Here is a 144,179-nt window from a genome sequence, read left to right as displayed (position 1 = left end):
GCCGAACGATTTGTGTCACACTCGCGATGCTGTTTGCAGCTCTGTGGAGTAAAACCCAGAAACATATCCCGCAAATTACCGCTTATCGCCATTGGTGCTGCTGAAGACAACCAAATGGAGATCGTTGAGATTGGAATTTCCTAGGGATTAAAAAAAAAAAAAAAAAGTTTGGCGGTACTCATCGTCTCGCAGAACTGTTACCGAGATAAAATATGTTCTGCAGAGAAGCTGAAAGTTCAGCTTTGGACAAACAAAATCAGCAGACAAGCTTGTTGGACTTCATCTTGTTGTTGTTTGTTCATTGCTGCACAGAAACAAGGCTTAAAATGGTTGCCATGTGTTACCCTCAATTAAAGTGTGGAAGTAATCGCAGGAAGGTGAAATTTTGTTTATTCGGTGTCCTTCATCTTTCTCTCTCTCTCTCCTTTCTTTTTCTTTCTTTCTTTCTTTCTTTCTTTCTTTCTTTCTTTCTTTCTTTCTTTCTTTCTTTCTTTCTTTCTTTCTTTCTTTCTTTCTTTCTTTCTGTCTTCTTCCTCCTTTCTTCCTTCCTTCCTTCCTTCCTTCCTTCCTTCCTTCCTTCCTTCCTTCTCGAGTCAATCAAACTCAATCTGATCTCTTGTTTGTCTCTTTCAGCTGACAGGCCCACACCGGATCACAAACCTTCCAAGCCTGCAGCGCCAGTGGTCCCGCCAAAGAAGCCGGTGCCTCCTCCCGGGAAAAGCAGGGCGGGAAGCATCCCACCGAAGAGGCCTGACAAGCCTCTCACTCCTTCGCCGAACCTCAAGTACGTGAATTCTCTCGGCCCGTCTCTTTGTCCTCATCCCATCATCCAGTTCATCCACCTGAACTCCAGTGCTTGTGTATTTTTATAGCACCTGTCTTAAGTCCTGTCTCTGGTATATTTATGATTTTTTTCACGAATGTGTTTGTCAAGAAAAAGCATTCTGTTAAAAGTAAGAGGAGGATTTGCACAATTTATTGTGCTGTAGATTTGATTCTCCATGGATAGAACTAATTATGCCGAATGACAAAGTGAAAGCATGTCTTTTTTGTCTTTTTTAAAAAAAAAACTGAAACTGCTGAATTTGGAGAAGTTTTCCTGACAGGTTCTTCCATCTGTGGGGGGTCACGGTGGTTTCAAAGTCCTCCGATTTCACCGATTATTTAGGCAGCTGTGTTACTTAAAACAGTCAAAGCTTTCCAAATAGTTTCTGTACCTCACCACAGTTTGTCAGTTGAGGTCTATAGAGAATACTACAGTGCTTTATCATGTTTTTTGTTTGTTAAACTGCAGTTTAGATTTGTTTCTTATCTTTTGCCATTTGTCAGTTATGTTTAAAGTTGAGCTTCTAATGTTACAAAAATCTGTTCGATTATTATACAATAATATTTTCTAAAGCATCTGGACTACACTTGGTTTAGTTACAGGTGACATGAAGGCTAAATCACAATGTTTATACCTATGCTGGCAGTGATGATAATTTCCACTTTTATAAACAGTTTCTGGTTAGTTTGCTGCAGGTTCAAGTTCAGCACACATGTTGTGGAGTCGCACAGACGAGTCTAAATACCTACTTTTGTAAATGAGATGATCGAATGGTCAAAACTTTTTGTCAAATTAAACTTGAGGATTTCAGTTTCTTCACGTGTTCCATGCGGGAATTTTTTTTTTGTACCTTTCTCTTCCATCTTTCTCTTCAAACTGCAGGCACAATGGAGAGGTGCCTTCAACACGACCAAAGTCAGACTTCGAGCCATTATTGCCCACCAAACCCAAAACGCTGTCTGGAGACTGGGGAGAGAAGTCTCCAGATACGGGTACGTACAAACCAAGGCAAAACTACTGGAGTCTAAATTCTGAATAATGGGCTGATCGGTTTTGTGGGGTTACTTTCACCACGGATCATGTTTTCTAGTGAGCTGCAACAGATTGGTCTCCTTCCTGCTTACGACTATAGTGGTTTTCAAGCAATAGATAATCTTCCCCGAAAGATATTTGATGTGGCAGCAAGCCACTCTTGTAATATGAACTTCAATAACTTGGAGCAACCCTCAAATATGTCTGACTCCAGCAGACTTCGGCCTTTTTATTTGGACTTTTGACTCTTGTTTACCTGCTGCATCTAAATGCTTCTTCGTGTTGTAACTGTCCACTTCATCTTTTGAGACTCGGCTTTGTGGTGCCTGAAAAATGACCGGGGTCAAACATTTCCAAAAATGTGATACTCGCAATTCACGTCTTCTATGGTTCCAAATCGATTCACAATGACAAAAATCCACTTCTGTATTTTGTTAATAAAATGATGTTGATGGAACGGGAAAAGCTGGAATTAATCTGCGAGGGCACAGAGCAGCACCCTGATAGTTCCCAGTGAATTCATTTGTAGGTCATCTTTGAAAAAGGTATTTTAGATTTAATAACTTAATTGGCTTTGCAAGACAAAAGTGAACTATTTTATAAATACTTTATACATTACGGAGACTAATGCAAACAGCCAATAAGCCAACCCTCTGAGGTTGGATGAAGAAAATTACTGTCCACTGTTAGTTTCATTAATTGTGAAAATTCATCTGTTAAAAAAAACAGCTAGATGAAATGGAACAGAAGTATATCCATCACTATTTCAATGTCGTTTTTCATAGTTTTGAGGTTTGACTGTTGTCTTTTTTTGAATGACATCGTCTCATTGCGCCTCCTTTTTTGGCCGTGGTTCAATGGCACAAGAGGGAAGAATTAGTGCCACCAACTGTTTTAATGAGCATCTCTTCACATTAACATTATCGACTTATTATAATTACAGAGCCAAACAGCAAATGAATGTCTCTTCTTCTTCATAAGTTGTGTGTGTATTGATAAACTAAGACTAGGCTAATGTGACAATAATGGCATAAAATGAAAAAAAAAAAAAGACTATTAAATCATTAACTGTGACAATACCTGTCACTCAAAGCAGCCCTGACCTTTATTACACATAACTTTAAGTCTTAATACAACTAGGCTGTAAACATGTTTTATTTCTGCTCTAAAGTTGGGCTTTTTAACGTTGGGCTCCCTCCATGGGGATTGACTATTTTTCTGAGCCAGCCTCTAGTGGCCATTGGAGGAACTGCAGTTGTTGCATTTGCTTCATCTTTCAGCCCCAGAGGTGGCCGCTTGGGTGGAGCAGAGAAATTATTTTCTACTACTACTGTTTGTTTTTCAGAAGCTGTAGTCCTGTATTATTGATAAAAAAAAAAAAACTGAATTAAGAGCTACAGTTTGGGCTTTGATCCTTTGGAAAAGAATACCTCCATAATTATTGTTAAGACCAGGAAATGTCGGTTCCCTCACATCAGCCATTAAAACATTGTCAGTCAAAAGTTTGGAAACAGTCGGTTTTTGCACACTTTTGCAGAACTTTTGATGCGAGTTTGGGAAAGTTGGTCTTTACGGCAGTATGCAAATAAGCCTCAAATAAATCGGTGAAAGAGACGAAGAAGACGCACAGAGCTCCAGTCGACATCGGCTCTAAAATCCAAATGCTGCTCACTGCAAGTCAGAAAAATCAGAAAAGACAGGAACTGTGAGAACGAGTGGGAGCTGACATTATTGAGAAGATGAATAGTTGAGAGGCTGATGCTTTGAGAGCAGCGGAAGCGCAAGGAAACGGAAAGGTCACGGAGGAAAGACTTCCCAGATAGATTCAATAGAGCCGACCTGAAGGCGTTTCACTCAAGAGCCCTCTTGTTTGTGACAGAGTGCTTGTGAAGGTGCTAAAGGAGGTGCTAAAATTCCACAGGACTCTCCAGAAAGCCAGTCTGTCACGAATCGCCATAGAACACAGAAATTCAATCATTCCTGCAATTACAGGCGAAGCTTTCTAACTACAGCGGTTCACCACTGAGGCGGTGCAAAGGTCCGGGGGGCCGAAGTGTTCCAGGGTTTCGTTATAAAAGAGGGAACAACGCATTCTTTACTCCGTTGTACCATGTTGTGTTGCATGTAAAGAAACCTAATGTCAAGTTTCCGTTTAACTACATACTGCAAATTCTCGAACGGTTTCCTTTTTCCCATCTACTGCAAAAACGAACCAGAGCTTTGATCTTTAAAAATTACTGTTTTTTACAGAGGCCCGTGCTGTCAAGTTTTAGTAAACATTCATCGACACGTTTTAATTTTCTCTCGATGCTGTTCTGTTTTTATTGTTTCGATTATGCAGTTTTATTGAATTTGCTTTTTCTCAATCACTGTTTGGCCACAGTCACTGAAACGTCAAACTAAAGACCTGTTTGGAATGACTGAGTAGATCTCAGGTTATTAGTTATTTGTCCGTGGTTATTTGCTTGGAATTTGGTTTGGAATGACACCTGATGTGGCTGAAGCCTCCATGCAAACACGCAAGCCAAGCGCGAGTGTGTAGAGCCTCGGATTGGAATCGGACCGTAGTCCGTTACCGAGGGATTAAGTTACACCACTGGATGTCCGACTGCCACACGACCGACCGGTGACGTCACCATTGGTCATCTTGATGCCGTGACTTCCTGTATCTGTTTCAAATTAAAAGTCCTCCAATATTTCATAACAAGGTCCAGCCATATAGTTGGTTTTGACCTACTTTTGTTCTTACAAAGCAACAATATACATTTTTCCCCTGTATTTTTTTGATCAATCAAATGATTGATTTTTGAAAAAAAAAATTTTTTATAAACATAAGTTTTATTTCATATTTCTGTCTGCTGCGGAGGCTGAGAAATAAAGGTTTTATTAAATGTTTATGGAAGTTTTTCAGAAACCTTCAGGTTTTATGATGTTCCTAAACAGTACCTCAGGTTCTAGAGTTTGATGTGAAACTTCTGCAGGAAGTCGTGGAGATTTGGGAACTTTAGCTCAACTGCGATGGCAAAAGCGGTAAAGTAGAAATGCTAGAATTAAGTTTTGCCATTTAGAAAAAAAAAAAAAAAAAAAACTTTGGGCCACAAATTGGAAAGGTTGGCATGTTAATGATGGACATATTGCTGTGGAAATGTACAGTGTACTGAATTCCCTATATGAGCCATTGTAGTCCAAGTGACATCCTCGATGTTTTTTTTTTTTTATCCAGCCTTAACTAACAATTGATCTGTATTTGTTCAGGCTGTTGCTTGAGATTAGAGAATATTTGAATAATCCTGGCATTTACTTGATGATATAAAAATCTCTGTTGGTTTTACACATCGTTCACAGACGGTAGTATTGTGCTAGAAGGTAGAGCGAATATCCTGTCGTATTTCATTCTGATGTTTCAAAAAATTTAGATGAACTTTTCAGTCTCTGAGTGAAAATAGTCCCAAATAACCAATTTATCACTTTACACTTAACATGCCTGCTAAGTAAGTGTGTGTTCAGAGGAAAAGCTGATTTTCCTCCAAACACATGGGCTTTCAAGCACCACCATTAATTCCTTCGATACTTACCAGCTCAAGTGATGCTGAGTAATCATCGACCCTGCAGCAAGGGGGAAGGTAACATCGTCCTCTTCGGAGGTCAATTACAAAAAACAGAACAACACGTGCAGAACTTGGGTCGATCGGTCCATCTGATTAGTCGTAAAAGGAAGTTTCAATTTATTGACGCTGAAGAATTAACGCCTTCTAAACATCTGCAATGAATTCGCACAACACCACTTCTGAGTAACCTTGAACGATTAGGATGAGATAAAGAGGTGAGCGGAGCTAAGCGGGAACTACAGCTGCCAAGAGGAATCTCACGTGGGCAGCATGTGTGGTTTGATAAGAATAGACCTTTTTTTCACTAAAAGGGGGGGAACATTACCATGGTGAAGAGATTACCTATCTGGCAGATGACAGTATCTCTATCGTCTTCCTTTGCTGCTCGAGTGGCATGATGGTTGCTGGCTGCACACATCACAGAAGGGAAATTCTGCCTCACAGTGTGTGGCCACGATGTGAGAACATCTAATTAACATAGCATTAAGGTCTCAGCATAACCATAGAGAGCACATTTCTGACGAACTGCCGGGTATATCGTATTGGAGATCCCTGCTTCAGACTGGCTGATTTTAGAGAAGTGTTTTCTGTTTTTGTGTTTTGGGAATTTTCATATTTCAGTACAGCTTTTGTGTTTTTCTGCTCATTTTCACACTGAACCTGTCAAGCATTTTGAACGGCTAATTTTCTGCTGCCATGTTTGCTAATGCAATTATCAGGCCGGAAATAAACCCGTTACCCAAGATATTTGCAAACAATGAGAAAATCACTTAAATGGAATGAAATTGAATTACAAATGTCGCTTTAGCCGTGGGTGTCCTTTTAATCACGGATCAAATATTCCAATTAAAAACAATTATCTTTTTGTCTGTTTTCCTTCCTTCTTCCCTCTCGTCCTCTCGCCTCTGCTGTCAACAGATCTGATGAGTTTTGATGAGTTGTCGTCTACCTCGGAGAAGCTCTCTCACCTGACTGCCAACAGACCAAAGATGCCTGGCAGGAGGCTGCCCGCCCAGTTTGGAGGACATTCGGTGAGGATGCACAAAGCAATAGCAGGTTTTCTTTTTTTAGCTGACGGCAAGCATCGCTGTTGGAACATTACATCAGCTGCAGCTAATCGTTACTAACTTCTTACCGTCTAAAGTTAGACTTCATGCTGCTTTCTGGTTCATTTAATCTGTTTTTTTTGTACTCAAAACAAAGTCTGGAACACAATTCTGCAAATACAAGTGTATTTTGTGTTTATGTAGCTCAACAGAGCGGTGACTCATCATAATTTTTTGGTTACACCTATCACTTCATAAAAATATGGAGCGATAGGAATGCCATAACTAATTGAATGTGTATGTATAATATAAAGACAAACAAAGTTTAAAAGAGTATTGCCTCTGCTTCCCTCACTTTGCCTTTGTTTTTACCGTATTGTCGTTACTTTTCATGTATGGCTTTTGCTTTTCGGAGACAATACGGGAAAAACAAAGACAATACGGGAAAAACAAAGACAATACGGGAAAAACAAAGACAATATGTGAAAAGTAAAGACAATACTACTTATTTGTCTTTATATTTCAATTTGTATTTATTTATTCATTTATTTATTCCCTTTTGTATTTCCACAATCATTTCCTTGTTATTTTACAGATTTATTCTTTATTGTGGCACTCCTATCGCTCCATATTAAAATACTGTTGACCTATGATTTTAGTATAAACAGAGCTTTAATCCTACAGCCCAGTGTCGATGGAGGCAGCACACCATAAACATATGTTACTGCATCAGTTTCATTTGACGTGCTTTGATGCTCGAGTCAGTACGATTCCAGACTCAACCTGTCACAAACACACACACACACACACACACACACACACACACACACACACACACACACACACACACACACACACACACACACACACACACACACACACACACACACACACACACACACACACACACACACACACACACACACACACACAGGCGGTTGTTTGAGGAAAGCTTTCGCCCACTCATCTGCAGCCGTCTTCTCATCTCCTCTTCTCGAAAGATAAACTGTCAGATGTCACTGAAGATAAAAGCACCGCACTCAGTGTTGGCAGAAGACTACGACGTTTTCATTCAAAAGTTAACCGAGATATGAACGTAAATACAAAAAGTAATAGATCTCTTCTCTTGCAGCCGAACAAAGAGGTGAGCATCGAGAAATCTTTCAAGATCGATGAAGAGGATGCAGCCAAACCAAAGCTAACAGAAACCAGAAAGGTACAATTATTTTTCATTAATATCATGATACATGCAGATGGGAAATTTCATGAAAATGCCACGCTATGCACTTAATGGAAACTCACAGTTTGAGCCGGTTACATCAACACTAATAACATGAAGTCAAGGTCAGTGCATTCTCTCCGTTATGCGTGTAGTAGCTTCTTCTGCAATAGTGGTAGATTCAGATTCACATTGATAATTAGAATAACAGAAGCTTGAAATGTAATTTGAGCTAATTTTATTAAAACCAGTTACTATGTAAAGTTAGTTTTATTTAATATGAAGTAATTAATATTATATGTTGTGTGATGACAAATATGCAAATGAGCACATTACTAAATCTCGTTCCATGAAGCAACCTTTCATGCTTTTCCTCCTTTCTATTGAAAACAGTTGGTGACTCCTTATGTTCTAGTTGCACACTAACCAGCAGCGAATGCTACCGTTCCTCCGTAATTCAAATCTCTCATTTTAGAGGTGAGCAGTTTGTCAATCTGTGAGGTTATAAGGTTAGCTAAGCAGCTAAGGGCCATCTGAAAGCCGTAAACAGGATACATTTAAATCAGTTTTCCAGTTATGACTCACTGGCACTTCATAATTATAACCATAAGCAGCAAACTTTTGAATGGAACAATTCAAGTAATGACAAATATTTTTTTTCAGAGTATGTTTTCTTTCCATTCAGCTTCTTAAATTACACTAAATGTGTAATTTTTGTGAAATCAGAGTTGTATGTATGATATATGTGCATCATTAATTGTCATACAATTGGGATAATATTCCAGTGAAGTCTAAGTTCTTAACGTGTTGTTTAATGTCCTGCTCAGTTGTAGCAGTGATCTGCCAGAAAACTACCGGTTCAAATACTGGAACACAAAGAGCCACAAAACAAACACTTACCTTCGTTTTTAACATCCATGGTTGTTTCTTCAGTTCAGTCTTGTTTACCTCTTTCTAAAGACAGTAACATGTGCAACAGACTAATAATAGCATGACTGAATGTGTTCCTGAATCGTGTTATATGAAACAGCCCCGTGTTGTTCTCCCTACACCGCAGCAGTGGATTGAAATTCCTTGTAATTGTCAAACTTAGAATAATTGTTGCAAAAGTAGAACAGTCTGTTCCCAGTCATTTTCCACAAAAGTGCATTCATAAAAACACCAGCAACAAAAAAAGGAAAAATAAACATTAGTTACAATAGAATAATGATAAAAAGAAAAAAATATGAAGAACAGAGAGAAATTAAATAAGGAAAAAATACAGTGAAAATACATTTAAAAATTCGAATTACTACATAGGCATGGCACTAAAATCCGCCACCATAACAACTCTGTATGTCTGGATATATTTCTAAAAGTGCTTTTTGTATTACGTTTGAGCAACTACATGTGCAACAGACATAAGACTGCTGGTAACAGTAAATGTGGATTGTGATACGAATGGCCTGTTTTACCACTATTGAACTTTATTGCCATCTACTGGATTTTAAGATGTCTGGTATTTAGTATGCCCTATCTGACGATGTTAATTAAAGTGAACAAATAATTTGTGGATTCACTCGATGATTCAAATCCACTCCAAAATTGAATGGGTACTTTTTTTTGACCCGAGCTACATCCGTCCAACTAATTTAATTAAAAATAGCTCTTCTGTAATCCTCCTGACAAACAGAAAAAACAAACAACAGAATCGTACTAATAACATTTATCTATTTGCTTTGCGGTAAACAAAAGAACAATAAATGGCATTTACAAAGTGGGAAAGGGAATAAAGCAGAAAATCAGCCACAAAAATGATTTCATAAGACAGTGATTCAACGGTCAAGTGAAAGGAATTAAAGATACTGAAGTTCAAACAGACGGAACGACTCAGAGGGCCAACATGTCGACGACACGAAAGCCCTTCAAGGTTTTTTACCCACAAACAACCTCAGGCAGGTCGGTTAATTGGCAACTATGGGAAAAGGTTCAGCGGGGTTACCCAAGTGAGCATAGAGAGAGAAGGGAGAGTCTCCTTCTCCTCACCCCTGTTGTCATTTCAAAACAACCAGAAGTGCACCTCTGTACTTTCGCTGGTGAAGGCGGAGGACCGCTAGCGGGAAGAAGCTGTGACTGTAAAAATCCTGTTTGAATGTGAATTTCTGAAGCCTCTCGGGTCAGATAAACTATTGTAAACAATGTAGCCAAGATAAGCTTTACTTTACAAAGTGAAGCTAAGTGTTAGGGTGATAATATGGACAGGTACAATAAGATACTCTTCCTGCATACAGGTGGAAAAGGAGCAGAAATAAAGAATAATAACCAACGCATCTGCACCCTTCAGCAGAAATGTGTTCTTCAGTGTCAGACTTCAACTGGTGGAAATTTTGAACCACTCAGCCTGCAAAATTACTTCAGTTCCTTTAGAATCCCGCTACAAGATTTCAATGGCATTTTAATCTTGCATTTGACTCGACCATTTCATAACCTTCCATTTCTGCTTCGTGAGCCAGTTCTTGGTAAATCTGGTCGTTCATTAAGGACCGTTATTCTGTTAAAAAAAAAAAAAACGACTTCTAGTTTACCTTCATCTTTCAGACACATTAGCGAGCACTCTTTGATACAGAGCCACTCTATGGAGTCATAGTTGAACCAATGACTCCGAGCTGCCCAGTCCCCGAGGCAGCGAAGCAAACCTCAAACCATTACAGTCCAATCACCGTGCATCACAGCTGGTCTGAAGTTCTTCCCCTGAAAAGCTCTCTGCACCAAACATGTCTACTGCAGCCAAACAACGCTGCCCTTGATTCATCTCTCCAGAGAACATTATTCCAAAAAGGTCAGGTCTGTGCCTGTTGGTTCATTTACGAGCGGAGGCTTCTTCCTGACCCGCCTCTCCTGCAGGTTTGCCTAATCTCTTTCTGATTGTGGACTCGTGAGCTTCGACACCTGCAGCTTCATCATTGTGATGAAATTCTGGGGACCTTGGACATTTCTTCCTGAATCCAACACTCCACTCTCAGGCGTCCAGATTTATCAGTATCCAAAACGTCTTTCTCTGAAGGTATGAGAGAGCTCTTTAGATTTTTGGGCATGGTGACACCGCACACTTCGATAGCTCAGAGAACAGCACACTCACAATGTCGGAGATTTAAAGAAGACTGTTTGCGGGTCTTGTCTCGTGGGACTGATGGGTTTGCGTTTCATTTCCATAATGTCATGCGCTTGAGTATATCACTTTTATCTGTCATTTCAAAGAGGATCAAATGTTGAGACTCGTTCAAAAAGTGCTGAAAGAGTCGACAATTTCCGTAAGATTTACCAATTTATTCCACACCACTATGTTAAGAGAGTTGTTGGTGACTGTGATCATGTCTGGGATCCTTTCATCGTGTAAATCCAACGTAACGGACGGGAGACAAAAATCCCAGTCTTCTGTCCAGAGAAATGTTTAAGGTGAAGCTCGTGTTATTGGAGTTGAGCCGAATCAATTTGATATTTGTGTCGAGGTATTCGCGTGCAATTTTATTGCCAGAGTTTTGTACCACCAGACAAACCTTTTGCACATGTGACTGTCAGAATGTGTCAGTTCACTGGACCTCAGGAAGGAAACTGTCCAAACTGAAAGGAATTTGTTCAAACAAAGACAGGAACTCTCACTGCTGACTTGTCTTTAAAGCTCTGGCTGAATTTTGCATTGAACAACCATAGCCCATTACTATTTCAATACACAGAACATTTGTTCATGTGGGTGTGACATTGAAGAAAAGCTCCAATGTATTCTTCAGCCAGAAATGACAGCATTAAGGAATTAAGGAACATCCCACATGCTCCATCCTTGTATTTGTTATTAGCCAAAAAGGATTGTCTTTCCAATTCTATATGTATTTATTCTTTTTAATGTTAATGCATTTATTTAAATGGGACGGACCAAATATCAGGAACACCTGTCTGTGTAACCCAGTGCAGTTGAACATTGCAACAAATTAGTCTCGTAACCATTCAAATAAATCAACACCTTTGAATCAGACTGAACAACAACTAAACATTCTAATCCTCATGAAGGGAGGATTTATCGCTTCACCTGTTGGTGGTTTTAATGTTCTGGCTGATCGCGGTATAACATGTTGACGGGGCCTTGATGACAGCATTTAGATTCATGATCTAAAACCCCTTTTCCACTCATGACACCGGTTCGGCTCGGCTCGGCTCGGCTCGCTTTCTTTTTTCATTGCCTATTAACAGCATCAGGTAGCTGGTACGTCTCTGTCGAGGTTTTAAAGCTCGCTGAGGTGATACTAAAGGTCTGTTGCTGGAGGCAGTTTGTCGCACAGGTAGATCAGCGTCTCTGAAGTTTTGCACCCACTAAGTGTTATTAGTGAAGCCGGCCTCGTGTCGAACTCTTTTCCCCGCTGACGTATGTTTGCGCGAGGCACGCCTGCTTGAAAACAAAGAAATGGACGCACGGTCGGAGCAAAGCCACCACCACCCCCGAGGTGTTGTGCGTATATGGCTGAAGTCCTAGGAAGAGTCACAAAGCCCAAACTTAACTTAATTAAAAAAAACAAATTCGGTGGAATGTTCTATTGTAAAAGTGGAAGGCATTTTGTTGTTGATTTACAAGATGACGTCTCAGCAGTTTTAGGCCTCTTGATGGGGTGTTATCGGCTGTGGAAAACGAAATCCTGAGTAGTACCTGATACCGAAAGCAAGTATCAGTTGAAATGCAGCCGAAGTGTAAAGCAGGTGTCGTTACTGGGGTTATGAATGGAAGAAGCTTCACAAACATCACTCAACTGGCAAATCACTTTTAAATGTCTCCAAAACACTGGAATCGCAACTTTACGGTTAAAAACTTAAATCTGCCTGAGATGACTCGCAAAGAAAACACTGAACAGTACCGTTCCCTCAGATGATGAATGTTAAGGGACTGCGTGAACAGCACTGCGACAGCGACGTACAGTACAGAGGCGGTCGGCAGGGACGCTGCGCCCGCTGGTACAGCGACAAATTTACACATTTAAGAGTTTGGCGGTGCAAAAAAAAAAAAAAAAAAAACTCAAGACAGTGGTCGACAGTGACGAGGCCGCACGACTCACTCTTCACCACACGCTCTGCGTAGCCGGACGAGCGGGGAGGTTGTTGTCAGGACTTCTCTCCATCGTGGACATCGCGTCGCACCCTCCGCGGCGTTCCGATCAGACTCAGGATCACTGAACGGTCCGCTGAACATCACAGGAGGTCATTCCTTCCTCTGCTCACCCACCTATATGGTGTTCTCCTTTCTGCTGAAGTTGGAGGCTATAATTTCGCAATGTCCACAGTCTTGTGCAACTCCAAAAATATGAAGCAATTTTTCAGATTCTATTTGTGGTTGACCGAAGGTGTGAGTGAATGAGCGGCGTACGTAGATTGCACAGGTTGCACCAAGCAATTGTCATTTTCGTGTTCATTCAGGATGTCGTCACCCTGCGGGAGTTAAATGTCAGTGAATAATTTCGCGTAACCAGGTCTGAAAATAGCGCGAGACGCGTTACGGCCACCGGATCTGGGAACGCCGACCTTTGATGCCTCTTTCGTTTTTTTCTCATCTCCCCCCACAGCCTTCCACGATCACCTTATCACCGTCACCATCGCTCCACAGGCCCGCCGAGGCCAAGCCCGGCTCGGACGTCGGCGTCCCTCAGGGCGGCAGGGCCCGGCTGGAGCCCGAAGAGCCGAGCTCCGAGCTGGACGAGCTCCGGAGCCAGATGAAGGAGCTGCTGCTGTCGGTGGAGCTGCTCAAAGCCCAGCAAATGTAAGGAAACCTCGGACGTGCACGGTTGGAATTTTGCTGCCTCGGAAGTGTTTTGGAAAACGTCCTCGTTTCCTTCTCGGCCGTAAACACGTGGCGGTCTGTTTTCGGGAACTCGTGTATTTTCTGTGTCCGTTGAATACATACTTAGCATTCGGTTTGTCGGCGGTACAGTAAATTGATGTATGAGGAATGATGACGCAGCCGGCACTCGGCACAGCCTCTCTGGATTAGTTACAGTTTCTGTTGCCTGAAGCTGTTTTCCAACCATCATTTCTCCTTATTCCACATGATAGTGAAGTTGGTTACCAATCCTGTGCTTCATCGTTCCACATCATAACATTACACGCAATATATATATATCAAAGTGGAGCTCTCTAATTATGTACTGTGATCGTGGCTGAATAAACTTCATATGAAGTACTTGAGATGCTGTCTTCAGCTGCTGTTGGAGGAAATTACTCTCGCAGTCCAATAGCATGTAAGCGATGTGTAAATTCATAACGAATGACTAATGGTGTGCACGCGTGCGTGCGCGTTTGTTTGTTTCCAGGAAAGAGATAGCGGCGCTACGAGGAGAGCTGGATGAAGAAAAGATGAAGCGCTTGGCCCTGCAGGTAATATTGATGACGACGGAGCCGGAACGCTGAGCTGTCTGATCTCCTTACTCCCATTCGTTTGGACAAATATTGATTTTTTTTTTTTGTTACCACACCGACAGCCTGATTGGCACAATGACGTTTGTTCGCGCAAGTATAGCAACGCATAACGGGCCGGTCCACGCAGTAGTGATTTTGAGCCGGACAGAGACATCTGTGCAGTCAAGTGTGGTGGACCGAGAGGCAGAAAACGCAACAGTCCAATACTGTTTCCCCCCCCAAAAAGTTGGAACTCTGTTTAAAATGTAAATAAAACAGAATGCAGGGATTTTTGCATTTCATGTGAAGCAATTATTTAATTGCAAAATAGGCCGAATACAACATATCGAATGTTGAAACTGAGAAATGTTATTGTATTATGAAAAATATAGGCTCATTTTAAATGTGATGCCCGCCACACGTCTCAAAAAAGTGTCTGGCAGACAGACTCCCCCCACCCTCCCTCCTCCCGTCTAATATTCCGCTGGTTCTTCACATGCTGCCCAAAAGAACAGCTCCGACCCACACGAGGCCCAGACTTTACCGGACCCCTGAAGGTGTCCCGGAGCTATCGAGACGTCGGCGGCGACCTTTTTTTTTTTTAGTCGTGCGAGTCGCCCGGTCGGATCGCACGGCGGATCGGACGTACTCCAGCACGTCTTCCCCGAGTCGGTCTGCCGTCGGCAGCACCGCAGACCCGGAAGCATCCGCAACGACGGACAAACGTCGGCGTTTTAACGACGCTCCGAGCCGACCGGAAACAATCTGGTTCTCTCGCCGGACCCCGACGCGCCGGAGACGGTCGGCGTCGCCGGCTTCATCGTGTGGACACGCTCACGTTTCGGCTCGTCACCGTCGCCTCGATGCTGAGCCCTGCGTTTGTGTGTGTGTGTGTGTGTGTGTGTGTGTGTGTGTGTGTGTGTGTGTGTGTGTGTGTGTGTGTGTGTGTGTGTGTGTGTGTGTGTGTGTGTGTGTGTGTGTGTGTGTGTGTGTCCTCACAGATGGAGATAGAGAAGCTAAAGCGGACCGTCCACTCGACGTGAAGCCCACGACACCGATCAACAGCAAGCCTCAAGGTCAGCCCGCCGGCCACTCCGTCCAACCGGAGAGCAGGAAGGGCGGACAGCTGAATGGACGGACAGAGGAGGAGGCGGAGAATCGCACGCACCACCTCGAACACACACACACAAAAAAAAAAAAAACTCGTTCCCATATTTGTAAGATTTACATTTTGCACATATTAATTTCTTTTTTTTTTTCAAGCTAGATGTAATTAAGTTACAGATGTATATGTTTCTCTTGGTTTTCTTTATTTTGCCAACACAAAAGAAAAAAAAAAAAAAAAAAAACCCTGAGGCCTTACTTCAAACTACTGCGCTGGATTCAAAACGCCGCCACTCCCGCTCTTCTCCCCTTCACTCCGGCGTTCCTCGGACTCCTCAGGGTCGAGGTTCGCTCTCAGTACTACTGACTTTTGTATTAAGCAGGGGCGGGGGAGGGAGGGGGCGCTCGTTTTCCTCGCCTAACTTCCTATCTCGTTATTTTTTTTTAATGATGCACAAATAGCTGATTTAAAAAAAAAAAAGTAAGATCTTTGAGTTAAATTCTTTCAGATTAAAATGATTTTTCTTTCCTACACGGCGCCTGCCAGCAGTACTTCACCCATCAGCTGCAGCGCTTTCAATTTTCTTTGTCTTTTATATGTTTTTCTAGCATTTCCTATCCAGGGTAACACTACTGTGCCTGTTAAAAAAAAAAAAAAAAAAAAAAAAATTACTGTGTTTGAAATGGGATACTGGACATTTTTGCAGCATGATATTGTATATATCTATATTTTTAAATCTACTGACATGCCTAGTCAAATATTATATAGAGGGCCTCTTCTATGCTGGTCTCCTTTATTTTTTTGTCAGACTGTTTCACCTGCTGGGAATGTTCTCAGAAGTTTAGCCAGAGTTGTACTATGTTAAACAAACATGCAAAAAAAATAAAACACCTCTAAAGAGAATAGAAAGGAAGGATTCTTCTAAAACAACAAAAACAAAAACAAACAAAAAAGGCAGCCGATCTGACGGGAGACTCGTGTTTCTACTGCGTAACGTGTTACGCACGAGTCGGCACAGCACTCATCAGCCGTTAGCGTACACGCAGTCACGGATCCGTCTCGTTCTTCTCGTCTACGTCTCTTCCCACATTCCAAGTACGAAAATTGATCTAACTGGAAGCAACGATCTCAATGAATTTCTCCTTGTTTTGGTTTGGACAACACCCTTAAAGCTCCCCCTGGGTTCAATTTCTGGGTTTATTATCTCCTATTTTGACAGCATTAACATGAAAAATCCCGGTGAAAATTAGTGTACACGTCTTTTTTTTCTTTTTTCTTTTTTCTTTTTTTTTTTTTAGCAATGTGAGCAAAGTAATTACCACCATGCATTGTGTCAACTGATCAGGTTGGTCCACCGCTTTGGTCCCAACTGAGATATGTTGAATATTGGATGGATTAATGGTGGCCGAAGGAAGATCCGTGGGCAGTACCAGCAAGATTAAAATTGCTATTTTGTTTGGATTGACAACTGTCATTCAATTTTAGTGGTGGCCAAATAATCCCAGCGAGCAAAAGTATGCTGACTTCTAGTCTTTTGAGTCATCAAATGCTGGCAAAACTAGCCTCAAAAGCATTTTATGGTCATTGCGAATATTATCATGCTAAAATGCGAAATTGCGATCGCGAATATGCTCAACGTGTTTAGTATTAGCACGTTAACAACCATACTGATTTTAAGCTTCTGTTCGAATAACAATCGCGAACATCTACGTTTTGTTCTCTTTGGTGCCGCCTTTGGCGACGAGCGGTAACTGCAGCTTTGTGTGATGTTTTTTTATTTTTTATTTGTTAATTGAATTTACATTTGTTTTTTCAAGTTCTATCAACTGTAGTGCGGATCTCGGCTTTGTTCATTCATTCATTCATTCGTAACGCAAAAAAAAAAGCCATATCCTGCTTTTTTTCTTCCTATTAATACTCCGATAGGGAAGCGTTTCAATTTGTTGCATCCTGATAGGCGGAAGATTTATTGGAGCAGCCTTTAACCAATCAGCAGTGACCACCATATGCACTGAAACTCTATCACATTGTTGGAGCAACATTGAGAAACAAATGCCTGTCTTTGCTGTCATCCCGCTTAGCCACGCCCACTGGTCACCGATTGGCCCGCCCTTCAGTGCCTGGGCGGTCCTTAAAGTTAACAAGGCTGAAGCTGTGTTGAGTTATCAGCAGGATCAAATCGGATAAAATTATAGTGTCCGATTTGTTTACATAAACACGTGACCTAAACAAACATTTTGGATAATTACTGGTTTTTTTTTTAAACAGAATGTTCTTGGTCTTGCTGTTTGGAAACAGTGCTGTGAGCTAAATGCTAACAAAGATATAAGTACAGCATCACAGAGCTGACTTCCACCACGAGGAATTAAAACCTTCAAATCCTACACAGAGGTGCTTTAAGATGGAGTCCATTAACAGAAAAAAAAATAAAAAAAATAAGCCTCACTTTTCTTGTTATACATTCCAGTTTTGTTTTTTTTTTTTTGGTTTTTTTTTTTTGGTTTTTTTTTTGCTCGAGCAGTTTGTGCAGCGCAGGAGCTGCTGCAGCTGCATCATTCCCTTCACACCCGGGTAACTGGATTCTTATCACTGTGACGAGGTTTCAGCGCTGCAGAAAACGTTGAGCCGGCAGAACTAAGGCAATGTGGGATGCGAGTTCTCCTCGGTTGGCTCTCGCCCGTGGCCCCGAACTCTGAGCGCGCAGTGAATACTTTGGCGCCGAGATGCTTTTGAAAAACCGAGAGGTGTACAGTACCGAGCGGAACCCACCCTTCTCCCCCTTCTGGGTTCAGTCACAATATTAACAGCAGGTTTTTATTTTCAAATCACAATGTTCCCGAACTAGTTACTGGTATTTCTTTCTTTTTTTTTTTTTTACTTTTTTTAATCATGAATATCCTACATATCTCACAAATGTCTTAAAAAAAACAAAAAAACATAGACTTTTAAAAATCCTCCTCAGGCTTAATTCCATGTGTTGGATGTGTGGAGCGTCACGGATGCTTCTGGGCTCCAAGAGTGCTTTGATCAAGTTCGTACTCATTATCTGACCTTAATGAGCGCGGCACTCGTGCAATACGTCGTTGCCTGCAGTTAAATAAAAACTTTCCTTTTTAAGCGCACGGCTCTCTTAACACCGCGGCAGGGCAATGAAACGATCACAACGGGGGAGGTTTGGGGGGAGTTTGCGGAGAGGGGGGGAGGAGAGACTGCTCTTTTTCTGTGATATCTGTAATACTGCTTAACTTTCCACATATTGTACATTCCAGAGTTTGACACCAAGAAAAAGACGAAATCTGTGCACATTTATATTTTCAAGTGATTTTGTTTACAAGAGCTGTATCCTTGCATGAGCGGAGATTCTTTTACAAAAAAACAAAACAATAAATATCATCTTTGCTGTCGCATTCTTTCTCCTTTGTGTTTTTGTGCCTTTGAACTCATGCACTCAAAGCGTCTTTTGTAGACGCTTCGATGACCGTGAGGCCTATTCGCGCTCGACTTCTTTATAACTTCAGCATTCCCGGAAATATTGAGTGGAAAATATCGACTGCTCACAGAAAGACAGATTCTGAGTAAATGCAGCTTACAGTGAAATTAGCCCCTGGTGGTGTGTTCCATCCCTCTTAGTGCCTGACTTCCTTCTGTGCAGCCCTGACTGTGTGTGTGTGTGTGTGTGTGTGTGTGTGTGTGTGTGTGTGTGTGTGTGTGTGTGTGTGTGTGTGTGTGTGTGTGTGTGTGTGCGCGTGTGTGCGTGTCTGAATAACGACACCGTTGTACACATAAACCCGGGGTTAAGGGCTGGTCTTTGCAGTTTATGAGCAAACAACCAACTCTGCATCGTATGTACAGTGTTTACAGATGAGGGATAAAAATGTGGATTTCCTATTCTGCCACAAGACATCCACTCTTAATCCAAATACTCGATATGGTTTATGACCACCAGCAGGCAGAACTCTACCCTCAACGCACACTTTGCAATCTTACAATTCAATACGAGTACGAAAAGATGTGATTTATTATGAGTTTAACCCCTTCGAGACCCCCACCCCCCCGCCCCTCCGGGAGGACTTTAGAAGAGATAGCGAGTCAACAGAATCTGCCACGCAGGAGTGGTAAACAACATCTGAAAGATCTGAAGATTGATTTAAGATTCAGCCCAGCGCTGTGTGTCCATTCCGCCTGCGTGAACCTGGCTTGGTACCAATAGATGCCTGTAGTTTTATTCGACAGCAGTATCTTCAGAATATCTTTAAATCGGAGCTGCTACAGCCTGTGAAACAGACGTGTCACCCTGTCTCTGAGGGGAAAAACTACAATCTCAGCTATTTGCTTCACTGTCACTGTGTAGGTGTGGTGTGATCAGATCTGATTCAAATTACCAACACAACCCACCAATTATCATCAGATTTGGATTCCAATGCTGCCCCTCACCACCCACCCTCCCTCCCTCCATCCCTCCCTCCACCCCTGTGTGGCCCCTGTGGAAATACTCGGGTGTCATTTCTTCTGTCAAGATTTCCAAAATCTGACATATTTGATTTGTTCGGACTCTTCAGGGGCTCCACTTGATTTTAAAGCTGCACAAGTGATTTTCTTTTTGTTTTTGTTGTTTGTTTGCTTGTTTGTTTTTGCCAATTGGTGACAGCAGAACCAACGCTGACTTTGCGTATTAATTTCGCCAAATTTGGTAACTGTGACTAATTTAGCTAACTGTTTTATTATTATTATTATTATTATTATAGGGACTGGATATCTTTTAAAGAGGTGTTGTGTTCACTTGGGAATGGAAGTCGGTCATTCACTCCTTCAGCTCTGTTCTGGTCTCCACCGAGTCCTGAGACAAACCATGTCTCCTCAACTGCCAAGCGTCTCTTTATGTTCACAAGCTTGTCACTAACTTGGTCTGCCGTTGATTGCCGGGCAGTGAGGGAGGCAATAGCGGGTTCATCACTGCGTACCAAAACGGTACAGTTGTCGGCCATAAAACCAAAACAGTTACCTTAAAGATGCTAAAAGGGTTTGTTGCTACAAGCTTCCCTTTTCATATACAAATATTGATAAGTGAAGCTTTAAAATAAAAATGAGAGCGAATGCAGCAAACAGCTCCTTGTTAAGGGTTAAATGCGGTTTCAGCCTGTGGCGATCATGTGGAAAGATGATATCTAGAGCTCGAGGGAACAGTACAAGCTTTTAATAAGGTGCTGCAGCCTTTAAACATAAAGTGTGTCAATAGACTAGACAGCTTTGGCTTCTACCTGTCAGCGAAAAACATGAAGTGCTGAAGCAACCAGGGCACATCATTGTTGTTTCTGCTTGTTATTTTTCAGAGCTGGAATAATCTGCTGCTGCCGTTAGGGGCTTTCTGCAACCGTGTGCTGTGCACACAACCGTCTCTGTAGCCGCTGTTAAAGGTCAATGTGTGACTTAGACCAACCTTTAATAAAAGAAGTAGGCGGTTTAAGGGCCACCGAAAATCTGAATTACAAAAAGAGTGGTATATCTCCTGGAGCTGCGGTCAGTTGGGCATGGGGTTTTGGTTGAATTTCAAAAGAAGCTCACGAAGGATCTAGATAAGCTAAAGTCAGGGGGCCACTTCTGTAGGGGACATGCGAATGATATTTCATTCAGATAGTAAGGCGCCTTCACCAGAGATCAAAGGCCTCCTGGAGTAGATGAAACCATTCTGTTGGGATGTTGAGGCTTTGGGCAGCAAGAGTAATAGGAACTGGGAAGCTTTTGAAGTCGCAAATTAGCATTATATCTGAATTTCCTTTGTTTCTGTCACTTTCTATGCTTTCATTCAGCCTGTGTTTGATTTGACCTTCTTATCAGTATGATGTCGCTTTTGCTCACCGCCATTTCATTTTCTTCAGTGTCTTTTGGTGTTCGTCATTCCTCCACATTTTGCCAGTGGGGCCGGCTGGGCTGGTCTCAGAGCAGCTGCAGAATTCTTTTTCCACACCGAAGGCTTCCTGGTTTGTGTCAAACTCAATTTAAAGATAGCAAATTGAATTTGCCTGTGAAGGCTTCAAGATGCCCACAGACATTGTACATGTAGTATTTCTATGGAAATGGGTGGGGCAATTTGTTGCAGCAAAAAGTGTTCCCACAGCCCCCTGAAAGTACTTATCTGTTTGGAAATCTCTCATAGCTCAGATAACAGTGTCTTGTGGAGACGAACTAGTCAGCGCAGTTCAGCGCATAGCTACTGAAGAGACGAATATTCTCTCAAGAGTTGGTAGAGACCAAAACAGAGCAAAAAAAATGGAAAGAATATTAGTCCTGGATTCATCAGGAACTTGAGAAATTCATCTCGTGAGCGTCTTGGTCTGCTGGATGTGTAAATAAGCAACCCTTTGCCAACTCGGCCGTATCAGTGTGATAAGTCACAGTTGTGTTCACATATTTTTTCTGCTGCCCCCAAGCGGTCAAACAATCACTTCTTAGAAGTTTGAATTTATTCAGGTAATTATTTTCTGCACATTTTTGGCTTACTTTTGCTAAATCATCCACTGCTCTGTGTATCGGGGTGACCCGGGGTGGAAAGTAACCCAGTAATTAATTAATACAATTTAATACTGGGGTAGATGGTAAATGGTAGAGCGGGTTGCCCATGAATGGAAAGGTTGGTGGTTTGATTGCCAGTTCCTCCCCTCCACAAGCCAAAATGTGCTTGAGTAAGACACTGAACCCTGAATGAGCACCTTGAAATGGCATCTCCATGTGTGTGTGAATGTTTTATCTGGATAACAGAAGCTTTTACACCGCTAAAGATGAAAGCAGCAGATTCTAACCTGAGGTCTTGCAAAAATTCTATTCAATTCAATTCGCTTTATTTATTTATTTTTTACCTTGTAGCATGTAGCATGGTCCCGAAATACTTTACAAGCACACACACAAAAACACAATAACCAACCACAATAAAAATAAAATGATAATAATAATAAAAAATAAACAATTCAGCCTGTAGAAATATCAGGGTTGCTCCTTTTTTCCGATGTCCCATACACTACTTCCTCTGGTCTTTGCTCTTTCCTCCACAGTCACCTTTGTAAGAGAAGAACAGTACAGTTAAAAAGTGCAGAGCATGTTGCTCACATCTGGCTCATAGTGCTTATTGGTCCTCATTAAAACAGTCCAAAGGATCCTTTCTGTCTGGAATCGTCAGCTGGGGGACAGAGTCGCCCTCTGGGGACCATGACTTCAGACCTTCTGGTGGCCACGCACGGTGAAATAGGTGATTGAACCCAGTTGATTTATCCGTTCAGCAGATTCTGTTGAGACGGAGCTAGAATCTTGGAGATGCTCTCCGAAACCACGGCCATGCCTTCGTCTCGCTCTCTACATGCCTACATGTTAATAAAAGGTCTATTAAGCTCATGAGTTAATTTCAGCCTTGGAGTTTCACGCACAAACGCACACACACACACACACACACACACACACACACACACACACACACACACACACACACACACACACACACACACACACACACACACACACACACACACACACACACACACTATAATGCCTCAGCTGCAGCCTTTGTCTGTCATACATTGGCTACAGAAAGTAGCTTCCCCCGGAGGGCCATCTTTGACATAAGTCTAACTGGACATGTGTTGGATTGTAGTCCTAGGGGGGTTGCGTGTATGTGTGTGTGTGTGTGTGTGTATGTGTGTGCGCGCGTGCGCGTACGTGTGTGTATATAACTGTCGGCCCTCTTCGTGAGCTGATTTCCGACTGAGATATTTGTGCTTGTTTGTGCGTCGCTCCCGGTGCAAATGTAAACAGGGCTAATGGGGCTCAATTGTCGTCTCCACAGTTTATAGCAGCGGGAACTTCATGTCATGAAAACATCGAATTTAATTTATTTTCATTTACAACGCCTGGCAGCTCCGCGTCTGCAGCGCTGGGGAACGCGGCTCCGCTGAAAAACTATGAGGCACTTTCAATATTTCTATTATATGGGATTATAATTGCATTCATTAAATTCCAAACATATAAAATGACTTATTTGAAAGGTCTTAACGGTTGAGTTTCCTTTTTTTTGTACCCGTCGGTGGAGTTATTTGCAGCGTACAGGGGCATCCATCGAGACACATCCTACAAACGGCAACAACAGACGAACATGATGACAATGTGCTCAGTGCTTTAAAAGGCATAGAAACCATTAAATATATAGAAACAAGAATTGTTTGAATTGAAGCATTTCTTCTCTGGAGTCTGTGGACTGTTCATCCGATTGATTGGTGCAGGAACGAAGCTGTTTTTGTTTTACACTTGGAGAAGCGGGAAACATTAACAGTGGACATGTGGGGAGTTATTGTTCAGAATGGAGCTGGTCTAGCTGCTCTACCTGTCCTGCGTTCAGCACCTTCACACGTTTGTCACTGCTGGTCTGAGTACAGACCGTCGTCTCAGGCCTCGTTGTCCAGAAATGAAGCAAACAAACAAACAGCTTCCTGAACAGTTTTAATAAACAGCTCAAGACGGATTCTTATCATTGTACTTTAAAATAATTTGATCTTTTTAACTTGACCGTTTTCATTTGATGCATCTTCTCTTTACCTTTATATTAGTTTTATGTTATTTTTTCCTTGTCTTTGTTAATATTTTAACCTTTGAAGCACCCAGCGCTGCATTTTATCCAAGAAAGGTGCTGTGTAAATGAAGTTATTCTCATTATACTTTGCAGTCTATACAGATTAACATGGGGCAGCTGTAGTGTTTGTTTAATGCTTTTGAAAGTGTTTGTATCAATATAATAAAAGTCATATCAGGGTAATGGTATCTCTCACTTAATATCAGTGTGAAAACATTTAATGTTGCGACACTCAAACTGATTTTGAACTGCTGTTCTAACATGACCGGACTTATCTGGTGACTCACGCGAGGCAGCGGTCGGCACCACCGATGATGGGAACCCAGACACATTACACTTTAGAATGTTCATTCACACTGAAGCAAACTGCAACCGCAACAGAATAAATCAACGTTTCCAGCATGAAATCAGGATCCTGTGTGGCTGGCAGGCAAAACTTCCAACTAATATTTCAGATAACATGTTACACATAACAAGCACTGATGATTTTTTTTTTTTTTTTTTTTTCCATTTCTTCTGCCAGTCTTGGAAAAAACATGTATCGAGTCCATTCGGTCTCCCCGAGGAAGAGCACAAATCCAAGCGGCATTACGGGTTCATTTCTTCCAACAGCATCTTCCTTAATGCCGCACTGAACGTTTTAGTCTGTGCTCCTGCTCAGATTTGTTGCAACTGGTGTGGAGATTTACTGGATTTTGCAGATTTAGGCAAAAGGAGGATGTCTCGATGTTTCCAAAGAGCTGAACTTTCTCCTTTTTTTTTTCTTTTTTTTTTACACTGTCGCTGTAACGACGCACATCCATCCCTCCGCCTGTGCACCCGGAGCTGCCTTCTGACATGTCTGTGCGTCCTCGCCTCTGACAGCTCGTCATATCACATGGACCAAACTGAGCCGCACGTACAGTATGTGATGAGTCACAGGTGTCTGGGACAAAGTGGCGGACCTCGCTGATTAGAATCGAGGCACCCTAACCCCCTGTGTTTCGGGCCACAGCGCCTCAGTGCAAGACCAATCATCGGACTCCCACTGAGCTCTGCTCATCTCAGGAATGAATTATCAGCCCGGTCGACCCCGCGGACGTTCCCAGGAACACAGCAGGCCTTCTTTTTTATTTATTTATTTTTTTTTTTTTTAATGATCTTTATCTTTCAGTATTACTTTTGCACGCATGCATTTGTGAGGGAGGTAGTTCGGTGTCGTCTGCGTTGTGTTTCTGGAAACGCAACATAAAGCAGGTTAAGAGTAGATGAGCATCAGCGTCTGACGCTGTTAAAAAAAAGAGTTTCAGGTTCTAAAAAAAAACCCAACAACACAGGGGTTTTTACTTCTATAACAAGTGGACTAAATACAAGGATCACCGGGGAGTACTTTATAACTTCGTAACTTTTATTTTACGAAATATATATTATCATGTTGAGTAAATTGTAGCTGCTGTGATCCTGCTGCAGTCAGCAGTTTAGAGACCCACACAGTGGGTTTGGCTGATTGTCTCTGTCCCCATGTCATCCCGTCACCAAGGCTTCCCTCACAGGACAGTGCGTCTCTTCGACTGCTGTGACAGAACAGCATTAGTTTGACACCCTGGGAATGAGAGCAGGCTCTGTGCGTCCCTTCAGATGTCTCATGGTTCGGATGGTTCATGGATGTACGCCATCCTATCACACACATGACAGCCTAATTCGCAAGCCACGGGTAAAATTCAAAGGGGCCGAATCCGGTCCTCGGACCGCAAGTTGAATAATAATATTAATAATAACAACTTTATTTCCCGTATATAACGCTTTTCAAGACGTTACAAAGCACTTTTATATACTTTTAGAACACAATAGGCAACAGTTCATAAAATATAATGAGAAAAATTCAACAAGAAAATGAAGCAGACGATAAAACAGACAATGAATCAATAAAAGGGAAATCAACAAAAAGCAGGTCTAAAATAGTGTGTTTTTAAGATCAACGTGAAAGAAGACACTGTGTTAGTGAGTTTTAAGGTTTGATGATTAAGGTTTAACCCCAACATGAACCCTGACCTACCAGAGGATATAAGTGATCATTCCAATTTTAAAATCTATTCTAAAACAGACAGGGAGCCAATGAAGTCATTTAAAAAAAACAAACAGGTGTGAAGCTCTCTCCTGTTGGACCTGATGAGGAGTCTGGCTGCAGCATTTTGAATACATTGGAATTTATCAATGTAAATTGTGTCAGGCTGGAGTACAGTGCTTTGCAGTAATCTAACAGGATGAGAGGAATGCATTAATTACTGTTTCTAGGACTGGGAGATAGAAATAGAATAAGGTAGAATGTGAAAATATGTGACAAAGAATGTTTGCCATTAGAGACATGGATATTAAGGGAGAGAACAATAACTGGACATTTTAGATGGAAAAAAAACAACAAAACATGCTCGTTGTTTTGTGAGTGAGGTAAGTGCTAACATTAGCATAACAACATGTTGCCTGTGACAACGCAGTGCAGCAGGATCTCCGGTGACCTGCAGCTCTTTGTGGCACAATGCACAGCATGGAGACAGATAGGCTTTCAGAGCTGTGGAGATGGAGCATTTATTGAGTATCGATCCTGGTGCAGTCCCAATCCCTGTGTGACAGCCCTCCCTGTTTTTGTCTTGTTCCCTGCTAAGCTGCCAATTTCCCTCCAATTTTCACTTCGTCTGTGTCCTCTTCACTGCTTCCAGACAAATGTGGAGTCTTTACAACACATGGTTAAGATTTCTGACTCTTCTCTCTCTTTCTTCAGGAAACTCTTTTTTTTTTTTTTTTTTTTTTTTACTTTGTTGAAGTTGTTTTTGGGGTTTTAATGAAGTTTTGGGGGACTGTTTGGTCAACTTTCATCCCTTTAGCTTATTTGGAATCCAACTTCAGGTTATTTTGCAGATTTTTTTTTGTTATTTTACATCCCATTCAGTTCCTTTCCTTTTTGGTAATTTTGTGTTTCTTTTTGGTTATTTGCATCACTGTTGGTCAGTTTCTGTTCCTTTTGTGTCAATTTGTGATCTTTAGCATCTTATCACTTTGGGCCCTTTTTTTTTTTTTTTACATTTTACTGGTGAGAATTTACAGTTCATTATTTTGTTGCGATTAAGAGAAGCTGATTAATGTCCAAAGCTTCCTGACGTGTCAGCTTCACACTTTTCTGCTCATATATCATACTCCAAAATATTATACTCAATCAAGTTGCTTCTATTTCTCATGATTTTGATTAGTGCAGATTTTTTTCTTTAAGGGAAACCCACTCAAAGATGTTCAGTCTCCTGTACTGCACTCAGATGTCAGATAAACGCTCATTGAGAAAAGCTTCCATCAGACAAATGAAAAATATCAAAAGAGCAACTATAAAAGTACAGTGTTGAACAGCGATTTGAAACTGCTGGTGGGACTGCCGGGCTGTTAAGTGTGAAAAACTGCATTTCTGCCAAAGCTCACAAAGAGAAAAACCTTGGCTTCGACTTAGAAATGTTTATTCACCAACTGTACACCGGATGTTCCACATGGCTGCAGCGCTGGATAGGCTGGTATACTGGGAGGAGAGATGGTTTGCAGGTTTAGGGTCACAGGGTGTGAAGAGGACCTCTGCGAGACGAGGGGAAGTCGTCACACATTCCAGCAATGAAAAGAAAAGAAAAATTGTGCCTTCCACAAAATTGCAACATTATTTCTGTGCAACAATTCACCATCCTTTCCTGGACAAAACACCTCTGATTCCTTGGTTGCTATGGGAATTAAAGGGGAAAAAAAAAATGCTTTCCTCTCCTGACCTCGGAGCATCCGTACGAGGAGGATCTTTGATTAAAAGTGGAAGCAGGAGCTTTGAGGGGCGATAGGGCATCATCACTTACACTTACAATCAGCTGCTAGATTAACTCATATCAGATCTGTTACAGGGATATCAAAGAGGTGCTCATATATTCATATCTAGTTTGGTCTGCACTTTTTTATTTGTGTTGAGAGTTTAAAGGATGCTTTTTTCAAAAATGAAAAAAAAAAAAAAAACTGCAGTTTTTGCTTGTAAAAAGCATCAATAATTGCAAGATGTTTATCAAGAATTTAAGAAAAATCCTTAAAAAAAATACTGAATCATGCAGGGAAATCCCCCATAGTGGCTTCTGAAGGTGTGGTGGGTTTTTTCCCTCAGCTAATAGGCGCATAACCACCCCGCACCCCCACTCCGCCCCCGCCCCAATCGTTAATTAGTGACGTCATAATGCTAGGAATTCCACTCTTTTAGAGAACAGGAGAGAACGGACAGAGGAATGCCTTTATGACGTCATATCCCAACTAATTCCACTTCATTGGAGAAAAGAGGAGAGGACAGAGAGAGGAATATCTTTCACAAAAGTTTATCCGGGTTTTATTTGTGCAAATTTACAAACTCGAAGCCGGATTCTGTTGCCACAAAAGACGACAAGGTAAGCTGACCTGTTCCTCTTGACTAACGTCACCTGCTGTCATTTACTGTTAGCAAGTCGGTGTTGAGAGCGGCCGTTTAGCGTTGTATCCACCTAATAGTCTACAGTAAAAACAAAAAAACAATAAGACTTTTATTTTGTTTTTATTTTTTTCCCCCGCGACCGTATGAGTGTGAACGAGGCTGCTTTTGGCTGCACATATTCTACAGCAGGAGAAGCACAGGTGCTTTCTTTGATAGCTGATTGCTGTTGTGCGCCTTTCTCAAGGCTTAAGGAGACACTTGAGAATTAATTCACGTAATAGAATCCACCTGTGCTTCTCTGCCATTTCCAGTCAAAATGTGTCTTTAAGGACATCATCACATCAAGGCAAGAATAATTGCGTGGGTGCTGCTGGCCAGCTTGTGTTATTTAATGCTGAACGCAGTTATTTAAAAAAAAAAATAATGCTTTGCTGTCCTCATTTAATCTGTAATGTTGTTACATAAAATAGGCTACCTTAATATCTTTACACTAACTCCTGCTTCTCAGTGATGGTCAATTGCAATGACCTGCACAATAATGGGAATGCAGAGAAGTAGTGTTGTTGGTGTGTAACGATGACTGTGGAGCCTTGTCAGTCTCATAAACAACCTTCAAGTAGCAGAGATCAACAGTTAATGTTTTTGGGGCCACTTGGGAGGGGGGCATCTCAAATAAGGTGTCAACATAGATGGAGAAGTGAGGCCAATGCGTAGGTGCCATATAAAGAGCAGCACCACTGAGGGCAGCTATGAGGGTTGGTTCCAAACAGATCTGGCTCCATGGACTCCAATTCAACATCTCGCACGGAATACAAAGTAATTTTTTCCATACGTCATAATCTCATTTGATAATGTTACTCCATCTTATTAGTTTACTGAGGGTGAATCTAAAAAACGATCACATCATTATTGAGATGATAGCACTCAAAAAACTGTATCTTTGCCTGTTTTTAGGTAATGACACAACGATGACTTGTTGAATTCTTCGTTGACTTGGTACTTTATGAGAGAAGTTGAATAGGAGTATATGGAGTCATAGGTTTTTTTGGAGCCAGCTACTAGTGGCCCTCGGTGGTATTGCACTTGAAGTCACTTCCGCAACGGCCTCACTTTTTAGACCTGGCCGCTACGTCCACTTTTACATACACTCTATGGTGTAAACACAACACTGACAGTATGGTGTGCGCATACTGGATCAATAAGATCCACTTGTGTTGTTTAAGGCATTGTAATAGGCCTACCATGCTGTTGTCCTGCCACAAATATCACATCTGCAGATGAAATGTAAGATGATGTTTTGGTGTCTTTTTGGTTCTTTTAGATTTAAGTGAGCAACAGCGTCGCTATGATGGAAAAAACAACCCAGGACCACTTAGGCTGTTCTGCTGCATCCGAGCAGATGCCAGATACTCTCCACATTGACCTGCCACATGCCGACCCAGACAGCATCTATTTTACCCTCCTTAAAGGTTTCGCATTATTCACGGAAGTGTAAGTTCTGGTTTTTTGAAATACAGTATTCACAAATTATACATTTGCAAATGAAGTCATGGACATTTTGTTGTTGCAAATGTGGAATTGTGGCAAGTTTCCCTGTGTATAAAATGTGAATACACAAACATATTGATGCCATGTCATTGGTTGTGTTTTCTTACAGGGACTGGAAGGCAATAAGAATTGGTGTTATTTTGTCGGTTGATTTGATTATTCCACTGGCCTTCTTTTGTATGGATATTATCCAGACTGTGGCAGAGGACATTGTGGATGTTGTGATACCGCAGGTCTACAAATACATGAGAACCTACGGCACCTTTTCTCCAGCTATCCTTGGCCTAAATGACGACCGAATCCGCACCTACCTGGGGGGTTCCATCGAACAGGCGCTGACTAGAGTTTTGAAGGTCGACGTGCAGAATTTTGCAGACGCCAAGGATTTCTTATCATCACTTGTGAGATATATTTCAAAAGTGGTCAACTCAGTCCTGGCTTTGATCAGTCAGACTCCCATCCAGGAGTCCAGAGTCCCTGTGGTTTTTGTCAGTGGCTGTGCGACTTCCATAATACGCCTGGTACTGGTGATTCTTAAAATGGGCGACTTTCTGATGGTTTCGCTTAAAAACACTGAAGAAGAAGAGTGGCCCTTCTTCTCTCATAGTCATAAATGTGCCTTAAAGAACTCAGTGGAGACTTACATCTATCGCATGGTAACTTTTCTAAAAAGCAGAGCGCACAGTCCATGCTGTGAAACGAACTCCACAGAGAAACATAGAAAAGTCTGCATTAGAGTCGGCACAGACATACGAATGTTGACCGTGGAAGACAGTGAGTCCCATGGACAGTCTGCCCGTGGAGGTTTTGAAGACATACCAGGTGCTGTGTCTGACAGTGTTGAAGCTGACTCCCCTTCCGAAGGCTTAACTTCAATTACAGTAACTGGCACAAGACTTAGACCTCAATTAGATTCCAGGAAGGAGATGAAGGTCATCAAAGACGTAGCTGACGAGCTGGTACAAACGTTTTTGGTGGACAGGCAGGCGGAAGATGAGATGAACGATGATCAGAAAGCCGCCCTCGGTGGGCCGGAGGATGTTGTTAAATTAGGAGAATTCACAGACCGGCTCTTTAATATAATAATGAGTGGAAAGGCCTACCAGATCCCGTTAGTGCCAGTCGGAATGCGCATGTGCGATACACTGACCTATAGAAAGCTGGGTAGAGCGGACGCCCTCAACACGGGCATCGTCACTCATGCCCTTTACATGAGGACAGAGGAAGTTGTTGCTCGTTGTGCTCAGCAGGTTTTAATGTATTCCTTATTACATTTCATCAGTTCTGATTCTTCCAGTGTTTTGTCATTGTCTCCTGATCCTGTCTTCAGTGGACAGCTTGGAGCAGGAGACGTTCTATCAGCACTAAGAAATGAAGCGAGAGCCTCAGAGGCTAGCGGTAGTCTTATTTCTCAAAGACTCTCAGATCTTAGTCGAGCTTTTGATGCCACAGATGCAGAAAACTCAGAGCTTCTGGACACACCCCAGCCTGTTGTGTTTACACAGGCTAAGCCAAGACTGTCTCTGCTGACTTACGAGATGCTCACTGTCATTGGCATTAAAAACATTGACGTAATTTGTGAATTTGTATGGGCATTGGTTAACCGGTTTGAAGTTTCGGAGCCTGAGCTGTGGCAAGCCTTCGGAGCCACTCAGATATATGCCAGTTGTAGAGACATTTCCCTGACCGCCATCGCCAACCTCCTGGTGGACTTCGGTCCCTTGCACCGGATGCGGGAGGCAGTGACATCAAAGGATCCCAGATTTTTGAGGGCAGTTTTGAGTGCACTGAGAGATCAGTTGATTCCTATGTCTCCAGCGCCTCAGGAAAATACAGCCAAGAAGACAATCTGTGGTTTGTTCAAGAAATTCAAGAGAGTACACTGTAAGAAAACCACCACAGTGATGTCCCTAACCACTGACCAGGATGACAGTGAGCTACAAGGTAAGTACCACATCACGGCATCTGAATGCCAGTAGTTAAAATTTGATTTTTTTTTTTTTTACATAGACTGTACATAAAAGTGAATGTAGCTTTCCTCCAGCTCCATAGACTCCCTTACAAATAGTCTCATAAAATTCTCAATCAAAATGATTTCTCAGTGAATTATCTAGATTTTGTTCGCTAAAATCGCTCCTTTTTTATTTGTTTTCTGGCCGTCCATCTGAAAATAATCCCGTCATTAATTCGAAAGTAAGATTCAAAAAGCTTGTGGGGGCGTGTCTGTTTGATTGACAGGCCTGTGGTACAGTCAGGTTATGGCTATCGGTGGGCGAGACTTAGTATTACGGGGTTTCCAATCAGATCGAATCAAATCCGCCGCTCGCTCCCCCACAGCTCGCCCAAATATGGTCACTACCGGCTCCAAACCACTGAGAACTAGCAAGATGGTGCCGATCAAATTCTGAATTTAAGGCTTTGTTACGGCCGTTCACAAACCAACCGGTGACGTCACTTGGCTGCCGCTTGGATTTTTTGTTACAAACTGGGTTTATGTCAGTCTGAAAGCCCCATTATGCAAATATCAGCCTTTAAGTTCCAAATCCATCTTTTGGTTGCTGTCATGATGTTATGATGTGAATCTACACTAAGTCAGTGTCATGATCTTACTTACTGTTCCCAAAAGAAATTAAAGATGAATTTTGTTCCTTTTTTTTTTTTTTTTTTTCACAGAACACTTTTGTAAAGAAGAACCGATGAAGGACCAACGTTGGAGTGGCTTCGTGTGCCAGACCGCTGTCTCCTTCAGAAACATGTTCTCTGCCCTGGCAAGAACCATCAGGAAACCGTTCATCACCTGCTTCTGTCCAGAGGATGGGACTCCGGCCCACTTCTGGCTGACTGCGGGCAGAACCCACGACAGGTACATTCCATGATTCCAAAGTTTGATTGGCGGATAAGCCTCAACATTAGATGTAGGGATTATGGACTTTGGTGAAAACTTAGCAAAGCTTCAGGACATAAATGGTTTTCTGTATGACAGATGAAACTACACCATTCAAAAATGTGCGTGAGCGTTGATGTATTATCCGTTGCATACAGCTGTTTTATTTAATCAGCTCAGTGAGACTGCTTCAGTATTTCTTTTTGCAAAATTGAACACTGATCCAATAATGAAAAAGTGATACTCACACATGCAAAGTGAATGTCTTCTTATTTTTACATGCCAGTTAGTTAACTGTCTCAATTTCAATAAGTCCATATAACAGTGTAGGGTTTCATAATAAATGCTATACAAATGTTAGTAAATTCAAGCTACCAGCAGAAAAAAACAGTAAATTATGTGCTTTGTTGTAACTGTTAATGGGGATTATCAGGTGTTTGATCGAGATGTGGTTGGAAACAAGAAAGAATCAAAGTACATCTTTCTGGTTACATGATGTGTGTTGTATTTTTTGTTGTATTGTGGTTTCTTTTATTGCTCATTGAAGACACTGAAGTCCAAACAAGACATTGAAGGAACGAGAAAAGCTCAAATCTTAATTCTCAATCCTATCTACAGATCCACCGGAGCAGCAGAGAGAAGGTCGATGCATTAGTGATTTTCTTTGAAAGAAAAATGTTCCTCATTTGACAATAAAAAAACATGCATTGGATTGGTCAGATATTTGAATCTCATAGGTCAGTTGCATTACAGTAACTATATAAAAGCAGTAGTGTTGTAGAAAAAAGAGATTGGACAGAAACATTTACCAAAACCAGCTCATAACTGCAAACAGTAGAAAATCACTGCTCACTGACATACAGGGAAGAGGGAGACACGGTTACACAGTCTTCATTCACACACGAGACTGAGCTGCCATGCAACACCATCGGGAGTACATTCACACACTGATGGTACACCATATGAGGCAACTTGGTGTTCAGTGTCTTGCCCAAGGACACTTCGGTATGTGATCCTGTCCACAGCCGGGGATCAAACCACCAACCTTCTGATTAGGGGGCAACCCACTCTGCCATCTGAGCCACAGCCACTCTGCAATGTGCAACCACCGGAGAGTTCTCAGTTCGCACACGTTAACACAGGTGTGTGTGTGTGTGTTCTGATCAGTTTGTGGACTGAAACGTGTGTGTGTAGGCGATCATATTCCAATTTCCAGAGAAAATAGCAGTGTGGCATAACATCACAACGTGCTCTCACTTTATGACACATTCAACTTCACTGCATGTCAGATTTGTGTCCTGAAGCAGGATAGAAACGATTGAATGGGATGATGAGAGTAAAGTGACTGATGTGATGTTAAGCAACTGGAAGCAACTGTAGGACCAGATGTATACTTGGAACATTTCTCTCCTGTTGAGCTCTCTGAGTTAACTAGAATTATTTCTTCATCTGGATCCTCTAGCTGTCTGTTAGATCCCATCCCAACTAAACTTTTCATGGAAGTCTTCCCTTTAATTAATACTTCCATATTAGATCAGATCAACCTATCTATTGTAACCGGCTATGTACCGCAGGCTTTTAAAGTGGCTGTAATTAAACCTTTACTTAAAAAGCCGACTCTTGATCCAGCTGTTTTTGGAAACTACAGACCAATTTCCAACCTGACGTTTATTTCTAAAATCCTTGAAAAAGTTGTTGCAAATCAACTTTTTGATCATTTACAAAGGAAGGATCTGTTTGAAGATTTTCAGTCAGGCTTTAGAATTCATCATAGCACAGAAACAGCTCTGAAAGTTACTAACGACCTTTTATTAGTCTCAGATAATGGACTCATCTCTGTACTTGTTCTTCTGGACCTCAGTGCTGCTTTTGATACGATTGATCATACGATCTTATTACAGAGATTAGAAGACGTTACGAGGATTAAAGGAACTGCATTAGATTGGTTTGAATCCTACCTATCAGATAGATTCCAGTTTGTCCATGTCAACAATGAGTCTTCCAGACAAACAAGAGTTAGTTATGGAGTTCCACAAGGCTCAGTGTTAGGCTCAGTGTTAGGCCCAACACTTTTTACTTTGTACATGCTTCCATTAGGAGATGTCATCAGGAAGCACTGCATAAACTTCCATTGCTATGCAGATGACACTCAGCTACATCTTTCTATAAAACCAGATGAAACTAATCAGTTAGTAAAACTTCTGTAATCACTTAGTTACTCTAGATGACATTCTCTTGGCCTCCAGCAAAACTGTGAGGAAATTTGGAGTCGTTTTTGATGAGGATTTGTCCTTTAGACACCATATAAACTTTATATTTTTGCTTTATATTATAAAGCAAATCTCCAGAACTGCCTTCTTTCATCTACATAATATTAATAAAATCAGGAAAATCCTTCCTCAGCGTGACACAGAAAAACTCACTCATTCATTTGTTACTTCTAGGCTAGATTATTGTAATTCCTTGTTGTTAGGATGTCCAAATTACTCATTAAAAACCCTGCAGCTGATCCAAAACGCTGCAGCAAGAGTACTGACGGGGTTTAGTAAGAGATCATATTTCTCCAGTTTAAGCTTCTCTTCACTGGCTTCCTGTGAAATCAAGAATAGAATTTAAAATTCTCTTGATGACTTACAAAGCCCTACATGACCAGGCTCCATCATATCTTAGAGATCTTATAGAACCATATAATCCTAGCAGAGCACTTCGCTCTCAGTACGCTGGTCTGCTTGTGGTTCCTAGAGTTTCCAGAAGTAGAATGGGAAGCAGAGCCTTCAGTTTTCAGGCTCCTCTCCTGTGGAACCAGCTCCCAGTTTGTTTTCGAGGGGCAGAAACCCTCTCTAGCTTTAAGACTAGACTCAAAACTTTCCTTTTTAATGAAGCCTATAGTTAGGGCTGGCTCGGGTAGACCTGAACCAACCCTTAGTTATGCTGTTATAGGCCGAGGCTGCTGGGGGACCTCGTTACATGCTGAGCTTCTTTTCTTTCCTCCTGCTCTTTAACTGACTCATACCTCACCATCCTTTTCTCTCCCATAGCTTTTTCTTATTGTCTGTTGTCTCCATTCAGTTCCCTCGCTCGCGTGGTTTCTCTTCTTTCTTTTGCAGATGTCCCGTCATGGAGCTGCATGTCTCTGCCCTGCGCTTGTCGTCTCCACCAGCAGTTCTTCTCTTGTATCTCCATGCTGTCCTTTTCTCTCTCTGCTCTCCTCTCACCCCAACCGGTCGAGGCAGATGGCCGCCCACCTCTGAGCCTGGTTCTGTCGGAGGTTTCTTCCTGTTAAGAGGGAGTTTTCCTTCCCTCTGTTGGAGGTTTTTCTCCCTTAAAAGGAGTTTTTTTCCCCTCCTAGCTTATGTGGGAATTTTTTAATTGTTTGATTTCTCTATAATATTGTAAAGTTCTGCTGTAAGGACTTTTAATGTGTTAAGTGCCATGAAATAACCTATGTTGTGATTTGGCGCTATATAAATAAAAATGTAATGTAATTGAATTAAAGCTCCACTCCACGGATCCTCTGCCTGTAAAATGGGCCTTTATGACCTGTGAAGCTAATTTTTTATTTTTTTATTTAATCACTATATTTACTTTTTTTTTAAATAAGATATTTTGTACTAGAAATCTACAATTACAATGTGCTAGACTAAAATAAAAGACCCTCTTCTACTCTTCCTACTCTAAGCATCACCTTTGCAAACATAAATATGACACTGTTCACCCCACTCCCCCTCCCCTTTCCGAGCCCTCCATATAACACTAATGTTTACCCTTAGAGCCACCACTTCAGTGTTGTTTTCACCGACTTTACATTAAGTATATTACCGCAGTTTTTGTTGGGCTATACAACTCTACCCTCTGAAACATAATAGCCTAGTCTCAGTACTACGGATAACTTGGAGACAGTAAATAGAAGTGTGTAATTCAACTGCTAGTCCACTAGAGGACAGCATGTCGATGTGATGGTCGGCCTTGTGTGAAAAGTAGACGCACATCATATTGACAGGTCATGTGATGGAGGCAAAATGCGAAAGGAGATAGATAGGAGGTGGTCGGATGGAAAACACACCGGATTTAAGAAACCCAAACCAAGTAGTTTTGGTGCCTAACCCTGGTTTTGATTTCCTAAACCCAATCACCTCACATTACATGCTGCCCTTTATTGGACTGGTGGTTGCGTCAGTCGAGGTCCCAGACAATCAGGAAAAAAATTGTTCACTCAGTGTGAGGTTTTGGTCAAACAGACCTCAGCCTATTGGGTGGGATTAAAAATGTTTCTGTCTGGAGTCGGAGGGGTCGGCCATAATCAACTGCAATATTCCTGCTCACCCACATTATTTCCCCCATATATAATATTAGAGAAGAAGGGGTAATCTCTATTCTACTCCAGTCCTCTCTAATCCACTTTACTGGTAGACACACTATAGGAGAGCTGTTAAAACCTTATGCAACCCATTTGTCATGCAATTTGCATTAGGAACAGCAGTCAAAAATATAAAAGAGTTCATGATGAAAACAAACAGTTATCAAATCTGTCTGATGTTAAGACTGAGCCTGAATCTCTTCCACACCTTAAAAAAGTATTTATCAACTTGTACACTGTGTTCTGTGTTACATCCCGCTGAGATGTAGAGAATGAGAGGGAAGGGAGACATGGGGAGATGCATCACAGGAGTACAGACTTTTAAATTAGCTGCTGCAGGCTATGGACAGTCACTTTAGTACCTAGATCAAATATTTTCATCAAGGAGCTCCTGAATCTTCAATGTCCTATTCATTTTCCCAGCATGCCATTCCACTCTGCTCAGCTCGGGCGCCTTTCTTTAGTAAGTCAGTTGTGCTCAACTTGTTTGCTCTGCATTATGTTAAAACTCAGCCAATATAAACACATAAAGCCTTAAACTCGATTGCATAGACGTTATCAAATCTCTCGTGGTGAGCCAAGGGTGCAAAGCAGTGTCCTCCAGACCAGTTAGACAATCAATTATTTACTGCGTGTGACTTCAGAGATGGCGTGACCTGGGTGCACCAAATGTTCTGATGTAAGTCGGACTGCCACAGTCAGTTCTGCTACGCTAGGAGGTTTCTGCAAAATTAGTGTGTTAATGAGAAGTTACAGCCATCTCTGAATAATCTGTTTTTCTGCATTAAATTCTAGCAGCAAAAGTGGCCAACCCGTTCTCACTATGCTGCTCTTGAAAAAAGTAATGCAGCTCACAAATGAGAAGAAAACGTACATTTATGACCCTCTATTCAAAGGTGGCAGCTCAAACATCTCAAGTGGTTTGAGCATGAAGTGCACATTTATCCAAAGAAAGGATACCGTTGACAGGGATTTTTTTTTTTTTTAATTCTTGAATGAATTGGAAATGATCAATTTATAGCTAAGACTGCATGAATTAAGTGGGTGTTTACATTCTCATCTGATAGAAACTGCAGCCCTTTTAAATAAGCTACACTCACTGCTCACTCTTCAACTCCGACACTGTGCACAAGGCCCGGGGCTAGGCATAAAGTCCAAGTCCCAGACAAGTTCATATCCAGTGGCGCTATTGGGCAGCATGGTTTATTTTAGATTTGAACAATTGAACATTGTCTCTCATAGCAGCTAACAGCAGACATCGGATGGTGTCCTAAGGCATTGTGTGCATAGTGAAGTGACCGCCTTGTTAGATCTTCTGGTGGAGGACTCTCCATCTGTTTTGTCTAAAGAAGTGCATCAGTTTATCAGAGCTTTCTTTTCAAAACTCCCTTATAAGTATAACAAATACATTGTATTTCAATTTTGAGTTACATGCACACTGAAATCCGTGTATACATTCTTAAACAGTGTTTGACACACTGGTGGTTGTTGGCGGTGTAGAGAACTGTATTCACATTGAAACCTGTAGAGTCAGAAGTGCGTGAAATGGACAACTTAAAAAAACGTGGCTGAAATGCTTCATGTGCAGAAACGTTGAGACTCTGGCTTGATTTATGCAAAGCAACTTTTAGTGTGAATATTCACAATAAACTCCTCATGCCAAGAAGGCCTATAAATAATTGCTTTACTGTCCTGTCAAGTAAAATCAGTTGTATATACTCACAAATCCTAGTGTCTGATCTTTGAGCTGAGCTGAACTCTTATGTCGCTCAGGAGAAAATATTCTAAAGGTCACTGACAGTAGTTCAGCCTGCAGCCAACCCTGGTTGAAGTTGTGTTGCATTACTGACTATTCCCACAGTTTAATGAGGATTTTCAGAGGACCTGTATTGTGCTGCCCTTCAGTTGTTGGGGGAGGTTGTAATGGAATACAATGTATTGGATGTATGTAGAATGTAGATGTATTAAAAGATGAGTAAAATACAAATTATTAAAAGATCAGTACTTGTAATTCTTCCTTGGAAAACCGTGTTTCTTATTGTGTACTGTCATTGGTTATCTTTTTCAAGTTCTTCGGCTATTCAGTCCTCTATACGCCATAGTGACTTGGGTCGTATATAAATGGCTGGTTGCTGGAAACTCAAGTGACCTTTGACAGTCTGACTCATCATTAGTGTTTCCCAGAATGCCAGATGCTTGACCCTAAAGCAAATACAGTATCCTGTGTTTTCCATGCCCAGTGGACCAAACAGTTGATGCTGCTGACAAAAGCTACAAAACATTAAAATTGAATCCGGTTTAAAACGACAACAAAAAAAGATTCCCAATATAAATTGATGCCTTGCTGTGATTTTATACTCGCGCCACGACAAATGCTCTGCATGGAAATCACTTCGGTCTGTTCAGTTAATGTTAATTTATTTTAAATAAACACAAGAAGAGGAGCCAAGTTCCATCATTCTATCAATATTCATGGTGCATTATATATGCCTGTTTGGATTCAAATCTTAATATGCAAAACACACAGCTTGAGCGATAACACAGAATGAAGTACACGGTCCAAGACTGCCTGACAAGAGAGAACAGGCACGTACTCCTTAACAGGGAAATGTTTAAATTGGCTTAAAGTGGTTGTGGATGAAAAAAAAAAAAACGCTAACACTGTCATAATGTCTTCAGAAAAAAAAGTTTTTTTTACAACTACCCATTAACTTTCTTCGTAGGTGATTATTGATAATACCAATTGATTAACAAATAGAACACAACTACCGACTTCCACATCTCCATTTCTTCAAATTTCTCTGAATGTTGTTCCGGAAAATTATTTTTTGCCCAACTTTGACACAGTTGAGTGGATTTCTTTGCTCTTCATGTTTGCCCGAACTGCTAAAACTTTAATAGCGCGAAGGGTTTTGTCAGAGCTGATTCCAGTCAGCATTTAATGACGTAACAGCTGCAACCTTTAGATTGTTGTTGACAGTAATTGTTCTCACTTTTTATAGAAAACATGTCTTTTCTCTTTCACTCTTTATTTAGCATCGAATCGAACAGTACTGTTTTCTCTTATTTCCTCACACCTGAGGTGCAAATAATGTACACTGTGTGCATACCAACCCATGTTTGGTGCAAACTGCAGCATCTGTGCTGTCAGCAGTCTGTTTGTTGGATACAATCAGGTCTCCACGACGGTTTAAATTGCATGGAAGCATTGCACATGTTTAAATGCAATTAAGATGTGCCAATTGAAAATTTCATTAATATTCATAGTTTAAATAGTGCTTCAATTCAATTCAATTTTATTTATATAGCGCCAAATCACAACAGAGGTTATTTCATGGTACTTAACACATTTAAGTCCTTACAGCAAGACTTTACAATATTATACAGAGAAACCCAACAATTCAACAATTCCCACATAAGCTAGGAGGGAAAAAACTCCTCTTTAAAGGAGAAAAACCTCCAACAGAGGGAAGGAAAAACTCCCTGTTAACAGAAGGAAACCTCCGACAGAACCAGACTCAGAGGTGGGCGGCCATCTGCCTCTACCGGTTGGTGTGAGAGGAGAGCAGAGAGAGAAAAAGACAGCATAGAGATAGAAGAGAAGAACTGTTGGTGGAGACGACAAGCGCAGGGCAGAGACATGCAGCTCCATGACGGGACATCTGCAAAAGAAAGAAGAGAAACTACGCGAGCGAGGGAACTGAATGGAGACAACAGACAATAAGAAAAAACTATGGGAGAGAAAAGGATGGTGAGGTATGAGTCAGTTAAAGAGTAGGAGGAAAGAAAAGAAGCTCAGCATGTAACAGGGTCCCCCAGCAGCCTCGGCCTACAACAGCATAACTAAGGGTTGGTTCAGGTCTACCCGAGCCAGCCCTAACTATAGGCTTCATTAAAAAGGAAAGTTTTGAGTCTAGTCTTAAAGCTAGAGAGGGTTTCTGCCCCTCGAAAACAAACTGGGAGCTGGTTCCACAGGAGAGGAGCCTGAAAACTGAAGGCTCTGCTTCCCATTCTACTTCTGGAAACTCTAGGAACCACAAGCAGACCAGCGTACTGAGAGCGAAGTGCTCTGCTAGGATTATATGGTTCTATAAGATCTCTAAGATATGATGGAGCCTGGTCATGTAGGGCTTTGTAAGTCATCAAGAGAATTTTAAATTCTATTCTTGATTTCACAGGAAGCCAGTGAAGAGAAGCTTAAACTGGAGAAATATGATCTCTTGCTAAATCCCGTCAAAACTCTTGCTGCAGCATTTTGGATCAGCTGCAGGGTTTTTAATGAGTAATTTGGACATCCTAACAACAAGGAATTACAATAATCTAGCTCAGAAGTAACAAACGCATGAATGAGTTCTTCTGCATCACTGAGGAAGGATTTTCCTGATTTTATTAATATTACTTAAATGAAAGAAGGCAGTTCTGGAGATTTGCTTTATCTGGTGGATAAAGGACAAATCCTCATTAAAGATGACTCCAAGGTTCCTCACAGTTTTACTGGAGGCCAAGACAACGTCATCTAGAGTAACTAAGTGATTACAGAAAGAGTTTCTGAGGTGTTTAGGACCAAGTATAATAACTTCTGTTTTGTCTGAATTTAGAAGCAGGAAGTTTTTGGTCATCCAGGCCTTTATGTCTTTTAGACAGGCTTCAAGTTTTACTAACTGATTAGTTTCATCTGGTTTTATAGAATGATATAGCTGAGTGTCATCTGCATAACAATGGAAGTTTATGCAGTGCTTCCTGATGACATCTCCTAAATGCTTATGATGGTCTATTTCTAATTTGCTGTAGTTAACATTATACTATTAAAAACTCTGGCAACATGCTCTGTTTATATGAGTTAAACACTGTCTGAAATGACATCACATGGGTGGCTGCTTTCTTTCTTTATTCAGGAAATAATAAAAAAAATAACAAGAATTGTGGCCTAAGTCAGCCTGTGGCATTTGTAGTCAGGCGATAAATTTAAAATAGAAAACATTGGCGAAGAGCAGAGAGCTAATGTAAGGCTGATTGACAACTCTTATGTCCCGACTCCATCAGACCTCCTGTCTTTTGTTTTCTTCATGCAAAAGTGATTGTTTGGGTTTGTTGTCACAAATAAGTTAAAGTTTGCATTCCAAACAGAGATATAATAGATAGATAGATAGATAGATAGATAGATAGATAGATAGATAGATAGATAGATAGATAGATAGATAGATAGATAGATAGATAGATAGATAGATAGATAGATAGATAGATAGATAGATAGATAGATAGATAGATAGATAGATAGATAGATAGATAGATAGATAGATAGATAGATAGATAGATAGATAGATAGATAGATAGATAGATAGATAGATAGATAGATAGATAGATAGATAGATAGATAGATAGATAGATAGATAGATGAATAGACTTTATTCATCACGCAGGGGGAACTCTACAGCAGCATGCAAAGATACAGGGTAAAAGCAATAAAAATGCCAGAATGTCAGTAGAGTCTGTTGAATCTATTGTCGGTGATTTAGAGCAGATTTGACCAAAGATGAGTTATTATTCAGTCTGATTGCAGTGGGCAGGAATGATCTCCTGTATCTGTCCTTGTGACAGCGGAGCTGGATGAGTCTGGTGGAGAAAGTGCTCCGCTGTCGCTGCAGCAGGTGGTGGAGAGGGTGGTCAGGGTTATCCAGTATGAATAACAGTTTGTTCACTGTCCACTGTCCGCAGGTGGTGGGGGTGGACACATCCACCGTCTCCTGGATCACTGACTACCTGACCGGCAGGCCACAGTTTGTCCGTCTGGGCAGTGTGCTGTCTGATACGGTGGTCAGTGGTACTGGAGCTCCACAGGGAACTGTTCTGTCTCCCTTCCTGTTCACCTTATACACCACTAACTTCCAGTACAACTCAGAGTCCTGCCATCTGCAGAAGTTCTCTGATGACTCTGCAGTGGTTGGGTGTATAAGGGATGGACGGGAGGATGAGTACAGGGCAGTAGTGGAGGACTTTGTGGAGTGGGCGGGAAGAAATCACCTGCTCCTGAACGTAGCCAAGACCAGAGAGATGGTTGTCGACTTCAGGAGGAAGACAACGGCTCCACAACCGCTGAGAGTTCTGGGAGAGGAGGTGGACATGGTGGAGGAGTACAAGTACCTGGGTGTCTCCATGACAACAGACTGAACTGGAAGACCAACATCAATGCTGTCTACAAGAAGGGGATGAGCCGACTCTTTTTCTTGAGGAAACTTCGATCCTTCAATGTGTGCAGCAAGATGTTGGAGATGTTCTACCAGTCTGTTGTGGCCAGTGAACTGTACTGCAGCAGCATTGGAGCTGGAGACACCAACAGACTTTACAAACTGGTGAAGAAGGCCGGCTCCATAATTGGCTGCAAACTGGACAGTCTGGAGAAGATGGTAGAGAGGAGAACACTGAACAAACTGTTATCCATCTTGGATAATCCTGACCACCCTCTCCACCACGCATCCTCATGACCTACCTACACTTAACTCTGTGGTTGGTGTGACACCAGCTGTGTTTCACTCCATTGGAGAACTGTTTTGGGCCCTCTGGCTTTCCTGGTTTATCATGTGAGTGCACTGGTCTTTTCTTCATCCCATGATCATGTGCCGCTTTTAAAAACAGATCTCCATTCTCAAAGGTGGTGTGCTGATCAGGTGGAAAATGCTTCACATCCTCCCTCTTCTTATTTGCAGTACAGCTGGGAATTTCCTTACAGAACATTGAAGTTAATCACCCAGTCAGGGATTATCCACGAGACAGACAGTATCTTTTGCCATCACTGCGTTCCATTCAACCTGATCTTTACAGTTCAAGAAATCAAATAATCAAAATTTAGAATCTCAGTTGACGATGGTCATCAAACATAAGACTAAGGTATAAATAATTACTACAATAGTAGTCATCGAAGTTCCTCGTAAAGCTAGACTATGTATCTTTTGAGAATAAATGACACATGCCTTCTCTTACAAATGAAACATTTAGACTTTATAAACAATATATAATTCACCCTTATTCAATTCAATAAAATCAGAAATTGTTCTGCTGCAGCCCACTTTGAAAAAGCAACAACAACCTCAGCTTGAAATGGGATCCGGTGTGGACATACCTTGTATAAGCAGTGTAACACCTCTGAGGGTTCTGCCCATGAAAAATCTCTGACTGCATTAGACTGCCATTCAGAAAGCGTCAGTTCCTCTCACAAATTACCGTACTGTGACTAAATGCACCACCAAATGTCACAGGAGGTCCTTCCTTCCTGTTGACATCCAGTTAACAATCACTCCTCTTTTTGCAGAATATGTTTTCACATATTTTACAACTACCACAATTTAGAGCAGCTGTTTCAAAGCAATTTCCCTGTGGGAATTAATACTTTTTTTTTTTTTCTGATTCTGAGAATTCAAGTAAACACTTCCCTAAACACTTTCCAAGAACTTTGTCTCTAAGAACAACTGTTATCTGTAGCAGACATTGTGAATGTGCCCTCTCATCCCAAGTCACATTGCAATGAGGAAGCCCAACTTTAAGCAAAAACAAAGTGTCACTTTAAGTATGATCTCACCTGGAACTAGATAATATACAGACAATATGTGTTGATATTCCACTTTTCCTTCAGCATGGTGGATAGTTTTATGGTTTTGAATCCTTAAAGATAAAGTTAAGAAGTCCAGACCACCTTTTTCCCTTGTTTGTTTATGATAAACACTCCAAGCATGAATAATCTGTTGTATATTACATATTAACATAGTTTTCAATATAATTTGAGACTGTTGTGATTTGGGACCACAGTTTTAAACCAAATTGCAGCACACTTTTAAAGACACCTGTTAATTAGAAATAATTGCCTATTTGATTCCCCCCTGTTCGTTCAGCCAGCTCTGACATATTTGCTAACATTTTCAGAAATTGTAGAGGTCATGGAAGTTCATTCTTTGTTGGATTGTAAAGTAATATATTGTCACTATAGTCGAGTAGAGTTTATCTTCTTAGTTTGACGATACATCTGAGGAAAATGTTGGTGTTCAAACAGCCTCATCTTTTCCCTCTGACATAACAGATAATAGATAGTCCATGCAGAACTTTGTGGATAGCATTTATTTCATAAAAATCTGCACCGTGACGATGCCTTTACAAGAGGTGCAGGGCTTTTATTTGTCTTGTTTGTTTTGCACATGCAACCCTATTTGCCTGATGTGACTGAAACATGAAGAACTAAATCAAAACAAAATTACTTTTAGTTTTTGAAACTAAATTGAGTCAGGAGATCAGTGTCCTGTCCAGAAAAGTGAACGTAGCTTCCGGCTCTGAAAAATGAGACCAATGTGGAAGTGCTTTAAACTGCAATACCAAAGGCTGCCACTAGAGGTTATTTTCAATATCCTAGCAAGATAGACTAGCAAGATAGTGACGGACAAATTCTGAACTCGAGGCTTCATAACGGCCGTTCACAAACCAACGGGTGACGTCGCTGCTGGTAGTTAGTGTAGCTTCATGAATTTAGCTGCACCTACACAACTTAGCAGGTTGGTGATCAAAGACTTTTTATGGAAGCTTTTCTCCACTTATTCACTTTTTTTCTTCTTCTTTTTAATTTTTTTTTTTTTTTTAACCAAGTTAGTATTTGATGCCACCTGAGCTTCAGTGGCACTCTGCTCAGTTGCTCTAGCCACTGTACATCACAGCAGCTACCCAAACATATAATAAATACTGTACATCCATATATCATATGTTTGAAATGTGTGTTCACATTTTGCTCTGACTGAGGCCATATGGCTTCATGTTAAATCCTCAGTGAAGCAACATATATTTTGACAAAGTGATGAAATTCCAGTATGATGGTGCACCTGTGCTTCTATTTTGGTCTGCTGTTGGAGCCGCGGTGTTAATTAGACAGATGCAGCTTAGTGATGTAACTCTGCATTATGAGTACTCTTGACCTTTTTATAACTATTATTAAACACAACTCAGTGGACGTTATTCAGAGAGAAAACCTTCTACAAATGCACCCTGTATAGCCAGTATAGAGGGTGATCTATGGAGAAGCCTTGAGTGGAGGAAGGGTATGCTTGTGCACGTAGGAGTGTGTGTGGGAGTGTAATTTAAGCCAGTAGGAAGACTAGACAGTGCTGCTGTAGTCTGGTTAATAAAATATAAATGGGTCAAAAGACACTTAATTGGTACTGGTAATCTTGATTGACAGCCATGCTGTGGATCCAAGTCAAACCCACCAATAGAAACTCGTGTCCCTTCCATCAGCGTAGGTCCTGTCCACTGCTTAAATTTTTTACTCAACCAGTCTCATTGACAATTAAAGCTTTTTGTCACAAAATAAAGATGGTTTCATAAGCAAAGTCATATCTGCGACCTAAAGCATAACCATAAAGGAGAAATTATTTTATTCTAAGTTCACATATCTTCAATTACAAATTTGTTTTTGATTGCAGTGCGAGACCAAAAATATATTTTATGCTTGCATAAATCATGGAATTGCCTCCTTGAATCCAAGGATTTGACAAAAAGTCCCTCACTGAACAACTGTGAATTTTGGGAAATGATTTAGCAAGGTTGCTTTGCACGACTGAAAAAGGAACATATGTAGGGGAGATGAAATTCAGTTGGATAATATACCATTTATAAAAAGATCTTCTAAGGATGGGATGCCTTTTCTATGGTACGGCTGAAACATTGCATCAGAGAGAGATGGAGCAAATTAAGGATTTCAGTTCACAGAGCTGATAAAAAAAAAGTTCATAGGCTCTGAGCTGACCTAAAATTGAACCAAAGGCTCCATCAAAGGTGTTAACGCAGGGTGGGGAAACTAATGAGTGCACCGGAGACCATGAAGCTAAATTTGTCCAAGCATGATGCATCAGGTCTCTTGCAAATTCCCTGTTGAAAATAACACTTCTGCTAGTTGACATCAGCTAATAGCACATGCAGAAGACCACGGGACTAAGATGATACAATACAGGGTTTGGTAAGAATCAATATTCAAATATGAACAGCCGTTCAACATAAAGCAGCTTGCAGAGGGCATGTACTGTACGACTTATGTAATGTCAAGTGTGTCCGCTTTTAACAACTGGCACTCTTTCTTTTTGATTTCTCTCACAAAAGAATCAAATGCTTTACGCAACATTTGTGTATATTTTTTTTTCTTCCCTTTGTTGGAGGTTTATCTTCATTAAAGAGGAGTTATTGACTCTTTGCTTACGTGGAGTTGTTGAATTGTTGGCTTTCCCTGTATAATGCTGTAAAGTTCTGTTTAACTTTAATATGTTAGGTGCCGTGACCTGTGTTGTGATTTGCTGCTATATAAATTAAATTGAATTGAATTTTGCTTTCATTTCTTGGGAGCAAAATTGTGTTATATTTATAACAATGAGCAATCAGTGTTTTGAATCACTGCAGATAGGCTGCTCGCTGTATTAGAAAGTTGTCCCAGACGTAAATATATACAGTATGCTGTTTAGTATAAAACTCATCCATGGGCTAATGGCCCATTTGAAAAAGTATTTCAAAAGTTTGAGAGTTGCATGTAAAATTATTGTTTTTTCTTTTAAATGCAGTAAAATGCTGCAGCATAAGCGTAAGCGTAAAACCAGTTTTTTTTTTTTTTTTTGTCAATCTCTTTCTATTGCCTTGTGAAAGCAACGTGCCAATAATGTGCAGGACACATGTCATTTTAAGACCGACACGCTAATGGGCGCGCCTTCGGTTCATTTAGACACATGGAAAAGAAAAAAGAAATCCAAGCAGTGTTCGGCAGCGGTCAGACTCTTTTTTTGGCATCTATTATTCATTCAAATTGAACATGAAGAGGTGGAATATCAAAATGGGGGCAATGGCTTGCACTACGTTCCACTTTCCTGATCTATATGAAGATTAGTTGTCTTCATCCTGTGCGAAAGACTGATGAATGAATAAAAAAAAGAAGCAACAGACACCCCATAATAACGCTGCCTCTCATTCCTTTTACCCCCTTAAGGTTGCATGATGAAAGACCAAGACCAGTATTGAAACATACTGAATGTGAAGTGACATGTTCTCTCTTTGACCTTTTGCCAGCAACGTTGCTAGATGGAAGATCTTCTACAGCAGGGGGTCTCCAACCTGTCCATTTCCTACTGCCATTAGTTTGTGACCTGACCATGAGTAGCTCCTGGAAGGTTTGAACAATATGTATATTCATTTAGCAAAGTGACACAAAGTCACTTGGTAAATCTGTTTACATTTCTATCCAATCCTGTTGAGGCATACATCCTCTAATCCTTGATATATTCTTCAGGTGATAGCAGGCTGACTGTAATTGTCTTAATATGTTCGGTTCAGATTGAGGTCTGAATCCATGACTACATCTAGATTTCTGTCTTGTTTTGTGGTTTTTAACATCAGTAATTGAAGCTGAGCAGACTTTCTATAATTCTCCCTTGGCACCAAAAAAACAATGACTTCTGTTTTTTCTTTGTTTAATTGATAAAAATTCTGGCACATACACTTGTTGATTTGTTCAATGCATTTACCCAGCCCTTGTATGAGATCATAGTCCCCTGGCGATATAGTTATGCAAATTTGTGTGTCGTCTGCACAATTATGATAACACACTTTGTTTTTTTTTCCATAATCTGAGCTAGTAGAAGCATGTAGATGTTGAACAGAAGAGGCCCCAGAATTTCACAGGAAGATTAAGTCACCTGGGTGTGAGTTATTGCACAGTAATATTGCACTCCCTGCACCTGTAAACCCTGTTCAGGGTGACAGAGTCTGTTCCAGTCCATCGCATACTGAGAGACAACCGCAGTTGACACATCCATTCACGCTTAGCATGCTGATGAAACCCAAAGTGACTCTGAGAGAGAATTTAGTTCCAACACAGAAAGGTCACAGATGTGTGACGAAGTCGGACGAGTTTACTTAGTTTCAGGATCTTAGTTCTGTTCTGTTTCATGTTTCTTCTCACTTATCAGAAATGAACCATGAGGTGTTTACACCCAGTGTCAATGTGGCTAGGAAGTCATTACTGTCAGTACTGGTGGACGTAACTTCTGGGTCTGAAAAGTGAGGCATTAAGTGCCTTAAACTGCAATACCACCGAGGGACACTAGGGGTAGGCTCCAAAAAGGCTCCGGCTCCATAGACTCCCATATAATTTATTTCAGGAAATACAAAGTCACAACATTTTTCCCACAAGTCATTATGGTATCATTTGCCAAAATCGCTCCTTTTAATTTGTTTTCTGGTGGTCCATCTGGAAAAAATACCATCTTAAATTAGATATTAAGCCTCAGAAAGCTGTATTTTTGGGTGCTTGTCTGTTTGATTGACAGGCCTGTGGTGCTGTCAGGGTCCCGCTGTCGGAGAGCAGGTGTCCTTGGGTTTATATCAAGTCAGATCCACCCCTCACTCCTCCCCAGCTCTTCCAAATATTGTTACCTCTGGCTCCAAAATATAAAAATGGTGATGATAAATATGATAAATAACCATCTCCATGCTTTTTTGTTAAAATAATAATCCCAAAGATTTTTGCCAAAGTATTAAAATACCGAGAGCCAAACTGTCGAACTCGAGGCTTCAGAACGTCAGTTTACAGACCAAAGGGTAACGTCACAGTTGGTCTTGCTAGTTTGGACCACCAGAAAACTAATAAGAAAGACTGATTTCAGCTAGAAAACCGAAATAACTCAAAACTGATTGACTTTGAATTTCATGAGAGAAGTTGAATGAGAGTCTATGGAGCTGGAGGCTTTTTGGAGCAAAACACTAGCGGCACTCGGTGGTATTGCAGCTCAAGGCACTTCTGCATCAGCCTCATTTTTTAGACCTGGAAGCTACATCCACTTATATATACAGTCAATGCTTGGAGCCACAATGGGCGTAGGCCTTGGATTCATTTTAAAACTACTGGATCAGTCTTCAGCCAATTGACATTGACAACCATATCCACTGAAACTCTTCAACGCTGCAACTATATTTACTGAACGGTCTGCCCTTCATTGGTCACTGATTGGGTCGCCCCCTTTAAAGTGGCTGTGTGAATGTTAATGTGAACAGGCTTTCCAGACTATAATCTGTCTGAAACTGTCAGCTTTAGTGTAGCAGAGCACAGCTAGATCCACTGTCCTTTAAGAAATATGTGCTTATAAGATTTATTATAGGTAAGGGTCATGATGTTCACATTATCAAGTAGTCATTAAAAACAAAAATTAAAAAAAAAGGTTTATGCAACCATTATCTTATTTCTATTGTTTTCCATTCATCTTTGGCTCTTCAGGCACATGTAGAGTTTAAACATTTCCTTTATACAGTCCTTGTTCAGCCTCAGATTAAAATAGACTGTTATAGTTCCTGTAGCTGCTAGAAGTCTTCCATTTAGCAGACTTCTTTTTCTCACGCTTCAAATTATTAACTTTTCAAATACATGTTGAAGCCCAAATCTGAGGGCAGCAACCCACTGAACAATCTTAACAACAACACTTGTGACAAAGGCTATGGAATATAGGGGCATGGGCATATGATCTTATGTCATTTAAATGGGGAAGCACAGATTCATGCATTCAGACCAGGGTGAGACCTCAGTGTTTGACTTGCAGGGAGAATATTTACATAAATTCATCTCAGGTATTAGACGTTTGATCATGTACAAACAGACGTCTGATAGCATAAAGCATAGAAATGACAGATAATCACAAAAAGCATGTATTGCTTTGTGTAAGCAGTCTCAAAGTGCAAGGTTAAAGGTTATGCACAATTTGCTCAAAAGATTTTAACAAATTTGAAGAAAAAAAAAAAATGTATATATAGTGCAAAATTGTTTATGCCTGGCTGTTGTAGAAAGGTTGTTGTAAAAGTGCAGTAGAAACAGCTTTGTTATTTTAATTACCCTGTTGTGTTGTGTATTCTTCCTTTGCGGTGGTTTAAAGGTACCTGGTTGGAAGATTGGTGCCACCAGCTGCTTATATTTATGCTTTATTTTTTAACTCAAGTATTTGCATAACACAAAAAAACATAAAAGTTGACACGCATGTGATTCTGCATTGTGTATGAGTGAAGCACATTAAGCAGGTTATGTGACAGAGCACGGTCATCCTCAGAGGGGAGGTGGGAATACTAGAGCCACAACCCACAGGCAGCACATCCCCACTTGTCCTTGGAAATCATTCCATTTTGTAATTGTAATTACAGGTCTTCACTGTCTTCCAAGCAGGGGCAATCGTAATTGCTTTCATAACCCACAATTAGATAATCAAGTTTTTGTAACATGGGATGGAGGGAGACATTTTCTCAGAGTCTGCCGCTTACATCTGTTCATAGGGCTGACATAATGTTTACATGGAACTGGGGATTCATACTGTATTTTTTTTGTAGAAAAGTTTTAGCATCAAGTGAGAATGAAGTGAGAAAAATACATTTCTAGAAGATAAAATCCCTCCTGAGATGAGCAGGAAAAGCAATTATCATTGGAGCAGTTCATGGGATTTTCTTTGATAGGTGGAGGAGGGAAATGAGAGAGCTTTAAAGGTAAAGTCAGATGAGAGTGATGAGAAAGCAAATAAAACAGTTTGAAATTGAAAACTGAAGATACTTTTGTAGTCAACGCATCATTTCTCCACTCTCTCTCACACACAGAGTACACAGTGTAAAGGCCAAAAATAATACAAAGCCTCAGTCTTGAAGAGTTTGTAGCTGCATTAAACACATCTTGTCTTGCTACCAGAGGCTGATTTACATGCACACTATGTACAGCTTGTTATGTATTGGTGTACACAAATTGTGATTGGACATGGTTTTAATATTTCTCTCATTTCTTTCCAAGCCTCTTTGATGTTCTTGTTGGGGTGAGAAACATCAGGAAACGGATTAACTGGGCCCAAACATGAATACAGAGTAAAACACCCTGGGTGTGTCTGTCTTTAGTTTGTATCGTCATACAGTGGTGATACATGTAAAAGACATGAAGCACATATTTAGGGGTCCATTAATTTCAGTTTACACACTGACCAACTTCCTAGGAAATTCATCAATTATTGTATTGAATTAAGATAAACTGGGGCTGTTTGTACATTGCATGTTTGCTGAGTTATCATTCCTACTGCTACATTTTACCCAGTAAGTTTCCCGCGCTTCTATTCAAAACACTTTTTAGAGTAAGAGTAAGTTTTCATTGAAAGAAAAGAATAGGTTCCTCACTTTTTCCCTTTCTTTCAACCCCTAAAAATAAATGCATTTCTTATTGCCTATAATTAAACACTAATAAATATAATATACAACTCTCATGTTTTTGATGGATTTCTCAGTAACATGTTATAGTAATGTGATTTATTTTTTTTCAAGTGCAGTTTGAATTTCAAACCGTTACCGTTTAGAACAGGTGTTAAAAAAAAAAATCATGTAGAGGGCACACTGACAGTTTTGTTTTGTTCAAAATGATCTGCATCCTTCCAGTTTAAAATAATAATAAAAAAAAAACACATCCCTCTGCAACTAACTTCTCTGTTCTATATGTAGAGATCAGACACTTTGCTCTTGACTTGACGTATATTGGGACTCTTAAGCTATTACTGAGCAGCATGAGGTAATCACTGCAATCAAGCACTTTCCTTCGACTTTTCTTGAACAAATTGCTGCAGTTTATCTTAGGTTTGATTGCTCCCCACTATCAGGCTCTTTCCTTGGACGTTCAGTTGGATTAAGATCAGGACTCGTAGCTTCAGAGCAGTCTTGTGTTTTTTTCTCATCCATTCTTGAGGGTTTTAGACATTTTTCTTTATCATCCTCTTGGAGGAGCCATGATCTGCGACTGAGAAAGAGCTCTTTGACACTCGGCAGTCTGTTTCTCTCCAGTACACCTTGATAATATTCTGATTTTATTGTTCTCTTCACAGATTTAGCAAAGCCGCCCCAGAACTGAGCCTTTGCATTATTTACACTGCAGATGCTGTTATTTTTTTCTGAAAGTTTTATTATTTTACTTCAGTGAACAGAAAGCTGCTGTAACTCACAATAAAGTTGTTATTTATCTCAAGGACATTGTCCCTATAGCAGTGTGACTTGTCAACAGTCATTTGAGTAAACTCTGTGTGTTCCGTGGAGCCCACTTTCACTCAGAAAAGTGATGTATGGGCCACCAGGCACCGTGTTTTGAAGTTGTTTATGTTTTTTTTTCCCCATTACCTTCCGTTTGATCTGCGGTCAGGTTTCCTCTTGTGGCCTCATACAGGGATGTCAGCATCCCATGAACCTGAATAACACCAGCACCTGTGGTCACAGGAACATTAGGACATGGTGTTGTAGCCTTCACCTTCTCTTCTCCCATTTCTCTTCTTTTCATTTTCTTGTCCATGTTAAGTGTGGTGCACGAAATGAGACCAAACAGCACAATGAGCAACTTTCTCTATTCAAATAGGCTGAATGACTGATTATAGAACAAAAAACACAATCGTCTGCTTGAACTATCAGTAAAATCCACTCATTTAACAACACTTCCAAGGGCCTTTTCGTGTGATACAATTTCCACGTCAATATACTTTTTTGGACTGTTGATTTTAATCATGAGTACTTTTACACTGAACATGAATATTATGTGGTAAAAGAAAACAGTTTTTCTCTTTTTTCGGACAGAAGTATATTTTTCTGACCTTTCAAACTGTGAATAAAAGCATCAATCAATCATATTACGCTTTTCAGGTGAGAATTTTCATTCAGATGCTGGACTCATGCAAAGAGATGTGCAGATTTATACATTTTGTTTGGCTCCTCTGTAGCACCAGATCTGAACCCAAATTATTCCCAAACAGAACTCCTTGGTTTTTGTAACGGCTGCCTGCTTGTTTGTCCACCTGCCTGAATCATGGCTAACTGATTAACACATTAAAGCCTCTTTGTGTCAATTTAAAAAAAAAGGAGAATGTTTACAGCAGTCATTTTTTCTAAAGAATGGGCTGTCATGAATCTTTTTGAACTGCTTTGCTGCATGTATGAATATGTAATGTTGCAGGCTGTGATAGAGGATATTAGTACAATGAGAGGGATTTTTTTAATTTTTTTGTCTACAAACCAAAGGCATGCATGACAAAAGCCCCAATTAGTTCAACACCTTTTCAGTTTGCTTCACTTTGAAGCACGTTCTTACACATCATGCAGCACCATCCGGGAGGCATCTGATTGGTCCCAAATTCATTCAAAACATCCAGTTAGAGTCATAAAGAACTAGGTTCTGCTACAAGACCAACAAGAAGTCCTGCAGGAGATAATTTGGCCCCCACGCACCTCTGATCTGAAGAACATGGAGTCTGCCTGGGATCAAATGAAGACACAAGATGCTGGGACAGCCTGAATCCACAGAAAAACTGGGCAGGTTCTCCAACATGCTGAACAACCAAGTACTGTAAAAAACTGACGGATGAGGAGGAGAACTGGCGCTGTTTACTGCATTTTTTTTTTACCAAGTTAATTGACTATTCATGGCATGAAGAGTTTAATATTTAAACACTCAGGACTGTTTTGCTTTGATCACCTCTGATTGTTGAAAAGGAGCAACATCAGCAAACAACCTCACAAGTGTCATCATTTCGATTCAAACGTTACTAATTAATGTAGAGAAGTTGAAGTGAAATAACCCAGCTGTTGTAGCTGTGAGAGAAAACAGTATGAAACTGATTCCAGAAATATGATAAGGGGCCTTTAAATACAAATTAAATAAGTGATGCATCATTGATACAGAGAGTCTCTATAAATCATACAAATATAAAGGATTTGGTATTCTCAGGCTCTGTGTAGGGGATTACCCCATCTCATTTTGAAATAGCTTGGTGTTTTTATTTTTCTGATAAAGCCATCCACCCCTCCTGTGTGCAGTTTCATTTGCTAAGTCTGAGTGTGGAAGCTTCAGGGAGCTGCAGCTCCTGCACACATAAGGCAGGTGGTCAAGTCAGACAAAGTCACACAGATCAGACAGGAAATGGTGCTGCTACTCTGTAAAGTAAAGTTCTTCCAAAATATAAAAAATAATTCTCAAAGTTTGGACTCACTTTCTCATTGAATGTTTTTTTTTTTTTCTTTTTTTCCGGACTGTACAAATAATACTAAAGACACCAAAACTAAATATATGGAATTATGTGGTTATCAAAGAAAGAAAGAAAGAAAGAAAAGAGAAAACTAAACTCTGTGCAGCAGCTATCTTCTCTGAAATTTGGACTAATGAGATCAAAATCCAGATTTCCACTAGTCTAATATCAAATCTTTGTCTCTCAGTCCAAGCAGTTCTCTTATTTTGCCCTCTGGTGTGATTTCCTTGCAACAGAAGTTCGGATTCACTTAGTTTCATCCCAACAGTTGACACTGAGATGGTGTCTACTTCTTGAACTCTAAAAAAACACTCTAATCTGAAGTGCATTGACTGTAACTGTTAATTTTCGAGGCTTAAACTCAAATGAAATTTTCCTTCTGCAGCAGCGGGAACTCTTGGTTTTCTTCCTAGCTACGGTCTTCTGTTTGATGACAGAGTTTGTTGAAGTTTCTTCAGGTGCAAAAATCATCAAAGTTCGTGCCATTTTTCAGATCGACTGACCTTCATCCGTTAACGTAATGATGGACTTGTCATTTTTCAAATACTTAGATGAACACAAACTTGCACAAAACAACTGATTGGCTCAAAAACTATTAAAAATCCCAACCCTACAATAAGTTAGTGTGCAGTTGGAACTATTGTTATGTTATAGTAATGTAATGATATTCATGTTAACTAGCTGACACTACTTTTGTACAAAAAGAGAGTTATCACTAATAAATCAATTCAGTTTCTTGCTACTTTATACTTTAACACAGACATTTTTGACTTGTATCTGCACCATGCTTACTAATACAAAATAGAGTGAACTATAGTAGTAGGCTACATTATCCTGTTATATTCAGAGTAGTAAATAAAGTGGCTTTGCTTTACCAGCAGCAATATTAAATTATTTTATTTAGCAACCACAGTATTCAAATAAGAAAATATATTGACATGGGCCATTCTGCATACTGTTGGTACTTTAAGTATATTTTCATTCTAAAAATGTTGTGCTTTTACACAAGTCAAATTTTGATGCAGGACTTCTACTTCTATGGGCTGATCTTTTACTGTAACACTGCTACTTTTACTTCAGTAAAAGGCCTGATAACATACTTCAACCCAAGGTAATGATGGTCACCTCTGCTCTCCTCTCACCCCAACCGGTCGAGGCAGATGGCTGCCCACCTCTGAGTCTGGTTCTGTCTGAGGTTTCTTTCTGTTAAGAGGGAGTTTTTCTTCCCTCTGTTGGAGGTTTTTCTCCCTTAAAGAGGAGGGTTTTTTTCCCCCTCCTAGTTTATGTGGGAATTGTTGAATTGTTGGGTTTCTCTGCATAATATTGTAAAGTTCTGCTGTAAGGACTTTTGATGTGTTAAGTGCCATGAAATAACCTGTGTTATGATTTGGCGCTATATAAATAAAATTGAATTGAATTGAATTGAACCTACACTGTAAGGCAGGATTGCCAATTAGACCCAGAAGTCTAAGGACCCTGAAGCCCCTGACTTGCTCTGTCAACTAGTTTGTTAACTTCAGCGGGCTTTATATTATGAGGTGATCCACTTCACTAATTTGAAAGACTTTTATTACCAAAAAAAATAATAACGAAGGCGCACTTTAATAAGTAGCAGGCGAGGATAAAAACCGAAAGATCGGGTGTGTTTTATTTTGAAAGCTCTGACCGGAAGCTACGATAGCTTTGGTTGCAGAGGAGAAAGGGAAAACTAAAGCCAGCTGACTGACTTGATGCTGCACCTCACCAGCGGAGCGTCAGAGCTTCTCTGCGGCTCAGAGGAGAAGTTGAAGCGACTCTTCTGGAATCTTTGTTTTTCTTCTCCAGCAGTGGAACAGCTTTTCAGTGGGAATTACCGGGAATGACCGACGACCGATGATCGAGAGGTGAGTGATAAACCTAAGCTTCACTTCAGGATTGTTTTTTCCCTCTTTAATGTGATTCAGACAGGAAACATACAATTACAGCATAAAGTGGTGACATCAGTTCCAGTTGCTAATAAGACATCACCAATGTAACGCATCCAAAAACAGTAGAGTGGGGAAAACAAATTTCTCAATTATAAACTGTCAACGCGCGACATCCTTCAAGTTAAACATGTGGGCGGCATTTCCCCCAAAATATATATTATAATATAAATATAAATATTGTCCTTTTGTTACTTTTTAAAAAACATTTTTTATTCCGTTTTAAAGGAATCCTGTTTGATGAAAAAAGACACCTGGGACTTTCCAAAACAACTACTTTTTCTTCACCTATCAGGTAGCCAGCACCTTAAGAGGAACTTACAACTAGAACAATTTCAAGCATATTTTTCGGCGATTTTATGTTTAAGCACAGATGACCACAGGTGTTTATTTTTAAATTTTTTAACTATTCTCGTGTTTTCTCTTGACATTATGTCCACTTCCTTATTATTTGGGGCCCCTCACACCCCTCAAGATCAACTGATTTGCCTATTAAATATTAATACTATATGTATAATATAATAATTCTATAATAATATATATTATATTATGAAGTATGTTTTTTCCATTCACCTCCATCTATTAAAATCCAGCATGTAGAAAACTGCAGAAATTACTGTAAAGCAGTGATATGGTATCAAATATATTTATTCATGTTGTACAGGTTATAAGACCAATCAATAAATGAATAAAATATGTGAATATTTTCAGAATAAAATCGGTCACAGGCAGATCAAATATTGTTATTCTTCAGAGTGTTGTAAGCTGTGGTGGAGTTCATCTACTGTAGACCCAGGATAAATAGAACTCTTGTGAACAAACTGCTGCACAACAGCTGCAGAGCAGAGGAAGATCTGTGTTTTATAGCCGCCATCTCTGGTAGTAAACACAAGCCATTATCAAAATCATGTTTCTAAGCATCTCTCATAAAATCAGGAGAAATATCTCCTAAAAGAGGACCTGAGGTCACCAATATCCCAAATATAACACGAGTCTACGTCAGTCCCAATACTCTAAAAATAGTATTATATACACTGGCCACATTTTTTTATTCTTTTCTCAGACTTAAATACATTACAACTGGTTTCATTAAATTTTGTTCATTATATATTCAGTTTATGATAATACACAGCATTCTTTTTGTCTGGTTAAAAAAATCTCACACGATCCATCCAGCCATCCATTATCTATACCCGCTTTATCCTGAACAGGGTCACAGCTCACTGAGGGCGAAGGCAGACCTCACACGATAAATCAAGTAAATTTAAAGTTGCTTACTGTAGTTTAGTCTGCACTCTAAAGTTTGCATCTGAAATACTTATGATTAAATATTGTTTAAGCTTTTATAAGGCACTGATTACCTGTAAGGTCTTTGATGTTATATGTGTGATATGTAATAGTGGTAGAAGAAGAACTCAGATCCTTTACTGAAAGACAAGGAGGGCTTCCACAATATAAGAATTATTTCATTAGAACATACAGTAACATTCAGAAGCACTAAGGACTGTACAAATACACGTAAAGTGTCACAAATACTCCTGTGTATAATTACATCCTGAAAACTTTATTTTTCTAAAAGAAGTAAAACAAAGCTCTCGTTGCAGTAGGAACACCGCAATCAGACAGTATTTTCATTTAAATCACTAACTTACGCAAGAAAGCTGTTTTGCCTGTCTTAAGATTGTAGTGTGCAGCTTGTAATATGCAGCTTGTAATTTGTAGTTTATAATATGCAGCTTGTAATATGCAGCTTTTAATTTGCATCTTATAATATGCAGCTTGTAGTTTGCAGCTTGTAATTTGTAGTTTGTAGTCTGCTGCTTGTAGTTTTCAGTTTGTAGTCTTCATCTTGTGGTCTACACCTTGCTTTTACTGAAATGCAAAACTTGCGTGAATATTACATTACATTTCATTTAGCTGATGCTTTTATCCAAAGCGAATTACAATAAGTGCATTTCAACCATGAGGGTACAAACCCAGAACAACAGGAATCAAGAAAGTACGATTTTCTTCAAGAAAGCCAAACTACAAAGTGCTATCAGTAAGTGTCATTTTAAGTGCTACTAAAGTTCTACTGTTCAAGGTAAAGTCTGAATAGGTGTGTTTTTAGTTTGCGGTGGAAGATGTACAGAGTTTCTGCTGTCCTGATGTTGGTGGGGAGCTCATTCCACCATTTAGGAGCCAGGACAGCAAACAGTCGTGATTTAGTAGAGTGTTGAGCTCGCAGAGAGGGAGCAACAAGCTGATTGGTAGAAGCAGAGCGGAGGGAGCGGGCTGGGATGTAAGGTTAGACCATGTCCTCGATGCAGACTGGACCCGATCTGTTTGCAGCGCGGTACGCAAGTACCAATGTTTTGAAACGGATGTGGGCAGCTACTGGTAACCAGTGAAGAGAGCGGAGGAGCGCAGTAGTGTGAGTGAATTTCGGGAGGTTAAAGACCAGTCGAGCTGCTGCATTCTGGATGAGCTGCAGAGGTCGGATGGCGCTAACAGGTAGACCTGCCAGGAGGGAGTTACAGTAGTCCAGACGTGAGATGACCAGAGCCTGGACCAGAACCTGCGCCGCCTTCTGAGTGAGAAGAGGACGTATTCTCTTGATGTTGTGCAGCATGTATCTACAGGAACGCGTCGTTGCAGCGATGTTGGCAGAAAGAGAGAGTTGACTGTCGAGTGTCACGCCGAGGTTCCTAGCAGTCAGGGTTGGGGATAACACAGAGTTGTCCAGGTCGAGGGTGGGAGAGTCTTTCCCCGGAAGGAAGAGCAGTTCGGTCTTGTCGAGGTTGATTTTCAGGTGGTGTGAGGACATTCACTGAGAGATGTCAGTCAGACAGGAAGAGATTTGTGTGGCTGCCTATATACTTACATCATTTCACTCTTGAGGATGTTTTTCCTTTTCTAAAAGTGACCTGTATCATGTTAGATTTAAAAAGGCAGCTAGTCTGACCCCCTTAATTTTGCATTAGAATAGCTAGAAGGTTATTGCTGGTATCATGCAAATAAATCCAACCTCATCTAAAGTGCATGTGACTGGGAACATCTTTTCTTGACTATAACATCTGCATTTGTGTGAGGCACAAGTGGTTTTGCTTTTGGCAAGTTCTTAGACATTATCATGAGAGAAATTGACATCACAGTATCAGGTCTTTATTTACTGTGACTCTGAATGTGTCAAAGAGTTGCTTCAAGTTAAGTGTTTCTCAGTTTACTGACAATCACGAGTAACATAAATATTAAATATCAGTAAGGGTGTTTAAAAGTAGTTTATAATTGATGTAAAACTAATCAATACAGGGCTACAAAAGCACATCCAACACTTGTAGCAGACATAGTTGAACAGATGTGGTACAGTCTCTGGTTCCAGAAGCTGGAAACATGTACTTTTCTATGCTATAATATCAGAGAACAAAAAAAGAGACTAAATTACAAGGACAGCCTGTTGCTACACACAATGCAACTGTGCAGATTATTATTCACCATCAATAACATCATAAGACATTTCTCATTGCTCAAGTCTTTATTTAAAAAAACAAACATGATGAGTCTGCTGCAGACAAAGTATGAAATGACTGTAATTATGATATTTCTGAGTCCAAATCTGCCTGAACCAAAGACACAGGGTCCCTTGTCCCCCGGGGTTCAAATACATTGTTTATTTTTTAATTTTTTCTTGGAAAATCTTTCATTAACTGAAATAATGCTGCATCATTCTGGATAGCACGAGGATCATCATTGTCTTGCTTAGAATGGAAATCAATATTTTCTCTCGCTATTTCTTTTCAGTATAAATGTTGATTATAATCATTTACCTGATACAGAAGGAAACACGTTCAAAAAATGTGATGGTGCCCGATGCAGGACACATCAACTTTGGACAGAAAAAGATGACACTTGTCAATGCAGCAGCTTCATGAACCTGACATTGAACATAAAAACAATCACCTTCAATCTCTTGTTTTCTCTTATTAATAACAACCTTTAAATAAAGTGTTTTTCTGTATGTTTTCTTTACCCTGCTGTCTCTCGTTCGCTCTCAGTAGGTTTATTGACATTACTGCAGGTTCCCGCTGCTCTGCATCACACGGTGTAAACCTTCATCGTCCCTTGTTGAAGGAGAAAGTAGCTTGTTTTGGTGCAGCCGACGTCCCAAATGAAAATGCGGCAGAATAGTTGTCTTTTAAAATTGAGATTGCATAGAAGTTGAAATTGATATAACATTTTTAACACGACTCTAAACTAAATTGAATAGATTGAGCTTGTGTTTATATTTTTTGTGATTTTAAATTTAGATTAGAAGGAGTTTTCCAGAATACTGTTTGAATAAAAAACTTATAATCGTGGGTATTTATTTTGAAACCTACAGTCTATCAAAGTGCAGCAAAGTTGAATTACTTGTTTATTGTAAGGACTGACCTGGTGATCTACACATGAAATTATGTTTTACTGAAGTGATGAAGCTGGATAACACAAGCCCAAGCGCGACCTCATGATTTTGACCTGATTTTGTTAAAAACTATTCTCTGCACATTATATTTCCTCAGGATTAGTCCAGAGATATTCATTACTTTGGACATTGCCGACAAATCCAACAAAAGGATAAATGCAAATATTACATTTGTCATTACGTTGTCTGTGGTACCCAGCCCCAAACCAATTAGACTCTAATTATTAGAGCCTTCTGAAGACATAAATGATAAACAAAAACAGGTTTATATTTGTTTAAAAAAAAGCCCCAATAATATCATAAAGCAACTGGGCATTGTAGTTTTTAGCAAACATTACTCATATTGGAGTAAGTGGCACATTTAATGAGACTATTTTCTTTTATGTTGATTGATACACATTGATTTACCAGGAGCTTTTGGACAGAAGTGGATGTGTTTGGCACTAACTTTGGATAAAACTTCTTGTAGGATGAGGTAATTGTTGGTTTTGTACATTTGAATTGGATTTATTGGCAATAATAAAATGCATATTACCAAATTTATCCTTTTAACTGGATACATTTTAAGGCAGAGAAAGAGTGAGAAGGATGACACGAGTTGGGAGATAAATGTGACCTGTCTGAAACCAGCTGGTTGATCTTAAAGAATCACAGTTCCTTCCATGAATAAGTGCTAACAATTTTCATTTGACATTTTTTTCACATGCCTGAGCTTCCACCTGAGGTGCTATAAGTCTCATCTCTCTTATTTTTCATTATTGCGTTATCACTGTTTTTTAAAACTTCACATTTAATCTATTTGTCAAGAATAACTTTGACGACTTGTCCTCTCTTGGCTCGGGAGGAAATCTTTCATTTCAGAGTTCAAGAAGTGTAACCGGGAAAATAGTGAATTTATATAATTGCCATTCACTGGATACACTTCTGCTTTATTAGGATCAGTCTGCTGTCTTGTCGGCGTTTAGTGCTACTTCGCTTTGAGTGACTCGACCCACTCACGTCCCCACATTCTCAACATTTTGTCAGGAATCCGGTTTTCCTCCGTTTTGCCCCCGATCACCTCTCCTCCTGTGTCCCCTCAGTCCCCTGTCTGCTTGTTCGGTGTCCTCCTCTCCTCACCTCCCATAGCCATGCCCCTCACCGGTCCCAGCAGCTGCAGCCACTCACCCCGGATCACCACCTGCAGGTGTGCTGCATCTCACTGATCACCTCCCCGGACTATATGTACCCTGCCCCTGCACTCCTTTGGTTGTCGGTTCATTAGTTCGTCACCCGTTCGTCCTCCGTTCGTCCTGTTCCCATTCCCATTCCCCCGGCTCAAGTTCCACCTGCAGAGCTACCTGTCGGAGTCACCAGTCGGTGGAGTTGCCCTCCCGACTCGGAGGATTATTGACTCTGTTTTTTCCAGCCGTCCTGTCCGCCGTGTCTCCCTGGATCAGTTGGTTGAGTCGCCCTCCCAACTTGGAAGCAAGTGGACACTGTAAGTGCCACCTTTTGGTTTGTTTGTTCGTTTGTTTGTTTTTGGTTATCGAAATAAAGACTGTATTTTGGAACGAAAACTCAAGTCTGTGAGCCTGCATTTGGGTCCTGGTAAAACACCAACCTCGTAACACATTTTGATGTAAACAATTTGATGTTGGGAAGCCCCACGTATTCCAGGTCACATCTGTTTGATGGAGACCAGAGAAATGGTTCCTCAACTGTTTGATGTGCCTGTGCTTCTGCATTTTTACTCCGAGCCTCCGTTCTTTTGGCCCCACCCTGAGTTCAAGCCCTCATTTCCAATCTCAACGAGTCTCGCTTGACACAAGATCGTCATGGTAGCAACAGGTCCTCCTCACAGACTAATTAAATCCACTGTGGAAAAGCCGCTCTGTCTCTGACAGGCATTCCAACTGCTAAACTGGAAACAAAATCTGGATTTTTCTCATGTTAGTTTGCTTCTTTCTGTCTGAGTATTGACTATTTTATTGAGGGAATTAAACACATTTCCTCAACATTGCATGACACTTTCTGAGGCAAATCAAAGCCTGTATTCCTTCAATTTAAAATTCCCTAAGCCTAATAAAACCACAAACGTTGGCATACGACTAAGCACCCAGGATCCGCTTCAACACAATAAAGAGGACTGCTTTAACTTGTAGCCACAAAAAAAATTGTTTTCATGTGCTTCTTGCCATTGGAAATAATGCTGGGTCACTCCCTGGTGCGAACGAGACCCAATTTCACTGTGTGAATATGGGTCGGGCCACCCTCCCTCGGGAATCGTTTGAGTCATTCCATCCTACTGGGCGAAGACCTCGGTTTAATGTAACCAATTGGCAAAAGCTGAACTCGACTGACACTAACTCTGGCATCCACCAAAGCTTTTTATACTAGTACAGCATATTCATTACATTATTTTAATGAACAGCATCAGGGTGATGAGGTGCTGAGCGTTTATTCTGCACTGAGTGTTGAATGTTCGGCGATTTTGTTCTGTCAGAGTTGAAAAATGTTAACACTGTGCTCATCACTGTCACCAGCCGTCCAATCAAAGTGAAGGAGGGGAGGGACAAACACGGTTAACCACCCAACACTGGTCACTGATTGGTCCGCCCTTCAGAGCAAACACTAATAGGAGCCGAGTTACTAGACTGTCATCACAGCAAAGAAAACTGAAGATGTGAGCATCAGACGGTGTAGACAGGCTATGTAGTTAGCTGGACATGGTAACATTTGGGTCTCACTTTAGAGCGGATAAATACAACTTTATGTATTCCTTCGCCATTTTGTATTGTTGGTTTTTGGTCTGCGAAAAAAGACATGTCCCTCCACATTCACTACACACCAAGTACGGCCCCACAGACACTTTAACAGGCCTTGAAATACAAATCTGCAGTACTAATCAGTAGGCAGCAGATGGCCGTTATCTCGTAATAATCTGATGATTTATGGTGTGAGGAGGTTAAAAGCCTGATAAATTGCTTGAATGTTGTGATAACTTCTGTCTGGCAAGATCATCCTTTTTTATGGCAGGTTCTTTTTAATTGTGTAGTTTACATTTTTGTAAAAAATCGGACTTAAGAACTATTAACATTTTTTTTTAGACAAGTGGGTTTCTGGAATGATGATAGTTACTGGATAAAGAAATCCTTTTTGTTTTATTTATAATTTTTAGTGACATGGGAAAAATAGTTTCTGCCTAGAAGCAAAGAGCAAATAGAAAAAAAATGTATAAAGGCAAATTTTGGCATAAGAAAATGATTACCATTTGTCTGTCTTTAAAGATGCGCTGATTCATAATTTGTTGTCATTAATATATCATTTGACAATGTGTAACATAAAAGGGGTCGCTTGTTGTAACAGATGCTTCTAAAATTATAACGTAACTCTGATGCTCCCCTTCAGCAGTGCCAAGTGTTTCCGTTTATTCTGAATCACTGCTTTGGTTAATTTATCGTCTCCACTCCCATCAGTGCAGAGACACAAAAATAAGTCTGATAAATAAAAGGTATTCTGTCCAGCACGATGAAGCATCTATGACACAAATGGGAAAAATATAGAACTGGTTCGTGGCCATCTCAATTCGGCCCGCAACATCCTCAAAGGAAAACAAAACGACCCTCCAAAAAAATCAAAACATTTTGAGACGAATGTCTTTAATGAATCTGTACAGTTATTTACAGGGTTCCTGCTTGTTGGAAATTTCATGGAAAATTAAGGCATTTCTCAAAGTCTTTTCCAGGCATGGAAAGTCAAGGAATTTCAAGAGTTATTTTTCAGGCCAAGTAATGGAATTGTTTTCAGTTGCCATTTATCAAAATATAATATTTTCCATGCGGTCTTCTTTTTATCATGTTAATTCAGGTGTATACTGTATTGCCTGAGTGGTTTTATTATCTTTCTGTTCGTCAACAAAAACTTCTACTAAAGAGATGTCTTTTCTTGCTCAGCAAGGCCAACTTGCAGGAAAATATAGAGCTTTAGCTACAAAATGAAGACTTCAAGGACTGGGTGATAAAAATAGATGACAGAAAAGCTGAATGTAAAGTTTTTTAAACAGCTATAGATCTATCAAATAGGGGAGGGAACCCTTCACTGCCACACCAACAGTAAGAAGCATGTTGGCTTTTTACTGTTTCTATTTGAAAAATGTTGTGCACATTGCCAGTTTTTTTGCACAAAGGTCAATGTGTTAATAATGGTGCATAGATCTAATTGTGTGTGACCATTATTACACAGTAGGTTTAAGGTTTGATAGCTTGTAGATTGATGGGAATAATACAAAACACATTTCCTGGCCTTTTCAGCACAACAGCAGCCTGTTTTTCTGCCCATTATGGGTCGTAAAGTTTCAGCTTTTAAGTCAGTGAAAATCAAGGAGTTTGACATTTGACATTTGAGTGGGTACCCTGCATTTCACTTGGTTCCAACAGAGGGTGCATCGATGCAGGCATTACCAGTTTACACCAAAGATACCAGACAAGACGGTGTAGAATCGGCATAATAACAATGACTCGTCATACGTTTGTTTTAACTGACAATCCCAGGCTTTTTTTGTAGCCGGACATAATTTGTAACAGTAATAGTGAGTTACTTGTAACACTTGTGTCACACAGACACGGCTGTTTCACAAAGGAATTGACGAGGTGATCCTCTCAAAACTCTGCCATTTTCATCCGTCAACATTTTGTAACAGATGTGACCAGCTGACCGAGCTACAATCTGATCAGCTGTTAAAAGTGACATGCTTTTCTTTCCAAAACTGCCTTAGGGCAACTTGACAAGCCGAGTCGCAGGCGACACCATCAGCTGGTTTGAGTCTAGCTGAGATGGGCCAGTTCACCCTGCTGCAACCTTTCACTGCAATGTTCTCATACAGTTTTTTTCTCATCGTAAATCTTTGGTCTGAACTCAGCTTAACAGTAACAGTAGATTTTGATGATCGTAAAGCAGTCTGCCTTAAGTATATTGTCATAACATAATACTGTGTTTCATCACTGGCATCTGCAGTGGTGCTACAAGATGTAGGTTATTGCAACCTCAGTCACCAGACTGACAAACAGCTGTACATAAAATTCAACATCAGGCCATCTGAGCTGGAAAACAGCCTTGAGTAAAGCAATCTGTTATATTAAAACAAATTCATGTAGTTGAACATAATTCAGCAAAATTAGTTTCATGTGTGGGGTACTTGGCTACTTTATCTAAGTCAAGATGGCCCTCTGGGGAAAAAACACATTTTCCAAACCCTAAATCAAGAAGCTAAAGTGGCAAATATTTTTCTCAACAGATGGTGAAGATTTAAAACTGTTTGACTGACATTGGAGACAAAAAACACGCAAATCAAAGCTAAAATTACTTTTATGCTAGACATGTGCTTACACAAGCGCACACACACACACACACACACACACACACACACACACACACACACACACACACACACACACACACACACACACACACAATTACTGCAAATATTACACAATTAAAAACACAAGCTCACTATTTTGGTGTTTTACTATCTAAAAGGTACATATAAACAAGTCATATTTCACCATATGTAAACAATAAGTCTTGTATAATCTGTCAAAAACAATTTTAAATGTATCCTCACATGCAAAAAAATGATTGGTGATGCATATGTTTTTAGCATTAGCTTTTTCATTGTTCTTGAGACAGTTACATTAGCAGAACACAATATACCCAGCATTAATAATCGATAGACAGAGAGGTAAATGTTATTGTGTTGTATTACAGGGTTACAAACTGCATGTAATGTGTTGTATTACTCTTTGCTTTGAGACCTTGTTCTGAGCCACAGGAGTGTAAAACATTGTTTCACAAATAATAACCTAAAGGCCTGTGCTTTAATTATTGTGATGAAACGGACAAGCTTGCAACACTTTGTCAACATGTGAGAATTCACCTCCCTTGCTGTTTGCATAAAAGCAGTTTTAACTGAGAACATCGGGTGATTAGTGTTGACTGCACAGTTTGAACAACAAAATATAGTTTGAGCTTAAACGTCAGGTTTTGTCTTGAATTCAGTTTTAAATCCTGTCTGCCTGCACGTATATTTTCTGTACTGATGATGTCAATAATTCAAATTGTCTGCCTTTATTCAGGTCCTGTGTGACGGACCTTGATTGCTCAGTAATTTAAACAATTAATCACATTTGCACAGTGTGAACGTCCTGAAGGCAAGGGCACAGCGAGTGGGGCTCTCTTCTGCACTGCACGGGCAATCAAAGGAGGAAAGGGCCCTTAGGTCCGACGGCAGTGTTTTATCTGTAAGTATCTGTATTAAGTATACAGCATTCATTCATTCAAGCCACTAAAAAAAAAAAAAAAATCTTTATTCAAGGAGAAAATGTCTATTGTTTAATGTAGGAGAGACACAAGGGCATTGATTGACCTAATTATGGAAGTCTGTGGGCTTTGGGAGCTGATGATGTGTGCTTTTAATGTGATGACTCAAGAATGTAGCCATGAACTGAAACAACGAGCTGCGCACAATTGAAGCGACTGAATGACGTGTGTGTCTTGTGATCTCTCCATTCAGCCCTGGATGCACATGATTTCATGGCTCAAACTTCTCTGTCAAAAAAGGATGTTGTTAGGTTGTTCTCCTCACTTCTCCATAAATGCTGAAGATTGCAGTGTGACATAAGGATAGGAGTAAACTCTGATACGAATCAGTAATATTAACTTTAACTAAAGCTGCATCAAACATTATTTTGATGCTAAGAATGACTAGATGGAATATGTGAAAGGTCCCTAATACCTCTCACCTCGATGGACCTGTTTAGCCTAATTCGACTAATTTTTTTGGGCCTGCTACATGACAGAAACAGCTGGCAATCAATTGCTGGTAAAGTTAGCGCCCAGCTGTTGTGGGACATTGAGCAGTTTAAAAACCAGGACTTTCTCCCAGGTGCTTCAGGTCTGTTGGCTGTCAAAAAAAGGTTACTTGTTGCTAATATACTTCCTAAATGTGGCCAAAAAACAACAACAACGATGACAAAATCACATAATGCAGCTTAAGGCTAATACGTACTAGTAGGGTTAACAGTTCAATCCACAAGTGGTACAGTTTGTCTGTTCAAGTAGAAAAGTGCGGGTGGATCGAAAAGTTGTGCGGAAACAGACTGCAGCACGGTGACATCCACAGAGCAGAGGGAAGCAGCAGCTTTCATGAGTAAATCTTCCAAGTTTGGTCACTTCAGTTACACGTTTTTGTGTCCTCTGGCATTTGCAGAGGGAAGCAGCAGCTTTCATGAGTAAATCTTCCAAGTTTGGTCACTTCAGTTACACGTTTTTGTGTCCTCTGGCATTTGCCAATTTCACAGTGGACCTCAAACTTGAGCAGAGAGCACACATCAGATTTGTGTGCAACAGAAGTCACAGGGAGTCAAATCTGGCGAGTAAGGGTGGTGAGGAGCGACGGTCGTGTTGTTGAGAAACATGCGTACTAACTTGGAATGCTTTCATACAAAGGTTACAGCTTGCTTCGTCCCAATGCCTGCGTTTAACAGGAGGAGTTTTTTGATTCAACGTAGAAAGTTGCAGTCCATTTACCATTACTATTTATCCTGTCACTGTCTTCCTGTTTCATTTTACAGTCCCGCCATTGAGCACACACCATGTTTGGCCAGCAATTAAAAAAAATTGGGGGGCTACTTCGGGGCACTTATAAAGAGTTAGCATGTGGTTTCCTTTTTTCCGGCATTCCAGGAAATATGGAAAAGATCAGCATTCATTTGCAGTCACATTTCTCGCCACATGATGGATTTACGTCCAATATTCCCTGAGAGTGTAGTTCTATTTTTGAGGAAAATATCTGCTTCATTAGTTGCTAATTGCTGCGGTTTTGCATTTGTTACCATTCAAGTTGTTATGCACTCCATTGCTAATATAAAAAAATATTGATTCTAGCCACATCAAGCAGTATTTCCCCTGTATCCTGGGTTGTACTGGTTTTAAGATGTGGTCACAGCCCCTCCCCCACTGTACGAATTTAAGGCTGGGGCAAAATTTATCTGTGCAAAAACATTGTCAATATGCTGCCATTAACCACCAATCAATTCATTCCTTTGAGTCTGATTATGGATTTTACTTAATTGTGTATGTACCTCAGTGCCTTAGAGCGCTCACATTAAATTTTTGATTTTGATTTTATACACTTTATTAATCCCCGAGGGGAAATTTCTTCACTACAGCAGGGGGGCTCTCAGGGGGGAGATGCTGCAGCAGGCTGCCACGACCGCGGCGCCAGGTAACCTGACCTGAAGTGCATGTTTTTGGATGATGGGAGGAAGCCGGAGAACCTGGAGAGAACCCACGCAAGCACAGGGAGAACATGCAAACTCCGCACAGAAAGGCCCAGGACCGGATTCGAACCCAGAACCTTTTTGCTGTGAGGCGACAGTGCTAACCACTGCACCACCGTGCCGCCCTTAATAAATAAATAAATAAATAAAAAAAACCAAGAAAGAAGTATGACCTTTATGAAGTGGCGCAGAAACAGGATGGAAGGCAGAGGTTGTTGTATTGTGCAACACAGACTGTCACACCACATACCAGAGATTGCCTTGCACCTCAAACCAGTAATTCATGTCTTGTATTCTTTGAAAAGAATGACCTTTTCCAACCGTGACAAGTCTGACTGTTAGACCGGCGGCTGTGATTGGGTTTTACAAAACTACACATGTATGAATGTGCTGTCCAGTGGATTGTGCACACGCAAAGCACACTGTTGATTTCTTGTGAACTTCCTTTTCAGACTGCCCAAATCAGAATATTGGCAGTTACCACTTCATTGTGCACTACTAATCCCCTTCAGGGCAATATGATAGATAAAATCATCATCTTGGTAGACTTGTTTTTTTGGGGGAGCCAGAAGTGACCATATTTGGATAAATAGGGGAGGAGCAAGGGGGAGGTCTAACTCAATCTGACTTGATCTGACTCAATTTTACTGAACCAGCAGATATTATACTAACCCACCTATGCTAGAGGCCTGAATGTACCCTGACCGTAACTTTGAAAATATTTTCAGAAGGACCACACCAAGACTAATCAGGAGTCAATTTAGTTAATAACTTTGTGATGACCTGCGGAAAAAAAAGCAGTCATTTGTAATTTCTCAATTTACTTTTCCAGCGGAGATTCCTGAGTCACAGAACCAGCAGAGTATTGTGTTTGTTCCCAGAATTTTTTTCTCTAAATTTGTTGAACACATCGTGGCATAGGTGTGTAGTGGTGCTGGAATAAAAAAAAAAAAAAGAAACAAGAGTCAAGCATGAATAAATTTACACTTGGACACAATTAAAATTATTTTAGAAGTGTAAATGAAATACATTGTAGCCTTAATCTGATCTTGCGTTGTGCTTTCATTGCTCACTATAGTCAGACATTTTTAAAAGGCAGTCAGCAGCCTTAACTTCATTCACCATTGAAGTCCACAATACTTCCACACGTTAAATCTATGATGCTTTTCAGTTCAGCACAGTTCGCACCAGTGACTGTTCGTTAGAATTTTGAATATGAAGTGACCACTCAAGGGTGTTAAGTGCTATCTAGACAAGACAAATTGAAAGACAAATTGAATTACAGACACTGAGTGCATTTAAATGCACATTAGTATCGAGGATTTGTGTCATCTGGGCTTTGCTCATACTCAGGATATGGCATTTACATGGAACGTGAGAAACCTTGTTCTATATAGCCCTGTATACATGATTATAACAGTATTGAGGTTTCTGATTACCTGTGTGTATGAACTATCTGTGCCTTGATTTTTCACATTTCAGCCATTACATTTTTTACCAGCAGAGAATGTTTCTGAAACATAAGGCGATCATATTCAACTTCATCGTGTTTTTTCTATTAGACTCTTGCAGGTAGCATACTCTAGTTTCTTAAAATCTGTATAAGATGTTCCTGTACAACACATAATTAGGGTACTCCAACAGTCCAATCATAAGCAGGATATTAATGCTCATGTAAATAAACTCAATGTCTAAACATATAGGTTCATAGGACATGAAGGCATTAGCACTGCCAATTAATCTGGGCATTTAGCTGAAGGCTTAATAGCCAGCCACCCACTCATTCCACATCATAGAGCAATCAGTGTATGGCTCTGTCTGCATGTTGTTCGGTGCTGTCAGCATCTCTACTGCTTTTCCAGATGATCCTTTTTCTATTAAGTATTTTTATCACCATTTCAATGATGGATTTCAGCAATATTTCATCATCCAATATGTTGTCATAAACTGTACATAGATATACCACGGAACATGTTATCATGTGTTGGCTCCCTTCTCTTGATTGAACACTGGGAGAGGTGGGGGTTGCTTTGACAATACTTTTTGATTAAGAAGGAGCTGCTTCGAACCAAGCTTTTAGACCAAGGTCACTTGTATTTGTACAACAATAAACTTGGAAGATAAAATTGGATTATACTTTTATTGGTTGGAATGTAGTTGATGTTTAAGAGCAGTGATACGGCAGGCAGGATAGTGTAGGTACTTTACACTATAGAAAACCTAAGGTTCTGTATCTCTGTATCTTAGTCTTAGTGCATTTAGTTTGTTTGTTCACTGAGTAATGTTTAACGGTTATCATCCAATACTAGGGATGTTATTAGACAACAAAAAAAACACCTACTTCTTACTGCAACTTATGTAATGCAATAAACACAGCTCAATGAGTGCTTTTACTTTTGTTATTGGAAGTACCTTCTGCTTCTGTACATTTATGCAAATTGCAGCACTGGAACTGATATGAACAGTTCATATGAGACCTGAATCTCCACACAGGAATGTCAAAAATGATATACATAAATTAATGAATAATGAATGAATCAGGGTGCCCAATAATCCCCAGAATTCACACATTAACTAAAGTGACACAAAAATTGATGTGTCAAGTCAGTTCTTTGCCTCTATTTAATTAAAATGTTACTTTTGTATTACCAACAGATCACAAGACAGTACTATTTTAGATCTGTGGGTATTTCTTGAGAAAGATACACAGCTCTTTGTCTGACGGTCAAAAAGACAGCCATCATTTTTTATTTTTTTTCCTGCTGTGTCAAAACTTTCCTCAGTTAAAAAGACCCATGCTGGGTTTCCTTTGATTTCACAAATCCACAACTGAGACAAACCACACCTTCAAGCCTTCATGATCTTATCAGGGAGGAAAGCTGCTAAATGTGCTGTCAATTTCTCCTCTCCGCTCGAGTGATGTGAGACAGTCTCTCATCGACACCTGTGACATCTGTTTCTGATTGCTGATTTATATGAAGCGTGCTGGTCTGTAAAATGTAGGCTGTGTGCTCATGAATTATTCTGTATTTGCATTTCACACGCTACTCGCAAAGGTAGATTAATGCTGATGTGTCCTGTTTACCTGATCCCTGCATGTGGGTTTGTGAAGTGTTTTGAATTTCAGGAAGCAGCTCCATTGTTTTAGCCTTTTCCTCTATACTTCACAGGACATTCCCCACTGATTGCATTGATGGAGAACGAGACGCACCCCTCTTATGGCCCCCATTATCTTCTCCATGGTGACCCTTTTGCCTCGAGACTCTCCAAAGAGGCCGATATCATTGCTGCCTTCTACATCTGCATCATAGGTCAGTGTCTTATTGAGAAGAACCCTTCTCTTGATAAATATCTGTTTAACTGCAATCACACTTCGTGTAAATATTCTAGAGTGGATTGAACGACATCACCGTCCATCTGTGCTGCTTTGACCGTTTTAAATCAAAGATGTACAATGTGATCAGGCAGGTCAGTTCAGAACAGGAAGTCGTCTTTAAGGGTTCCGTTTACTTTGGCTGAAAGTAAGGGAAGCACATGCAAAACGGGAAATTCCACAACACCTCGCAGTTACTCAACATTTTGTCAACATTATTTTAGTTTAATATAATTAAAGCACAAATGAAATGATTTGAGAGGATAATTATGACCATTATGTGAAAAAGAGTTCATATATACCTCAAAGTGATCCTTTAGTAACCAAACAAGAAAAAAAAAAACAGTCTCTATAGTCGACAATAAATTGTGTTTTAAGAGAAAGTAGAGTAATCTCCACCAATGTGGAACTCATGCAAACTAGCATATCAAAATTAATTGCATTTGCCATATTAGTCTCTAACGTCTTTTGGTCTGTAATTCAGTATCCTCTCAAAGAACATTCTCGTCATGTGCGGATGAGTGACTGCAATTACTAACAGTCAACAGAAAATCTGATTAGGGACCTTTTCTAAGAATAAAGTCCTTCAGTCGGCAGTCTTTGCATTCTCTTTTCAACATGACCACATTCTATTTTGACTCTCTCTATGGTTGGGAAATCTAATGCAAACGTTTGGGTTTGTTAAAAAAAAGTATTAATGGTACAAAAGGTTCATTTTAAGGCACAAAATAGAAGGCGAGCATGAGAAACATTAGAGTAACTGACACAAACACAACTGCTACCCTGTAAAGCCAGAATATGTTCATGGGTGAACATAAATTAAGTAGACTGCAAACAATGTTACTCGGGAGGCAGGGACAGCATGAATTCATGCAAACCATTAATGACTTTCTAGACTCACCGCTGTGTAACATTTGTGTTTAGCCAATTATGTGAGCATAATAGATTAGGTTGTAGGACCAAGTGGTGATAGGTGTCTTTTTATAATGTATGTTACATATCTTAGTTGCATGATTCATAAAAACTGACATTCTCCTTCAAAAATGACAGAATAATACGTTTTTTTTTACAGTTTACTGTATGTCAGTATTGAGATTTCTGTTTTAACTCACTGCTCTCGTTCCTTAAAATAAAATCACAAAATAACATCTCATTTGGGTTGATCATGGTCTGCAGTCGCCCATCCAACAACTCATTTATGTGGAAACATCAAAACATTGTCACTTAAATACTCTAATACTAAAAAAAATATCTCAAGACATTTTTCTAAGTTCTAAAGAGGTTTGTTTTTTACGATGTTTTTTTTTTTTTTTAAACATGTGTGTTTGTTATTCATAAACGACGAGGTAAAATGTATCCTCAGAAAGTGTAACAAACACTGACTAACACTACATTTCATCTGTGGGTTCAGATTTGAATGGTACAGCACAAGTAGCATCACACATAACACACAGACTACATACATACTGTCTTTGCCTCATTTCATGGATTTGTCAAGCCAGTTCATGGAAAGTTAACTTCTTTAAATCCTCATACGACTGCAGATTACACAAGTCACACAGTCTGACTTCCTCTGGAATATTATTGAATCAACCAACTTCATTTTAACTGATTCCAACACAAAACACACGTCAAATCTTCCCAGCTAGAGGACAAAGTGGGAAGGCTGTACAGCTGGCCGGTGCAGACTGCTGCTCCTTTAGTATTTCCTTGGAGAACTGTGGATTGAGCATTCCAATTTTAGCTGAGAGCAGCTCAGAACAGTCAGTGTAGATTCAGAGATTTACAGTTAAAAAGAAGACCCACCAGTATATTCAAAATGTCTTTTTGTAACATGTAACGGGTTTTAATATATTTTCCTGGATGTGTTTTCTGGTAAAGGCTGTGTGAAAGGGATTAAGTGAGTCAAATCTTTGATTTACATTGGAGTCCATGCACTGATTTACAATTGAGATGCCACTGGTGCTGTGGCGCCTACTTTACTGTCACCCTCAACCAGGAATAATATACACCGTAAGCCTTTCCTTTTTAATTCAAATGAAGAGAGAAGAAGTTGAAATTGCAGCATGTGCCTGAGGACAGGGTGATACATCTGATTAAGATGATTATTATTGCAGAGATACAGTAGATTTACCCTCTAAAGAAAATATTTTTCTAGGCATAATAAACATTTTTAACTGTGGATTAAACATTTTCTGTTTAAAAATTAAAAAAGAACATGGAAAAGTTCACTCCTGACATGAAAACTCACAAGCCTTTAACTGAATCTTACAAAGGTTGGTGACTATATTGGTATGATATTGATTTTACAATATGATATTTGCTATTTTGAATATCATAATATCACAATGTATTGTTGTTTCGTAGTGAAGTGATCCAAGTCAAGTCTAGTTTATTCATACATCACATTTATACACAAAAAAAGTTGATCAAAGTGCTACACATCATCAGACAAATAAAAAAAATCGAATGGACTTGATTTTAATCAAGCAATTAAAACCAAATTAAGTAATAAAAAACAGTTAAACATTTAAGAAATTAAAAACAATACTAAGCCAATTGTCCAAATAAATACATGACCAGTAATTAATGCTGAAATTAACTAGTATTTCAGATAAAATTCAAATAAAAATTGGGACTAATGCCAATAAGAATAAATTTCAATTGAGATTTTAACAAAGATAGTAAAGCTGAAGACCTGATCTGAAGCTTCCATTATTGCTGATGTCATGTCTTTGTGTAAAATGTAACATTTGCAAGAGTAACCCACCCCCCACATCACATGCACACAATCACTGACTCTCACATCAAGATCCTGTAAACAACAGGATAATCCTGAGGAGGCCTCATTCAAAGGCCTGAGAAAAACAGCATAAGTGTATTGGTGTGTGTAAACACAGATACCAGAGGAATGATGTTAATAATGATTCACTGCAATTCCTTTATCTGTCAATGGGCTGAAAGTAAGTCTGCTCACATGCTTACATGAGCCACACTGCCAATGTGCTGACTATGAGCAATCATACGCTTATGTGCAATGAAGGTTACCATGGATAACCCTATACAAATAGGCTGTTATTGCCTCTATTTTCTCTGTCTTCAGGTATGCATACAGATTATAAACATGAAGCAAAAACAAAATGGATTTACCAGCTTCACCTGTCATCAGTGTCCTACATGCACTCAGATAGCAGTTGCTTAAAAACACCAAACTACAAATAAACTTCAATTTCAACTTCTGTCATGTCAATCCACTATATGACTTTATATAAAAGTGGACATAGCTTCTGAAAAGTGAGACCAATAAGGAAGTTCTTTCAGCTGCAATATTACAGAGTGCCAGTAGAGGTTAGCTCCAAAAAGCCTCCGTCTCCATAGACTCCCATTCAACTGGTCTTATAAGATTCTAAGTCATTTAATAAAATATTTGTTGGGTTCAGAACCGTAGCATAGCGCTGATAGGATAAGAATCAAACCCACAGTCAGACAAAAACAAAGCTTGGCACCAAATCTGAGTTTTACTTGCAGCAAGGGAAGTCCGTGCAGGGTCTTAGAGTTGTAAGCTCTTCACCTGGCATCAGCCAACTCCGAATCAGACTTCCCTCTTTGCTACTTTTATTGTATACATGGGTTACAAAACATCACGTGATTACATTCCTATAAGTATGTGCACATGTTGTATAACTTGAGTGCATAGGGGTTCAATGCTCTTCACACCTTATGGGTATGTTTTCTTTTAACCTATGTGCTCTACTAAATTAAAGCCAGTTCCTCCTCCTCCGGGGGGATGTGTGCTGTCAGAAAGGAATTCGTGATCTATGCATGTAGTAGTGACCTTTCAACTGCTACCTACATAGACCAAAGGAAACTTTTGCACACATGGTAGTACTGAATTTACACACTGACAATGAGCTACTGTTTTTCCTAACAATATTCTGAGTTATTTCGTTGTTGTTAGCCAAAGTCACTCTGTTTCATTAGTTTCTGTCCGTCCATCTGAAAATAATCCCATTATTAATTATAAAATAAGTCTCAAGAAGCTATGTTTTGGTGTCTGTTTGATTGACAGGCCTGTGGTGCAGTCAAGTTACTGCTATCGTGAGCTGGGCTGGTATGAAGCCCTCGAGTCCAAGTGAACATTTGTGCCAAATTTGAAGAAATTCCCTCAAGGTGTTCCTGATATGTCGCATTCACACAAAAAATGGGGCGATTTGAGGTCACCCTCAGTTCTGATTAGTTCATCATTAGTGTATTACGACTTTTCAAGATGTATCAATATATTTTCAAATGACATATAGAAGGACAATACCTTTTATTTGGATATAGTTTAATGTTGCAGTACATAACCCGTTTAATCCGTAAAGCTGAGCCATTGTTTGAACCTCTCATTGTCTCACTCGCTCCCTGCGCAGCCCTGCAGAGCTGGTTGGAGGAGGGGTGTATATCTTGTTTAGGGCGACACTTCCTTTTTTCTGTCACACAGATCCCCGGCTGCTTGGCAGCTATAAGCTGGCTAACTATCGCAGCTAATGAGGAGGTTTTCAGGGTGCAGAGCATCGCCTCCAGTTCACTGAGCGTGACTGCATCACAGCAAATAAATGACATTCATTACCTGAACCATTATCAATAAAGGAGGCAAAGGAATAACTAAACGAAACATAACTAAACATAACTGAGCAGGAGTGAGCAGATGAGGGAGAGGAAAAAGTCACTACTAACTATAAAGAAAAAGTAACTATCAGAGAGATGTGGATGTGAAGTTAGAGATGTGTTTAAATGTTTTAAATTTGGAAATTGGCTGCTGTAATGAAGAATACAGCCGATTAACTGGGTTGACAGAGCAGCAAAACCTCTACCAGTTACATAGAAACACAAACAACTGAAACGGACATAATACACATACTGAAGCACGTCAGTCTGTTGTAACCTTTGGAAGAACAGAAGACAGTAACTATTCTTCTTTACTGTCATGACTCATTACAGCTCTCTTTCTTGCACCTGGTGCAAAAAAATTGCTAAGGCAAGTAGGTTTTTACTTAATTGTGCTGTTATGTCTCAATGACGCATGGCAAAGTCACAATGTTTAAATGACAAGTGACATCACTTTCCAAAGAATTCCTCAATAATCCAGTATCTAAAGAGGACTCCAGACTTGACATCGGCAGACGAAAGTAGAAACATATTGTAAAATAAAAAGCAGCAGTGTTTGTTTAAATGTGTGGTTGTCCGGTCATTAATGTTATATTTACGTCTGTCTTTGAAAAATCAGTTATATCCAGAAACCAAATACACCGTATGTGTAACGGTAATCAATTGTTCCAGTTTTTATTTATCATTACTTCACAGGTAGGTTTAAGTTCTTACGCAAACCATGAAAGGAGTACCAAACTTTTGCCGTTTGACTGCAGTTTATTGAAGAGATGTAGTTGAACAGGATAAAGAAAAACATACCATGAAATCTGTCGGGTTGTGTGGTTCTGCTCTGGTGAGAACTGTGTGCTCTACCCTTACCTGTGCCCCCACCCCCTTTCCTGTTTCCTGTGCCTTATATATATGAAACCCACACACCCCTGTGTATCCAATTACTGCCATTAGGTGTCTGAAGAAATAACATTGCAAAACATCTAATAAAATAATATAATATGCCAACAATAACAGAAATATCTCCTACAACATGTATACAAAAAGTAGCTCCATATAAAGATATAAAAAGTGGTGGAACATTTACACAACAAAAAATTCTTACATCCCTTCTTAAGGTTCATTTTCACTGTGGAATTATAACATTTCAGTGCAGATCACTCCTCATCTCTCTCCCTTCATTTGCGGTCAGCTCTGCGCTGCCGACTGGCGAATAAATATCAAAACATTAGAAGCTTATATTCATTGTTTTATTCCATTTGATCTCATCTCTGATGATTAGAAGACTGTATGTACAGTTACATTGTGTGTGTATGCTTGTGTGTGCGTGCGCGTGTGTGTGTATGCTTGTGTGTGTGTGCGCGCGCGCGCGCGTGTGTGTGTGTGTGTGTGTGTGTGTGTATATATATAGTGGCTAATGTGTGCCATGTTGTGCTATGAACAGGTACAAATTGTGATTGGGAGTGGTGAAGGGGAGGAGGATGGTTGCATGTCAGAAGGTCTGAAAGGCAAAATGACACAATTGCGAGGATATTTAAAGACCAGGGGACAAGACACCTCAAAAATGTGGAACGATTATTGGTCAACTACAATGACGACAATGGACTGTAAAAATCTTGAGCTTTAATAGACGTCCCATCGAAAAAGTGCCAACTTGTCTCGTGAAATATAAAGTCAATACATTTTGGGTATTATGGTTTCATTAGCTTCTGGTGATCCTTCTGAAAATAATTCCACAACTAATTACATACTAAGCTTTAGAGAGAGGTATGTTTAGGTGCATGTCTGGTTTGATTGACATGTCGGGGGTGCAGTCAGGTTTATGTCAGATGCACTGCTCGCTCCGCCCCATCTCATCCAAATATGGTCACTTCTGGCCTTAAAAAAACCATGGCGACGGAAAAAATGACAGACTTCAGAATGGCGGCTCACACACTGATGAGTGGGTTACTGCATGTTGACAGTGATTATGAATTATGAATGTCAGCATGGGAAAGTGGGATTGATGAAGACAACTGAGCTGCAGGAATAGCACATATTCACCCGTCGACTAATAGAGACGAAACATAAGGAAAACAGAACAGAACTGAATTTACACAGACTCTTAATTTTCAAGCTGACAGATAGCTAATTGTCTTATAAGCCTGAAAGAAAAAAAGAAAAAAAACAGAGGAAGGAGAATGTGTTCTGATAACCTCTGCTGGAAGTGTCTTGGGGTCTCCAGGTCCCTGGGCAGAACTTTTCCTCAAGTCTCTCACATTTACAACAGCAGCACTGCCTGCAGCTTCCAGGCCAGTCCAATTTAATTAGGCAGCCCAAACACAGGCAGATAAAGCAGACGTCCTCTCCACTTAGACGACATCAGTGCAGCATTTTAAAGAAGAAACAACCAAATAGTGAAATACACTTAAACTTCAGAAAATACAACCGGTACAGAGACTCACTGTAAAAAACAAACACTGTAAAAATACCAAATACTAACATTACTTTTAACATTTCTTTATTATCCCTGATATTTTTCTGATTGCCACCCAACTAACTGTGATGAAGCAAACACAAAAAATATTTTCTTTCAATTCAATCTTATTTATACAGCACTAAATCACAACCTAAGTCATGTGTTCTGTGTGGCTGTTGCTTTGTGTCTGTGTTTAGTTGTGTTTTCTGAATTCGCTGCATGTGTGTCGTCAACGTGATGTCGAATTTTTGCCTGTTTGCATCGCTCCAGTTGCAGTGTGGTGAGCTGTCAGAGTTCTTCTAGTTACTTCACTGTCAGCTTGTCAGCATTTGCCTCAAGCAAGAACTGAAAAAAACAGTCACATGTGTGCAGGTATTTTTGGGAGAGGATTGTATTTCAATCAGGAGAGACTTGATTCGAGTGAATAAGAAAATATTTATTGTCATGCTCAAGAACAACAGAGAGAAACGTAAAGGACGTGAGTCTTTGGCAATCAGACCTCATCGTGATGTCATCGTTCTTAAAGGGGGTGAAGCAATGCTTCGTAAAGGAGAAGCAGTGGGGACAAGTAAATTGAGGAAGAACAATGTAAAGATAGTCTTCCTGATTGTATTTGTGCTTAACTTTGTTTGTTTTTTATCTGATGGTTCTATGCTGTTAGTCGCATGTTCACTTTCATGATGCACATTATCCGAGTGTGGCAGGCAGACTTTCGGTTGATAAGTGGTTCATTATTAATGAATTCTCAAACAAACAAAGTCATCAAATTTGAATCAGAAATGTTCTTACAAATAGAAGGAGTACGAAGCCCAAAGTGATGGCTGCCTAACAGAATGTACAATACAAGTTAGTCCGAGGTAAAGGAACGGTAGCACTGGGTAAAACTTAAATATATCCTACAGAGTGGTTCATCAACTACTATGTACAACCCCATTTCTAAAAAAGTTAGGACGCTGTGCAAAATGTAAATAAAAACAACAAGCAATGATTTGAAAATCACAAAAACCCATATTAAATTACAAATAGAACAAAGACAACATATCAAATGTTGAAACTGAGAAATGTGAGAATTCCATGCCAGCAATAAGCAAGGGAAGGCCTTTCAGCAAAACAATGCCAAAACACATTCGGCATGCATTTCAACTGCTGTCCATGTGCTGAACTGGCCGGCCTGGAGTCCAGACCTGTCGCCCATTTAAATCATTTGGCGCATCATGAAATAAAATATACAACAAAGGAGACCTCAAACTGTTGAGATGCTGAAATCCTATATCAGGCAAGAATGGGACCACATTTCACTTCCGAAACTCCAGCAACTGGTCTCCTCAGTCCCCAAATGTTTACAGTGTTGTTTAAAGAAGAGCTGATGCAAAACAGTGGTAAACATGCGCCTGTCCCAACTTTTGTGAGACGTGTTGCTGCCATTAAATACAAAATAAGTATATATCCGTTTCAGCATTTGATATGTTGTCCTTGGTCTATTTGTACTTAAATATATGTCTTCATGATTTGCAAATCCTTGCATTCTATTTGTATTAACATTTTCTACAGAGTGCCAACTTTTTAGGAAACAGGGTTGTACACACATGTGTATATATATATATATATATATATATATACACATATATATACACATTTATGTATACAGTTATGGTCACATAAGCACAGCAGGCTGTTTTTTCTGAAAGTAATGCATAAACATTGATGTCCTGGAGATGGTGTTTCACCTTACTATGTTGGAGAGTAAAGCAACTCTCCACAAGTCAACTAAAGCTATTAGAGCACGTAAAAAGTCATTTTATGTGCTTGAAATATTGTGTTTTCTCAGACCTCACCAGCAGCAACACGTGCTACAAGAAGCGCTGTCCACTGCCTCACACATAAACACACCGTTCGTGAAAACATAGCCTATATAGCGGCTAACCTAATGCAGGGTCACTGGTGTCAGACAGCAGGTTTCCCCTAATGAATCAACAAACTCCTTGTTTTCACAAATCTCTACAGTGGAGATGAAGAGTGCAAATTAACCATGGAGCCACAATATAGGCTCATTAATGACAAATATGCCAGGCTCAAATAAACTGTAATTATTATGTTATTATTAACATTGTGTTACTGTTGGTCATCTTTTGGACTAAAGCTCTTTTAGTGAAGTCATTCTGTCTTCTTTATTCTGTGTTGATTTCATGGAGATTTAGTGCCACCAGCTGTTTATCTGAAACAACTCCTAAAAATAAGTAGCGAATGGAAATGCACATTAGTCCCACGTTTGTTAGTCTAAACATGAAGAGCAAATGTCCTCTTTTTTTTATCTTTCTTTTCACATAATTTATCTGCCTGCACATAACAGGCCTACCGACACAGGACTCACTTCAGAAGATAACCTTCTGAACCCCGAACAGTTTCTGGGTTATTCCTATTTTTCCTCCAGAAAATCCTGCACTGAAAAAACATAATTATGGCTAGAAGAAGAGAGAACTAAAAAAAATGTTTTGTGCAGTATAGCACCAATTTCACCCAGTCAATGTTTTTTTTTTTTTAACTTATCTTACCGGCCAAGCAATGGCAAACAGTGAATGTGGACACGAATAATACAGTTGCATTAAAGATTCAATTCAATTCAATTTTATTTATATAGCGCCAAATCACAGAACAGGTTATTTCATGGCACTTAACACATTGAAGTCCTTACAGCAGAACTTTACAACATGACAGAGAAACCCAACAATTCCACAATTCCCACATAAGGTAGGGGGGGGGAGGGACTCCTCTTTAAGGGAGAAAAACCTCCAACAGAGGGAAGGAAAAACTCCCTCTTAACAGGAAGAAACCTCCGACAGAACCAGGCTCAGAGGTGGGCGGCCATCTGCCTCAACCGGTTGGGGTGAGAGGAGAGCAGAGAGAGAAAAGGACAGCATGGAGATACAAGACATTAACTGTTGGTGGGGCCGACAATCACAGAGCAGAGACATGTAGCTCCATGACGGGATATCTGCAAAACAAAGAAGAGAAACTACGCGAGCGAGGGAACTGTATGGAGAGGCAACAGATAATAAGCAAAAATTATGGGAAAGAAAAAGCATGAAGTTAATAAGATGTGATGGTGAGATATGAGTCTATAGACCAGGCCTGGCCAACCCGCGGCTCTGTGGCTTTGTGTTTGTGGTTGTTTTTTTTTGTGCGTGTTCGCTTCGCTTGAGTTCAATATGGTATTTTCGTCAAACGCGCATGCGCATGAGGTGAAATTCCGCAAAGCAGGAGGGGCAAACCCATTCGAGTAAACAATTAGTGTCAATTTCGCTCTCAAAATGGCAGGGAAAAAATGCACAGCTAAACGAAAATATGAAGATGAACACAGGACGTTTTTAACAGAGTGGGAAAGTTTATATTTTTTTGTTGAACGTAATGGCAAGCCATTCTGCCTGATATGTCAGACGTCATTAGCGCATTTCAAAGCTTCAAATCTTCAGCGCCACTTCAGCTCACTCCATGCTAACATCGATAAGGAATTTCCAAAAGGTACTGAATTTCGCAAGCACAAGTTGGACACTTTGAAAAGTCAGGCAGAAAAGCAGGTACAGTTTTTCCAAAAAATTACAAAGCACTCAGAAATTGTCACGCTTGCATCGTATCAACTGGCTTGGAACATTGCACGGGCTAAAAAGCCATACAATGAAGAGGAGTTCGTTAAAAAATGCCTCAGTGACGTTGTTGAAATCTTGTCTCCTGAAAACGACAAACTAAAACGAATGGTATCAGACATCCAACTGTCCCGCCACACTGTTGAACACAGAATATCGGACATTAACACGGCTATTGAATCACAGTTGCACTCTGACCTTCAAGCATGTGAGTATTTTAGTGTCGCATTGGATGAGAGTTGTGACATACAAGACAAGCCTCAGCTGGCAATATTTGCACGGTCTGTGTCAAAAGATTGTGTGATCAAAGAAGAACTCCTTGATGTTGTGCCATTAAAAGACAGAACCCGTGGCATAGATGTGAAAGAAACAATGATGGCTGCATTTGCGAAAGCAAATCTGCCCATACCGAAACTAACTGCAATAGCCACGGATGGAGCGCCAGCCATGATCGGATCTGTGAACGGACTTGTGGGGCTGTGCAAAGCTGACCAAACATTTCCCGAGTTTTGGAATTTCCACTGCATCATCCACAGGGAGCAACTCGTGTCTAAATCATTGAATTTAGACAACGTCATGAAGCCTGTGATGGAAATCGTCAACTACATCCGCACACATGCGCTTAACCACAGGCAATTCAAAAATCTCATCGCTGAGCTGGACCAAGGACTTCCAGGTGACCTGCCGCTGCACTGCACTGTGAGGTGGCTGTCAAAAGGCAAGGTGCTCGCTCGCTTCTTTGAGCTTTTGGATGCCGTGAAACTGTTCATGGAAGACAAGGACTATCCCGAGCTCTCGGACGTCGAGTGGATTATGGATCTGGCCTTTTTGGTCGACATGCTGTGTCACTTGGACAGACTGAACCTGACCCTGCAGGGTAAGTTAAAAATGCTGCCTGACCTGGTGCAAAGTGTGTTTGCGTTTGTCAACAAACTGAAGCTGTTCAAGGTGCATATTCAAAAGGGAGATTTAACGCATTTTCCCACTCTGCTAAAAGCCAGCGGGCAAGTCACCAGCGCCGCCCTGAATAAGCAAAGAGCCAGATATGCAACACTGGTTGAAAACCTGCACGAAAGCTTTGTCATCCGGTTCCGTGATCTACAACTGAAAAGGCCACAGATTACGTTCCTCGTCGACCCATTTAATGCGGAGACGGACTGTTTGAAAGCCCCGCTAGTCACAGATGAGGCTGCGGCTGAGTTGGAGATGATCGATCTTTGTGAGGAGGACCAACTGAAACCTGCTTTAAGGGAAGGGACCATTGAGTTCTGGAAAAGTGTGCCAATGGAAAAATACCCCAATGTCAAACGGGCTGCGCTTAAGATACTGTCAATGTTTGGGTAAACATATGTCTGCGAGTCTGTGTTTTCTACCCTGAAACACGTGAAATCAAAGCATCGATCTGTTCTGACTGACACCCATGTGAAAGAATTGCTTCGAGTGGCAACAACAGAATACAAGCCAGATTTGAAGAGGATTGTTCAAGGCAAGGAATGCCAGAAGTCGCACTAAGCAACATGCATAGTAAGTGAAAAACGCTATTGTAAATTATTATGTTTTTGTTTGTGGACTTTGTTGAACTGAGAGTTTGTGTGTGTGAGACAGTGCACACAATGTTCATTGTTGAAAATGACTGGCCTGTGGTCTTAGTACTGTAGGAGTCAATTTCTGTCATTATCATGTTGGTGTGTGACATGATAATGTCACACACCAACATGTCACACAATAAATTTGGCTGAGCAGAGGTGTGTGTGTAAGAGGAAGGGATGGGGTGATGTTCATGTGTGCCCATGTGTATGATGTGGCTCTTTGCGGTAACACAGTAAAAAATGTGGCTCTTAGTCTCTGACTGGTTGGCCACCCCTGCTATAGACAGTTAAAGAGTGAGAACCCCAAGCAGCCTAGGCCTATGACAGCATAACTGCAGGATGGTTTAGGGCCACCTGAGCCAGTTCTAACTATAAGCTTTATCAAAAAGGAACGTTTTGAGTCTAATCTTAAAGCTAGAGAGGGTTTCTGCCCCTTGAACACAAACTGGGAGCTGGTTCCACAGGAGAGGAGCCTGAAAACTGAATGCTCTGCCTTCAATTCTACTTCTGTAAACTCTAGGAACCACAAGTAGACCAGCGTACTGAGAGCGAAGTGCTCTGCCAGGATTATATGGTTCTATAAGATCTCTGAGATATGATGGAATCTGGTCATGAAGAGCTTTGTAAATCAGCAAAAGAATTTTAAATTATATTCTTGATTTAACAATAAGCCAGTGAAGAGAAGCTAAAACATCTCTTCCTAAATCCCGTCAGCACTCTTGCTACAGCATTTTAGATCAACTGCAGGGTTTTTAATGAATAATTTGGACATCCTAACAACAAGGAATTACAATAATCTAGCCTAGAAGTAACAAACAAATGAATTTGTTTTTCTGCATCACGCTGAGGAAGGATTGTTATGGCCGCTCTCAAATAAGATGAGAGGCATACGGATGTCCAGAGGAATGGGCAGCATAATATGCTTTGGGGCATATGCAGTTCATTTTCTGTGTGGCATGTTTATCTGTTTTTAAGATCCTTCTTCTCACATTGCTCCTTGTGGGAACTTTCCGATTGCCAAGTCTTGGCTGAGAGCCTCTATTTGCTATTATATTATTTCCTGGTGCAGTGCATCATATGAGTACAAGGAAAATACAAGATGTACAGTCTACTCATTGTGCTATTACTTAATTGATTTTCCTTCATGTCGCCTTGGAAATAAATCCCAGTTGAAGAATAATTTTTTGGGTTTTTTCAGAGGTGAAAAAGAGATTTGTGCAACTCAAACAGGCAGAATGGGAAGCGGCTGAAGGGTTAAATGTTTTTTTTAACCCCAGGCCAAGTTTTAATTTTATTTCTTTTAGAAAACAGTGAGGGAAGAAAATGTGGGGTTTTTGTTTTCTCCCTTATGCTACTGAGAGGTCAGCATGGCCCAGTGATAGTACTGCTGTTTGGGAGCTATAAGATCAGAGAATGTACCTGCATCTCTTTTAGATTTGTTGCTATGAGTTTGTTTCATGGCTTAATCTGTTGTCATTTTTCTCACGTAGTGCAAAACTTTAGTCAACCTATGTTGTGTATACATTTTTAACACACTTAGCAAAAACATATGTTTCTGTGTAGCTGTGCTGATAACAGATCTGAGTGGAACAGATAAAGACATTTTCTTGTAGTAAATGTAGGTTGTGCTATTTTTTTACTGCTGAATAATACCGTGCAGAACATAGCGATTTAAATCCAGTTCATGTATACTTTTTTACTTCTATGCAGCTGGCACCAAAGATTTAATACAAACTGATGAATGTATTGTGTATGTACTCAGAGCTGAGTATAAATAACAATATACTGTTATCTATATAAAATATAATACTATCTCAAGAGTAGCTACTTTTCATTTTAAATGTCAAATATCTGGTTGAATTTGCTGAACACTATGTTGATTTGACTCGAGACACATTAAATTAAACAAAATAAAAGACACTGCAGCACCCTCATACGACTCAATAATTAGAAGCATTGATGTAGAGAGAACTGAGGGGAAATATGGTAATTTTAACATATAGTAGCTCAAAGTTATGAGGTTGTATACTGTGTACATCTGCAAAAGACAGACTCCTATGGTCAGGTGTTAAGTACATTGTGAGCAGTAGGTTTTAATAAGACATGCAATGCAGATAATGGATGACAGTGTGACAAAAATAAGAAGATGTAGCATCTAAAATTAACAATGAAAGAAAAAGAAAGAATCTTTTTCCTGTTCACCTCTGCAGCTGGTGACTCCCTCCGAGAACACCGTGCTCACCTACACTCAACAACAGCTATGTAGATGGCTATACTCATACATGACCAAACTCATTTACATTTACATACCTCCAAATCTATCTTATATTGAAAGGCTGGAGGGCATCACGTGTTTTGTATTGATTTATTCTGTCAGAACTGTTGGTAAGTCAGTACAGTGTTTACATGATAAATATGGGTTGTGCTGCTTTGTACTGCTGAATAAAATAGTGCAGAACATTTTAAACCCCGTTAATGCATACTTTTACATTATCTACAGCCGGCACCAAAGATTTAATACAAACTGATAGATTTATTGTATATGTACTCACAGCTAAGTACAAATAACAATACACTGTTATCTAACATACATGTAATAGCAATGCAGTGGAGCGGTATACAGTGGCAGATTGAAAATGTTTTATAATGCAAATGTCTCTGAGATCAACTGTAAGAACTGACCTTCAAGTGCTGCGTAATCACCCGAGATGTGAGAAAGGAGTTACTGTAATAGCAGGACAAGGCTTCTCCGAACTTATCTCTGCCCATCAGATCTCTATCAAAGACTGCTGCTCAGGTCATCAACCCAATCATTGAATCAAATTCCCTCTTGTCACTCTTTCATAGCTGTAATAGTCAAATAGTCACAGACTATTTCAAAATTACTGACCTTTTAAAAAAAAACCTGGGCTGGATCCCGCTGACCCTCAAAATTACAGACTAATCTCCAACTACTCCTTATATCAAAAGTGAAAAAAATAAATAAAAAAAGACATGTCCCACCAATTGCTTTATCAGTTTAAAACAATAAAACATTTTTTTTAATTTAGTCCAGACGACATGAGCATGACAACCCAGCCAGCCTCCTCAGGGTGACTAATGGCCTTTTAATGGCTGCTAATCAGCAGCACCCATCAACCCACATGCTGAGCACATCCTGTAATCACAGGACACACTTTGAGACATAGGAGGGGATTAGCTTGAAGAGCAGTATAATGGTTCTTGTTATACCTGTTAAATAGGGGGTCCTGTGTGTCCGTGATTAACTACGTGTTTTTTCTCCTGTCACGTATGGTGTCCCTAAGGAGTCAGTTTTGGGAACACTTTTGTTTTTACTGTACATGCTTCCCCTGGGACATAATATCCATATACATGGTGTTTAACTACTAAGCCTATGACACAGTGTCACCGTTAAAGCCTCTGAATTTGTGTGATGTAAAAAACTGGATGTCACCAAAGTTCCAGGCGACTCAGGCTCAACCATGAGGACAGACACTGTGAAACAGCAGTTTAACTGTGGTTTATAAACTGTGACTCTGTGGGACAGCACACCTGTCTGAAGAGAGGAAAAGTGGGCGACACATTGTCATATGAGATCCTAATCAATCAGGTCTCTGATCCATCTTCCTTCTAATCCATCTTCTGTAACTACATTTCCATCATCTTCATCTTCATCCCCTTCACTTTCCTCTTTCACCCCCCTGTCTCCCAATCAAGTTCTTACCTTGGTAACTTCCGCCAGCCCAACCACCTGCCCCCTTGACCTCATCCCATCTCACATTCTCCAGTCTGTTGCTCCTGACCTTCTTCCTTTTCTCACCCATCTTATTAACACTTCTCTGTCAACTGGCTGTTTCCCTAACTCTCTGAAGGAGACAATAATCTCCTGAAGAAACTCCCCCTCAACTCGTCTGAAGTAAACAACTACAGACCCGTCTCTCTTGTTCCCTTTCTTTCCAAAACTCTGGAGTGAGCTATCTTTAATCAACTCTCCTCCTATCTCCACCATAATAACCTTCTTGACTGTCACCAGTCTGGTTTCAAGGTAGGCCACTCAACAGAGACTGCCCTCCTTGCTGTCTCTGAGCAACTTCACACTGCTAGAGCAGCCTCTCTCTCCTCCTCTGTCCTGATCCTTCTAGACCTTTCTGCTGCATTTGACACAGTGAACCACCAGATCCTTATTTCCTCCCTTCAGGACCTCGGTGTCTCAGGCTCTGCTCTCTCCCTGTTCTCATCTTACCTCAACGACCGTACTTACAGGGTAACTTGGGGAGGATCCCTGTCTGAACCTTGTCCTCTTACTACTGGGGTCCTTCAAGGCTCCGTCCTGGGTCCCCTCCTCTTCTCTCTGTACACCAAGTCTCTTGGCTCTGTCATTCACTCACATGGCTTTTCCTACCACAGCTATGCTGATGACATCCAACTAATCCTCTCTTTTCCCCGATCTGAAACACAGGTAGCAGCACGAATCTCTGCCTGTCTGACTGACATCTCTCAGTGGATGTCCTCACACCACCTGAAAATCAACCTCGACAAGACTGAATTACTTTTCCTTCCAGGGAAAGGCTCTCTCACCCACGACATGACTATTACCTTTGACAACTCCGTGTTAGCTCCAACCCTGACTGCTAGTAACCTTGGTGTGACACTCGACAGTCAACTCTCTCTTACTGCCAACATTACTGCAACAACACATTCATGTAGATACATGCTGCACAACATCAGGGAATAGGCCCTCTTCTCACTCAGAAGGCGGCGCAGGTTCTGGTCCAGGCTCTGGTCATCTCACACCTAGACTACTGCAACTCCCTCCTGGCAGGTCTACCTGTTAGCGCCATCCGACCTCTGCAGCTCATCCAGAATGCAGCAGCTCGGCTGGTCTTTAACCTCCTGAAATTCACTCACACTACTCCGCTCCTTCGCTCCCTTCACTGGTTACCAGCAGCTGCCCGCATCCGTTTCAAAACATTGCTGCGAACAGATCGGGTCCAGGCTACATCCAGGACATGGTCAAACCCTACATCCCAGCCCGTTCACTCAGCTCTGCATCTGCCAATTGGCTTGTTGCTCCCTCACTGCGAGCTAAACACTAAACAAAATCACGACTTTTTGCTGTCCTGGCTCCTAAATGGTGGAATGAGCTCCCCAATGATATCAGGACTGCAGAAAGTCTATACATCTTCCGCCGCAAACTAAAAACACACCTCTTCCGACTATAGCTGGAATGAGAAAAAAAAAAAAAAATAGCACTTAAATGGCACTTACTGATAGCACTTTGTAGTTTGGCTTTCTGGAAGAAAATCGTACTTTCTTGATTCTTGTTGTTCTGGGTTTGTACCCTCATGGTTGAATGCACTTATTGTAAGTTGCTTTGGATAAAAGCATCAGCTAAATGAAATGTAATGTAATTTGATGTAAAATATGGTAAAGTATTTTTTTTATTATTCCCTCATAAAGCTGTCAAGCAGTCACCTTCACATCGCCTTGTAGGCTAACAATAAGATGAATATGTTAGCTTTAAAACACTGACTTTTAAAGTTGTCATGGCGAATGTTTTAATTTTACAACACTAAAGTTGTTAAATTTAACATATTAGCTTTACAACATCCCAATATCTAATATGGTTAATGTTTTAGCTTTACAACATTGGCTTAGTTGTTTATTCAGCTAATTTGCAATAAAATACTTCACAAAGTCATTTATGCCTAAACTCTATCAATCTCATATACATGATATGTAAAGTTGGTATTACGAAAGTGGCCAGCTTCACAACATATTATTAATATGGCTAATTTCTTATCTTTTTAACTCTTTCTTATACAAGTATGTTCACAAACAATTATTTACACGCCAAAAGACCAAACATTCATTTGGAGTTGTGTGCCACCTTTGAAACCAAAAGCCAGAGTAGACAGTTTCCTGTGTACATTGGGTTTATTTCTTTGGATGTTTTTAATTTTTTTAATTTTTTTTTTACTCTATTTATAAATCTTCAAATCAAAATTGAGGTCTCTGAAGATTTGTAAATGTAAATGAGCATATTATACGTGGTCATTTAATTTATTGTAAGATACAAAAAAAATGCATTACATATTTATATGTTACATGTATGTAATGAACCATAAAGTTGGTCAACATGTGTTCAAAGTACTATTTTACACTTCAGTTGTTCAAGAATAAGGCAAATCCTCTCAGGGTTAACTGTGTCAGTACACATCAGGCTCAGTGTCAGATCTACTGAAAGACCTAATTGGATCAGAGAAAACTGACAGTCCATGTTAGTGTCTTTACACCACTACTTTCTTGTACCATTTATACTCACAGTAAACTCAACTGTTTTTAATTCTGACGCTGAGAGGACACACAACAGGCAACACAACTGTGTAGTTTGTATGGAGAGTTTCAGGCTGTTGGATGGCGACGCCAGTGAGGATTTGATGGCCTAAATATGGTACTACCATTGAATGGTGGCTGCCTGAAGCTGTAACTTGTCATATCTCATTCGCAGCTGCTCAACAGTCACAGAACATGAAAAGCTGCTGTATTTCTAAATTTGTTTGGCTTTTAAAGGATGTGTATGACTTTGTGGCTTCTAGCAGTAAGGTTGCAGATAGTAACCGAGTGAACACCCCTCAAAATGTAGTTTTAAGACATTTACTTATGAAATCCTCAAGAATTGACATCTATGTTAACCTGTATTGCTACTTTTAAATGTAATAGGTTAAAGATTATTCAGTTTTATTCATATTGCACCAAATAGCAACATAAGTTATTTCAAGGAGCTTAACATTATAAAGTCCTTACAACAGAACTCTACAACATAATGGAAAGGAATCCAACAATTTACCAATTCCTATGTGGGTGATAGCTGGTCCTGATTCCCAGTATGTGTCTGCTACCCAGACTAGACATAAAATCATTGATAGTGGTTGGGAGCAGTAGTTATTATGACCTCAAACTTTAATCATCCAACTGCAGAACATCTTTGATTTAGCACTACATCGCTATAGAACTCTGCTGCATTGAGACATTTTTCTTGCTCTACTTTCAACTATTTTTTATATTCATAATAAATAAACTGCCTGCATGCCACGTGAAAGAGGTTGCTCTTAGTTGACATATCACACAGAATTCTTACACAGTTCAGAGCAGTTTTAAATGTATTGCTCTCAGGTGTATGTTATGTAGTTACATTGCTCTCATTGCCTTCCCAGCAGCAAACCATAGGCAGACACAGTTAGAAAGTACAGTATCTAGCCTGCTAATAGCAGTGAAAATTCAGCATCTAATAGCCACATACTATAGATACAGTATTCATAAATCAGGACTTGATCAAAACAGGTACTTGGAGACTGAATATTATACATTCACCAGGTAAAAAAGTAAAAGTTCATCAAATTAGCTATGTAACAAGCTTCACTTATTATGTCCAAAACACATATCTAAATGGTAAATACCTATATTATACAACAAGTGGTTCCGACCCAGAGATCTGATTGGTCAACTGAACATTTGGAACATGCTCAAATTAGCATGACATCACAACCTGCTCATCACTAGAGAATATCACTCCACTTCCTCAATAGGAATATAAAATTGGAATTGAATTTCATATAATTTGCAATGTAATTTAGTTTTTACTTGTTATAGGTCTATTAAATGTGACCCATTTGACAAAATTGGGTCTCTTTTGGTCCTTATTTGTCGCTCCAAGCACCTGTACCATAACACTACGGGCAGTCGCGCATTTTAAATCCTAACGGTGGCTAGCTTGACCGGTTTGGCTTTGACAAATGACGCTATGCTAAAAATCGTAAAAAATACACTAGTCCATTTATATCTTTTTTCAGCGGATGTCTTCATTACAACAAGACTGAGTTAGCTAAGGAATTTAGTGTTTCTATGTGCTGTATTTATTCAATTTGAGAAACGATCTCTAGCAATAACATGGACTATAAAATCATCTCTGTTGCTCGGTCGTTACTAATGGTCAGACTACTTCCTAGACTAGTAAACATTGAATACATTACATTAGAGTCTACTGATGTGACTGATTGTTTTCCAGTTCTTAGTCACACCCCGTGTACTGCCATGGAAACGGAGATCACACGAACACAATTTTTATATTTTGAGAGAGAATTGCCCCACAATATGAATACATTTTGATTACATATCTTATTTAGTTTGTAACTTGTTGTATCATCTCAATATTACATTGTGCCAACAATGAAGTTAAAGGGGAGCTAGCGCCGAGTGATGCTTACGGACCTTGGCGCAAGCGCCTCAGTCCTGACTGCATCACTGTCGTGCCCATAATGATGTTAGAGGACACCCTCGAGTGCAATATTGCTTAATTATTGCTCAGCTTAGCGAATGTGATATAAATGTAGATATCTCACATAGCTCGTGAGATGTGTCTCTGCTGCATCCATACAGCAGCAGACTGCTGGACAGTCCAAACAGAAGAAAATATTTGACTTCTGTGCAGGTTCTGAATCTTCTAAAGAAAGAAAAGCCAAATCCAAATCACAAGGGATAACATTTTTTTCTCTCTCCAACAGGAATCATGTCTACAACAGGGAATGGCTACGTCATTTATATGACCATCAAACGCAAGACCAAGTTGAAGCCTCCTGAGCTCATGACTGTTAACCTAGCAGTCTTCGATTTTGGCATATCAGGTAATGTGATGCATTTTAGAAGCACATGAGTTTGTTATTAGAATGCATTTACTAAGTGCTCATACTTTTATTTGAAATATTATATATATTTGGAAAGCTGCATCAAGTCAAGTTGTACTGTATACTGTGCAATATGTATCTTCTTTGGTCGAGTTATAAACATAATTAATCTATTACTTTCAAATCAGGGTCAGGACTCTACTCCAGCACTGAGGGTTATAATAGTGCTCCTGATGCTGTTCTACCAAAATGCATCTTTTATTTACCACAGTAACTATTGTCTAACAAAGGGCAGTTGTTAACACCGTCTAACAACTGCACATTATCTCACTGAAAAACACATGGATGAATCGCAATTGTGGACTATTAGCAAAAGTTTATTATTCATGTTGATTGGTCATTTAGTGATGAAACTGATCAGGTAAATACTATGACAGCTCGGTTCACCTTCTGTATCATGGCTTTTGTAATATGTGTTAAAATTGTGGCAAGTGCTGTTTTACTGACAGGGAGAACATTTCAGTTTCAGTTTTATTTGAATGTGACTGTCAAGTACTTAAATGATCTGGAGGCCACTGGAAGGGCAGCTGATGAAAAACACCTCCAGTTCAGCTTTTCAACAATAAATTACAACTATTTCAGTCACATTTTGTCCAACGTGTGTGTATTGTCTGCTGCCAGACACCTGGCAGCGCTTCTGCACAAGATGAGCCACAATCCCCTCAGAACTGTCTGGAGATAGACATCACTCAGTCTGGATGTGTTTTGACTTACTCAAGTTTGGTATTTGCTTTCAGACAGACACATGATCTGCCAGAAGAGTTTTGATAAGTCTGGGAAGGTAGAACGAATTTGTCCAATCATCTTAGGTTTTCCTTGCGCCGCTGTGACTTTCAGGTCCGCACTGGAATGCCCGTCGGTCATCTTCTTTTGTTGTTCATTTTGCCCACCATTAAAAAAAGAGAAAGGCTCTGCAAACTCATGGAAAGTGGAGTTGTGAGAAGTCAAGTCAGCACATTTCTGCAACCTTGCAATGACTGCAATATACTGAGCTCTACTGAATGCAGTGAATGCATGCTTGAACCATGCACATTGGGAACTGGCAGAAGTTTGTCTCAGTGATCAGGATTGGTCACCATTTCAGTTTTTTAAAGTATGCACTGACATGCTCAAAAGCCACATTAGCAGGTTGGTGGTACAGATTGAATACAAGGTGTGATCAACAAGTTCTAAGATGTTCCTGTTGCGTATAATTGGAGCAGCACTGTGACGCATTGAGCAGGGGGAAGCAAAAACCTTCTTAACCCTCATGTTGTCCTTGGGTCAAAATGACCCGCAGCTGTGTTCAACCAATTTCTATTTTATTTTCATATTTTTTGGGATCATTGGTGACAAGGAGGCTGTGAGGGTTTCTTTAAAGAATGATCACCAATGATCCCAAAAAATATAAAAACATAGAAATAAAATAGAACCTTGGTTGAACACAGCTGCGGGTCATTTTGACCCGAGGACAACACAAGGGTTAAATATTCCAAGCAACCCAGTAACACGATAAAACGTGAAATAGAAATGTTCATCCACTATAGAAAAACGTGAGATAGCCACATTTTGGTCTGCATCAAACGTCAAACTTACACACACGTAAATGTCATGTGAGGCGGGATCATGTGACCAAGGTCCCACAACAGAGCATGTTTTGTTTTATTTGTTTTTTCAGTTAATCTGATCTCATTTCTGACACCCATCAATACAACAGATATGGAAGAGCCCCTGTCCCGTTGCACAGTTAATTTTCCCTCTAAAAAAACCCCAAGGAATAATTAAATAATCTGAGAATGAAGTGATGTTATTGAGTCCTGAAAGTGACAGTTAAGGTTGTGAATTACATGTTCAAGTGCTCAGACATTTACAAATACATCATACATTTCTTGGAGATGGCCCAATAAAATGAGCCTTCAATGAGCAAGGATGTCTCATTTTGTTAAATACCTGTTGCTTCGACTCCTCTCCTCCCATTTCTGTCAATTCTTGCTGCTTATTCTTTTGTATATTTAAGTCATGTCCGTGTTCGCTCACATGCAGAAAGGAGAAGTGAGATATGCTTTCAAGTGGTCACTGAAGTCACGTGGGTCGAATTATAATGCCAGGTGTAAACAGCCTATTTAGCAAAGGTTTATGCAAATCAGGTGGTCTGCTTCTGGGTTCATTAACATTTGTAGACTTTATAAAGTGATCGACAGAATCAGCATTATGCTGACTATATGAGAAATTGTTTAAGTCGTTTTCCAAGTAAAAATGTGTTGGTTCCAGCTTTGTCAGTTTGAGGATTTGCTGTTTATCTCTGTTTTAATGTCACTAGAATTTTGTTGTTGTTGTTGTTTATCTGGGTGATGAACATTTGAAGACATTCACCATATTTTTCCACTATATAAGTAGTTGTGGCTACTAATGTAGGTTTAAAATTATAATAGCAAAGTTATGTCTGTGATTGACTAAAAATACGCAGAGTAAGTATTCAGTTTACAGAAAGAATTTCACAGCAGACATTTGTTCTCATCATGGCAGGCACAGGTGTAATTGATAACATGCATACAAAAGAAGGAGGAAAAACTATAAACATATCAAACTTCATGCTTGGTCAAGTGTTTGAGGGAAAAAAACATTCATTCCAGATGTGTTTAACAGTAACAGCATTGTAAAAATGTCAAAAATCCTCATTAAAAATCATGTTAACTAACAGACAAGCAACTGAGCCTGAAAACATTACTATTGAAGGTAAAGGCCTTAAATTTCATCAACCATTACTAATCTCCTCCCTAAACAGACCTGCATAGCCAATAAATTGGATTACTGAAGTGTCAGTCAGTCTGTCTTCATAAATTCTGCAGAAAGACACTCTTAGCATTTTCAATGATTCATTTATTCATTGGTTTGAAGCAAAAAGAAGCAATCATTAAAATTAAGTGATTTCCATTCCCATAGTTTGTTCTACTCCTCAGAAGATGGAGCCATCCCTCTGTTGTTTGGCTTTTCATGAACTTTCTTTTTTTTTTCTTTCTATTTTATCAATCCTGTTCATTATCTAGCGCTGCATCTCAAATGTTGTTAGAATGGTTCCAATCCATTATGCTTGCCCTTCACTGGCCCAAGATCAATTTAAGTCCCTACACAACTTCTGGAACTGACATATTTATTTTTTAATGGATGACTCTTTTGTTAATGAACACTTCTTACCTTCTAATGCCCTGACATTTGGAGTTTCCTGCGCACAATACACAAGTTGGAAGCCCTATATTAGTGGTAGGTTCCTTTAAAAGATGAAGCAACCTGAGTTGTTGGTACATTAAATTGGTAGAAACTTGCTTTGAAAAGTGGCATAGACATAATTTCTTCCAGCAATTTGGTGTTTTGACAAAGAAGCTCAAACTTACTTGTGGAAGAAATAAACATGGCGTAAAAATATAAACTACAGCAAAAACGTAGTTCAACATTTTACATTTGGCTATAAATGGATTAATGGGCTCCATCTTCGTTTTTTTTTTTTTTTTTTTTTTTTTAGCAAAATGCTGTGTATTTTATTTGAAAATAATTAATTTACATATTTAAGTAATTACTTTCTTAATTTTACCATCAAAATCTAGTTCCTGCACATCTAAATTAATGCTTTTAGCACTTTAATCTGATTTAAAAAAAAAATGTTACAGTGCAAAATCACTGGAATATGGTTCCAACTATAAAGGAAGTCAATGTAGGAAAGTTATATTCTCTCTCTTACTAACTCCCATTAGCACGTTTGCAGCTGCATTTTGAGTCACTTGGAGGCTTATAACAAAGAATTACAGTAGTCTAGCGTGCCAGCCACAGATGCATTGATTAATTTCTCCATATCGCATTGGGACAGAATGTATTTGATCTTAGCAACATTACACAAGTAAAACAAGGCATTCGTAGTGAGTACACAATGCGTCCTAAATGCATCCTAGGCCATATGGGAAGACTACCTACTCAGCTGACATCCTCTGAATAAGGATTATAAATAAATGCAGCTCTTGGTGCCATGTTCCTGTGTTCATAACTGACCCGGTGCTCCCACGCATGACCCTCATGTTACAACAGGTTTCGTTAGTTTTAGAGTTTTTCTTTTCCTCCTTTTAATCTTTCACTTGAAGACTCCTGCCTGCCGTTTTTTTGTTACCAGAAAAAAATCTCCTGCATGATTGTTCTAAGCTCAGCTGAACTGTGCATAAAGCAGATTTACTGCAAACTCATGCTATAAAGCAGCTGTAGAGTGATTTAAAAGAGAGGCTGCTATGTAAGCCATATGTTCACCAAAGCCTTCTCTGGGTTGAACTTTTATTCACTTTAGTTTCTCATGTATTTTCCAACATGCATCAGACGCACAGCTGTGGAAGAGCCGCCGCCCCCTTCATTGATCTACAGCTGCTGAGACATGCTGGAACAATTCAATAATCTGACCTGGAATTGATCGGGTTCAGGTTGTCAATTAGCCTACAAAATTGCCAACAAACTGCATTCAGACATTTAAAAACACAGTACTTTAAAATGAGGATCAATTAGCATAGATGTCTCATTTTGTTATTTGCCTGTTGCCATACTTCTCTTCTCCCCTTTCTGTTCGTGTTCTTGTATATTTATGTGGTGTACATGTTTATTTACAAATAGAGCAGGGAAGTGAGATTCACAAGTGGTCACTCGTCTTGAGTGCAAAAATGCATCTCCACACGCAAGAAGTGTGTGGAGATGCATTTTAATGCCAGGTGGGAACAAACAGTGGCCAGCTTTATGGCCAATTTTGATCCAATCACACAAGGACGGGTCAGGACGCATTGATAATACCGGGTGGAAACAGGGTACTAGAGCTTTATGTGAATTGGAGGACATATATTCATTAAAAATAGCTCTAAGATTATTCACAGTAATGTTAGTCAGAGTAACTAAATGGTTGCATAATTAGTTTCTAAGTTGTGCTTTGGGCCGAATACAATAACTACAGATTGGTCAAAATGTATAATAATAATAAAAAAAAATGTCATCCAGGCCGTAATGTCTCTTAGATAAGCCTCAAATTGAACTAAATTATTGGTTTAATCTGGTTATAGAGTGGTACATAAATGAGATTTTTTTACAGTACATCGTTTACTTGGGCCAGGCATTAAATGTGTTTTTTGCGATGTAACAACCGCAATAAAAAAGCAGTTTCTTGAGATGACATAGATCATGGCTGTTCCCAGCTCTCAAATCAGTTCTATTCAGTGTACTTGTAATGAAATAGCCCTTTAGCTACTGAATGTCAGCGTTCCAAATAAGTTAAAATGAACACTTGAAGGTGAAGTAATCATAACCCATCCAGTTATTTCAGCTTTTTTTCCAATATCACATTGGAAAATAAGTGCAGCTGCACAACGAGAACCTGAGGACCAGAGATTGTTCAAGGTCAAGGTCATTTCATTTCCCACATTAAATTATTTCCTGTCAAGAAACTGTTCAGAAAATGCAACAAAAAAAAAATCTAACCAAGAGGAGCTGTGGTGGTCCAAAGAATCAGCCAGAACATGTGCTCCCAGAAAGGTGCAATCTGCCTCAACCTCCTTCGCCTTGAGAGGATTTCATTAGTAAAATGCTACAAACCCAGAGTGGGTTTTTCTCCTTGATGAGTTTTGACCTTATCTACCGGGTCTGTATGGATTTTGGCATTAGCACATATCAGTGTGGGATGCTGACCTGTGTATGCCCTGCTCTGTGCAGACACAGTCAAAGTTAAATAAACAAAGAACATGTGTGCCCTGAAAGTGAACAAAGCTGGGCTATCGGCCCATGTGTTTCCCCTACAGCTACTTAGGCAGAAGTCCTGACTCACAATGAATGTTTTTCAACCAGTCTGCTGTCTTCTCATGCCTTGTGACATGAATGATGTCATCCTCATATTGAGAATAACTGAGGAGTTTTATTCTAAAATGGGTCATTCCACTAGTTGATTACATTTATTTTTACAATTATTAACCTCTATCAGCCAGGACACTCCTCATCATGCTGCAGTGTTTCTCAGGGGTTGTAAAGGTGGAATCATCTTGATTGGATGTAGATTATTTCTGCCTCTTCAGATTTTTCATTCTGCCCACATCTTAATTTGATTAAAGCTAGCTCCTCCTCAAAGTTAAACTGCTTTAAAGTATATACATTTTATGTTTGCTTTCAGACCTTCAAATGATGCTGTGTGTTTTACATCCCTGCTGTTTTAGCTTGACAGTTTGCACACAACCTGATGCACTGATCACATCCTATTAAGTCAGGTGTCTTTTAAAAGGCCATCACCCTCAAATTCACTCTGCACACTGACACGTGCTTAACTGCACTACTCCTGAGAAGATAATGAAGTGTGTGTGATGCTTTTTCCAGAAATAACATCGCAATAATAGTCTGCATAATGACATTTGATGTAATTTTTTAAACTTGCTACTTTTTTAAATCAGCCTTATCTAATTAGGAAAACATTACTTTAAATGCTAGTGATTGCTAAGGTCATTTACATGTATGCACAACTCCAGTAACTTCATGTCAGAGGCATTATCAAACAGGGAAAATTATATATATATATACATACAGTGTATACTGTGTTTGTTATGGTAATTCTTTTTCTGACTCTTTCCACACGAGATGGGAGAAAAATAACAGCAATGGTTGTCATTACCAGGCAACATGAGCCAAAGGGCAAGCAAAACAACTGCCTGGTCTGTAGAGCTGAAAGTTGTTCAGCTGGAAGATGCCATGTTTCAGAATATGTAAATGCTGTTAAGCCTCCAAACATGTGAGCAAGCGTATGCAAGTGTGTGTACATCCCCTGCTGGGTTTTCAGTGAATCCAAGAAATCATTTGGCTCGTCTTGTCTGCAATCTCGCCTTGAGAGGTTTTGATAGTTATCTCTTTCATGCCGCTCGACGCCTGGCATGCCACATGGCTCTTGGCCTGCCCAGCTTTCCAGGAACAGGGCCCACATCTGAAACACACCACAACTGTCACGGAGTCATGCTGATGTAATGAATAAACTGGAGCTTTGGGCTGAGCCACAGACTGTATATAAAAATGAACGTCGCTTCCGGTTCCAAAGAAATTAGGCCAATGCAGAAGTGCCGTAAGCTACAATACCACTGGGTGCCACTATAGGTTGCCTCCAAAAAGCCTCCAGCTCCATAGACTCCCATTCAACTTGTCTCATCAAATTCTCCATCAATAAAATTTCTCCACCAGTTATCTCGGTTTTGCTAGTTAAACTTTTATACCAAGCAGCTTACATTTCAAGGACATTTTACGACCAGAATTACTGCTATTGTTTTGTGTTCATGTGAGTATCAGTCCTCCCCCTCTCCTTTGTCACTTGACTTTATGCTATTTATTGATTGGAAACTCAAGTTCTCAAGAGTTGTCACATGTATTCAAGCTTTGTATCCTTTGAATGTTAAACAGTGGCATAAAAGGAAGGGGCTTTAGTCATGAACACTACAAGACATGGAGTGGGACTTTTCTGCCGCATGCATTTCCATTCAACCTGTATCCTTAGTACAGCTGTTACAGTTGCAATCAAAATTATTTGAAACTGTGTAATGTCATCTTTTTTCTTTATGCATGTGTTCAAGCTGAGTAGTCAAAAGAGTTAAAAGAACTGTGAAAAAACAAATGAAAATAATTAGTTTGATTATTAAAAAGGTTGTGGTTAAAATAAAGATTTCAAAGACAGATAATTTAAAGCCAACAGTAAAGCAACAAAGTTCCTCCAAAAGAAATGAGATGTTCCATAGTATAGAGGCATAGCCTGACTCCGCCGGACTGTTACTCACAGCTTTAGTCTTTTGCTGTTATTATAGTCTTGAAACCCTGTTCACATTGAGGTTTAGTATGTCATCATATGCGTCATCAGCAGTGGTTGCTGATTGGTCTGTCCTTCAGAATGGCGAACCAATCAGCAATCACTGGTGATGACTCACATAATGTTCTAAAATTTACAATTTTGAGTGCATGTGAGCCTTTACATTGTCAAGTATGGAAACATGCAGTGCCCTATAAGTACCTGGATGATGTACTCAAAGCGGTCTACAAAATTGGTAAACAACGATGGACACTTTTCAACTTCAATGGTGCCATAATGGCTAGGGAGTGGAAAGAATGGGACCACTGACCTAAAGTATTTTTTTCACTGCAGCAGTCGATGAAGCTGCAGCTGTTGCAAAACTAAGTACCACTATGCTGTTGTTGGATAGAAGCATTAGTATTTTTAGTGTGTGCATTAACAATGGGCATGACAACACATTCCTTTTCAGGTAAAACAGTAAAAGTCGGTAAATATGTTGGTGGGTGATGCATTTAAAATGTTACAGTTATTTCCGGTAAGTGCAATTCGCAGATGTGCAACTGTACAAAATTTCGGTGTACAGTGAACCCTCGTTTATCGCGGGGGTTACGTTCCAAATAGAGACCGTGATAGGTGAAATCCGTGAAGTAGTAACCTTTTTTTTTTTACAATTATTATACAATGAAATACTCCATAATACATTGAAACCAAAGAACAAAACCTTTTTACAGGCCCAAGCATTTGTTTAACAAATAAAAGTACTGTATAAATGTTTTTTTTTTTACAAATAACTACTGTACTGTAAAATAATAATTTGAATCATCAATACGAACTGAAGGCTTCAAATTGCTGAGATCGGCACCGCCCCACTGCGACCCGAGTCACTGGATTAGAACGGGAGGAAATGAAAAATGATTATGAAAACAAATACAAAGTACAGTCGGACAAATAATGACTCGTGTATTTCACTGCTCTTCTGACTGAGCCGCTGCATCCTGACTCCGCTCTGCAGCGGTTCTTTCTTCTAAAGCCGGCGGTGCAGGTGTGGTTTTTCGAGAGAAGAACATAGTTATCGGTAGTTGTTGTCGCTCTTTTTTCTTCTGGGCAAAAAGATTCTTATAAACCGACATGCCACCATCGATTATTTTTAATTTGGCAAGCTGTTTTACGTACGTGTACATATTAAACCGCAACGTTATTGACAAACAGGTAGAGAAGAAGCGGAGAGACTGTTTAGCCAATCAGAATGCAGAACACAATGCACGATGCAAATCCGTGAAGCAGCGAGACCGTGAAAAGTGAACCGCGTTATAGCGAGGGGTCACTGTACTACATGTGAGTGTATTAGGGGGAGGACGTGGTTTTGGAACACAGCATAAGAGTGATGATATTGAACTTGTTCTATCAATGTTCTGGCCAGTGGTAGCTCCGGCGCACAACATACAGTGTTTGGTGGTAAATGATCATTGGTTAAAGGCTGCACCAAAAGTTTCAAAATCAACCCGGAATCTGTGCTTTTTAGGATGCAAAGACAAGAAACAATTTCCAATGGAGCCAGATACATATTCACAAAGTGAATTGGGTATTGGTAACAACCCTGGTTACATCTCTCCTGTATGTACAATGTGGAAACCAAATATCTTTATTTGCACAGTTGAGAACTGGTATTCTACCACTGACTGTTAAATGTTTTTTTCTGTGTAATTAGGGAGAAGAGGAACAGGATTGAAACTTGTTGCCAGTTTTTTATGAAATTTTGACAAACCTCTGAGATATTCAGGTTTACAGTTGATCAGATACAACTTTTTCTCTTTCTCCCACCCAACACTCCTATTATCTTCCTCTGCTTTCTTTTCCCACCGACTCCACTCTTTCCATTTCATGAATCTCACCGATTTCCCTTCCTCCTCATCCCCATCTTTCCCCTTTTCTGTCCTTGCAGTGACTGGAAAGCCCTTTTTCATCGTATCTAGTTTCTCCCACCGCTGGCTCTTTGGCTGGGAGGGCTGTCGCTTCTACGGCTGGGCAGGCTTCTTTTTTGGTTGCGGGAGCCTCATCACGATGACCGTGGTCAGCCTGGACCGGTACCTCAAGATCTGCCATCTTCGATACGGTGCGTCAGAAACTTCCTTTGCAAGGTTTCATAAATGTTTGAATGCCATGTACAGCTATAGGAGTTACACATTATCCCACAGACTCTAGGGGAATTAGAGAAGATTTTGTGTTTTTGTGTGAAGGCATCATTGTAAAAATGATACCGCAGCTATTGTACTTTTTGTTGTTGTTGAAATGACAGTAAAGCCATTTTTAGATGTATTTGTAGAAACAACATCTCAGCTTCAAACATCTGTGTGGGCGTTTTTAAAAGGCAGTGAGTTTGTTATGGTTTGGACTTCATTTCCATTCGGTTGTCTTTATTGGAGATAAAGTTTTAGCTGAATTTCAGGAGCAGGACCACGCCTCAACCACTCCCCCACACTCCTATAAATATCCACCCACTCTAAACCTCGGCCTAAACCTCCCTCTTGTTAAACCGTTTCACTTATGGTTATCATTTTTCATAGCCTTTATCCTTCCGTCCCACATGGAGATCTTGGGGATCTGCAAGGCCCGGGAGCCATAGTGGATCCCCAACTAAGCCTTCCCCAAACCACGAAACTCTCACCCTGGCTTAATCTCCCTCAATCAATGAAGGTTCGCCCTCGGCCGAGGCGGGGTCCTAGCTAGTGAACTTCAATCTAGGTTTTGTGATTCCTCTTTTAATTTTTTAGTTTTTAGTCTTTATTTTAGTCTGGTTTTTGCTTTTACTGTTTGACTTTGTAGGTTTTTGTTTGATCTTGGTTTTGTGTTTTACTGCGTAGTCACTCACCCCCTTATGTCTTGGTATACTTTACTTGCTGCCTTTTTGTCATGGTCACATCTGTCCCTTGTCATCCTCCTCTGCCTTGTGTATTTCAAGTGTGATTGAATAGTCAAAAACAGTACGTCCTAAGTCCTGTCCTACAACCCCTTTTCTTTGACCTCAATTTAAAATGTCCTGAGGTTAAGTAAAGATGTGACGGAGAAGTCATAAGGTGTGACAGACATGTTGCCGTCACTGTGGGTTCTTCCGTTCCAAACGAACAACAACGAGCCCAGTACAAATCGGCAACCGTGTTTATTTTACAGAAACAATGTTCTCATTTGCTTGTGCTCTCCTGCCGAGCATTCGAACGTACGCCACGTGTCCTGCCTGTCCGCAGCCAGCCTGCTGCTCTGTGTCCTCAGGAGTGCAACCCCATCTGGTGACCTACTAGTTCTTTTATGTGGAGAGAAACAAATCAGTGATTGCCTGCAGCTGTGCCAACTAACCCTCTTCCAGGCACCGTTCCCTGAACCACTCCCCCAATCAGTCCCTCCTGCAGCTGAGCCAAACAACGCCCCGCCACCACATAAGGATTTAAGAAAAGACAACTGTGGGTGGCTGTGGCTCAGATGGTAGAGCGGGTTGCACACTAATCCATGTATCGAAGTGTCCTTGGGAAAGACACTAAACCCGAAGTTGCTCCCAATGGCAGGCGAGCACCTTACTTGGAAGCTCTGGTGTGAATGTCCTGATTATTATCCTGATGTTCAGAATCAGATCCTCTTGAACATACATATCAGGTTTTTCCCAAAGGAGAGGATTTGTGTTGGTAATTCATGCTCACCATCCTGTACACTCATATTTATCAATATTAACTTGATATTAACTATATGAATGGATGAGAACAACTGTTAAATTCATGCAAGATATGCATCACATGTTTAGCCAACAAAACTACTACAATACATATCAGTATTACTGAATGGCACTCCATTTGCTGCTGCAATCAAGAACAGTCCGGTGCATCCTCTGCTGAAAGAAATGCAAAAGGAGGCATTGAAGTACCTTTCCAAAGCATTTAGAGAATTATTTCCCACTGTGTCAGTTCATTTCAGTTGCTGTGCATCTTTGTATCAGTTAAGGTCTGTGTCCCTGTTTGTTCTTTGTTGCTTTAGTGTTTTAGTTCTGGATTATGCCTCTTTTTTTGGGTTCAGCCTCAGCTGACTCTGACTTTTTGATTGCCTGCAGTATATTTTGCACCTAGAATTTGTATGGAAATATTCTGCCTTTAGTTATTAGTGTTGGTTGCATGAAACCCTTGTTTCCCCATCGTGAATTTGAGTTTTTCCTACTCAGTTTTAACATTTCCTCCTACATTAATCATTTGGGAGGCTCCATTGCACAATTAAGTTTGTGTTATACTTGTAAAGTGAGATCTATCAGGCTAGGTTGTTAGTACAGCTTGGTAACGTTAACACTGATTCCTAAACTACCATATCATATTTCAACATTTGCTGTAGGCCAACGTGAAATTACTGCACAGTACTTTGTTCATCCAATGTTACGGAAAGGAGTAACGTCTAGCTAGCATTGTGGGTTCAGTTTTGGGGATGACAAAGTAATAGAGTGTCAAAACGCATACAAGTAATAATGTAACCTCAGCCCTTAGTGATTGAAATCACAACACAGTAATGTAGAGGTGCTCAAATGACAGATGGAACAGTCAGTCCCAAAAGAACACTATTGTTGGGACGAAGTGCAGCCACTGAATAATTAACAGAAATGTCTTTCCTTGTTGGTGACTATGTTTTTGAGCATCTGAGTAGCAACAATTTGTTTTGATTTTAGTTTGATTTTAACAAAAGAAAACCTAACTTGTATAAGAGTGAGTAATCCTCAACCACTATAGTTTACTGATATTGTTAAAAAAAAAAAGCATAAAAAAACAACACAACTTAAATCTCTACAAGGTTCATATTCTTCAAAGCTTCATCTTCTTTAAGTTATTAACGCCTGACTGAAAGAAACTCTGCACTTGACGGATGTGATTTATGTGAATATACGTGTTGATTCAAGTGGAAAACATGATTTACTTCTGCCTGAAACGTTGATGCAATGCAAGAGGTCTTTTGTCAAGAAATTTAAGGATAATAGAGGTTTGGGATATTTTTTTTTTTAACAAAATGACTTCTTTTGTCCATATATTTATAATCTCCATACTCATAATAATAATAATCACTTAAAAAAAAATGAGGTTGGAGTTACAGAGTTTAAGCTTGAAAATGTGGTTTTCATCGTCTTTCTCATCTCGCATCCATGATTTCTCGTTTTTTTTCTTCAATCTTAGGCACATGGCTAAAACGCCACCACACCTTCCTGTGCCTGGCCTTTGTGTGGGTGTACGCAGCCTTCTGGGCCACAATGCCCCTAATCGGCTGGGGCAGCTACGCCCCGGAGCCCTTCGGGACCTCCTGCACACTGGACTGGTGGCTCGCACAGGCCTCAGTGTCTGGCCAGAGCTTTGTCATGACCATCCTGTTCTTCTGTCTCGTCCTCCCCACCGGCATCATTGTCTTCTCTTATGTCATGATCATTGTCAAGGTCAAGTCCTCTGCTAAAGAAATTTCGCACTTTGACGCCCGCATCAAAAACAGCCACACCCTTGAGATGAAACTCACAAAGGTGGGTGAGACATTGCAGGGAAGGGAGAGAGGAAATAGCAGAACAAAAGCTGCTAGAGAGAACGAGTTGAGGAACAAAGATTATTCAAGTGTGTGTCATGTAGAAATCGATGTCAGATCTGTCAATTGAATGTTGTTTTATCTCTCAGGTGGCAATGCTGATTTGTGCGGGCTTTTTGATAGCCTGGATTCCTTATGCAGTGGTGTCAGTGGTGTCAGCGTTTGGCGAACCAGACTCGGTGCCCATCCCTTTGTCTGTCATTCCTACACTGCTGGCCAAGTCCTCGGCGATGTACAACCCCATCATCTACCAGCTCGTGGACCTGCAAAACTCGTGCTCGTTCTGCTGTTTGAAGGTCATGAAGAAACGTCAGCACTTTAGAAAGTCAAGGTAAAACTCATTTTTATTGCTGCTTAAATGTTGATGAAGCACGGACATTTTTCAGGCAGATCACTGGAGCTGCTCTCGTATTAGTTCATTGGAATCCATTGTTTTATTCATGCTTCAGAATCAATGGGGGGGTTCATTAGTAGACTAGTCACTTCCAACTATGATTATGCTGCTGTTAAGTGCAGCTGTTACAACCTGACACTTCTCATTATTACTCACCTGATCCCTGCTACCTGCTGCCATCACTCACTCCACCAGCCTAATCATAATTAACCAAAGCTTTCAATCTTCTTCTGTGCGTTCTATTCTCATTGTCTGCTTGTGGATCACTTAAAAATAAATATTTTCCATTAAATAGGACTACATTTTCAGTTCTTTGATAGAAGTGTGTCAGACTGAATTTTCCCTCCGGACCAATCTCAGAACTAAGGTTCATGTTATTGTTTTAATGTGTACATTTGATTCAGTTAATTTCGGTTTCATATGGCAATTTTGTAGGCGCACTAAATAACTTTACATGAGATACCTATGCACTGTTGTCATCACCAGCATAGGCTATGTCTCTGTATACTATACTGACACTGATTAACTTGTAGATGGGCGTGCATATGTCGTCAGTTGGTAGCCTTTAAAAAAAAATTAAATAAGTTTACATTTTTGCAAATCAACATGGTGGATCGGCACAACAGGAGCTGTGTTGGTGTGCAGTGCAACTTTGGTGTCAATTTTGAGGTGAACTTGCGCCTGTGTCTCCGCTACTGCCAGCTCAAACCAGATCTAAGTGCGGTGCTGCCAGCACAGGGCTATTTTCATGGCTTCAGTGGGCATGATCAGGTATGAACAGACAGTTGAAAACCCCTCAGACAGGTTTGGTGGAACTCCTAAGTATCTAAATACCATTTACATAAATAATTAAAAGATTTTTGAAGAGTAACCCTCCAATTCAGTTAATCATATAGAAAATGAGGCTGACTCTTGTCGATTAAAGTGGATGTGAATCAGGCAGCGTCATGATGCAGTGGTCAATCTCAACCATAAATTACAAAAGGCAATCGGGTGAACTACAAATGAATTGTAATTACATTTCACATAAATGGGTAACAATTCAAAAGTTTTGTTTAATAGACTCATTTGGTTTAGTAATCAAGCCAGCCATGCAATGCCATGTATTGTATGATGTATTTACTTAGTAACACCACAACATCAGTGGACGTTTGGGCCACATTGCTCTTTATCTGTTTTGTTACTAAATTAATTGCATTGGGACCTTTAAATGTACGAACTCCACTTATGTTCACTCCTCAACATTGTACTAGCACCTGATTTCAGCATATTGAATAAGTGTGTTTTGTTGACTTTGACATTTTTAATTAATGCCAGTGTTTGGCGTCTACAGGTTTTTGTTTTACATCATCGAAAAATAATATGTTAAAGCCCCCTTTAAAACATGTAGATAATAGTTGACAGTGGGTTTGCCCGCATTTACACATCCATATGGTAAATTCTTTATGGAATGAAAAGGCTATAGATACAACCATGACCCCATGATCTTAATTTAGTTCATAATAACTGACAATGTGAGTTTCACTTTGAGTCACATGCTCATCTTGCCATTGACTACAGCTTTCAGTATGCTTGAAAGCAGAGTTTGAGTATAATGTTGTCTTGCAATAAACAGAAAGGATGCTGGGCTATTTTCTTCTATTGTTGCAGAAAAGTCAAACATCTTTCAGTGCTTGTAATTGAATGCTGCAACTTAATCTATTTCTCAAGGACATGTGACGGCTGTAACAACAGGCTAAATCAAAATTACCATCTGCAGATAATAAGTCAAAAAGGAAATTCAGCCTTATTTCTGATGTTGTTCTGTCGTATATTAGATTATGTGGTGACATATTAAAGAATTAAATTACTCCTGGAAGTGCAACTACTGATTTTGAGGTAGAGAAACACAACTGGATTGATTTGATTATTTATTTGTCTGGGGATTTTTGTCTCTTACCAGCATTTACATCAAAGTGGTTACAGCGTATGAAAGCTGTGTCCATGTCAAGAGAAGGAGTATCCGTCACATCATTTAATGTGCTATTCTGTTTTTTGGAGGAATACTAAAGATTTTTTTATTCAACATTTAGTTGTAGCATTGGAGTGATGTTTTACACTTGTCCGTGGGTTGGAGAGGACTACTTCTTGATGTGGCAGCAGTCAGTGTTGTACCTGAAGTCTGACGTGTTCAGGGAGAACAGAAAAGAGGAGAGCACTGTGCCCCCGTGCTGCTTACCACCACATCAGACACACAGTTGTGGAGCCTCACATACTGCAGTCTCTTGGTGAAGTAGTTGATGGTCCATGCGGTCAGGTGGCCATCCACTCCAGCTCCCTCCAGCTTCCCCCCATGTACATACTGTTGTGATGCAAAGTGTGTTTTGAGTATCAGTTTGTTGTTGTTCACATAAATTAAGCTTATTCAGCTGGTTTGGTTGGAGCTCAGCTATGTAAATAAATGTTACTAAACATAAGTAGCTGTCAGACATTTTCATTTTGTCAAAGGGGGAAATTGGTTGGAGACCTCTGGTCTAAAACATACTTTTCCACACAGCCAGGCTGTCATAATAGGCAACCATTAAAACGTTAAAGTACTCTGAGGAAAATGCTGTTACTGAAAAGTTAAGCCAATCATATGACTCTAATATAACTTCTTGAGGGCACTGGGAGCATTAATTACATCTGAAAAAAGTGTCTGTTTTAATACAGTCTTTTCCAAGTAACAAGATTTTGTTCAGAACCACTAGCAGATGTTCAATTCTACGAACCAAATATGGGGAACAATCAAAAAGTTCAGCACCATGATGTCCACGGAGCAGGAGGAAGCTATAAATACTCCATGTTATGTCACTTGATCAACATCAGCACCTGTGTTACACGTTTTTTTGTGTTCTCTGCTCAAGTTCATCGCAAATGAACACGTACCAGTAGTCACAAAAACGCATTTAACTCGGGTGCTGATGTTGATCAAGTGATATAACTTGGAATACTTACTCACAAAGGTTATTGCTTCCCCCTTGCTCCATGCATGTCACAGTGCTGTGCTCCGTTCACGCATAACAGGACCAGACTCTAAACTTGTTGGTTCACCCGCCTAGGTAAAGAAAATCTTAAAGAAGTAATGTCCTTTGTTCTTAAGTAACCCCTTAAACCCTAGTTTTTTTTGTTTTGTTTTTAAATTTACACCCAAAGAAAATGTCGACATGCTAGATTCAAGAGAAATGTGTTATTTATGTGTTATTTATAATTAATGAAGGAGGGAGGGGTTTCAGACATGGCTAACACCTTGTTTGTGTCACTAATGTTTGTGGATGAGGTTTAATTTCAACTATTATAGTATTTCACTCCTATATTTGTGTCTTGTCACGTTTTGTGTTAGAAACAAGTACGCATGTGAGTGATGCCTGTATTTGTGTCCCTGCAGGTTTTACACCATCTCTGGTTCATTAAAGGACACACTGCCAGCCAAAGAAGCTCACATCGACATGTGAGACAGACAACTTTTAGACTGTGTGACCTTCTTACCTCTTCTACTTTGGACAGTTTGCCTTGTTCCCAGCCCTCTGTGCCCTACACTTAACCAATCACACACTGCCTGTCGACTGCTGTGACATCATCAACTGCTCACCTTTGTTGCCGCTGGTTGCTGAGCCTTGTAGTTTGGCATTTACACCCACGCTGGATGTCCATGTGTTTCCCGCAGCTCCCTACCTCCTTTTATTTGGAAAAAAGTCTTTCTGACAAGGTTTTCCTCTATCTGTGGAGTTGCATTATCTTTGCAGTGGTTACAACATACTGTACATGTGACGTGCTGTGTGAGCATCTTGACTTTGTTTTTTTTCCAGTATTACAGACACTGTCCGTCAATGGTTTGAGCAAACAACTGACTTAGCACAGTGTCGCTCTCATAAGACGGTTCAACTCAGGTTTGAAAACCGAGATTTATGATCAAATCAGGTCACATCTTGAGCTATAAGTTGTTTTGAATCCACATCTTGCAAAAGTGTACAAATGCTACATTTGTAAAGGTTACTTATATTTTCAGCAATAATTCAAAAACTGAACTGCAAATGAAAAATAATAAGAATGATAATTAAAAAAATACAAAACAGCAATTAACCACACGTGCGCTATGTCAAATCAGGTTTGGGTGTAAGTGTCAAGCTCAAAATTGTATATTATTTGTACAGGCTGTTGTCTTTTGTATTCCCACACCTGTGGCTTGTATACAGTTGATATATGAAAAGGCACTGTATCACATAGGCTTATATTTTCATCAGCTCTGCAACTGCACAAAAGGAGCTGTGCGACCACTTTAATAATGTTCACTTTAAGCATGCTAACAACGAGGCCGTGCCACTGCATTAACACAATATTGTCATTGATCAAAAGCTTTTCTGTTCCTAAGATGAGTGAGCCGAAGAGTTCAATGTTTAAAACTTTACAAGAAAACACCCACCCACAGGATGAGTGCACTTTAATTTCAAAACCATTCATTATGCACTGATAAAAGTTTCCTGCAACACTTTTATATATTGTAAATTGTTGCAGAGAAGTGGTCAGACAAACAATATTCATTTAAAGAAACAACTTTTCTGTCATTCTGTCAGAACCAACAGTTGTAGCAATAGGCGCAGGAACAATTCATTAATTCAGGGACGATTTTGAATATTTATTATTTGGTTTGTTGTCTGTTTTTTTGCCATTAGCCAGACATAGCAGCATTTTTTTTTTCAATGATGCATTAAAGAAATATGTTTATTTTATGTTTTGCTAAAAAAAATTATGAAAATGTAATGTTTCATGTCTGTGTTAAAATAGCAGTGTGTACGATTTATTGGGATATAGTGCTGAGATTGCATATTGCAACCAACTAAACCAACCCTCCCCTTCCAAGTATGTGATATATGTTATGCGTGATGATATATTATGAGTTTTATGTTTCATTTCTCCCAATAGATTCCCATAAATCGTACACTGGTTCTTTAAATATATGGAGCTCTAGCCAAGAGGCCATTAGTTTAGCTTGGCATAAAGACTGACACCAGCAGGAAAGAACTAATATAGGTGTGTCCAAAGTTTAACTATTGGCTTTCCAACATTTTTAAGAGCTCAAACATTAACAATTTGTGTTTTGCTTGTTTAATCAATATACAAACTAAAAAGTTGTTTTATTTTTTTAAATAAACGTTTTACGGGGAGCACCTTTTCTGACCATTAGCTAAGCACAATAACTTCCTGATTGTGTATGGGTTAATTAGTGTGCTTTGGAGGTGCTGATTGACTAAATCTTTTAACTTTGGACACTCTGGCTTAGCCTTTTATTACCAGACCCAAATTCACTGCGTGAACACACGGATCTGGCCAGTCGTTGCATCCTAATGAGTTAAAACCTGGGGTTGACTTTTAAATGATTGGAGCAGCCTTGAACCAATCACCTTTGACCACCATATGTGCCGAAACACTTCCGCTGCTGCAAATATATTAAAAAGAAAAACGCTTAACTTCAGCGTCATTGCACAAAACCACCAACACTAGTTGCTGATTAGTCTGCCCTTTAGAGTGGCTGAGCGAACCTTAATGTGAACTGAGTTTCCAGACTATATTCACAGCAAAGACTGAAGTTATGAACAAGATTTGGGTGGATCCAAGCTAACTCCCTTCCTCCCCGGTTTCAGTTTTACCCTATGCTAATCGCCTCCCAGCAGCAGCTTTATACTTTACAAAGATACATGCGAGAGATGACTCTTAATAGACCGCGATGACCTTTGAGGTCGGGATGATGTGAATAATGGATGTTACTGAGCAAGCACCACTGCTTATAAGCTAATGTGCTAGCATGTCTACTGCCATTTGCCACTGCTGGTTCTGTAATTATGGGACTCTAATACAAATAATTGGAAAATCCTTTATATTTAAGAGATCTGTCAATGTGCTTTTCATATGTTTGAAATTAAAAGATCCATCAAGAGCCTCACAAAGATCCTGTCATTTCACAAGCGTATTTCCAAAAGATAAGTGTCCATTTACTTTGTTGAGTATTTTTCCCATTTGCACACAGCTGGGGTCTCATTCAAGAAAATGCTCTCCAACTTCACATTTAATGTTCATGTATGCACATTTCTAGAATGAAGCAATATTCAAAACTATTTTTGGGTTGTTTGTGCATGTCTGTCTTGCGCACCTTTACTACACACTAATTTCAGGCTACTTCATCAAGCTTGTCCAAATCATCTGGTGGGTGGAATTAACGAGGTTCCATAAGAAGATTGAATCTCCACTGGCACCTCTTTGGAGCTCAGAGAGTACAACAGCAGGTTTACATAGCTTGAAAATGAAGAATCTTTTCTAAATTCATAAAGAGAGAACATGCTGGTGGCATCAGGGTAAATCAAAGGTCACTGCTGTGAAAGTGCTTGATAAATAACGCCAGTGTTGTGCCCAATGAAAGTCCTCCATTGTAACCAAGTTGTTAATAATGTTTGCGGAATTCTTGGGTTTTAAATTAATCTCTGAAGGTTTTTTGTAAAAATGGTGTGTCAAGTGAAGACCACAGGGTCATGAATATTTCATATTCAGTTGTGTTATGCAAGTTTTATCAGTATCTGCTGCTTGAGTCTAACAAATGGAGCTCAAGGAAACAGCTAGCTATACTATGGAGTATGGTTAAGGTAAAAGAGAGATCATGATTAAGGCAAATGGCCTACGGTTTGGAGAGCTAAAAAAAAAGCATATTTAAGGTCAAAGCAAGGTAGTGATTATGGTCACTGAAATGAACAGTTGTTCTTGATCTTTGCCTGGTGGTAAAGTAAAGCCTTGCTTGCAGACTTCACTTTTGCCAGAATCTACTCCCAGGTGTTATCCCAGGAGAATCTGATGCTAACTCTGATTGCATTGGATCTGAATGTTGGCACTGGACATAAGCCATGAGGTGCAACATTGTTCAGTATCGACACAACTTATATTGCTACTAGCCTGTAAAATACAACATAGTTTGTTTTTGAAGTAGGGTTATGGTTGAGTTTTAACTGGTACCAGCGGAGGATACAAACCTGTCACCCATTGAGAATGTTATTTCATTGAGATATATGTTTATATATCTCTGTTTGCATATATCTCTCATTTTCGTCAGTGTTGCAAATCTATGAGCAAGATACAGTAGGTTCATTGCATGATTGGACTGCCAGATATTTGCAGGACTTTTGCAGCAATGGAATTAAGTATTTTTGATTTTACAGGTATTCCATGTATTGGATTAGCCAAATACCAGCAATCCCATCTGGTTAATTTATCTAAAAGGTTTGACAGTTAAAATAATTATTATAGCCCAGCATACATCCTGGAGATCAATTATTCCTGAACTTGTAAATTGTGCAATCAAACAAAAAGGTCCTACCACAGTAACACAGAAAGGGATGTGAGTGGTATGATAGCAGGAATCTAATACCAGAATAAATATAATTGTATTTTTATTAGTACAGTTGAACCTACTTCAAATATTGTTTTAGACAATGTCAGAACAATCAGTCACAAGGGCCAAACTCGATTTTAACCTTTGGCCCAAATAACTGGTTGAACATGTGGCCAATGAGCCCTGGATTATACATCTTCTGTCTCAACTGCATGAAGGGCTGCCCCAAATGCCCCCACGGTTTTCTGATAATATGGGACATTTTCTAGTGAGGGGATGATCCATTTGCAGCTGAACGCTGTGTGTCATTGGCTTGCCAAGCCTATTGGAAGCATGCCACATTGAGCCTCTTTTGTTTTCCTCCATGTGTCAGTACTCTGCTCCGTGCAGACGCTGAAGCCTTGAAAGGTTTGGACATGTCTGACTGTCTTAAACACCTGACTGGCCTCCCTAACACTTTATGGATCCTCCAACAACCCTTTAGTGCCACTTATCCTTCCAGTCTAAATGTATTCACAAAATTTAAATGTCTATTATTGTTGATTGCATGTGTTGTGCAAATTGCATTGTTACATGCTTTTTTCGTTTGTTCTTGTTATGCTTCACCCATAAATCTGCAAACCTAGTAAATGAGGCATTGGAATTTATTTTGCCATACATCCCAAAACGTAACCAACATTTCCTTTTTGTGAATAGTTGTTAACCTTACAGGAACACTTCTCATTTATGGTTTGCTGTAAACTACATATTGGAGCCATTACTATATGTGCATGTTCTATTTAAAAGTGTTTTTTTTTTTCTCCCGCTGCACAACTCCAGCTATTACTCCTGTTCCACCTAAACAAATGTATAGCAATTTTAAAAATTATGCAAAATCTGCAAGCTTGTTTGTGTTTTTACCCGAGCAGGTTTAAGTGACTTTTTTTGAATTGCTGTTAAAAATTGCTAAAAAAAAAAAAAAAAGTAATAAAAACTGCTGCTTTTTACATTTTGTGATCACTGTAGGTCATCAACATGTTTTAGTCTTTTAATTTTTCACAATGGACAAACCTGACCAAATATCAACAAACCTTTTGCCCAAGAAATATTTGTCATTGCTGACTACTGTTAGATTGTCTATTTATTGTCATTCTAAATTTGGCACATTTGGGACTCCATAAAAGTCAAAAACTCTAAAGCTTCACAACTAAAAAAAACCAAAACACATATATGGTCTGATGGAGAATAGTTTTTTTTTTAAATGTTTCCCATCTAAAAATCCTTGTGTTGTGACTAGAGAGGCTGATCAGACCATTGACACTTTTGCAATCGGATGCAATTCAAATCAACAGCAATGATGGTTTAAATGAAGTTACATTTTGTACAATGGTGGGTGAGTGGACTGCATTGTATTTTTGTATTGTATGCATTTTTGTATTTTACATAGTATTAGATCAGCTGCACTTTACAATGTCTAATCTTACAAAATAATCTTCGCAAAGATGTTTAATTTTTTGTGTGTATTGCAGGGTTATTGTTTTGGATTACATTGTTTTTGTTTGTTTTAGTTTTTCAGTTTTTTCAAAATTTTCAAGTCTGCTTGGTCCAGCAAAGCTCCCTGTTTGTGGCCTAATGAAATATGCTACTAATTGTATTCACTTTGATTTATTTAAATTATTAAACAATACTTGTTTTGTTTTTTATTTTCTCTTTTGATGCGTCAAACAATATCATGTAATTTTGGTCATGATGTCAGCTTGGACAGGTTCGTTTTCCAGAAAGCACATTGTTAAAAATCAGGAATAATACACTTGATGTTTATGCACAGAAGCATTCAAACACAGGCTGTAGTCTGGTTGTCTCTCAGCTCATGTAAAATCCGTAATGTCCACTTAATAATCCTAAGTATGACGGCAACTACAATGGTGTCTTGTTTGACATCAAACTGCATCTCAGGTATTGGTTGTTAGTTGTTTTGATCTGTTTCTAGTCTGGTCAGTGAGGATGTACTGGATTATCTATTGGTTTATGTTTGTGCCAGAAATAGATTTCTTATGAATACTGTGTTAATGATGTAAATAACTGTTGTTTTTCATCTTTGTTTACATCTGTAAATTACTTCACTACTGTACATTGTTTTGACTTTGTATATCACTTCCGTCTGAGCTGTATTCCATGAACTGTATTTTCTGCTACACAGATAGCAACGGTATTAATTCTGTAATGATTCATATTAATTTCCTGGTAAAAGTAATTAATTTCTGATAAAACATGAACACACTGACATGAAAAAGAATACATCTTTTTACTGTTTGTACTCACAAATATCACAATTAAATGCTTTCTGAGGTTGTTTGCACATTAATAGCTAAATCTGAAAAGTCATATTCACATGAATGACTGTAATTATTTTGTCTTAAGTGGGTGTCGACTGTTGAAAGAAAGAAAAAGAAAGGATAATTGACTGTCAGTTTTTTTGTACGCTACATTATTATTAAAAAACTATATGCTTAGGGTAAATGGAATGTTTGTAACTATTTTGAGAATTTGTCAACAGGAAATTATGTATAAAACATAGCCAGAAATTTAGAAGACACATTTAAAAAAAAATATTTTTCTGTTCAATATTGATTGTATTAAAATGGACGACTAGGTTCAAACTGCCGTGTGGTTTGTGTGCTTTGAACGGAAGTGATTAAACAAAGCCACATGAATAATGTGCAGAAAAGATATTATAAATTAAAACTGCAAGCAGTGATGCACGGGCCGTCGCACTCCGGCGCGCCGCCTCCCCAAAGCCATCCCCCCGAAGCCGTCTCCCCAAAACCGTCTCCCCGACGTGCAGCGCGTGAGGGACCGCGTATACCCACTTAAAGTTGCTATTTTTGTCTCGTTTCCTGTCTCCAGCAGGGGGCGCTGGCGAGCCGTTTGACCATGCCGACTTGCAAAACACATCAGATGTATCGTCTCACCACGCCGGACGTATGTCACACGTTTCGTGAGGTTTCAAGCATCCGTTGACCTTAAACATCAACTTCCTGTGTCACGGCGAGACATCCAACTTTTCCACATCGTCACTGCGACGCCCATTGACAAAATCGAACGAATGTCTCAATATATCATCAACTACATGTTTAGGTTATTGTTACCCGACTTTACGTTCATGGGATCAACCAGCTCGATGAAGAATGTGAAAGTATGAAAAGTGTCATTTCAAGTGGCCAACAGGGGGCGCTATGACTATGAGCGAATATTACATACATAAGATTTAAAGCAACTCGTAGTTTCATGGCAAGTCGCTCAAAATGGCCGCCTCTCACGTGCACACACATCGATGAAAACACATTATTTTCATAACTTTTAATCCGAAACATGTTTTCTGTCAATAGAACCTAAATTCAAGTCGGTCGGACAAAATCCCTAGGAGGAGTACAACAAAGTACAACGTGTCAGAATCACCCAAAATGGCGACTAAATTCAAAATGGTGGACTTCCTGTCGAGTTGACGTAATGGTGCAATGTAACTTTTTTTGTGTGTCTAGGTGTGATACACGTGTCCACCGGATTTCGTGAATTTAGGTAAATGTGGCCGCCGGGGCATCTCTTTAGGGGGCGCTCTCGAGCCATTTGGCCGCGCCCGCTTGCGACTCCACTAGAATACTAAATTTTTCGCCGGGAGACATACATGTATCCACTTTCATTGTTTTTTGAATATGATAAAGCCTTCAAAAAGGCAAATCACTTTACGTAAAGATAAGAAGAAAAGGAAGAAGAACATTTTTACGAAATACAATAGGGCTTTCGCACCGATGCTCGGGCCCTAAAAAGCAAGCTTTTAAATTAAAAAAAAAAAGTATGCTGTCCATCAAGATATTTTTGGTACTAATTTTTTTTTGTTGTTGATTTTATACACTTTATTAATCCCCGAGGGGAAATTTCTTCACTACAGCAGGGGTGCTCTCAGGGGGGAGATGCTGCAGCAGGCTGCCACTAGCGCGGCGCCAGGTAACCTGACCTGTGGTGCATGTTTTTGGATGATGGGAGGAAGCCGGAGAACCCGGAGAGAACCCACGCAAGCACAGGGAGAACATGCAAACTCCGCACAGAAAGGCCCAGGACCGGATTCGAACCCAGAACCTTTTTTGCTGTGAGGTGACAGTGCTAACCACTGCACCACCGTGCCGCCCTATGGCACCCCATATGTAGTCTACCAGTGGGTATTTGAGTTTTTTCCGGTTTCACTGCCTGTACACTCTCTTCAGTAGAAAAGATCTAATCAACAACAGCAACTGTTTACTTTTATCCAAAAGCTAAAGTCCAAAAGCTAAAGTCATCCAAACAGACTCTTTTTAGTCTGTTATATCAGATTTCAGTGTTTTTCGCCTGACCGAAATAGTTTTCTTGTTTCTTTCATGTGACAGTCAGACGATTCAGTGAGACTAATGGATGGTTTAAAGTTTATCACACATGATTTGGTAAATACCGTGCATATCACAGCACTAAGCCTCTGAGCGAGAGACATCCCTTTGACAGAAATCAGTAAGCAAGAACGCTTTTGCAACAGAACAGTCACGTAAAATAGGTTTTGTTTTTAATTTCCTGCTGGTAGAATTGAACTTATGCAGTTTGGTGTGGCAAGTCACCACATTCTTACCGTCACACAAACATCTGAGCAGCACTCGTTCTTTAAGTTTCACACAGAAAAGTCAAATCAGAGCAAAGTCTTCATTCACTCTGTAGCACAGATGGCCTGGCAAACATTTACCCCTCTGTTCCAGCATGTCGTTGGATTTGTGAATTATTCTTGATTATTGAACCAAGCATGTTTTTGGAATTGGCCATATTTACAGTAATTAGTGTGGACCTGCGATTTGCGACTGGATGATTAGTACTGTAGTTTCAGTGTTTAATGTTTTTCATCTTAATATCACAAAACTGTGGTGTAATAATCCAAAATATCCTTTGTCATGCACTTTCCTGATGTGACTTGGTGTTTGTAGCCTTTAATAAAGAGGTGTATTATTTTTTTTACTTAAAAACATGTGTCTTTGTTCACATTATTGTGCAGAAAAACAAACAACTGATAATCAAAACACCACATATCTGCTTATAGCACAGCTCTTTAATCAATGTATTTATTACACTTTGCCTCTGTCACTGATTGTGATGTTAGTGGACAATTTCTGAACTACTTTGAAAAGGATACAAACAACTGTTTGCAAACCACAAAATCTCCCACCAAAATAAAAAAGGCAACTGATATTTTTAAATATTTTGTTAAAAACCTCATAAGTATTGATGACACAATAAATGCGTGTTGACTGTTCTGTACCTTTCCACTAAGGTATGGTTGTCTCTTTAAATTACCATATTTCATGCTGTTTCTATCACCTGTTTTGTATTGAAAACAGACTGCATTGCAAATCTGTTGTGTTCTGCTACATTGCACATTTATTTGGGTGTTTTTTTCCTGGCTGAATATCTTACAGCACTGCTCCCCTGAGTCAAAAACCTGTGAATAAATTCTCTCCATCACTGAAACAGCCATGACTTGAATTATTTAGCTTTAAAAGTTTCAAGACAACTAAATCACCTTTCACTTTGACAATGTTATTTTTGACTATGTTCAAGAACTTGATGAGCTTTTTTGTATCAGGTGCCAATGAGCAATGAGTTCTTTCCACCAAAGTTAAGTTTAGATTTTTTTCACCTCTCAGATTCCCGTTCTTGTTTTAATATTTTGTCTTATTTAAAGTGGGGAGATCTGTTAGAAACAGGTGATGTCACATATCTCTATGCATGAATCAGGGTTCGGCAACATCAGAATCTTTGATTAATGTCATTCAAATCTGATTAAACTCGACCCATACAGTCTTGATGAAGCATTTTTTTCATACATTCACAGTATTATGTCAATTTTTGTTTAATTCAATTCAATTCAATTCAATTCAATTCAATTCAATTCAATTCAATTCAATTCAATTCAATTCAATTCAATTCAATTCAATTCAATTTTATTTATATAGCACCAAATCACAACACAGGTTATTTCATGGCACTTAACACATTTACAGCAAGACTTTACAATATTATACAGAGAAACCCAACAATTCAACAATTCTCACATAAGCTAGGAGGGAAAAAAAACTTCTCTTTAATGGAGAAAAACCTCCAACAGAGGGAAGGAAAAACTCTCTTAACAGGAAGAAACCTCAGACAGAACCAGGCTCAGAGGTGGGCGGCCTTCTGCCTCGACCGGTTGGGGTGAGAGGAAAGCAGAGAGAGAAAAGGACAGCATAGAGATAGAAGAGAAGAACTGTTGGTGGAGACGACGATCGCAGACCAGAGACATGCAGCTCCATGACGGGACATCTGCAAAAGAAAGAAGAGAAACTACGCGAGCGAGGGAACTGAATGGAGACAACAGACAATAAAAACTGTGGGACAGAAAAAGATGGTGAGGTATGAGTCAGTTAAAGAGTAGGAGGAAAGAAAAGAAGCTCAGCATGTAACGAGGTCCCCCAGCAGCCTCGGCCTATGACAGCATAACTAAGGGTTGCTTCAGGTCTACCCGAGCCAGCCCTAACTATGGGCTTCATTAAAAAGGAAAGTTTTGAGTCTAATCTTAAAGCTAGAGAGGGTTTCTGCCCCTCGAAAACAAACTGGGAGCTGGTTCCACAGGAGAGGAGCCTGAAAACTGAAGGCTCTGCTTCCCATTCTACTTCTGGAAACTCTAGGAACCACAAGCAGACCAGTGTACTGAGAGAGAAGTGTCTCTGCTAGGATTATATGGTTCTATAAGATCTCTAAGATATGATGGAGCTTGGTCATGTAGGGCTTTGTAAGTCATCAAGAGAATTTTAAATTGTATTCTTGATTTCACAGGAAGCCAGTGAAGAGAAGCTAAAACTGGAGAAATATGATCTCTCTTGCCAAATCCTGTCAGTACTCTTGCTGCAGCATTTTGAATCAGCTGCAGGGTTTTTAATGAGTAATTCTTTGCGAGTTTTTCTGCGTCACGCCGAGGAAGGATTTTCCTGATTTTATTAACATTACGTAGATGAAAGAAGGCAGTTCTGGATATTTGCTTTGTATGGTGTCTAAAGGACAAATTCTCATCAAAGATGACTCCAAGGTTCCTCACAGTTTTGCTGGAAGCCAAGACAACATCATCTAGAGTAACTAAGTGATTACAGAAAGAGTTTCTGAGGTGTTTAGGACCAAGTATAATATTTCCGTTTTGTCTGAATTTAGAAGCAGGAAGTTTTTGGTCATCCGGGCCTTTATGTCTTTTAGACAGGCTTCAAGTTTTACTTACTGATTAGTTTCATTTGGTTTTATAGAAATATATAGCCGAGTGTCATCTGCATAACAATGGAAGTTTATGCAATGCTTCCTGATGACATCTCCTAATGGAAGCATGTACAAAGTAAAAAGTATCGGACCTAACACTGAGCCTTGTGGAACTCCATAACTAACTCTTGTTTGTCTGGAAGACTCATTGTTGACATGGACAAACTGGAATCTATCTGATAAGTAGGATTTGAACCAGTCTAACGCAGTTCCTTTAATCCTCGTAACGTCTTCTAATCTCTGTAATAAGATCGTATGATCAATCGTATCAAAAGCAGCACTGAGGTCCAGAAGAACAAGTACAGAGACGAGTCCATTATCTGAGGCTAATAAAAGGTTGTTAGTAACTTTCACCAGAGCTGTTTCTGTGCTATGATGAACTCTAAAGCCTGACTGAAAATCTTCAAACAGATCATTGCTTTGGAAATTATCAAAAAGTTAATTTGCAGCAACATTTTCAAGGATTTTAGAAATAAATGTCAGGTTGGAAATTGGTCTGTAGTTTCCTAAAACAGCTGGATCAAGAGTCGGCTTTTTAAGTAAAGGTTTAATTACAGCCACTTTAAAACCCTGCGGTACATAGCCGGTTACAATAGATAGGTTGATCTGATCTAATATGGAAGTATTAATTAAAGGGAAGACTTCCTTAAAAAGTTTAGTTGGGATGGGATCTAACAGACAGCTAGAGGATCCAGATGAAGAAATAATTATTTTTAACTCAGAGAGCTCAACAGGAGAGAAATGTTCCAAGTATACATCTGGTCCTACAGTTGCTTCCAGGGCTGCTGTGCTTAACATCACATCAGTGACGGTGGCAGGAAGGGTCTGCCCAATTCTCTCCCTAATAGTAAGAATTTTATTAGTAAAGAAGTTAATGAAGTCATTACTGCTAAGAGCTGAAGGAATAGAGGACTCAATAGAGCTGTGACTCTTTGTCAGCATGGCTACAGTGCTGAAAAGAAACCTGGGGTTGTTCTTGTTCTCCTCTATTAATGATGAATAATATAAAGTCCTGGCCTTATGAAGAGCTTTCTTATATAATATTAGACTATCCTTCCAGGCCAGGTGAAATTCTTCTAAATTTGTATTTAAATTTAATTAATGATAGGTACAATCATTAAATATCAACAAACATTTAGACATTCATAAGAAAGGATTTCCTGTTCATAAAGCACTTTCAGACCGGAGGAACTTTTTCACAGTTCTAAGAACTATTTGAGGAAGTTCCCCCTTTTTTGGTGTTCGCTCTGCAGGAACTGAGCACCATTGTAGTACTTAGAACTATGTTTTGGGGGACTTTTTTAGGTCCTACTTCAGAGTAGGTACTTCCCCAGTACATGAGGAACTATACAGTGGTTCACTGCTTTAACTTGCTATCTTTGTAGAATGGATAGACACGTCAGCTTTTGAATTACATGTATGAATAAAGAGTATTAAAAAATAGTTTTAAAATGTTTAGTACATCTGGTCAAGCTGGGGTTTTTTCTTTTCTATTCTTTTAGTACATTCAAGATGAAAAATGACCAGAGTGTTCACCTTGTTTGTTTTAAGTTATATGTGAATTTCAAAACACAAGACTGCTACTGTTTTTCTTTGGCTAATCATGAACTCCTGTGGAGTGACAGGAACTAAATTATACCCAGCCCACATTAGTGTTCTTTAGGTTGGGGCTATTCTTTACAGTCTTTAAATATTTTGAGAAAACAGCGTGCTTCCAACTTTGGGGCAGACTATTTCCTGTTTTAACCCATGCACAAAGCCAGCCCCATTGAAGAATAGTTTTCCCACTATGGTATGAAAGAACTCACCTCAACCCCTTCCAACACATTTGGGATGAACTGAAATGCCAACTGCAAGCAACACCTGCTTGTCAACATCACTATTGCTCTTTCTTGTAAACAAATCCCTTCAAACCAGGAGAGTGGCAGCTGTCATAGCAGCAAATTAATGCACACACTCTTAGAGTGTGGGCAGAGATGTTCAGAAACCACGTGTAACGTTCAGGTGTCCACATATGTTTCTACGGCACATTCAGTGTTGTAATGCCCTGACTTTGTGACAATCAAAGCCCTCAAGCAGCCAGTTCTCTGTAAAGACTGTTTAAGTAACTGACCAGGCAATACCCGATCAATAGACCTCTACAAATCAAGCCTCTGGAGAAACAATTTAACTGTCATGAGAAGGACTCAGTGGCAGGCTATTTAAATGCAAGTCATTGATTACCATCAGCCCCATGACAACAGTGAGTAAACCTGTTTGGAAAATAAAATTCAGTTCAAGGAATTAGGACAAGCTTTTAAATGTCCCTCTCTAACTCTGAACTCAGGAATGTAGGTTTCTATTAAAACCAAGAAAACAGACCAGGACGGACCACTTTGAACTGAAAGTCGTGGGGTTTCCTCATGCCACCTAAAAATGACCAACCTTCATGTTAACTTGAGATCAACAGATTGTGGTCAGCTTCAGACAGGTCCTGCTGCAACATCTATGCAATGATTCAGATTAGACAAAGACTGAAAATAAACTCAACATTCCAGTTTACTTCCTGTTGAGGTGTCCTACTGCAGTCTGAACACAGAGAGTAATAATTGTATACTACTGAGGCATTTGAGTACATATATGTATTTTCACAATATTTCAGTTACACTGAATTCATTTATCTGACACCTTTAGTAACTGGTGGCTTATCAGATTTAAATTTGATGTTATAAGCTGTTAAATCACAGTACCAGTCTAAAGTTTGTCTTGTTTCTTACAGTTTTTTAAAGAGCAACACTGTTTTCAGTAAGTCATCAACACTATAAAATAACACATGGACTAATGTAGTGAGAAGATTCCTTATTGTAGCCACTGTTTGCCTTGATGACAGCTTTACTACCAGCACTATGTTAACCAGCTTTGAAAGGTTTTCACCTGCAATGGTTTTCAGCTAACACGTGAGACCTGTTACGCTATTTAAGTAACCGCAGTGTTCCATTTTGTTGTAAGAACCGCTGTGAAGAGAAAGGACAGTCCATCAAAGACATGAAGCTCAGACAATTTTGGAAAATATCAAGAACTTTCTTTAAGTACAGAGGTTAAAGCCATCACAAATGTGAAGAAACTGTCTCTAATGAGGACCGCCCCAGGAAAGGAAGACTCTCTGCTGCAGAGATGTTCATTGGAATTTCCAGCCTCAGAAATACCCAATTAGCTGCATCTCAGATTACAGCCCACATCGGTGCTTCCCAGGGAAGGTGAACGGATGGTATCTGCACATGTGATATAAATAAAAACGGAAGTACTCTCCGGGTTGGAAAAATGTGCAGGTGCCTTAAGGTGTAATATCACTGGAGGCTACCAGAGGCTGGTTGAAAATAAACAAACCTGTAGCCCCTCTCAAGTTCCATTCCCTCTTTCTGTTAAGTTACCAGAAAGGTGGTCCTTCCAAAAATACTGGTGTTGCTTTGTTGGTGACATTGTTGGTCATTTTTGTTACATTTAATCTGATTTGTAATTATTCTGTCTGGTACTATCATATATGGTGTACAGCAGGGGTGGCTAACCAATCAGAGACTAAGAGCCACATTTTTTACTGTGTTACCGCAAAGAGCCACATCATACACATGGGCACACATGAACATCACCCCATCCCTTCCTCTTACACACACACCTCTGCTCAGCCAAATTTATTGTGTGACATTATCATGTCACACACCAACATGATAATGACAGAAATTGACTCCTACAGTACTAAGACCACAGGCCAGTCATTTTCAACAATGAACATTGTGTGCACTGTCTCACACACACAAACTCTCAGTTCAACAAAGTCCACAAACAAAAACATAATAATTTACAATAGCGTTTTTCACTTACTATGCATGTTGCTTAGTGCGACTTCTGGCATTCCTGGCCTTGAACAATCCTCTTCAAATCTGGCTTGTATTCTGTTGTTGCCACTCGAAGCAATTCTTTCACATGGGTGTCAGTCAGAACAGATCGATGCTTTGATTTCACGTGTTTCAGGGTAGAAAACACAGACTCGCAGACGTATGTTGACCCAAACATTGACAGTATCTTAAGCACAGCCCGTTTGACATTGGGGTATTTTTCCATTGGCACACTTTTCCAGAACTCAATGGTCCCTTCCCTTAAAGCAGGTTTCAGTTGGTCCTCCTCACAAAGATCGATCATCTCCAACTCAGCCGCAGCCTCATCTGTGACTAGCGGGGCTTTCAAACAGTCTGTCTCCGCATTAAATGGGTCGACGAGGAACGTAATCTGTGGCCTTTTCAGTTGTAGATCACGGAACCGGATGACAAAGCTTTCGTGCAGGTTTTCAACCAGTGTTGCATATCTGGCTCTTTGCTTATTCAGGGCGGCGCTGGTGACTTGCCCGCTGGCTTTTATCAGAGTGGGAAAATGCGTTAAATCTCCCTTTTGAATATGCGCCTTGAACAGCTTCAGTTTGTTGACAAACGCAAACACACTTTGCACCAGGTCAGGCAGCATTTTTAACTTACCCTGCAGGGTCAGGTTCAGTCTGTCCAAGTGACACAGCATGTCGACCAAAAAGGCCAGATCCATAATCCACTCGATGTCCGAGAGCTCGGGATAGTCCTTGTCCTTCTCTTCCATGAACAGTTTCACGGCATCCAAAAGCTCAAAGAAGCGAGCGAGCACCTTGCCTTTTGACAGCCACCTCACAGTGCAGTGCAGCGGCAGGTCACCTGGAAGTCCTTGGTCCAGCTCAGCGATGAGATTTTTGAATTGCCTGTGGTTAAGCGCATGTGTGCGGATGTAGTTGACGATTTCCATCACAGGCTTCATGACGTTGTCTAAATTCAATGATTTAGACACGAGTTGCTCCCTGTGGATGATGCAGTGGAAATTCCAAAACTCGGGAAATGTTTGGTCAGCTTTGCACAGCCCCACAAGTCCGTTCACAGATCCGATCATGGCTGGCGCTCCATCCGTGGCTATTGCAGTTAGCTTCAGTATGGGCACATTTGCTTTCGCAAATGCAGCCATCATTGTTTCTTTCACATCTATGCCACGGGTTCTGTCTTTTAATGGCACAACATCAAGGAGTTCTTCTTTGATCACACAATCTTTTGACACAGACCGTGCAAATATTGCCAGCTGAGGCTTGTCTTGTATGTCACAACTCTCATCCAATGCGACACTAAAATACGCACATGCTTGAAGGTCAGAGTGCAACTGTGATTCAATAGCCGTGTTAATGTCCGATATTCTGTGTTCAACAGTGTGGCGGGACAGTTGGATGTCTGATACCATTCGTTTTAGTTTGTCGTTTTCAGGAGACAAGATTTCAACAACGTCACTGAGGCATTTTTTAACGAACTCCTCTTCATTGTATGGCTTTTTAGCCCGTGCAATGTTCCAAGCCAGTTGATACGATGCAAGCGTGACAGTCTCTGAGTGCTTTGTAATTTTTTGGAAAAACTGTACCTGCTTTTCTGCCTGACTTTTCAAAGTGTCCAACTTGTGCTTGCGAAATTCAGTACCTTTTGGAAATTCCTTATCGATGTTAGCATGGAGTGAGCTGAAGTGGCGCTGAAGATTTGAAGCTTTGAAATGCGCTAATGACGTCTGACATATCAGGCAGAATGGCTTGCCATTACGTTCAACAAAAAAATATAAACTTTCCCACTCTGTTAAAAACGTCCTGTGTTCATCTTCATATTTTCGTTTAGCTGTGCATTTTTTCCCTGCCATTTTGAGAGCGAAATTGACACTAATTGTTTACTCGAATGGGTTTGCCCCTCCTGCTTTGTGGAATTTCACCTCATGCGCATGCGCGTTTGAAGAAAATACCATATTGAACTCAAGCGAAGCGAACACGCACAAAAAAACCCCCACAAACACAAATGTTGATATGAACGTAAAAGAGCCGCATGAAACCAGGCAAAGAGCCGCATGCGGCTCGGGAGCCGCGGGTTGGCCAGGCCTGGTGTGCAGATTACATTACATTTCATTTCATTTAGCTGATGCTTATATCCAAAGCGACTTACAATAAGTGCATTTCAAACATGAAGGTACAAAACCCAGAACAACAAGAATCAAGAAAGTACAATTTCTTCAAGAAAGCCAAACTACAAAGTGCTATCAGTAAGTGCCATTTTAAGCTACTAAAGTTCTCCTATTCAAGGTAAAGTCGGAAGAGGTGTGTTTTTAGTTTGTGGCGGAAGATGTATAGACTATCCACTGTCCTGATGTCGGTGGGGAGCTCATTCCACCATTTAGGAGCCAGGACAGCAAACAGTCGTGATTTAATAGAGTGTTTAGCTTGCAGTAAGGGAGCAGCAAGCCGATTGGTAGATGCAGAGCGGAGGGAGCGGGCTGGGATGTAAGGTTTGACCATGTCCTGGATGTAGACTGGACCTGATCTATTCATAGCACGGTACGCAAGTACCAATGTTTTGAAATGGATGTGGGCAGCTACTGGTAACCAGTGAAGGGAGTGGAGGAGCGGAGTAGTGGGAGTGAATTTCGGGAGGTTAAAGACCAGTCGAGCTGCTGCATTCTGGATGAGCTGCAGAGGTCGGATGGCACTAACAGGTAGACCTGCCAGGAGGGAGTTACAGTAGTCCAGACGTGAGATGACCAGAGCCTGGACCAGAACCTGCGCCGCCTTCTGAGTGAGAAGAGGACGTATTCTCCTGATGTTGTGCAGCATGTATCTACAGGAACGCGTCGTTGCAGCGATGTTGGCAGTAAGAGAGAGTTGACTGTCGAGTGTCTCCGAGGTTCCTAGCAGTCTGGGTCGGGGATAACAGAGTTGTCCAAGGTATTAGTCAGGTCGAGGGTGGGAGAGTCTTTCCCTGGAAGGAAGAGCAGTTCGGTCTTGTCGAGGTTGATTTTCAGGTGGTGTGAGGACATCCACTGAGAGATGTCAGTCAGACATGCAGAGATTCATGCTGCTACCTGTGTTTCAGATCGGGGAAAAGAGAGGATCAGTTGGGTGTCATCAGCATAGCTGTGGTAGGAAAAGCCATGCGAGTGAATGACAGAGCCGAGAGAGTTGGTGTACAGAGAGAAGAGGAGGGGACCCAGGACGGAGCCTTGAAGGACCCCAGTAGTGAGAGGACAAGGTTCAGACACAGATCCTCTCCAAGTTACCCTGTAAGTGCGGTCGTTGAGGTAGGATGAGAAAAGGGTCTGGTGGTTCACTGTGTCAAATGCAGCAGAAAGGTCAAGAAGGATCAGGACAGAGGAGAGAGAGGCTGCTCTAGCAGTGTGAAGTTGCTCAGAGACAGCAAGGAGGGCAGTCTCTGTTGAGTGGCCTGCCTTGAAACCAGACTGGTGACAGTCAAGAAGGTTATTATGGTGGAGATAGGAGGAGAGTTGATTGAAGATAGCTTGTTCGAGAGTTTTGGAAAGAAAGGGAAGAAGAGAGACGGGTCTGTAGTTGTTTACTTCAGCTGGGTTGAGGGTGGTTTTTTTTAGGAGAGGATTCACTCTCGCCTCCTTCAGAGAGTTCGGGAAACAGCCAGTTGACAGAGACGTGTTAATAAGATGGGTGAGAAAAGGAAGAAGGTCAGGAGCAACAGACTGGAGAATGTGAGATGGGATGAGGTCAAGGGGGCAGGTGGTTGGGCGGGCGGAGGTTACCAAGGTGAGAACTTGATTAGGAGACAGGGGGGTGAAAGAGGAAAGCGAAGGGGATGAAGATGAAGATGATGGAAATGTAGTTACAGAAGCTGGGTTTGAAAATGAGAAGCGTATGTCATCAATCTTTTTAGTAAAGTAGTTGACAAAGTGGCTTGGTAGAAGGGTGGAGGGAGAAGGGGGAGGAGGAAGAGGGGGGTCAAGGAGGTTGGAGAAGATGGAGAATAGCTTTTTGGGATTGGAAAATGAGGATTGAATTCTGGTTAGGTAGAAAGAGCTTTTGGCTGCAGAGATAGAGGCCAAGAAAGAGGAGAGGAGAGATTGATAAGTGAGCAGGTCGTCAGGGTGGTTAGATTTTTTTCCATTTCCTTTCTACCGCTCTCATAGTGGCTCTCGGCACACACCGAGTCAGACAACCACGGAGCTGGGGAGGACTTGCGGGCTTGTCGTAATGTAAGAGGACAGAGAATCAAGAGAGGAAGACAGAGTAGAAAGGAGAGTGTCTGTGGCTGAGTTAAGATGCATGAGTGAGAAAGAGTCAGTTGAAGGGAGGGCAGATAAAACAGGGCAGGCCAGAGAGGAGGGAGAGAGGGAGCGAATGTTGTGACGGACAGGTACAGAGTCTGTTGATGTGGGAGGGTTGTCAGTTTGAGAGAGTGGGAGAGAGTAAGAGATAAAGAAGTGGAGTTACAGTGAGGTTAGATGTGGAGCAGTTTCTGGTGAAAATATAGTCCAGGTGGTTACCAGCTTTGTGAGTAGGAGGGGAAGGACTGAGTGAGAGAGCAAAGGAAGACAGTAAAAGCAAAAGGTCAGAAGACTTCTCAGTCTGGATGTTAAAGTCACCCAGAAGGACAAGTGGAGGGCCATTTTCTGGGAAGTTTGACAGGAGGACATCTAATTCATCCAAGAAATCTCCCAAAGAATGATACTGAACCCATGGTTCCCCTGCTTTTAGCTTGTTGACCTCTAAAAAAAAAAAAAAAAAGCAACATTCCTTTTGTCAATGTTGAGGTGTCTCAAAGTTGTTATCAGTTGGTGGTGAATGAAGGAGAAAAACAAAAGGCATTTCTCAGTATATTTTGGTACAAACAACATGTTTTCAATTCATCACATACATTTTAAATCCTGAACTACAAACAACAGATGTCATTTTCACCAATCTGTACACATGTTTCATTATTTAAGAGAACAAAAAGGTTATTTCTAATAATTGAACAATCTGCCTGATTAATCTGTGTTTGATTGAAGATTTCAGAAAATGTATGTATAAATGTAAAATATTGCAGTGTCAAATGTAACATTTTTCCACACTGGCCTATTTGGGCAGAGTTTTACGGCCTAATTTCCAAATAATTCAATCAGATGAAACACCCTTGGCCCTTCTGCAAACAATTATTTTCATTATCAATACAACAATTATTTCCTAGTCTATGATTTATCAGAATTGAATTTAAAAAAAAAAAAGCATGTTGTTAATGAACTCATCCTAATTTTTATATTTTGTCTGCCCAACAGTCAAAATACTCAAAGATGTTGAGTTTACTGTCATTGAAAAGTAGAAAAAATGCACAAGTCGGTATCAGTAATTAGACATCCTAATGTTCAAAAAAAAAATTCATCTCGCTCAACTAACTAATCAAACAATCAATGAATCATTCAGCTTCAAAGAGCTAGATGATTTCTAGGTACCTGAGAAATAATGACGCTGACATATATTTTTGATGTCAATAGGGGCACTAGATAAAACTAATCTGTCATTGAACACAAGCGCTTCAAATCAGAATTTTTTTCAGAGTAATGACATAAAAAACAAACTTATATGACCTAGTGTTACAGGGTCTTTGGTTACACAGTGCACACTTCCCTGTAGTGGGCAGCCATGTAAACAACATAAACTCGTTTTCATAACATTTCAATATTAATCTTTATTGTATTTTTTTCAAATAACCCCAACCAGTGATAATGAAACATAGACCAGGATTAAATGTCACAATGATACAGTAACACTTATAGTCAGGAAGTTAGATTAGGTAGGCCTTCAAAATAAAAGTCAATCAGATTTAACTTCTGTAACATTGAAGTTTACATTTGCTTTATCTATATTTTGATGCAATATTGATTAGTAACAGCTACAATATATAAATATAATATACAAATATAATAAAACATACAGAAAATAAAATGATTATAGTCACTTGCATGTGACTCTGTATTGAACTGTTTGTGAACGGAATACCAACTGAAATTTCAAACGGTTGAGTTCAGACGGTCCACTGGGGGGAGCAAGTGCTCTTCCCCTGAAGTTCAAAAGCAACTCAGAGGACGCAACTTCAGCATCCTCAGCATGAACGATAGCAAATCTCAGAATTTATTTAACACGCTCTGAAAATGGCGCAAGACTGTTCTCTCCCTCCAGTGAGGGAACAGTTTTCCATGTTTGCTCTATGTGGGAGGAAAAATGAAGTGATTCCAGGAGACATCCCAGTCATACAGTGTAATGATGCACCATGGGCTATATATTTTCCTACCATTCATCTGTTCACTTATTCTCCCCCTCTTATCTCCAAGCTCCTGCTTTGAAATTCCTGTGATATCTGCACCTAAAAAAATCTCCCTCATCACAGCCCCACAGTTTTTTCAGTTTTTAGCGCTTCTTCTGGTATTCCCGTGTGGGTGAGAGGAAGAAACAAGATTGGGGTTTGCCCATATATGCAGCATATATGCAGGAGTTTTTTACATAAACAACGTGAACTTGCAGGTAGGGTTGACGGCAGGTGTGATGGATGCCTCTCACTCAGATGTTTTAGTGGTGAATGCAGGCAATAGTAGCAGAGAAGGAGTCTGTCAGGATGATAAGAAGCAGATAAAATCCAGGGCTTCCATGAATATTTCATTTCTGGAGAGATGCAGTCAGAAAGGGTGAGAAGGAGGGTTTTTTTTTTGGGGGGGGGGGGGCAGATTTGGCTGCTATCTCTCTCACTGTCCTCTTGTCTGGTTGTTGTTTTTTTCACCCTCCTAGTGCCAGATGGACAATTTTCATTATCTGATTGGCTTTTGTAATTAGTCCAGATGAGCTTCCCTGTAATGTAATAAATGCAGACAAAGATGTGGGGCTGTCAGCTCTGACTGCATAGGCTCCGATCAAAAATAGCAAACCAACCATTAAAATGGTGGAGAACAGATTAAAACGGTATGTTGGGCCTCCAAAACAGCTTCAGAGCTTCATGTTGTAGATTCTCCAAGTCAATTTCTCTTGTCTTCTTCTGACGATGGTGGAGAGCAAGATCTAAGAAGGTGTTCGGCCAGAAATGTTGGGGGCCGTGAAGAGACCACATGGTATAATTCATTTTCACACTCATCAAACCTTTCAGTGCTCCACGTTCTGTGTGTGAAGCATTCAAATTATTTTTCTCAATCATTATGAAATTTTCCTTTAATTTGTTTTGTCAAAACCATTCGTAACAACAGTGTTGTTCACTTTGTTTATTAGAACACCTGCTTTTGTGAGGTGAACCATTACAACGAGGCTCACCTACGGTTGACACACTAAGTGACACTAAGTGGTATCAGTTTAAACAGACATGTGACTAAAGACAGAAATATAATTTTCTTTCTAGATGAAAGACTGGTCACAACACTTAAAACCTTGAATGTCACAAAATGTACAAGTAAATGTTTTTCTGTGATTCAAATTCCCAAAGACTCAAAGAGCTCAACTCCATTATAGTATGGTGGAAGCAGAAAGCTCTCTATAGCTAGCTATTATTTTGGTGACCTGACCCTTTACATTGATAAGGGCCTAAAAAAGTGCTCAAGCGGCTCCAGATGTTCAACTGTAATTCTGACTTAGGGATATCACAAGTCAGACATTCTTTTATATTTGATATTATTCATTGACTGTTTAATATGAAACAGAATGTAGTCTCCAAGTCTGAAAATAAAGTCAGTGCAGTAGAACATTAAAGTGTGATACCACTGAGGGCCTCTGGTTCAAATAGACAAAACATGGCCACTTCTCTCATGAAACTTAAAGTCAATAAAAAAAAGTCATCACAGTGTCATTATCTAAAGTCACTCCTTCTGATCAGTGTTCTGGTAGTCCTTAAATAATTCCTAATTAACTACATATTATGCCTCAAAAAGAGGTATGTTTGGGGGCGTGTCTGGTTTGATTTGCAGGCAGTCAGACTTCCGGTCTCAGTCTCAGTTAGATTGAGTCCAATTCTCCCCTCAGTCCTCCCTAGCTAATTTCAACACTGCCACTTCTGTTTTTAAAAAAAAAAAAAATATATATATACAAAGGTGGCAATGATGAAAATGCCAGACTCAAGGCTTCAAAACTGCAGTTTATACACCAATGAATGGGTTGCTGCATGGATTTACCACATATATATATATATATATATATATATATTTATACTTTAATCAATTACTTTTATTCTTTTTTCTTTTGATAACCAAAATGGTCTTACATATAAAGTTGGATATTATTGTGAAAGTTGGACCAAAATGGACCAAAAGTTGGACCAAAATGCCTTTGACTTGTTGCATTATTACTTAACCCTTGCCTCGATAATATAATAATATCAACATTCTTGAGATGTGTAGATATGCCTTAAAAATCAGACAAAAGGAAAAGTGTCTTGAAATATTTTTAGCAATCTAGTCATGAGAACACGAAAGAGAGTCATACACTGTCAACATCTACAAACTGTAAAAACTGATCCTCTGCAAAACATGCAGTAAAAATCATTTACGATCCGTTTTATTATTGAGTGGTGTGCCATGTTAGCATAATTTTCTTCCATATCCAGACTAGTACTATACAAGCCTTTAATTTTGGTTAATGTCCAGAAGCTTTGCTGATTATACACACAACCCCTTTCAGCACCGTCCAACTTCCCACTTTAATCATTTCACACTTTCACACATGGAGGCTGCTCAGTCAAACCACAGTTCTTTTCCCTTTTGTCATAGAGCAGCACTATTAAAGCAGTTAGGTAATTTGCTAAAGGCCATGTTTATGGCTCTAAATCAAAAGCAATCAATGCTTTCGCAACACTATTCTCAAGATGTCAAACTTTATTTCTTTGTGATCTTGTGATTAATTACATAATATATGTTGGTTGCAATTACTGCATTGTGTTGACAACAGTAAAATAATGGCGTGTTGCTCAGTTGTGATTACATCAGCTTCTGTAAACCTAAACTTGGGACTGCACCATCAGCTTTACCAGGCTCGTAAGACAGTGTCAGTGAGACAGAAGCAGTAAAACTCAGACACACAAACACTACACAAGTCCCACAGGTCCTCTAACTGATATATTCATGTGGTTTGTGATTACCCTCTGTTATGACCCACAGGGTGACCCACAGGGACGTACCAGAGGCAGGGGATATGCAACGTATGAATTGTCAAAAACACTCTTGAAAAATAAGCAACACTCGTCAGGATGTGGCACAAAAACAACTTAGATCGGCTTTGGAAAAGCTAGTGGTTTGGATCAAGATCACAGGTCCTGTTGTGTTAAACAAGCGTGAAGGTTGGGGAATGGTTCAAACTTTGACCATCAGTTTGAAATGGGAAATCAACGGCTATCTCCTACGGTGAAGTCCAATGTTTTGTTGACCCATCCACCAACCGAACCTTCTCCTTATGCCAACTTTGTTGGTCTGACAACATAACTGGAATTACTCCTTCGCAAAAACAACCATTAGGAGACTTGAACAAAGGAACTTAGAGGTCATTATGTTATGCCAGCACAGTTTCCTCCGATTCCTCAGGACACATTTCTTTCAAAAGCACCTCTCGCATCCTCCCTCCAGAAAGAGCCAAGGACCGAAATTATCTATCAGGATTGAATAACTTTCAAGGAACTCAATCCCCCAACCTATGTTTTCACAACACTCTTGAGAGGTGGTAATTCCTGTAGGATCAGGGAGTTCAGGGTGGAGCTTGTAGTGTTCAACAACTTCAGTATTTCATGAGTCATTTATATATATATTTTTTTTCATTTGTATTCATTGTGCTTCATCGCAATAACATAGATACAAAAGAAATCCTCTGATGGATAGTCAGACAACAAAGTCCCGGTTATCTACAATGAGAAGGCCTACCTAAAAATGTTTGTGTAGGTTGGTAAAAGTGGTTTTGTAATGTCACGGCCAAATAGTAGTAGTACATTGTACTGTTGCTTTTTCAACCGTCGGTTGACTAATTTTCCTAGTTTTTGTGGGGTTTTTGGTTGAGGTGGAAACACAGTTAACAAGAACCTTTTATTTCCTTGGAAAGTTCCCAGACATTTAGCCTGGTATTACCAAACCCAAATTCACTGAGTAAATATATGGGTTTGTCATGCTCGATTGAGGATTGTTTCTAGTTTTTGCATTTTAATAGGCTAAGACCCTATGTTAATTTTGGAGCAGCCTTTAACCAATCGGCATTGACCACCAAACACTGTTTGCTGTGCACTAAAACACTAGTACTGCCACCACTGCTGGACCTTTTTCACTACGCCACCTGCACTGGTCCCCTGATAGGTTCTCCCTTAAGAGTAGCTGAGCAAACTGTAACATGGTTTCCTGACTATAATTGAAGAGAAGACTAAAGCTATGAATAATAGCTGGGTGGACACATGATTGAGTTTTATTTATTCCTTTATCCAAATTCTTATCTCAATATATAAAATGTTGCCCATAGAGAACTAGAAGGTGTCACAACTGACATAAATCATAGCCAATGGCATCAGCTCCTGTCATCCCCTTTAAAACCATTGTAGCACAGCATACTGTCAATTTCTTAATGATTGAAGAAGGAGCAGACCAGCACCCCTAGAAAACTTTAAGCAGGAAGAAACTCATACTTGTCCAGGAGATTCCGACTAGTAAACACCAGATTTATAGTATTATTGATAGGCCTCCATGGGCGGATGATGTCAAATTGTCTTGGGAAGAGGTAAATATTGGATTTAGGTTCCTCTTCCCCTGGTATTATAAGAACCGCTGCCCAGTGTAAGGTCGGCATTTCAGATGATGAATCGGAAATGTGGATCACTTAACTCATAACTTTATTTGTAATGTCATCATTATTTAAACGTTAAAGTGAACGATTAACACTCATCCCATTGACTGAAATCAAGTGCTGTAACAATGTTGAGAAGTAAGCATCAGTAAATTACACACATACAAAAATCCTGATGCAATTCATTTATTAACAATTCAAATGAAGAACAACGCATACTTTATTAGAGTCATTAAGCTATGAGTGTGTATAATTTACTTTCCAAACATGAATTAAATGGCCTCATGTGTCCTGTGTAAAAACCCCAACCTTACCTGCACAGTGGGGTATATATCACTTAAACAGAGGAGGTGAAAAGGCTTTTCAAGTATTACCCCTTTATGTGTCTTCTAATTGTAATTCATCTGTAGTTAACCCGAGTTAACCAATATGGCTGAGATTTAATAGATAGGAGTTAGCTTATTTTTTTATATGATTAACTGAATGGGAGGGTTGCATTCAGAAAACTTTTGTTTTAATTGTGTAAGTGATATAAAATGCATATTACATCAACCGAACCTGTCAGTGGAATATTAGATGAGTCTGTTCATGTGCACTCTGGTCCACTGAAGTCATGAAAATAGCCCTCTGTCGGCTGCGCTACACTTACATCTGATTTGAGGTAGCGAAAACGCAATTTCACCTCAAAATTTTTACCAGAGTTGCAACTTGGAATAACCCCTTTCATAGTACCAAAATGCAAATGTGCTTGGATCTGTGCTTAGACTAGCTTTGTGCTAGTGGGGAAAATGGGCCCTTAACCTTTCATTTAAACAACAAACAGAAGCCACACGTGTTTCATAGACAAAAGCTCTTTTAATGAAAATTTTGTATCTGTCAAGTAAAAAAAGTTGATCATATGCATACTATTTATAGCTTCAACATAGCAGGCAGTAAAAAAGGAGTTTACATTTAAAATATTCAGAGCATTCAAAAGTATACGTCTTCTAATAAAACTGAAACTGAGACATTCCCATACATTGTTGTCTCACTACCATTCTAGTAGCTCTTCAGCTACAGGAGATGTGTGTACAGTATGCAAGCCTGGGCTCAAATTCTATCCAAAATCCTTCCATTTGTACATCCAGAGCATTTTGATTTGACTGTCAGTGCTAGGGCTGGTTTGTAATGTGCTGAGTGAGCACAATACATCTCTGTGAAAAGCTTAGGAAAAAGGATTCTGGATAGTATTTTGACCCAGGTGATTTCAGTTTGACACATCAAAAACCTGTTTTTGTTTCTTTTATTTATACCAGCTGAGATGGCTAAGGTAGGATTTCCAAGAGGTCTTTTCTGCTGATAATATATCACCCAGATGTCTGCGTTTATGGAAGACTACTCGTTCGTTTGCTGCCGCTGGAAAGGTTTGTGTTACTTCACATGACATCTGAGAGGAACGTTGAGTTTACGTCATGAAAATATACACAAGGTCATATAATGTATATACTTTAATCCTTACTGAATAATGTGTGTATTTACTTCAGAGCATGTTTCACTTTCATCATTGGGCAAATACATGCCAAAGTACTGGTGATGATTTTACTAATACTTGTTTGTGATTCCACTAAAATTTAAGTTCTTTTTAAGTGTAAATTTAAAGATTTTAGAGGAATTTAAATATGATATAATGTGGCATATATTCTGGACTTAATTATGTATAACAATATCACTAACAATATCACTACATTATTAGACACTTCAGGTCTATGTATCCCATAGACCTGAAATGTGTATACGTTTACTACGTACAACCACGATATTCAGTATCTGTTTTTAATCATTTTCTCAATCAATTGGTCTGTAGAATGATGCAGGTGATGTCATTAAATCACTTGTTTTGTTCAAAATCCAGCAATATTAAATGTACTCTTGCATAAATAGGACAAAGCAAAGTAGCAAAACCTGACAAATGACAAACAGGTCTTGAGGAAAGTTTCACATTTGGTTTGAAACATAAATTAAAATTCATAATTGATTATGAAAAAAAAAAAACAATTATTCTACTACTGATTGACTGATCGGGTTATCAACTATCAATCATTTAAACTGCCAGTCTTTGTAAAGCTCTCATCCATGCAGAAAATACTCCCCTAAAAAAAAAATGTCTTCTCAAACTAAAATTTAGCTGGCTGAGTGTTCACGTTATCAGAAACTTCAAGTGGTTTGGATGCATGCAAAGGTAAGGGAGCAGCAATATGTATGTGCTGTTTAAGCTAAACAATAATACAAAATCAAAACTACAGTTACCTGAATAATCAACTGAAGCTCTTTTTTCCATTTTTTTTTTTTTTTTTATCAAGACAACACTAACATCTTTCTACCATCATTCCATCCTTTGTTAGCAACCTCGCACAGTGATAGTCACAAACTGTAAATTAACAAAATCATAAAGAGTACACTCACTCACTTCAGTGGACTTTCAGTCATTAGTGAAATACATGTTTACATACATTTAGACTGTAATCATTGCTGAAGGTCTTTAGGATTGCTTTTTAAGTGAAGCGAGAAAGAGCGAAAGAGATAATTCTATGGAAAAATGATCACAGCAGCCCACAGTGGGGAATTCAGACAACTTCAAAAGGTTGAAAAGAGAAGGAATGTCAATGAAAAGGAGGCAGTGGAGGACTACATTATAAGGAAGGTAGGATTGTTGATATAGTAATGTATTAGTTTATATATGTACAGGGGGAAATATATATATATATATATATATATATATATATATATATATATATATATATGCCTAAGAGCATGGGATGCTCATTTGGAGACATTTAAGTATCAAATATATGACTGGGGAAGAAGACTGATGGTGGTGTTAAAAGGAAGCTCACAGGAATAGATAATGGGAAAGTGTAAAGGGAAGAAGGAGCGAGAAGGTGAAAAATAGTGGAGGTGGGGTGAGAGACGAAGAACACAAAGGTGTGGAGGGGAGGGGAGAGGAAGCATGAATAATCCATTGGAGAATCACGACAGGATTAAGACAAGGTGGGAGCCAAAAATATCCCGGACCAAGGCAGCTTGGCACAATAACGCTGCAATGAAGCACAACACGACAGCAGCCACTCCTGCTGCCAATATCATCAGCTCAGGAAGTAAAACATTTGCAGAGGATTACAACAAGCTACTATGGTGTTGCTGTGTACTGTAAAACTTTCAGGGTCGTGACAAAACATTCTCTACGGTCTGTATATATAATACAGACATTTAGGAAAACCATTAAATTATAAGCAAATGCCAATTATTCTCTGCTTGATATCCAACTGCAAAAACAGTCCAATTTAACATGTCATTTAGTGAGCTTCAAAAGGGCACTCCAGCAGTTTTAAAGTTCCATAATGTCATCTATGGTTTGGAAGGAGCTTTTCAGAGTATTGAGAAATGATCACGGTGATGTCACCAAGCATACTGAAAAGCATCATGGGCAGTGTAGATACTTTATCACCACATCCTCAGGGGCTCCAATGGCCACAGGTCATCCTTGTGACGTTACGTTGTGCTCCACATACCACAGTCAACCTGACAATCATGCGGGTAGCTGTGTGAATCGAAACTACAGTGGTGGTGACTGTTGGCATGAAAATGCCAACATGTTGCTTTTTAGCAGGTCTATTGTTTACTATATCCACCCTATTAGCTTGACTGTCAAATGTCCAGTATTTTTACATATATCAAATAATTCACCAAATTGAAATTCTGACCCAGCGATGATGATAGATGAAAAGAGAGGGCATCAGCCAAAGGGATAACATCATCCTGACAGGGACATGCATGTAAAAATCATTTATTTAGTGCGCGCATTTGATGATTTTGCCACTTGCTGCAGGACTACATAACTGACTGACAGCAGCTTGGCAGGACAAGCACTGGTTTGTGCCATCTCAACCATCCTCTGCACAGCTGCCTTTGTGGTCATCTTGATTGGGCACAAGTACAATGACCAGAGGGCTGCACAATAGTGCAGGCCAACGGTTGCCACCCCTCAGTTGCATCATGAATGATGTCACAGCTTTACTGTAGACAGCTGTGTCCACAGGACAGTTCCTCAAGAGACTGGAAAAAACTGCTCTCCTACGCCATAATAAAGACCAGAGGGACTGAGGAGGACTGACCAAGCTACTGTCCTGGCAAATATTCAGTCTGGTGCATTTTAATGTGTGAAGTGGCGACTGAAGACATGTGAAACAAGAACTGCAAAACTGGATGACAAAGCCAAGAACTACATACCTCCCAAGGTGTTTTGAAGAAATGTGCTGAAGCTACCACTGAAGAACATTTCACAGGCTGGAGAAGACCAGGCTGATGCTGGAACTTGGACAGTCAAGTAACTAATTGGTCAGGAACATAGGAACAAGGATCCAGACAGGTAGAGCATGAAAGGCAGAAAATTGTGTTAAGAATGCCAACTCCAGAATAAAGGATCAAGAATTCGTCGGAAGAACCCAACAAGGAATATGTGGTCTGGGCCGGGGAAGACCAAAACAGGTTTAGTCAAAGGCCTTCATTAAACAACGAAAGAAGTTGGTGGTCACAAACATGACAAGAATGGAAGACGACAAGTTCTTAGTAAAGTTGGCCTGTGAAAAAGGCAATATTGAGTTTTTGTTAATCCTTGCCCAGACAATCAGTCACAATGGATCAGCTCAGATAAATCTCTACCACATCCTGTGCTGTTGCAAGACCACCTACGGTCCTTACAGGTGGCAGCTCGACAAGATGAGGAAGCTAGCACAACTCACTGAGCGTGAAAGTCTAGAAGAACAAGAAGTCCCAGAGTCACAGGAACAAGCTTGTTCAGCAGAGCTGCCTTATACAGACTAGAACACAAGTCTTGGGGCTCTATTTACATTCACAGTGCAGCTAGTTTAAATACTTTTGATATTATAGGTGGTATTATGCTGCAGTGGAAGGGGCTTTTTTCAGGGCTTGCGCCAATTTGCAATTTTCGCAGACTAATTTCAACCCGGCTGCGCTCAGATTCCCGGAACGGCACTACATGGAGTGCGTCATTGAAGATGTGCCGGCGCAGCACAATATTGGTGTCAATTTTGAGGTGAACTCAGACCAGATCTACGGCTGGCGCAGCCGGATGAGGGCTATTTTTGTGGCCACATGAACAGACCTATCCTAAACCGAGGTTTGGTGGAAGTTTTATTTGTTAAATCCCACTTTCATAAATAATGATAACAAGATTTTTTGGAGTTGCGCCCTGTGCTTGTGTTCACCAAAATACCAAACACTTTTGCCACAACCTACCACCAACCTGCGCTTGCTCTGCACCGATGCAGACGGAAATACAGCCCCTGGTAGACGATTCTACTCAAACTTCAGGATCCATCTTATTGAGGGTCTCTGTGCCAAAATCCAGTTTAAATACTTTTGATATTATAGGTGGTATTGTTATATGGTTCAGTTCAGCCACGCATGCTCGGGACTAATAGTTAGATAATTAGAACTGCTGCATCCATTTAACCCATTACATTTTCAAATGTCTTTAGTAAGATGGTTTTATGGAAGCGTGACACTAACACCCTGGAGTGCTCTTTTGCTCCCACATTTGAGATCATTGTGAGGTAATACCATTTTCTTCCCAGGAAAGTGAACTTGGAAAAAAAAAACTGCCCTTTTTTGAGATAGAATCAGTTTCCTCTGAAGCAAGAAAATCTGCATTTGTCACAACAGACAGCAACTTTTGACGTGCTGCTAGGAAACTAAGCCGGTAAGACTCATTACATCAGCAAAGGACTCAACAGGAACATTTCTCGACGTCTCACGTCACTGGAAAACTTCCCATCAACCCTGCTGCTCAAATCTTCTCAAATTCAAATGAGGGCTTACCTCCTGTTTTGCCTGCATCCTTTTTCTCTTTATCTCTTTCTCCCTCAAACACGTTTCCTCCACACACACACACACACACACACACACACACACACACACACACACACACACACACACACACACACACACACACACACACACACACACACACACACACACCCTTGATTTCTCTCTCTGTCACAGCAGTTAAGTAAGGTTAGAGCTTTCTGCTGTCTGGTAGGAAGGATAGATTAGTAAAACAAAGTTTAACCTCTGCCAACACCTAGAGTAAAAAAAACAAGCAACACAAAGACAGAGCCTGTAATTTCCTCTGCTTATTTGAAGAGTATAGCTTAGCAACATACAGCAACATATAAAGCCGTGCAAAGCTGTACACTGGTCATTTGGGTGACATCATTTACATAAAACAGAGGAATGCTAACAGTGACATTAGGTGAGAAGGAGTTAACGATCCATTCTTCTATCATTTCTGGGCACAAACACGGATGTTCCTTCGGTTTCATTGAGGTACAACTTCATGTGATAGAGAGCAATTGTTGTATGCTTGATGAGAAAGGCATTGAGAATGGACAGCACTCAAATACCTAAAGACAAATGTGAAAGTTGATACACATCCACTCACCTATTCACACAACACACAAACAGCCTAAAACATTGGACAGTATTGTCATCTCATCACAGTGTATCTTTACTGCATCTGGTTCTGAAAACGCATGATAGCTCAGTCACAATCTAGGAACGCCTCAAAGATATCAACATCTGTGCTGAAATATTAGAAAATATATGCAAGGCAATGCCACTGGTCATACAAAGAGCAC

General features: G+C 39.9%; 2 protein-coding genes across 3 annotated transcripts in view; both read left to right on the top strand.

Moving 5' to 3' along the window:
• cd2ap (CD2-associated protein) overlaps nt 1-16,135 on the top strand; it is a 61,071-nt gene extending 44,936 nt beyond the window's left edge. For both annotated transcript variants that reach the window (XM_069703066.1, XM_069703067.1), the window contains exons 13-19: nt 634-784; nt 1,709-1,818; nt 6,385-6,497; nt 7,645-7,728; nt 13,314-13,507; nt 14,058-14,121; nt 15,144-16,135. In XM_069703066.1, the coding sequence (XP_069559167.1) occupies nt 634-784; nt 1,709-1,818; nt 6,385-6,497; nt 7,645-7,728; nt 13,314-13,507; nt 14,058-14,121; nt 15,144-15,185 (758 nt within the window). In that variant the 3' untranslated portion in view covers nt 15,186-16,135. The remainder of the gene's footprint in view (nt 1-633; nt 785-1,708; nt 1,819-6,384; nt 6,498-7,644; nt 7,729-13,313; nt 13,508-14,057; nt 14,122-15,143) is intronic.
• A 40,831-nt stretch (nt 16,136-56,966) lies between these two features.
• opn5 (opsin 5) lies at nt 56,967-117,021 on the top strand. Its single transcript, XM_069703073.1, has 8 exons — nt 56,967-57,054; nt 67,749-67,854; nt 73,065-73,205; nt 94,161-94,280; nt 104,087-104,257; nt 107,337-107,671; nt 107,820-108,061; nt 111,531-117,021. The coding sequence occupies exons 3-8, from the start codon at nt 73,088-73,090 to the stop codon at nt 111,595-111,597; spliced, it is 1,053 nt and encodes a 350-aa protein (XP_069559174.1). The 5' UTR covers nt 56,967-57,054; nt 67,749-67,854; nt 73,065-73,087; the 3' UTR covers nt 111,598-117,021.
• The last annotated feature ends 27,158 nt before the right edge of the window (nt 117,022-144,179 follow it).

The sequence above is a fragment of the Brachyistius frenatus genome, unplaced genomic scaffold, assembly GCF_029030835.1.
Source record: "Brachyistius frenatus isolate BFR_SWC_R1_liver_20210118 unplaced genomic scaffold, ASM2903083v1 Contig_44, whole genome shotgun sequence".
NCBI classification, from domain to species: Eukaryota; Metazoa; Chordata; class Actinopteri; family Embiotocidae; genus Brachyistius; species Brachyistius frenatus.
The sequence above is the reverse complement of the archived record's forward strand: the minus strand, read 5'-3'. Positions and strand labels throughout refer to the sequence as shown.

Coding starts and splice junctions, on each gene's coding strand:
- opn5 (XM_069703073.1), top strand. CDS start 73,088: ATGGAGAACGAGACGCACCCCTCTTATGGCCCCCATTATCTTCTCCAT. Junction 104,258..107,336: donor GATCTGCCATCTTCGATACG/GTGCGTCAGAAA, acceptor CTTCAATCTTAG/GCACATGGCTAAAACGCCAC. Junction 108,062..111,530: donor CAGCACTTTAGAAAGTCAAG/GTAAAACTCATT, acceptor GTGTCCCTGCAG/GTTTTACACCATCTCTGGTT.